The 144,179-nt window shown below is 41.4% G+C and overlaps 5 pseudogenes; 2 read left to right on the top strand and 3 right to left on the bottom strand.

The window, feature by feature from the left end:
- Positions 1 to 25,039: 25,039 nt before the first annotated feature.
- LOC127489731 (protein arginine N-methyltransferase 6-like) lies at positions 25,040 to 69,504 on the bottom strand (annotated as a pseudogene).
- Positions 69,505 to 70,201: 697 nt separating this feature from the next.
- Positions 70,202 to 75,035, bottom strand: LOC138848289 (histone acetyltransferase KAT2B-like; annotated as a pseudogene).
- A 2,950-nt stretch (positions 75,036 to 77,985) lies between these two features.
- Positions 77,986 to 90,144, top strand: LOC138848290 (SERPINE1 mRNA-binding protein 1-like; annotated as a pseudogene).
- Positions 90,145 to 93,568: 3,424 nt separating this feature from the next.
- LOC127486735 (serine/arginine-rich splicing factor 10 pseudogene) lies at positions 93,569 to 96,510 on the bottom strand (annotated as a pseudogene).
- A 10,586-nt stretch (positions 96,511 to 107,096) lies between these two features.
- LOC100348881 (ubiquitin-conjugating enzyme E2 D3 pseudogene) lies at positions 107,097 to 114,736 on the top strand (annotated as a pseudogene).
- Positions 114,737 to 144,179: the final 29,443 nt, after the last annotated feature.

The raw sequence follows: 144,179 nt of genomic DNA on the forward strand, positions 1-144,179 counted from the left end.
CCCTCCTATTTGTTGGAATTAGTTCTTTTTAAAATATCTGCTAGAATTCAGCAGTGAAGCTGTCTGGTCCTAGGCTTTTCTTTGTTGGGAGGGTCTTTATTACTTATTCAATTTCCATCTTGGTTATTGGTCTATTTAGGTTTTCTATATTTTCATGACTCAACTTTGGTAAATTGTATATTTCTAGGAATATATCCATTTCTTCTAAGTTACCTGGTTTGTTGGCATACTGCTCTTTTAATAGTTTCTGATGATTCTTTTTATTTCTATGATATCTGCTGTTATATTTCCTTTTCCATCTCTGATTTTATTGGTTTGGGTCTCTCTCTCTTTTTTTTTTTTTTGTTAGTTGTGCCAATGGTGTATCATTTTTTTTATCTTTTTAAAAAACCATCTTTTTATTTCACTGATTTTTTTTGTATTTTTTGTTTCAATTTTGTTTCTTTTCTAATTTTAATTATTTCTTTCCTCCTACTTGTTTTGGGTTTGGTTTGTTGTTGATATTCTAGGTCCTTGAGATGCATGGATAGCTCATTTATTTGGTACCTTTTCAGTTTTTCCTGGTGGCACCGATTGCTATGAACTTCCCTCTTAACACTGCTTTTGCTGTATCCCATAGGTTTTGATATGATGTATTATCACCTTCATTTGTTTCCAGAAATTTTTTGATTTCTTCAATGACCCACTGTTCATTCAAGAGCTTGTGGTTCAGTCTCCATGTGTTTATATATGTTCTAGAGATTCTTGAGTTGTTGATTTCTAGTTTTATTCCATTGTGGTGAAAGATGCATGGAATAATTTTTTTTTTGAATTTGCTGAGACTTGCTTTGTGGCCTAGCATATTATCTATCCTAAAGAAAGTTCCATGCACTGATGAGAAGAATATGTATTCTATAGTGTCAATTAACTTTATTGTTCCCTGCTAATTTTCTGTCTGCATTATATGTCCATTGCTAAAAGTGGGGTATTGAAATCTCCCATTACTATTGTATTGAAGTCTATCTACCTTTAGGTCTATTAACATTTTCTAAGTAGCCAGGTGCCCTGTAATGGGTGTATATACATTTATTGTAGTCACATCTTCTTCTTGGTTTGATCCCTTAATTATTACATAGTGCCTTTCTTAATCTGTTTTAACAGTTTTTATGTTAAAGTCTATTTTCTCTGATTTTAGGATGGCAACACGAGCTGTTTTTTGGTTTCTGTTACTATCGATTATCTTTTTCCATCATTTCAGTTTCAATCTGCTTGTATCTTTGTTGATGAGATGTTTTTCTTGTTAAGTAGAAAATAGATGGCTCTTGTTTTACAGTCATTCAGCCAGTTTGTATATTTTAACTGAAGAACTGAGGCTATTTACATTCAAAGTGACTGTTGGTAAATGATAACTTGGTTCTGCCATTTTCCATAAATATTCCTATTGTTGACTTTGGATTTCTGCCTTCTCATCCTTTCATAATGCTAGCTATCTTTCTGTGTTTCTGTGTGTAGCATATCCTTAAGCATCTTTTGTAGGCTGGACAAGTGTTGCCAAATTCTTGCAGTTTCTGTTTGTTATGGAAGATCTTCATTTCACCTTCATTCATAAATGCAAACTTTTCAGGGTATAATATTCTGGGTTGACAGTTTTTTTCTTTTAAGATTTGGACTCTATCTCACCATTCCCTTTTAACCTGTAGGGTTTCTGATGAGAAGTCAGCTGTGAGTCTAATTGGTGAGCCTCTGAGAGTAATCTGATGTTTCTCTTGTGCACATTTTAGAATCTTTTCTTTATGTTTCACTGTAGAAAGTTTGACTACAATGTGTGGTAGGGAAGATCTTTTCTGGTCCTGTCTGTTAGGAGTTCTTTGTGCTTCCTCTATTTGAACATCTCTTTCTTTCTCCGAATTGGGGAAGTTTTCTGTAATTATTTCACTAGATAGGTTTTCTATTTCCTTCTCTCTTTCCACTCGCTCAGGAACTCCTAAGATGCACATGTTGGGTCATTTGAGAGTATCTCATAAATCTCCAACACTGTTTTTAGGTTTTCTAATTTCTTTTTTGTTTTATTTATTTATTTATTTATTGCCTGATTGTAAGATTTCTGAAAGTTTGTCTTCTAGTTCAGATATTCTTTCTTCTGCCTCATCAAGTTTGCTGTTAAGGCTTTCCACCACTTTTTTATTTGATCATTTAAATTTTCATTTCTAAAATTTCATTTTGATTTCTCTTTAAGTTCTCAATTTCTTAGGAAAAAATTTTCATTCATGTCATGTATCATTTTCTTTTGTGGATTTGCTTCTGATTTTTTTTTGAGTGACTCATCCTATGATTAATTTTCTAAATTGCATTTCTGGCATTTCCTTGATCTCTACTTTAGCATTCTAATGTTGAAATGTTGTGTTCCTCTGGAAGGGTCATGGTGACTTCCTTATTCTAGTTTCTTGCATTTTGGTTCTTATTTTTCAGCATTTGTGGAGTTGATTTTTAATTTTTCCTTTTGTTTGTTTTTGTCTTTGGGATATGCTTCTGTGGCTTCTTGGAATGCCTGCCCTTCCAGTGACTAACAGGAGGTATATGGTGAGTGTGGCCAAGGGACTCTGGCCAATGCTTTAGGGTGGGGCAAGTTTCCAGGGTAACACCTAAGTTCCAGGAGCATGGGGGAAATCAATACCCAGCTATGCCCTACACCTTTACTTGTAGCCACTGAGTCCCCATGGTCTCAGCACTCAAGTCTCCCATAGTTGTTGAGTCCAGAGGACATTGCTGGCACAGGCAGCTGCCCCCCAGCCAAGCTCTGAGTCAGTGGGGGCTGTGGGCCATGCCCACTGTTTGAAGTTCTGGATCACACACACCCTAGAGTCACTGGCTGAATGCCTGCCTGCCACTGCTGCCAGCACTAACTTCAAGTGTCCTATATCAGTGAGCTGTTATGTGCACACCTGCAGGCTTCTGTAGTTTTGCCCTGTTTTAAAATAGCACCTGCCCTCTCTCAGCTGGATCACAGTTTCTGTTTTGGGGTGATTGATTGGAATTGGACAACCCTCTACACTTCCACTGGGACCACTGACAACTGCCTGCAACTACCAGCACCCTGGACTCCAGTCTGGACACACACCATATTCTCTCTCTGCTCTAACCTCATGGGTTGGTACAGTCTATCCTCCCTCCATCTCAAGAATGCTGCCAGCTCTGGCTTTCCATAGCTTTGGCTCTCCGCCCTCTCTGGCTGCATGTCAGCACTCACTATGAAGGTTCAGGCCATTTCCCCTCCTCCCATGGGGCTTCCTGGGTGTTTTTCTCTCCAATTCTTCACCAAGGGTGTACCTCCTAGACTATTCTCCTTACTGTTTCTCCCTAGCCTTTGAAGCATGCCACTCCCTAATCCTCCATTTTTTTCTTCTTCTGGTCCTCCTACTGATTTGGGGTTTGGTTTGTTCTTGTTTCTCTAGATCCTTGAGATGTATTGTTAGATCATTTAATTTTTGCCTTGCCAACTTGTTGATGTAAGCACTGATTGCTATAAACTTCCCTCAACACTACTTTTTAAGTATCCCATAATTTTTGATATGTTATATTGTCATCTTCATTTGTTTTCCAGAATTTTTTGAATTCTTTTATGATTTTCCATGACCTACTGTTCATTTAGGAACATGTTGTTCAGCCTCCATGTGTTTGCAGGCATTTTTTTGTTTATTGAGACCTGCTTTATGGCCTAGGATATGATATATCCTAGAGAAAGTTCCATTCACTGATGAAAAGAATGTGTATTCTTCAGTTTGGGGACGACATGTTCTGTAGATAACAGGTCCATTTGGTCCATGGTGTAAATTTGTTCTGTTGTTTATTTGTTTTTTTTTTTTTTTTTTTTTTGCCTAGCTGATTTGTCCATTGATGAAAGTAGTGTGTTGAAGTGTCTCATTATTGTATTAGAGTCTGTGTCTCCCTTTAGATCCATTAACATTGCTTTTAGAAAGCCAGACGCACTGGTATTGGGACATGTACATTTATTGTAGTCATATCTTCGTATTGAATTGATCCTTTAATAATAACATAATGCTATTCTTTGCCTTTTTACAGTTTTTGTGCTACTCCTGATAATTTTTGCTTTCCATTAGCATGTAATACCTTTTTCCATCCTTTCACTTTTAGTCTGTTTGTATCGTTGTTGGTCATGTGTGTTTCTTACAGGCAGCAAATAGAGGAATTTAATTTTTTTAATCCATTCAGCCAGTTTGTACCTTTTAATTGGAGAATTATTATTGATAAGTAAGGAGTTTGCCCTGCCATTTTCCCATAACTATTCCTATTGTTTGGTTTGGAGTTCCTTTGTACTTTTACTAGATTTTCTGCCTTTACATGCTTTCATAATGATGACTGCCTTTCTGTTTCTCTGTGTAGCACATCCTTTTAAAGCATCATTTATAAATCTGGATGAGTGGTGACAACTTCTTTCAAATTCTGTTTGTTATGAAAGGTCTTTATTTCACCTTCACTCATAAATGAGAGCTTTGCACGGTATAATATTCTGAGTTGATAGTTTTTTTCTTATAAGACTTAGACTATGACTCTCCATTCTTTCCTAGCCTATACGGTTTCTGATTCGAAATCAACTGTCCATCTAATTGGAGATCCTCTGAAGGCAATATGGCATTTCTCTCAGGTACATTTTAAAATCCTTTTTTTATATTTTCCTGTTGAAAGTTTGACCACCATATGTCATGCTGAAGATCTTTTCTGGTCATGTCCATTAAGAGTTCTATGTGCTTCCTGTACTTGATTGTCCCCTTTTTTCCAAATTAAGGATGTTTTCATTTATTACCTCACTGAATAGACCTTTTAATTGATTCTGTCTTTCCACACCTTTAGGAAATCCTAAAACCCATATGTTTGTTTATTAAATAGTATCACAGAGGCTGGCACTGTGGCTCAATAGGATAATCCTCCACCTTGCGGCACCGGCACACCGGGTTCTGGTCCTGGTCAGGGCACCAGATTCTGTCCCGGTTGCCCCTCTTCCAGGCCAGCTCTCTGCTGTGGCCCAGGAATGCAGTGGAGGATGGCCCAAGTGCTTGGGCCCTGCACCCACATGGGAGACCAGGAGGGGCACCTGGCTCCCGACCTTGGATCAGCGCAGTGCACCAGCCACAGCGGCCATTGGAGGGTGAACCAACGGTAAAGGAAGACCTTTCTTTCTGTCTCTTTCTCTCTCACTGTCCACTCTGCCTGTCAAAAAGAAAAAAAAGAAAAAAAGAAATAGTATCACAGAGTAGTTTTTTTCAGGTAGGGTTTTTGCCCATTGAGGATGCCTGGGAAGGTTAGCTTTTGCTGGCTGAGAAAGGGTTTATGAATTTGAGAGTTTATTTGAGAATGTAGTTATAAGAAACAAATTATTTGGCTTTCTACTTATTGTCTAGCACAGAGATTTTAAGGCCTTTATAATTTCCTGAGTAATAGGTGTAGCTCTGATTCTTCATAACACACCGCTTTCTGGCAATAACTGTGAGCTCACTATACAACTTCAGAATGGAGAGAGTAGACCATAAACAGCAAACATGCTTGGGTCTGGCATCTTTAAGTTCTCTTCTAGCTCTAGATGGGATCAGAATTGAACTGTCTGATAATTAGTAGGTGTTGGAGAACTGGGTTGGTGTTCAGGAAGCATGGAAACTTTGGTGTTAGAAGTGACATCCAAAAAGATTCTGGGGCAGGCACTATGTTGCAGTAATTTAAGCAGCACTCACATCCCTTATGGGTCTCAGTTCAATTCCCAGCTGCCCCATTTCTGATCCAGCTCCCTGCTAATGTGACTTGGAAAGCAGCAGAGGGTGCACCCATGTGGGAGACCTCTAAGTTCAGTCTGAAGTGAATATAGCTATTGTGGGTTACTTTGGACTATTGTTCTAATGGTCTATCTTTCTGCATATTTTTATATTTAATTTGTGTCTTTATATTTATGTTACTTTTATAATACTTATTTGAGATCTTGCTGCTGCTGAGTGTGGGCACCAGAAGATCATGGAAAAACTCCACCTTGAGACTCTGACCCACACTGCTTGGCACCCAGGGCTTACCTCATCGATGAACATGTACTCCCATTTTGCCACTACTCAAGCTCTGTGGAGAAGTTCCACAGCCACCACTGCCTTCAGAATGAAATTAGAAATGCTGAGGAACCACTGTCATCACCAAGCCAAAGAATAAAGGTAAGGAGATAAATAAAGCCACAGAGATTAGAAGAAGAATTCATTTTATCTAAGTGGAAGTCAACATTTTACATTTCAAAGAAGTTTCAAATTTCATTAACATTATTATAATTTATTAAAGCAGAAAGATTTGCTTCTTTTTTTTAACTTTTATTTAATGAATATAAATTTCCAAAGTACAGAATATGGATTACAATGGCTTCCCCCCCATAATGTCCCTCCAACCCGCAACCCTCCCCTTATCCACTCCCTCTCCCCTTCCATTCACATCAAGATTCATTTTCGATTCTCTTTATATACAGAAGATCAGTTTAGCATACATTAAGTAAAGATTTCAACAGTTTGCTCCCACACAGAAGCATAAAGTGAAAAATACTGTTTGAGTACTAGTTATAGCATTAAATCTCAATGTACAGCACACTAAGGACAAAGATCCTACATGAGGAGTAAGTGCACAGTGACTCCTGTTGTTGACTTAACAAATTGACACTCTTGTTTATGGCATCAGTAATCACCCTAGGCTCTTGTCATGAGCTGCCAAGGCTATGGAAGCCCCCTGAGTTCACCAACTCTGATCATATTTAGACAAGGCCATGGTCAAAGTGGAAGTTCTCTCCTCCCTTCAGAGAAAGGTACCTCCTTCTTTGATGACCCATTCTTTCCACTGGCATCTCACTCGTGGAGATCTTTCATTTAGGTTTTTTTTTTTCCCCCCAGAGTGTCTTGGCTTTCCATGCCTGAAATACTCTCATGGGCTTTTCAGCTGGATCTGCATGCCTTAAGGGCTGATTCTGAGGCCAGAGTGTTGTTAGGACATTTGCCATTCTATGGGTCTGCTGTGTATCTCACTTCCCATGTTGGATCATTCTCTCCCTTTTTGATTCTATCAGCTAGTATTTGCAGACACTATTCTTGTTTATGTGATCCCTTCGACTCTTAGTCCTTTCATTACGATCAATTGTGAACAGAAATTGATCACTGGGACTAGTGAGATGGCATTGATACATGCCACCTCGATGGGATTGAATTCGAATCCCCTGGTATGTTTCTAACTCCACCGTTTGAGGGAAGTCAGCTTGAGCATGTCCCGAATTGCACATCTCTTCCCTCTCTTATTCCCACTCTTATATTTAACAGAAATCACTTTTCAGTTATGTTTCAGCACTTAAGAAGAATTGTGTATTGATTACAGTATTCAACCAAAAGTATTAAGTAGAACAAACAAAAAAATACTAAGAGGGATAACATATTAAGCTGCTCATCAACAGTCAGGGTGAGGGCTGATCAAATCACCATTTCTCATAGTGTTCATTTCACTTTAACATGTTTCCTTTTTGGTGCTCAGTTAGTTGTCACCTATCAAGGAGAACAAGTGGTATTTGTCCCTTTGGGATTGGCTTATTTCACTCAACATAATGTTTTCCAAATTCCTAACAGGGATCACTTTTCAGTTAAAATTTAAACACCTAAGAATAATTGTGTGTTAATTACAGAGTTCAACCAATGGTACTAGAACAAAAAAATACTAACATGGATAAAGTATTACATTGTACATCAACCGTCAGGACAAGAGCTGATCAAGTCACTGTTTCTCATAGTGTCCATTTCACTTCAACAAGTTTCCCCTTTGGTGCTCAGTTAGTTGTCACCAATCAGGGAGAACATATGATATTTGTCCCTTTAGGACTGGCTTATTTCACTCAGCATGATGTTTTCTGAATTCCTCCATCTTGTTGCAAATGACTGGGTTTCATTGTTTTTGACTGCTGTATAGTATTCTATAGAGTACATGTCCCATAATTTCTTTATCCAGTCTACTATTGATGGGCATTTGTGTTGGTTCCAGGTCTTAGCTATTGTGAATTGAGCTGCAATAAACATTAATGTGCAGACTGCTTTTCTGTTTGCCAATTTAATTTCCTTTGGGTAAATTCCAAGAAGTGGAATGACTGGGTTGAATGGTAGGGTTATATTCAGGTTTCTGAAGAATCTCCAGACTGACTTCCATAGTGGCTTGACCAGTTTGCATTCCCACCAACAGTGGGTTAGTGTCCCTTTTTCCCCACATCCTCGCCAGCATCTATTGTTGGTAGATTTCTGAATGTGAGGCATTCTAACTGGGGTGAGGTGGAACCTCATTGTGGTTTTTTTGATTTACATTTCCCTGATGGCAAGTGATCTTGAACATTTTTTCATGTGTCTGTTGGCCATTTGGATTTCCTCTTTTGAAAAATGTCTGTTGAGGTCCTTGGCCCATCTCTTAAGTGGGTTGTTTGTTTTGATCTTGTGGAGTTTCTTCATTTCTTTGTAAATTCTGGTTATCAACCCTTTATCAGTTGCATAGTTTGCAAATATTTTTTCCCATTCTGTCAGTTGTCTCTTCACTGTCCTGACTGTTTCTTTTGCAGTACTGAAACTTCTCAATTTGATGCAATCCCAATAGTTGATTTTGGCTTTGACTGCCTGTGCTTCTGGGGTGTTTTCCAAGAAGTCATTGCCGGTACCTATATCTTGCAGGGTTTTTCCAATGCTCTCTAATAATTTGATGGTGTCAGGTCATAGATTTAGGTCTTTAATCCATGTTGAGTGGATTTTTGTGTAAGGTGTAATGTAGGGGTCTTGCTTCATGCTTCTGCACGTGGAAATCCAATTTTCCCAGCACCATTTATTGAATAGACTGTCCTTGCTCCAGGGATTGGTTTTGGATCCTTGATCAAATATGAGTTGGCTGTAGATGTTTGAGTTGATTTCTGGTGTTTCAATTCTGTTCCATTGGTCTATCCATCTGTTTCTGTACCAGTACCATGCTGTTTTGATTACAACTGCCCTGTAGTATGTCCTGAAATCTGGTATTGTGATGCCTCCAGCTTTGTTTTTGTTGTACAAGATTGCTTTAGCTATTCGAGGTCTCCTGTGTCTCCATATAAATTTCAGCACCATTTTTTCCAGATCTGAGAAGAAGGTCTTCGGTATCTTGATTGGTATTGCATTGAATCTATAAATTGCTTTTGGGAGAATGGACATTTTGATGATGTTGATTCTTCCAATCCATGAGCATGGAAGATTTTTCCATTTTTTGGTATCCTCTTCTATTTCTTTCTTTAAGGTTTTGTAATTCTCATCGTAGAGATCTTTAACATCCTTGGTTAAGTTTATTCCAAGGTTGTTTTTGTAGCTATTGTGAATGGGATTGATCTTAGCAGTTCTTCCTCAGCCATGGCATTGTCTGTGTATACAAAGGCTGTTGATTGTTGTGCATTGATTTTATACCCTGCTACTTTGCCAAAATCTTCTATGAGTTCCAATAGTCTCTTAGTAGAGTTGTTTGGGTCCCCTAAATAAAGAATCATATCATCTGCAAAGAGGGATAGTTTGAGTTCTTCCTTCCCAATTTGTATCCCTTGAATTTCTTTTTCTTGCCTAATAGCTATGGCTAGAACTTCCAGAACTATATTGACTAGCAGTGGTGAGAGTGGGCATCCCTGGCTGGTACCAGATCTCAGTGGAAATGCTTCCAACTTTTCCCCATTCAATAAGATGTTGGCTGTGGTTTTTTCATAGATTGCTTTGATTGTATTGAGGAATGTTCCTTCCATACCCAGTTTGCTTAGAGTTTTCATCATGAATGGGTGTTGTATTTTATCAAATGCTTTCTCGGCGTCTATTGAGATAATCATATGGTTTTTCTTCTGCAGTCTGTTAATGTGGTGTATCACATTGATTGTTTTGCGCACATTAAACCATCCCTGCATACCAGGGATAAATCCCACTTGGTCTGGGTGGATGATCTTTCTGATGTGTTGTTGTATTCTATTGGCGAGAATTTTATTGAGGATTTTTGCATCTATGTTCATCAGGGATATTGGTCTGTAATTCTCTTTCAATGCTGCATCTTTTTCCGGCTTAGGAATTAAGGTGATGCTGGCTTCATAGAAAGAATTTGGGAGGACTCCTTCTTTTTTGATTTTTCTGAATAGTTTGAGAAGAATTGGAGTCAGTTCTTCTTTAAATGTCTGGTAGAATTCAGCAGTGAATCCATCTGGTCCTGGGCTTTTCTTTGTTGGGATGGCCTTTATTACTGTTTTAATTTCTGTCTCAGTTATGGGTCTGTTTAGGTTTTTCAATGTCTTCCTGGTTCAATTTAGGTAGGTTGCATGTGTCCAGGAATCTATCCATTTCTGATAGGTTTTCTATCATCAATATTGTAAACCATGTGTTGCAGGCATTGTGGATACTCATATTCTTCAGAAAAATTATTTCTATTTTACAAGGCAGTTAGTTGGCTGGGTATAAATTCTAAAGTGTATTCCTTACAATGGTCACTAGGTAACTCTATTTCTTTCAGCTTCTAGTGACTGCTTTTTTATTGCTTTTTTTAATCTGAAGTGTCCCATATAGTGTACTGTAGTGTTTTATATCCAAATTTAGGGACTTAAATTCTTTGATTTTCTCTATTCCAGGGCCTATTTTTTTCTCCCATTCTTTGGTTGTCTTTGTAGCCTGAAATTTCTACCAAAACACCCTAATTAAAGCTGTAACTTTGACTCCCTTGATCTGTGTGTAAATAGGAAAGTGTCCCCTGGTAAAATGCACAAAATGAATAACTTTCTCTTCTGCCAGTTCCCTCAGTTCAGCATCTGCCTTTTATTGTGATGCACTCCAATTCCCAAATGGTTGTGCTACAAACTGTGAATTTTATATTTTTTTTTCTTTCATGGGTTCATCTTGTTGAATACTTTGTCATGAACATGATACTTTTGAGTTGTTTCTGCTATAAAATTTTCTCTACATTGTACTATTGATTTAAATAGTTGCCAGTTTGATTTTTTCCTCTGCATGTCAGGTCCTTCTTGAATAGGAATAATTTATGTAAAATGAAAATAGAACTAGTCAGATTTAGCTCAATTTAAAAAACATTTTGGGTTGGCGCTGTGGCTCCCTAGTCTAATCCTCTGCCTGCAGCACCGGCACTCTGAGTTCTATTCCTGGTTGGGGTTCCAGTTCTGTCTTGGTTGCTCCTCTTCCAGTCCAGCTCTCTGCTGTGGCCCAGGAAGGCAGTGGAGGATGGCCCAAGTCCTTGGGCCCTGCACCTGCATGGGTGACCAGGAGGAGGCACCTGGCTCTTGGCTTCAGATTGGTGCAGTGTGCCAGCCATGGCAGCTATTCGGGGGGTGAACCAACAGAAGGAAGAGCTTTCTCTCTCTCTCTCTCTAACTCTGCCTGTCAAAAAATTTTTGAATTTATCAAATATATTACATGGAACAATATGTTCACTTGTAATTTTAATTTGTGTTTCTCAATTATTTGTCCCTCTATATTCACCTTTTTTATACTTTAAATAGTGTCTTTCTGGACTATGCACATTTTCCAATTATTTTGCCAACTATATTTTCTTTTCTTAAGATTTATTTATAAAGTCAGAGTTACACAGAGAAGAGGCAGAGAAAAAGAGAGAGAGAGAGAGAGAGAGAGAGGTCTTCCATCTGATGGTTCACTCCTCAATTGGCCACAATGGCAAGAGCTGCACTGATCTGAAGCCAGGAGCCATGGGTCTCCCATGCAGGTGCAGGGCCCCAAGAACTTGGGCCATCTTCTATTGCTTTCCCAGGCCATAGCAGAAGCTGGATCAGAAGCAGGCACCTATATGGGATGCTGGCACTGCAGGTGGTGGCTTTACCTGCTATGCTACAGTACTGGCCTGCCAATTTTTTCAATATTTTTTATATTTCAAAATGTTTGCCAATTATTTTTTTTTCATATGATTGGTCATTTTTTGCTATTAGGAAGGTAACTTTTCTGTGGTGTAACTTTTTTCTTTTAACATTGTTTTGTGTTTTTTAATTTTGTCATAAGGAATATGGATATTTATATATTCAGATTTCTCAACTTGGGCTTAGATAGCTTCTGAATATTGAGTTTCAGTTAGAATGGACTTTTCAACTGCTGGTGTTGTGGCATAGTGAATTAAGCCACAGCCTGTAGTGCCAACATCCCACTCAAGTCCTGACTGCTCCAATTCTAATCTAGCTCCCCACTAATGTGCCTGGGAAAGCAGTGGAGGATGGCCCAAAGTCCTTGGGACCCTACACTCATGTGGGAGACCCAGAAGACGCTCCTGTCTCCTGGCTTGCCTGGTCCAGCCCCAGCCATTTTGGCCATTTCAGGAGTGAAGCAGTAGATGGAAAATATCTTACTTCTTCTATGTCTCTCCTTCTCTCTCTCCCTCTCTCTCTGCCTTTCAAATAAATAATAAATAAATAAATAAATAAATATTTTTTAACAGACTTAATTCACTTTGTTTTCTTGTGTAAAATCCTATTTTGTAGCCACATCTGGAGCCTGGGTCCTCTGCACAAATACTCTGGTGTGAATCTTCATAAGATGGTCCATGCTTTCCTGATAGGGAGACTTGGTGAATACATTCTTTTTCCAGAGGTTGGGGATCAGATTGCTGTAGGTCTTGGGGATAGCATAGAAGGTGCCCTTTGTGGCCTAGGGTAGCAGTGCACCCACTGGCTGAAGTGTGGCAGCCACCAATGCCAGCTATCATCAGCAACTTCTTGGGGACACGGTGAAGACAATGCCAGTGCTTCTAGGAGCAAGAATTGAGGCACAATAGCACAGAGACACATCAGCTGGTCACCTTGCAAGGCACAGTGTGGGGTTTGCCTATCTTATTTCCCCAATAGCACCTCCATGTGGGCAAAATGGACAGCTTAGCATGGATGATGGCCCCTCAGATGGTGGTGGCTATTTCCTTGGAGCACTTCACACCCAGGCTGACATGACCATTGTGTTCTTCAATGGCAACAAATGCCTTGAACCTGCTTCTATGCCTGCTTCTGTGCTGACATGACCTTCAAAATCTCATCAAGGGATGTCCCCAGGATAACATCAAAGATCTCGGACTCCTTGATGGGCAAGGAGAAGAGATATATCTCCTACAGGGTTTGATCTTCATACTCTTAAACAGGTGGCCAAGCCTGGTGACAGGCTCTACGAGTTCCATGACCTTGGCTCTGGACCTGGCCCTGGCTTTGAACACAGCCATGGATGCCACTACCAAAACCTCAGCAGAAGCTGCCATGGCCTTCCATTCCAAGGTCCTCAGGGCCTCCAGACCCTCCTGCATCAGTATCACCCACCATTTGGTATTCTCTCAGAGAAGAAGGAAACGAATCTTAAAAAATAAAGAATGGACTTGTCCTACTCAACATTATAAATCAAACCCCACACACATTTTCAAGCTGTTACATACTTGGTGTGAAATTCATCTTTAATTTTGTTCTGTATCTGTTTTCCACACCATTTATTGAAAGGTCCATAGGGCCACCCCATAGACTTGCAGTGACATCTATCTGTGAGGGTGAACTGTTCTAAGTAATGTTTTTTCTGGCTGTCTCAGAATATTAGGTGGTAGTAAATTAGCTTATGGTTAGGAAACCACTGACTTACAGGCTCTGCATTCAAAATGTGTAACAAATCTATTTTTCTCAGGGTGGTAGAATGTCCTTTACTAGAACATGGGTAGAGTTTGTGACTGGAGAACAAAATAGGCACTGAATGAAACAGTGACACAATTAATCTGAAATTACATTTTCTTGGCCAGAATCATCTGGCCCTGCCTTGGTTTCTCCAGACTTGGGGAGGATAGGTTATTCTCCCACATGAAACAATATTGAGATGAGTGTGAAATGGACACTGCATATTAGAACTCCTCTTTCCAACATGTGTATCTCAACTTCATCCCATACCCAGGAGACAATCTTCAGGGCTCATTTATTCATCACTTTGTACTGATATTCAGGATCTCTGAATGATTCCAGAAACGTAGATCATGTCAAGATGTGGCTTCCTTTTACTGATAGACTCATGTCCCTAGCAAGCAAGATATCTGTTTTAGCCCTACTCAGAGTGTAGGTGTTAAGCACACTATACCCAGCTGTATTGATTTATTGGGAATTTTCTGTACCTATTGTCATTCTGAAATCCTGAAAATGTCAGGGTTTCTAGAAATACGGGGAAAGTAGTCTTTGCAGAGTGTGGGGAAGAAGAGAGTTTTTTATTTAAAAACTCCATACATGCTGATAACCATTCCTCCTGAAAGACTAAGCATGAGAATCTGTTCCTAAGCTGTGGTCCTGCTTAACAGACATGTTCCTCTCCTGCATCTACAGGTAAATAATACAATAAAACTTTTCCATCATCCATGCTGAAAGTTCTTCAGAGAAACACAGAAAAAGAAGAGAGAAAATAAATGGCTATTCAAAACCACTCAGCTTATTACTCCATTTAGTCAGTGAGTAAATTTTTTTTACTAAATGTTTCCCCACTTTTAAAAATGCTTATTTGGTTATTTTCTTCTACTTGAAAGAAAAAGTGACAGTGGAACTGAGAAGATTGTCCATCTACTGGTTCATTCCCCAACTGCTTGCAACTGTTAGGGCTGGCCAGGCTGAAGCCAAAAACCTGAAACTCCATCAAGGTCTCTCAAGTGTGTTATTCTTAAGTGTGTGAGGACCCCAAGCACTTGAGTTTTCCTCTGCTGATTTCCAGGATACATTAGCAAGAAGCTGTGTTGGAAGCAAATTAGCCAAGACTTAAACTGGCACTGCTATGGGTTTGATTCAGGTATCCCAAACACTGGTGTACCATAGTACACCACCCCACTTAGAGAAAACACTAAAGATTGTATGACCACATGACTGAAAATGGGGAAATATATTGATGTCATTTTTTATGTTACTATATCAAGAGAAAAAATGTTCTAGTCATAAATAAATACATTTTCCTGATATGTTAAAATCATAGGCCACTAGGACAGGAATAAACTTCATTGCTTTTGCATGAGCATTACAAACAAACATATATGTTCAATTGATGTGTTTTTTCTCATTCCAGTTGTCCAGTGAATGATTTGGTTGTGAAAAACCAGGAGTGTCAAGACCTGAATCTGAGGCAAGATGTAGTGTTGTTGAACAATCCAATCATCCTTTACTTTATCTTCATCCTTTTTACATATAATGTTGTATATTTTTCTTAAATATATATTTAAGGTTAAATGTCATTATGTCCACATTATTTGACATTTTATTACAAGAAGAGGCCATATATATCTCTAGAAGCATCTTTTGTTTTAAAATTTATTCTCTGTATTGTGGGATGACTAACCAACGTAGCCATCTTTCTTACGTTGTTGCATCTTTTTCTTGTACTTCATCAGCTTTTTATATATTTAAGTTAAATTTTTTTCTTCTATACAAAATATGTTGTTTGATATTATCTGTTATTTTAAACTCATCTGACTTCCTTTGCCTTTAAAGACTTAAATAATTAAAAAATTATTTGAGAGGTAGAATTACATAGAGAGGGAGAGAGAGAGAGAAAGGCCTTTCATCCACAGGTTCACTCCCCAGATGGCTGCAACAGTTGGAGCTGAACCAATCCAAAGTCAGGATCCAGGGTTTTCTATGGGTCTTTCAGGTAGGTGCAGGGGCCCAAGCACTTGGGCCATCTTCTACTGCTTTCCCAGGCCATATCTAAGAGCTGGATTGGAAGAGGAACAGCCAGGGCTAGAATCAGTGCTCATAAGAGATGCTGGTGCTACAGGCAGAGGCATAGCTGACTACACCACAGAGCCAGCCTTATCCCTTGCCTTTAAAACAGAGTGACAGAGAGAGGGATGTGAAGAATAAGATTTCTGAAAAAGCACTTTTAGTGAAGTGTTTTCTTCCTAGAACACAGAATGTGACCACAGGATCTGACTAAGGATATTTTATGGCCTTCTAACAAGAGCACTGAGCCTTTGTTGGAATGTTGGCTTCACAAGGACATGCAGCTGCTTTCCCAGATAGGCTTACCTAATATGTCTTGCAAAACATGTTTGAGAGAAACCTTAGAGTTATTTGAACATGCACATATACTGTTGTAATCCTTATCAATAAGGAAAAGATGCTGGGTTGGCCTGGCGGCACTTTTGGGAGGAAAAGTTTCCATGTCCTGTCTCTCCTTTCACTTGCATACCACAACATCTTGTGCCCAAACAGGGACCCTTAGCATAAAATGCAAGGGATGGCTCACCTTGCATAGCAATGGTTACAGATGCATCATTCATCTCTTTGAGATTTGGGTGAGTCACTAAGATGGGGAACTCCCTGTCCCCAGTGCAACAGAAACATAAGGATGAACTGCTTTATCCTCTTAAGAATGTGGGGCAGTCTTTATCAGAAAAGGTACTTGGACACTTGCTGCAAAAAAATCAATAGTTGGCCGGCGCCGTGGCTCACTAGGCTAATCCTCCGCCTTGCGGCACCGGCACACCAGGTTCTAGTCCCGGTCAGGGCACCGGATTCTGTCCCAGTTGCCCCTCTTCCAGGCCAGCTCTCTGCTGTGGCCAGGGAGTGCAGTGGAGGATGGCCCAAGTACTTGGGCCCTGCACCCCATGGGAGACCAGGAGAAGTACCTGGCTCCTGCCATCGGATCAGCGCGGTGCGCCGGCCGCAGCCCACCGGCCATGGCAGCCATTGGAGGGTGAACCAATGGCAAAAGGAAGACCTTTCTCTCTGTCTCTCTCTCTCACTGTCCACTCTGCCTGTCAAAAAAACAAACAAACAAACAAAAAACAAAACAAAACAAAACAAAACAAAAAAATCAATAGTTGCTGCCCTTGGTACTCTGATGGAAGCACTTTAAAAGTAACTGATTGACAGAAAATCAATCAAAAGTTACACTTTATTCCAGTTTTACATGTGTGGTATCTCTCTGCTGGGATGCCAGTAGTAAGGTTACAAACCTCTTGGCAGCTCTCCCTGGTGCTTTCCATGCTTACTGATGTAACAGTGGTGTCTGAGTCCCCTTCAGTTGTGTCAGTGGTACAAGGTATGTTTCAGGAAGCCAAGGAGCAAGGAGAATTACCAATGTTAACTGTCCAGTTGTTATATCTCAAAATGTCTCTCCCTGGCTTGAGCATCTTCCCTATGTTTACAGAGTTAAAAAAAAGAGCTTGACAGAGTACAGGATGCAAAGTTCTTATACAGTGGGCATATTGGAGGGAGTTGGAGGGGGATATGAGACATATGAAGTGGTGCCATGGGATTGGAAAACCCTAGTTAAAATTTTAGTTACACCAGCCCAATACACTGTTTGGGTTTGAGAATATAAAGAATTGGCTTCTGTACAAGCTATAGATAACTTAAATAACAATGTCCCCATCATTTTGGAGTAGTTGTTAGGAGAGAAAGTGTATTCATATCTTGGTCAACAAGTTGTTTATCCTTGAAAGGAAGCCCATGTGTGAATTTCTAGCATTGCATTAAAAGCTTGAAAAAAGATTCCTGATATTAAACACCCTTCCACTTCCTTTTCTGCAGCCTATCAATGGCCAACTGAGGGCTATACATCCTTTGTGGGTAGGTTAGAAAAAGCTATGGAACATCAGGTAGATAATCAAGAAGTGACAAAAATATTAAAACAAATGGCTTATGAAAATGCAAATCAGAATTGTTGTCTCCAAAGCTGAAACTACTATGGCAGCAATTTCAGTAAGGACTGAAACTTACAACACTAATTTACTGGCTGCTGCCCTTAAACATTCTGATTAAAAAAAAAAAGCTTTGGATGTGGGGAATTAAGGTCATTTTTAAAAGAACTGTCAGCCTGGAAAAGCAGAAGAAGATGGCTCAACTCCTTGGGCCCCTGCACCCATGTGAGAGACCCAGAAGAAGCTCCTGGTCCTGGCTTCCAATCAGTGCAGCTCCAGCTGTTGTGGTCAACTGGGGAGTGAACAATCAGATGGAAGACTTCTCTCTCTCTCTCTCTTTCTCTCTCTGCCTCTCCTCTTTGTGTAACTCCAACTTTCAGTAAATAAATAAATCATTAAAAAATAATTAAAAGAAACTGTCACTGCCAAAATCAGTTATTTGACCTTCCAAAAAATACTCAAGATGCCATAAAGGATATCGTTGAGCTAATCAGTGCCACTCTGTTCTTTCAGGAAACTTAAAGTTGGGCCAGCCCTCAGCCCAGGCCCAACAGAAGGTGTTGACTGTCCAACAACCCAATCCCCTTCATCAACCTTCCAACAGTCCTTTCATGCTACTGCCCATAGTGCCTAAATAGATTCAGGAACCAATCCCCCTTGAAATGCCTGGCACTGTCTATAAGGTTCCCACACAATTAACAGGTCTCTTACCAAAAAAGTCTATGGGCAGTGCTGGCATCCCATGTGGGCATTGGTTCAAGTCCCAGCTGCTCCACATCCTATCTAGCTCTCTGCTATGGCCTGAGAAGGCAGTAGAGGATGGCCCAAGCCCTTGGGCCCCTGTAACCACATAGGAGACCAGAGGAAGCTCCTGGTTCCTGGCTCTTGGCTTCAGATCAGAGCAACTCTGGCCATTGCAGCCACCTGGGGAGTAAAACAGTGGATAGAAGACCTCTCTCTCTGCCTCTGCCTCTGCCTCTCTGTAACGCTGCCTTCCAAATAAATAAATACTTTTTAAAGTCTATTGGACTAGTTTTGCTAAAGTCCCACACCTATAAAAAAGGGCATTTTTTTTTCATTCCCAGAGTAATAGATGTTAATATACAGAGATTATTTATGTCCAATTGTGGTCAAACTTATCCCAAGAAATTTCCTCTCAAGCTTCTATTGCTCAACTACTTGTTCTTCCATTTATTTCTACTTCTAATAATGATGTTTTGTGGGGAGATCAAGTCTCTGGATCTATGTTCATATATTCTATTAATCAAATTTCTAATAACCATCCTCAAATGACTGTCCAAATTGAGTCTCAGAGGAGTTTTCTGGACTAGTTGGTACTGAGGTTGACATCTCTGTCATTCCTTCAGCACAGTGGCCTGCTTTAGGGCCTTCAGTTTCTGCTGATGCCTTGTGTGGAATAGGCAGTAGCTCCCAAACCCAACAGAATCATAAGTGCATGGCTTGTTACAACCCCACTGATCATCACTTTGTTGCTCATATTTACCCTTTAATTCTTCCTGTTCCATTTCCCATCTGGGGATGAGATCTTTTACAGCAATTTCAAGCCACAATATTTTTTTTTAATATTTTAGATCCTACATGAGGAGTAAGTGCACAGTGACTCCTGTTGTTGACTTTACAAATTGACACTCCTGTTTATGGCATCAGTAATCTCCCTATGCTCCAGTCATGAGTTTCCAAGGCTATGGAAGCCTTTTGAGTTCTCTGACTCTTATCTTATTTAGACAAGGTCATAGTCAAAGTGGAGGGTCTCTCCTCCCTTCAGAGAAAGGTACCTCCTTCTTTGAAGACCTGTTCTTTCCACTTGGATCTCACTCACAGAGATCTTTCATTTAGGTCCTTTTTTTTTTTTGCAAGAGTGTCTTGGCTTTCCATGCTTGAAATACTCTCATGGGCATTTCAGCTGGATCCGCATGCCTTAAGGGCTGATTCTGAGGCCAGAGTGCTGTTTAGGACATCTGCCATTCTATGAGTCTGCTGTGTATCTCGCATCCTATGTTGGATTGCTCTCCCCTTTATTTATTCTATCGGTTAGTATTAGCAGGCACTAGACTTGTTTATGTGATCCCTTTGACTCTTAGTCCTTTCATTATGATCAATTGTGAACTGAAATTGATCACTGGGACTAGTGAGATGGCATTGGTACATGCCACCTTGATGAGATTAAATTTGAATCCCCTGGTATGTTTCTAACTCTACCATTTGGGGCAAGTCAGCTTGAGCATGTCCCGAATTGTACATCTCTTCCCTCTCTTATTCCCACTCTTATGTTTAACAGGGATCACATTTTAGTTAAATTTCAACACTTAAGAATAACTGTGTATTAATTACAGAATTAAACCAGTCATATTAAGTAGAACAGATAAAAAAATACTAAGAGGGATAATGTATCAAGTTGTTCATTAACAGTCAGGGCTATGCTGATCAAGTCACCATTTCTAATAGTGTCCATTTCACTTCAACAGGTTTCCTTTTTAGTGTTCAGTCAGTTGTCACCAATCAGGGAGAACATATGATATTTGTCCCTTTGGGACTGGCTTATTTCACTCAGCATGATGTGTTCCAGATTCCTCCATTTTGTTGCAAATGACTGGATTTCATTGTTTTTTTTTTACTGCGGTATAGTATTCTAAAGAGTACATATCCCATAATTTCTTTATCCAGTCTTTTGTTGATGGGCATTAGGTTGGTTCCAGGTCTTGGCTATTGTGAATTGAGCTGCAATAAACATTAGGGTGCAGACCACTTTTTTGTTTGCCAATTTAATTTCCTTTGGGTAAATTCCAAGGAGTGAGATGGCTGGGTTGAAGGGTAGGGTTATCTTCAGGTTTCTGAGGAATCTCCAGACTGACTTCCATAGTGGCTTGACCAGTTTGCATTCCCACCAACAGTGGGTTAGTGTCCCTTTTTCCCCACATCCTCGCCAGCATCTGTTGTTGGTAGATTTCTGAATGTGAGCCATTCTAACTGGGGTGAGGTGAAACCTCATTGTGGTTTTGATTTGCATTTTTTCATGTGCCTGTTGGCCATTTGGATTTGCTCTTTTGAAAAATGTCTATTGAGGTCCTTGGCCCATCTCTTAAGTGGGTTGTTGGTTTTGTTGTTGTGGAGTTTCTTGATCTCTTTGTAGATTCTGGTTATTAACCCTTATCTGTTGCATAGTTTGCAAATATTTTTTCCCATTCTGTCAGTTGTCTCTTCACTGTCCTGACTGTTTCTTTTGCAGTACTGAAACTTCTCAATTTGATGCAATCCCAATAGTTGATTTTGGCTTTGACTGCCTGTGCCTCCCGGGTCTTTTCCAGAAACTCTTTGCCTGTTCCAATATCTTGAAGGGTTTCTCCAATGTTCTCTAATAACTTGATGGTGTCAGGTCATAGATTTAGGTCTTTAATCCATGTTGAGTGGATTTTTGTGTAAGGTGTAATGTAGGGGTCTTGCTTCATGCTTCTGCACATGGAAATCCAGTTTTCCCAGCACCGTTTATTGAATAGACTGTCCTTGCTCCAGGGATTGGTTTTAGATCCTTGATCAAATATAAGTGGGCTGTGGATGTTTGGGTTGATTTCTGGTGTTTCAATTCTGTTCCATTGGTCTATCCATCTGTTTCTGTACCAGTACCATGCTGTTTTGATTACAACTGCCCTATAGTATGTCCTGAAATCTGGTATTGTGATGCCTCCTGCTTTGTTTCTGTTGTACAAGATTGCTTTAGCTATTCAAGGTCTCTTGTGCCTCCACATGAATTTCAGCATAATTTTTTCTAGATCTGAGAAGAATGTCTTTGGTATCTTGATTGGGATTGCATTGAATCTATAAATTGCTTTTGGGAGAATGGACATTTTGATGATGTTGATTCTTCCAATCCATGAGCATGGAAGATTTTTCCATTTTTTGATATCCTCTTCTATTTCTTTCTTTAAGGTTTTGTAATTCTCATCCGAGAAATCTTCAACATCCTTGGTTAAGTTTATTCCAAGGTATTTGATTGTTTTTGTAGCTATTGTGAATGGGATTGATCTTAGCAGTTCTTCCTCAGCCTTGGCATTGCTTGTGTATATAAAGGCTGTTGATTTTTGTGCATTGATTTTATATCCTGCCACTTTGCCAAACTCCTCTATGAGTTCCAATAGTCTCTTAGTAGAGTTCTTTGGATCCTCTAAGTAAAGAATCATATCATCTGCAAAGAGGGATAGTTTGACTTCTTCCTTCTCAATTTGTATTCCTTTAATTTCTTCTTGTCTGATGGTTCTGGCTAAAACTTCCAGAACTATGTTAAATAGCAGTGGTGAGACTGGGCATCCCTGTGTGGTGCCAGATCTCAGTGGTAATGCTTCCAACGTTTCCCCATTCAATAGGATGCTGGCTGTGGGTTTTTTATAAATTGCTTTGATTATATTGAGGAAAGTTCCTTCTATACCCAATTTGCTTAGAGTTTTCATCATGAAAGGGTGTTGAATTTTATTGAATGCTTTCTCTGCATCTATTGAGATAAGCATATGGTTTTTCTTCTGCAGTCTGTTAATGTGGTGAATCACATTGATTGATTTGCAAATGTTGAACCATCCCTGCATACCAGGGATAAATCCCACTTGGTCTGGGTGGATGATTTTTCTGATGTGTTGTTGTATTCTATTGGCGAGAATTTTATTGAGGATTTTTGCGTCTATGTCCATCAGGGATATTGGTCTATAATTTTTTTTCAGTGCTGCATCTTTCTCTGGTTTAGGGATTAAGGTGATGCTGGTCAAGCCACAATTTATACAAATTTAAAATAGGGGCCTCCACTTATGCATCCCCTCAATATACTGCTCTCCCCTTAACCTGTCTTCCTGGAGAGCCAGTATGGGTAAAACAATGGCAACTTTACAAAGAAAAATATCTGCAGTGGAGGCCCTAATTAAAGAACAGTTATAATTAGGACATATTGAACAATCTACTAGCCCTTGGAATACTGTCTTTACTATTAAAAAGAAATCTGTTAAATGGAGATTATATGACCTCTGGGAGATTGAGGAACATATTCAACCTATGAGACCCCTTCAGTGTGGATTATCTAACCCCAATTTAATTTCTCTCAAATATTCTCTTTATAGTAGATTTAAAGTATTGCTTTTTTACCATTCCTTTGGTTAAGACTGATAGTAAAAAATTTTCCTCTATAGTGCCTGTTTTAAATCATTCTTAACTTGCTATGAGATATCAATGGACAGTTCTTCCATAGGAAATGTGAAATAGTTCTGCTTTATGCTAATATTATGTCCATCAACCCCATGTCCCTTTTGATTTGAATTCCCCCATCTTCTTGCCATATATTATTTGGATGACATTTTGGTGGCTGGACCTCAGGTTTTGCCTTTTCATCTTCAATGATTAATTTGTTACCTCTTACAATATGGACTTCATATTGCCCCTGAAAAAATACAAAAGGAAGCCCCTTACTTATACTTAAGCCACAAGTTGTTGATAACAAAATCTATGCCTTATCTTCCTCAGCTTTGACTACCAAACCCCTTAAAGCTAATTCAGCAATATTTAGGACATCTTAATTGGGCTCATCCTTACTTCAGATGAACTATGCAACAACTACAAACTCCCCTTGAAGCCTTAAAAGGTAAGAATCATTCTGCTGACACTATTTCCATTTCACCTGAGATGCGGTCTGCTATAGATACAATTAATTTCAACTATGACAGAGTTTTGTTGACTGGATTCCTGAAAATACTGCTTTACAACTGGCTTTACTTCCCACTTATATAAACTCCATAGGAGTCTTATTAGCTCAAGCTTCTGGAAGCATATTTTTAATGGAATAGCTCTACCTGCTTCACACTCCTCCTCACAATATTTACCCTTGTATACAACCCATTGCTGATTTAATTGCAAAAGTTCATAATTGATCACTTAATGTTTTGAGTCTTCACCTAATTAGCATCTATGTTCCCTTCTCAAAACAGGAATATGAATATTTGCTCCATTTCAATTAACTTATCAAATTGTTCTAACAGTATCATAACCTTCCTAAGGACCCACCCCCTCCATGTAACTCTTCTATCTACTTTACCTCTTTCCATTCCATTATCTCTAAAACCCCTACACTCAAGCCTTGACAATATTTTCTGATGATTCTCCATATAAGGGTGTTATTACTTAGTAACAGAAACAATATTGGGTTGTTAAATACACTTTATTCCCCCCAAAAAAACACAACATAGTGAATTAGTTGCAATAGTTTTGGCTGTATGTTTATTTAACTCTCAACCTTCAAATTTAATCACTGACTCCCAATATGTTGCCAATTTATTTCTCCACCTGACACTTGATCTTAATTTACTCAATTTTTCCCCTACACTTCAGACATTATTCACTAAACCCCATCATCCTTTCTACATGGCACATATTCACAGTCATTCACCTCTCCCCAGTATATTATCAGAGGGTAATCAGTGTGCTGATCATGCTCTTCTTGTTGCTGCTCTTTTTACAGATCTTTTGCAAAGTCATGAATTTTTCTTTAATCTGCAAAATCTCTTCATAAACAGTTACACACACCCATCAGAAGAAGCATGCCCCATTAACTCTAACTGTACTCAGTGTGCTCAAACAACTCATTATTTTCCTTTTACTGAAGCTAATCCACATTAAGCTAATGAACTTTGGCAAATGGGTTTTACTCAATGTTTGTTACTTAAGCCTTTCTCTTACCTGCATGTTGTCATTGACTCATACTGTTTATATTTGGGCCACCTCCTTAAAGGTGAATCGACTTATCTTGTTATCAAACATCTATTCATGGCAATGGCTGTCATGGATAAACCTAGCCAATTAAAAACTGATAATGCTTCCCACATACACTTCAGATATATTTTCCAGCTCTTGTTGTTTATGGGACATCAAACTAAAACATGGTATTCCCTATAATGCTACAGGCCAAGCTATTGTAGAGCATGCAAATCGCGCTTAAAAAAAAGATTTTTTATTATTTATTTGAAAGAGTTACAGAGGCAGAGAGGGAGAGAGAGAGAGAGACAGAAAGAGAGAGAGAGAGAGGTCTTCCATCCACTGGATTACTCCCCAGATGGCCACAACAGCCAATTAGAGTTGCACCAATCCAAAGCCAGGAGCCAGGGGTTTCTTCCAGTCTCCTACATGGATGCAGGGGCCCAAGACCTGGGCCATTGTGTACTACTTTCCCAGGACACAGCAGAGAGCTTGATCAGAAGTGTAGCAATTAGGACTCAAATAGGCACCCATAGGCGATGCTGGCACTGCAGACAGCAGCTTTACCTGCTAAGCCACAGTGCCAGCACCACATCACACTCTTTTTTTTCTCATCTTTTCTTTAGTACCAGTAGTCGTTTATTTAAAAAAAAAAAATTAGAAACAAGGATCATAGCCTAGAGGCACCCAGGAAAAGGGGGAATTCAGAGACAGAAAATATGGCTCTAGAGATATTAAAGTGACAATGAGTTTCACTGAAATTTTTCACCCTTCTGAGAGGTGTCAGGTGTGTGCATGGACCCTTCATAAACTGCCGTTTACATTCGTGTATTTGCTTTTCCTGTGAAATAAAAGAAATGGAAACCCAAATGCTCGGTACCACATGCTTTTGAGGCTTAAACGCCCACTAACAAGCATGGTGTATCTCTTGGTTGAAGGGTGGGGAGGGGACCACTTTGTAGAAAAAAAAAATAAAACCGTTAGAAGAATCTCCTCAAAGGGAGACTGAAGTCAGGTTCCTGTCCCAGCAGCCCTGAGGGAAAAGGGAGCAGACATTGCCCCCTACTTGCACGTGGGATCGCCCTTTCTCCTCCAACCTCCCTACACCTCTCCTCCTCAGGTCAGGCCGCCTTGGGAGGTCGCTGGGAGAAAAAGCGGCGCTCAGTCCTCCATGGCAAAGCCTTTGGTCTTTTCCTCCTGGTCCCCCACTTTGTAGCGCAGCAGCACGCGCAGGCGGCGGGGGTTGTCCCGGGAGGGCAGCAGAGTGATCTCTCCAGAAATGTCCGTGTCTTGCTCCACTTGCACCGGCTCATTCAACTAGAGGAGCGCCTGCTTCCAGTGTGTGGCCGGGTGAAAAGGCGAGGTGGACAGCACCAGGGGTTTCTCCGAATCTCCTCCAGGGGAGATCACCTGGAACCAGATGGCAAAGCCGTGCAGGGGCGCCAACCGTCGCGCCCACCAACGCCAGCCTCCAGCTCCTGCTCCAGACGCGGGCCAGCTCAAGCTGAGCAAAGCGCTGCGGCCGGGCCAGCACATCCTCGCCGGACAGGCCCTGCACCACGATCTCCGAGTGGCCCATGAGGCAGCACGTGGCGAAGCTCTCCAGGCAGCTCATGCCCACGCCATAGTGCTGCTTCACCTGGCTCCAGAAGCCTCGGCGCCATTCCAGCATCTGGTCGCTGATGGGGGCTACGAAGAGCCCGGCAGAGGCCGGCAGGAGAAGCCCGCCCTCCTTCAGCCACTTGGTCCGCGCGTGCAGCACGGAGCTCAGCATGGACTCGTGCAGGAGTCCGTAGCCCATCCATTCGCTTATGATGGCATCCACTTGCTCTGGCAGCTCCACTGTCTCCACCGGCCCCGGCAGGATGAGCACCCGGTCCTCCAGCCCGTTGAGCCGCACCACCTTGCGGGCCCGTTGCCACATGGCGCTGGCCTCCACCGCGTACACGCGCCGGCCCCGGCCTGGGCACAGAAGACGCTGAGAATGCCGGTGCCCGTGCTCACATCCAGCACCGTCTTCCCTCGCAGCGCTGCCCAGTTCCGCAGGATCCCCAGGCGGTAGGCGTCCGTGCGGACGCGACATGCGATCATCTCCTCGTGGACCTACACGTCCGAGTAGCACTCTAGTACAGCTGGTCCCGCTCCCGCTTAGTCCTCCCGGGTCGCGGCACGCCAGCCTCCAGCTCTCCACCATCTTCCTCCTCGGCTCCCTCCCCTCCTTCCCCGCCCCCCCCCCAATCCACCACATCACACTGTTAAAACCTTTTTACACAAACAATTAAAGAAAGGGGTAAACATTGCAGTACAAATTAATCAAGCAATGTCTATTATTTTATTTACACTTAATCATTTATCTTACCCCTTCAGGCAGTTTTTGAACAGAGGAAGCCCAAGCAAGGAAACATTTTTGCCCCTCAAAAGCTGCACCATTGTCCATTAGTGGATTATAAACAAACTCCTGAACCAACATGGAAAGGACCAAAGCCACTACTAATGTGGGGGAGATCGTGTGACTCTGTTCTCTCTCCCATAGGACCTGTGTGGATTCTTGCTTGTTGTGTTCACCCTGAATGACATCATGAGCTGCCTCAAGGACTTCAGGACCTGATCCCTCAATTTCTTTTTTTTTTTTTTTTTTTTTTTTTTTTTTTTTATCTTTTATTTAATGAATATAAATTTCCAAAGTACAGAATATGGATTACAATGGCTTTCCCCCCCATACCGTCCCTCCCACCCACCACCCTCCCCTTTCCCACTCCCTCTCCCCTTCCATTCACATCAAGATTCATTTTCGATTATCTTAGTATACAGAAGATCAGCTTAGTATACCTTAAGTAAGGATTTCAACAGTTTGTTCCCACACAGAAACATAAAGTGAAAAATAATAGATGATTTTTTTTTTAAATGATGATGAAATCAGATCAGACCTATTGTCATGTTTAATCCCAGTGAGAGTCAAGTTGGGAATTGATAGTTTCTTTTTTTTTTTTTTTTTTTTTTTTTAACAGAAGATCAGTTTAGTGTACATTAAGTAAAGATTTCAACAGTTTGCACCCCCATAGAAACACAAAGTGAAATATACTGTTTGAGTACTCGTTATAGCATTAAGCCTCAGTGTACAGCACATTAAGGACAGAGATCCTACATGAGGAGTAAGTGCACAGTGACTCCTGTTGTTGACTTTACCAATTGACACTCCTGTTTATGGCATCAGTAATCTCCCTATGCACCAGTCATGAGTTTCCAAGGCTATGGAAGCCCCTTGAGTTCTCCGACTCTTATCTTGTTTAGACAAGGTCATAGTCAAAGTGGAGGTTCTCTCCTCCCTTCAGAGAAAGGCACCTCCCTCTTTGAAGACCTGTTCTTTCCACTGGGATCTCACTCACAGAGATCTTTTTGCCAGAGTGTCTTGGCTTTCCATGCCTGAAATACTCTCATGGGCTTTTCAGCCAGATCCGAGTGCCTTTAGGGCTGATTCTGAGGCCAGAGTGCTATTTAGGACATCCGCCATTCTATGAGTCTGCTGAGTATCTCACTTCCCATGTTGGATCACTCTCCCCTTTATTTATTCTATCGGTTAGTGTTAGCAGATACTAGACTTGTTTATGTGCTCCCTTTGACTCTTAGTCCTTTCATTATGATCAATTGTGAACTGAAATTGATCACTTGGAATAGTGAGATGGCATTGGCACATGCCACCTTGATGGGATTGAATTGGAATCCCCTAGTATGTTTCCAACTCTACCAATTGGGGCAAGTCAGCCCGAGCATGCCCCAAATTATACATCTCTTCCCTCTCTTCTTCCCACTTTTATGTTTAACAGGCTGATCCCTCAATTTCAACTTGGGTTCAAGAAAAGAGAGACAATATCTCACTGTCGGAGACCTCCTTGACCTGACAGACAAGTGGTTACCTGGGGAGACCTCAAGTCACTACTTGCTTCAGCTCAGTGGTTGCTTCAACAAGAACACCAAGAAGAAACCCCTGAGACTCTTTTAATAGCCATAATGATTCAATTGGCAAAATAACTCATTGTTGTTATTATGCTGTCTTATGTTGCTTTTTTCCATCTCTATTCAAGAACACCATCTGGTTAAAACAATTGTTTTCTATGGTTGCCTTGCCATAGCCTCATTGATCCTGATATGCTGCTTCTTTCATTGCATCCCATCTTTGACTAATACTTGTAAAGGATGCAATCTTTGCTTTAAGCAATCATATTACTGACATTTATTTTTTAAAAAAGTGGGGGGCATGCAGAATGTAGAGAGCAAAAATTCTGCCAAAGCACTCTCAGTTGAGAACACATTTATCCTGAACACAGTGTGGCAGCTGAATGCAAAAAGCAAAATTGCTGCCAAAATCATATTGCTAATAAACATTTATAAAACAAGAAAAGGGAGAAATCTGGAAAAAAGCTTTCTGCCAAAGCACTCTTAGTGAAGATATTTTCTTCCTAGAAGACAGAGTGTGACCACAGGGACTGATTAAGGGTAGTTTATGACCTTCTAACAAAAAGAGCATTGAACCCTTGTGGGAACATTGTCTCCACAAGGACATGTAGCTGATTTCCCAGACATGTGTATCTGAAGTAGCACCTTGACAGTAGGGACTCCATTTTGAAGCACTTGAGACTGCATTCTGGGAAAGTAACCCCCACCATGAGACTCTGGTTTGCAACTATGATCTCAAATAGTCGGACAATAGCAGTGCACTACATCACCCTTGGCAGAGCACAAAAACCCCCTAGCATGATTGCTCAAGCTTGAAAGTAGAAAGGTTGTACCTGGGTTAATGATAAAGATGTGATTTGTCTATGTCTTACATATAATGTGAATTAATGTCAAGATCATAAATGATAATTGTACGATTGTGACTAGTATAGTCAAGATTATGATGAATATTGGTTTCACTTAGGTCTTAGGTTATGTTGACCCCAGTAACTATGTACTCTCTTTGGATTTTTTGTACTCTTTTGATCTTAGCAACCGTGTATAGCAACCGTACATTCCCCCCCCTCCCGATTTTGCGGTTTTTGCCTTTACAAACCCTATGCTGTAGATCCTCAAGGCTGCTCTGTTCTGGTCTGACCAGAGCCCCATCATGCTGGAAAAATAAAAATAAAATCCTTTGCAATTTGCATGACAGAGGTCTTTTGGAGACGTCCCTTGGGTGGTGGGTGTTTCGGACTCTAACATATCTAATATGTTTTGCTAAACATGCTTCAGAGAAACCTTAGTTATATGAACACATGCATGCACTATACAATAGGCTTTTGTAATTCTTATAAATTAAGAAAAGATACTGAATTGTCCTGGAAGCGCTTTTCAGAGGAAGAGTCCTCGTATCCTCTCTTTCCTTTTACTTGTGTACCCCAACAGAGGAGGAGAAAAAGAGATCTTTCACTCACTGTTTCACTTCTCAGTTACCCACAATAGATGTGGCCAGACCAGACTAAATCCAAAAGCAAGGAATTCCATCTAAATCTCCCATGAAGTTGATAGCCATTCTAGTACTTTTACCATTATCCCTCCTCCACCCAAGTGCTTTATCTGGAAGCTTAGTTGGAAACGAAAAGTTGTGGGAACCCAAATCAGGCATTCAGATATGAAATGCAGCATCACAAATAGTGACTTTACCCACTGCACCACAATGCTCACCCAGATCTTTTACCTTTAAATTTTTTATTTTATTTCTTTTTTAAGCAAACTTTTCTTTTTCTTTCTTATTTTAAAAAAGAATTATTGTATTTATTTGAAAGGCAGAGGTACACACACACACACACACAGAAGGAGAGGGAGAGATCTTCCATCCACTGTTTGTCTTCCCAAATTGCCACTATGGCTGGAGTTGGAGTTGAATTAGAAGTGAATCAACTGTGAGCAGATTAATATGTTATCCCTCTTAGTATTTTTTTGTTTGTTCTACTTAATACTTTTGGTTGAATACTGTAATCAATACACAATTCTTCTTAAGTGCTGAAACTTAACTGAAAAGTGATTGCTGTTAAATATAAGAGTGGGAATAAGAGAGGGAAGAGATGTGCAATTCGGGACATGCTCAAGCTGACTTGCCTCAAATGGTGGAGTTAGAAACATACCAGGGGATTCGAATTCAATCCCATCGAGGTGGCATGTACCAATGCCATCTCACTAGTCCCAGTGATCAATTTCTGTTCACAATTGATCGTAATGATAGGACTAAGAACCAAAGGGATCACATAAACAAGAACAGTGTCTGCAAATACTAGCTGATAGAATCAAAAAGGGAGAGAATGATCCAACATGGGAAGTGAGATACACAGCAGAGCCATAGAATGGCAAATGTCCTAACAGCACTCTGGCCTCAGAATCAGCCCTTAAGGCATGCAGATCCAGCTGAAAAGCCCATGAGAGTATTTCAGGCATGGAAAGCCAAGACACTCTGGGGGGTAAAAAAAAAACCTAAATGAAAGATCTCCATGAGTGAGATGCCAGTGGAAAGAATGGGTCATCAAAGAAGGAGGTACCTTTCTCTGAAGGGAGGAGAGAACTTCCACTTTGACCATGGCCTTGTCTAAATATGATCAGAGTTGGTGAACTCAGGGGGCTTCCATAGCCTTGGCAGCTCATGACAAGAGCCTAGGGTGATTACTGATGCCATAAACAAGAGTGTCAATTTGTTAAGTCAACAACAGGAGTCACTGTGCACTTACTCCTCATGTAGGATCTTTGTCCTTAGTGTGCTGTACATTGAGATTTAATGCTATAACTAGTACTCAAACAGTATTTTTCACTTTATGCTTCTGTGTGGGAGCAAACTGTTGAAATCTTTACTTAATGTATGCTAAACTGATCTTCTGTATATAAAGAGAATCGAAAATGAATCTTGATGTGAATGGAAGGGGAGAGGGAGTGGATAAGGGGAGGGTTGTGGGTTGGAGGGACGTTATGGGGGGGAAGCCATTGTAATCCATATTCTGTACTTTGGAAATTTATATTCATTAAATAAAAGTTAAAAAATAAAAAAAAAAAAGAAGTGAATCAACTGGGACTCAAACTGGCATCCATAAGGGATGATAACACTGCAGGCAACGGCTTAACCTGCTACACAGGTTTCAGGTCCCTGAAACCTTTATTTTCAACTGACAAATATTTGCATGTTTGTGAGCACAGTCTGAAGTTTTGATAGATGTGTTTTATCACATGTTTTATCACAGAATTATCAAATCAGGCTTTGAACATATCTATCACTTTATGTACTTTTTAAAAAAGCCACTCCTAGCAGTTTTGAAAAATTCAATACAGTTTAATCATCTGTCTTGTGCAGTAGGACAAAGAAACTAACCTTCTACTGAAAATTATATTTCCCTAGACCACTGTCTCTTCTTATCCCTACTCCCACTTCCACCCTGCACCATCTAATATATATTCTTGCCCATATACCTACATGATTTTTACTTCTACAAAATACACATATAAACAAACTCGTGTATTTGTCTTTCTGTGCCAGGCTTGCATCACTTATAATGCTCTCTGTGTTCATATATGTTATCCTAAGTGACATCATTTCCTCTTTTGTAAGAAGAGTAGAATTCATGTGTGTCACATTTTCACTCCATTCATCTGTTGGTGGAAATGGCAGTTTAATTAGGTTAGCTGGTTTTCTGGGCTTCTACTCTGTCTTCTGCATCTGGGGAAGCTCCCAGGTTATGGGGGTATAATTTTCCCCATTATTAGGTAGCTGAGGATATCGTGTAGCCTCCCAGCTAACCTTGTGATTTTCTAAGCCTCTGAGCTAAGGCTGAGGCTGCTTTCTGACTTTTTATTGTCTTGTTGGTCCATTGATGGGATGTGTCAATTTATTTCCCTATCAAGAACTTTACTAGATAATATGTAATGAATCTCTTTCAACCTATTCCAATCCCTTTCTAGCAAACCTTTCCTCATGATATAAACTTAAAGGTTAACATATCCTTTCTAGAAGAGGAAACCTGATTATTGGCCTCCAAAGATAACATCTCTTAATCCATGCAAGCAAGAAATGCTGAATTATTTTGAAAGATGTTTTTGAATGTGAAATAAAGTTAATGATTTTGAGATTACATTAACCAGGTTTTTCCATGTGAACCCTGTGTATAATCACTTATGTGCTCATAAATCAAAAGCAAAGGGAGATTTACACATTAAGAAGAGGAGAGGGGCCAGTGCCATGGCACACTAGGTTAATCTTCCACGTGTGGTGCTGGCATCCCATATGGGCACCCTTTCTAGCCCTGTTGCTCCTCTTCCAGTCCAGTTCTCTGCTGTAGCCTGGTAAAGCAGTGGAGGATGGCCCAAGTGCTTCATCCCTTGCATTCACGTGGGAGACTGGGAGGAAGCACCTGGCTCCTGGCTTAAGATTGGTGCAACTCCAGTCGTTGTGGCCATTTGGGGAGTGAACCAGTGGAAGGAAGACCTTTCTCTCTGTCTTTCTCTCTCTCACTGTCTGTAACTCTGCCTGTCAAATAAATGAATAAAATCTTTAAAAAAAGAGAGAGAGAATTTGATATCATTGTAAAGGCAAAGATGGGAGTGATGTGATCACATGTAATGGCAGATGTTACCGGAGCTGGAAGTGTCAAGGAACAGATTCCCACCTAGAGACTGAATGGAGCATAGTACTCCCTATACTGCAATTTAACCCAGTCACAGTGATGTTGTATTTACATTCTCCAATACAGTGAAAGAACATATTTCTCTTGATTTAACCTGTAAGTCTGAGATCATGTCTTTCTTTTTAAAAAAATAAAGATTTGTTTTATTTATTTGAAAGAGTTACAGAGAGAGAGAGAGAGAGAGAGAGAGAGAGAGAGAAAGGTCTTCCATCCACTGGTTCACTCCCTGGATGGCTGCAATGGCCAGAGCTGAGCCAATACAAAGCCAGGAGCCAGGAGCCAGGAGCTTCTTCCCAGTCTCCCACATGGGTGCAGGGGCCCAAAGACTTGGGCCATCCTCTACTGCTTTCCCAGGCCATAGCAGAGAGCTAGATGGGAAGTGGTGTAGCTGGGACTAGAACCGGCACCCATATGGTATGCCGGCACTTCAGGCCAGGGCTTTAACCTGCTGCACCACAGCACTGGCTCTGAGATCATTTCATATAGAATAAGAAACCAGATATCCTTGCAACTTGAATCCATGATGTGGCAAAAGTTCTGTCTGGCAGATGAACTAAGTCTTAAATGGTAGCTATGAAAGGAGCGATCAGATCTTCTGGGAAATTTTACAGAAGTTCTACTTGGGTGAGCAACAGATTGTTCAGATTGTTCAGATAGCTTCTTGATCCAGATCTAAGTGTGATTCTTCACAGCATCTTCTTTTTTTTTCCTTTTTTTTAAGACTGATGTCATTTTTAAATCTTTTTTTAAAGATTCAAAGAGTTTGTTGGTGCCATGGCTCAATAGGTTAATCCTCCTCCTGTGGCACTGGCACCCCGGGTTGGTTCTAGTCCCAGTCGGGGTGCCAGATTCTGTCCCGGTTGCTCCTCTTTCAGTCCAGCTCTCTGCTGTGGCCTGGGAGTACAGTGGAGGATGGCCCAAGTCCTTGGGCCCTGCACCTGCATGGGAGACCAGAAGGAAGCACCTGGCTCCTGGCTGCAGATCAGTGCGGTGCACACCAGCTGTGGTGGCCACTGGGGGGTGAACTAATGGAAAAAGGAAGACCTTTATCTCTGTTTCTTTCTCACTGTCCACTCTACCTGTCAAAAGAAAAAAAGATTCAAAGAATTACACAGAAAGAGGAAAGGCAGAGAGAGAGAGAGAGAGAGAGAGAGAGAGGTCTTCCATCTGATGGTTCACTCCCCAATTGGCCGCAATGGCCAGAGCTGTGCAGATCCGAAGCCAGGAGCCAGGAGCTTCTTCCAGGTCTCCCATGTGGGTGCAGGGGTCCAAGGACTTGAGACATTTTCTATTGCACAGCATCTTCTTAACAATATGGGTTTGTGGTGTGCATTTAGGGGCCATTTCTTTTTCTTTTTATAAAAAAAAATCTTTATTTTACTTATTTGAAAGAGTTTTATATATATATAAAAATTATATATATATATATATATATATATATATAGAGAGAGAGAGAGAGAGAGAGAGAGAGAAGGAGAAAGAGAGGGAGAGATCTTCCATCCAAATGGCCACTGCAGGGGCCAGAGTTGAGATGATCTGAAGCCAGGATCCAGGAGCTTCTTCCAAATCTCCCACTTGGGTACAGTAGCCCAAGGACTTGGGCCATCTTCTGCTGCATTCCCAGGCACATTAGCAGGGAGATGGCTCAGAAATGGAGCAGCTGGGACTCAAACCAGTGCCCATATTGGATACTGGCTCTGCAGGATCAGGCTTAAACCCATTGTGCCACAGTGCTGGCCCCTAGAGATCATTTCTTAAAACCAGATGGTGGTGTGTCTTTGCTTTTCCAATAGTTCTGATAATTAATGCCCCAAGCAATCACCTTCTGAACTCATTGTAAGTAATATTTTGTTACTTGCAAGCAATAATCCTGAGTGACACCATGAGAGTATCATTATTGTCTGAAATTCTCCAATCTCATTGAACTTTTTAGGTTTATCTAATTTCCATGTGGATCCTATCTTCCATTATGTTCAGAATTGGTCAGTTTGTCAGTTTGCTGTCTGATATTTGCAATCTATTGTGCTGGTTGATTGTGGTGAGGTTGAGGGCTTGAAGTTCTGTCTGTCCTTTTTTTTTTTTTTTTTTGAAGGGGATGATGGTTTTCTGGATGGGCATTATATCATTGCCTATGTTGATCAAAGTAGGGGGTGTTGTGATCTGGGTTTGTGGAGGCTTCTTTTACCTAGTGAATTTGTAACTTCAAAATATTTACCTTGCTGGCACCATGGCTCACTAGGCTAATCCTCCACCTTGCGGCACCGGCACACCGGGTTCTAGTCCCAGTCGGGGCACCGGATTCTGTTCCGGTTGCCCCTCTTCCAAGCCAGCTCTCTGCTGTGGTCAGGGAGTGCAGTGGAGGATGGCCCAAGTGCTTGGGCCCTGCACCCACATGGGAGACCAGGATAAGCACCTGGCTCCTGCCATCGGATCAGAGCGGTGCACTGGCCGCAGTGCACCAGCCGCTGCGGCTATTGGAGGCTGAACCAATGGCAAAAGGAAGACCTTTCTCTCTGTCTCTCTCTCTCACTGTCCACTCTGCCTGTCAAGAAAAAAATTTACCTTAATTTTAATCCATTACTTATGGTTAGTGCCTCTCTGTCCACCTATATATATATATATATATATATATATATATATTAGTATATTTGACTATAGAAAATTAAAACGTTGTTTAAGTAAAAAGTACCAAATAAATACATTTAATTTTCTTCTATTTTATTTTTACTAACTTCCCTAAGACCATAGGTAATACCTTGCTTCAATTTAGTGGAAGAACATGTAGGACTTTGATTTCAGTCACACTACTGGTTATCCCATAAAGTTTTGGAAAGAAAAATAGTTCAAAAGCTGTGAAAGTGGACTTAGATCTCATGCTGTAGAAACACAAAAGTCAAGCCAGGTCTTTTTTATTTTTCTGATTATATAATTTTAAATTAAATTTTAGAGTTCTATTTGGATCAAATCATGGACTTTTCAAAAACGTGAATATATAATTTATTCAGTTTTATAATTAATTTCCCCTAAATCTAGGTTTCTATAAATAATTTTTCATTTTTTTGTACCTCTTGCCTTTCTTCTCTCTATTTCTGGCTTTGGCTTTATAACTCCTGAATCCACCACTTTTAACGCCTGTATTCCTGATAACACATTGTGTGAGCTCTCTTGGTGGCTGCAGGTAAATCAGGCAGAAGTGGGGCTGTATTTCTTTTCCAGGGTCACCATATTATCATAAATAGGGTGTTTTAAGTTACAGACATTTAGTTTTCCTAGTTCTATACACTGGAAATCCAAGGTCAAGGGGCTTGCAGGCTTGGTTTCTCCTGAGGCCTCCTTCCCTGTTTTCCAACTCAGCTACCACATTGCTGTGTCTTCATGTGGTATGTTTCTTCTGTGCATGTCATCACAACATGTGTCCTTATAAGGACACAAGTCAGTTCAGACTAGGACCTCACATTTTTATATCATTTGACTTTACTAACCTCCTATAAGGCTCTTTCTCCAAATAAAGTCACATTGGGAGTTAAGGCTTTAAGATTTGAATTTTGGGGGAGAAACTTTTCAACTCACAACAGTGGAATAGAAACCAGTGGTCTGCTTCATCGACAGCCAGCTCACAGGTGGTGTTTGAAATGATGGCTGGGGATCCTCATTGTATTTTCAGTGCTATCTCTCTAATATGGGCACATGCGCTCTCTCTCTCTCTCTCTCACACACACACACACACACATCACACATCTGTGTACACATATACAACTAAAATAGGAATATCTTGGTGTTGTGTACTGTAGGCAGCCTTTGGACAAATCAAGGCCAGTCTTGGCTTGTGGAGTTCTTGGGATAAGAAAGTCACAGACTCCCATCCTGAAGGAGGATGTTAATCAAGAATACTCTGTTAAAATTATCTGTGTTACCAGAGCCCTGATAAGTTGCTTATATATGTTGTTATCCTTTGTGCTCCTTTGTGCTGGTTTTGTTTAAATACCACCGAGACATTGGAATAAATGAGCCTTGATCTGCCTTGTCATTCTCTTCGCCCTTGTCCCTCTTTTAGGTCCCTCACTCTACCTTAGGTTTCATTCGACTGGTGCAGCTGGCCTGCACAAGTGGTGCCCAAACAGGGACCTGAGTATGAGGGAAATGAAGTGAGGATCACCCACCCCAACAAGAAAAAGATTGCAGCAATAACAGAATAATGAAAGGAAGACAATAAGTACCCAATACTGCTTGCCTCTGGATCAGGTGTGTAAGGGGAAATTATGGGACAAGAACAAAGTAAACAGGCCATGATAAAGGCAATAAAGACTCCATTACAGGCACAGGGGATAGGGTTAAAAAAAAGTGAGCCATAGAACAGTTCACTGATGCCATAGGAATAGTCAGTCCTTGGTTTGCAGAAGAAGGAGTCCTGGATGAGCAACAATGGGATTTGCTCAGAAAAGACTTAAATGCGCATTTAAGAAACAAAGCAAGCCATGATAAAGGCTGTAAAAACAAGGTAAGCAAGCCGTAAAGGCTGTAAAAACTTTATTGCAGATGCAGGAAATAGGGTTAAAGAAACAAACCATAGAGCAATTTATCAGTGCTGTTGAAAAGTTAGTCCTTGGTTTGCTAAAGATGGTGTTGTGAATGAAAATGTAACTACTTACTCTGGGAGTGGAAAATATAAATCAGTGTACACTGGACACCCCCCACTCTACATTTAAATATTTCAGTTGAAGTAAATGTTACCTTTGTAAAGTTAATATTACTATGTGAAATGAGGAATTGTGGTGATAAAGTGTCTGGACTACTCATTCTGTTTTTGTATTATGTACTAGCTCTGCCCCTATTGTTGATAGGAATGCTTGGGCAGATTATGCTTGGTTTGCTTTACAAAAAGAATGTAAATCAAAATATGCCACAAATGGTTAAGGTTCCATGAAACTACAAGAATGTAACAATTACAGATAAGAAGAGGCTACTATCATTATGGCTAAATGGTTACCCACCGTGTTCCATCCACTGAAAAATTTGTTGTCTTATCAAAAAGAAATGTTGCAAAAACTTAATGAAACACAAAATCACTAGTTTTAGAGTAATGCAAAATGTTAACGCATTCGTTAATTGGACTGTGTGCACCTCAACATGTTTGTTTAGCAAGTAACAATGCCTCAGATCTCCATGCCATGGGATTGTCTTGCCCATCCTCAGGCTGTCTGCAGCAGCTTGGGTTGTTATATTGGAACGGTGATGTTTTTTATGTCCTCACATGGGTGCCCAAGAGGCTAATTCCCCCTCAGATATGTTTCAATTTATCCTTAAAATTTGTTGAATATTATTGTGTTTGATTACTGGATGTATACTTGTATAAAAAATTTGTATTGTATTCTCTTTTTTTTTTTTTGACAGGCAGAGTGGACAGTGAGAGAGAGAGAGACAGAGAGAAAGGTCCTCCTTTTGCCATTGGTTCACCCTCCAATGGCCGCCGTGGCTGGCGCGCTACGGCCAGCACACCACGCCGATCCGAAGGCAGGAGCCAGGTGCCTACCCTGGTCTCCCATGGGGTGCAGGGACCAAGCACTTGGGCCATCCTCCACTGCACTCCCTGGCCACAGCAGAGAGCTGGCCTGGAAGAGGGGCAACCAGGACAGAATCCAGAGCCCCGACCGGGACTAGAACCCGGTGTACCAGTGCCACAAGGCAGAGGATTAGCCTATTGAGCCACAGTGCCAGCCTGTATTGTATTCTTATGATGCAACGAGCCCATGTTATTTATGCCTACACCTCAATGCAACCCTAGAGCAAAATGTAAGGACAGATTTTGGAAATGGAGAGGCTTGTATCTAGGTTTGGCTCTGATAAACAATAACTTGTCTGCCAGATAACCTTCTCATGCTCCTTGGGAGCCTGGCCAGTTCCCAGGGAGGAGGATAAAGGAATGTTTCTAATAAACAGGTGGGCATGCTTCGTGTCTTGGCTCTCTGGCCAAGATCTGGGATGGGATGCACTGCTTGCCTAAAATCTTGGCAATGAGCCACCCTTGTCCTTGGGGGCTTTAAGAGGGAGCCAGAGCAAGCCTCTGCTGCTGCTGTTTCATCCCAGGGGAACACATAGTCAAGCTAAACGTTAAACATGCCCATGATGATTATTAATGATGTATAATTCTCAGTATGGATCCTTTTCTGGTGCTGTGTAAAGATTACCTAGTGATGACCACAGTATTGTAGATTCTACAAAACATAAGTACAACATGAACATGGATTGATTGGCTACTGTGGCTGAGGTGTTCTGTGATAGTCTCTTTGATGAGGAATTAGCAAAATGTATTCATTTAAAAAGAGACATTCAGGACCTGCCACTCTGCTTGGTATGTCATTACAAAAATCAACAAGGAGGGTTATGCCCAATAAATGAGGGTGCTATAAATGTGGGCAGTAGGGACATGTGTGAAAAAATTGTCCGAAAGTTAAAGATCAAAATAAGACTTCTGGGATTTGTCCCCGGTGCAAAAGGGGAAGGCATAGGGCCAATGAATGTCACTCCAAAACTGATTAAAAAAAAATGTAATTCATTAAAAGAACAAAGCTCAAAAAACTAGAAGCAGGGCTGGCCCCAGGCCCCATCCCAACAAAACCAACAAATTTTAGGGGCCATGATATTTGTTCCTCAACAGAACACCCTAAGTCCAAAAATTTCCCTCCACAGAGCCTCAGAGGGTAGTGCAGGACTGGACCTCAGTGTCACCTCCTATACAGTATTGACCCCTGAGATGGGCCTGCAAGCCCTCTCTACTGGGATTTTTGGTCCTTTGCCAACTGGGTTTTTGGTCTCCTACTGGGCAGAAGTAGTACAACTATGAAAGGGTTACAGGTTTTTCCTGGAGTTATAGACTCTTGACTTTACTGGTGAAATAAAAATTATAGCTCAAGCCAATAATGTAATTGTAACTTTAACTCCAGGAGAACGCATTGCTCAATTGATTCTGCTCCCCTTGTCTTCAATTAGTAAGTCTTTTTTAAATAAAAGAGATAATAAAGGTTTTGGATCTTTTGATGCTTATTGGATACAACCCGTAACTAAGGACTGACCCAAATTTTCCTTAAAATTAAATAGAAAATTATTCAAGGGTCTTTTAGATACTGGAGCTGATGTTTCCATTATTTCAGCAGCAAACTGGCCCACAAATTGGAAAAAGGAAATTACCATGACTCAATTATGATGTATTGGTCAGAGTCAGGGACTAGAACAAAGTTCAGAGTTGTTACAATGGAAAGATAAAACAGGCAATACAGACACATTGTAATCATATATTCTAGGAGGACTGCCTATTAACCTATGGGGGCAGAGTGTTTTAACACAAAATGGGGGCTTTAATGTGTAGTCCAAATGAAGTTGTTACCACTAATATGCTTCAATAGGGTCATTTGCCAGGTAAGGGTCTAGGTAAACAACAGGCATTACATCTTTTATTACTTTAACTGTTAATCATGACTGGAAAGGCTTAGGTTTCACTAGATGGCCACTGATCAACCTGTGCCCCATGCGGAAAAAATAAAATAGAAATCAGATGATCCCATGTGGGTGGATCAATATCCTTTACTGCATGAAAAGATAAAAACTACACAGATATTAGTGGAAGAACAATTAATAGCAGGATATATAGTTTCCTCTTATTCTCCTTGGAATAGTCCTATTTTTGTTATCAAAAAGAATCTGAAAGATGGCGGTTGCTTCAGGACCTTAGGGCTGTTAATGCTACTATGGAAATTATGGGGGCTTTGCAACCAGGTCTACCATTGCCTACTGCAATTCCAAAAAAAAAAAAAAAAAAACCTCTTATTTTGCAATAATAGATTCAAAAGACTGTTTTTATACTATCCCTTTATATCCAGAAGATTGGCCCCAATTTGCTTTCACTGTTCCATCAGTAAATTTTAAAGAACCTATGAAAAGATACCAATGGAGGGTCTTACCTCAAGGAATGGCTAATAGCCCTACTTTGTGCCAACAATTCGTTGATGTTGCCTTCAAAAAATTCGCAAAATATATAGCAATTTATATATTATACACTGTATGGATGATATTTTGATAGCTGGACCCGAGGTATTTTTGGTGATGCAATGTCTGATGGTAATGAAAGAGCAGTTATCTGCTTTTGGTCTTATCATGTCCCTGAGAAAATGCAACTTCAATATCCTTATCAATATCTAGTCTTCCAAGTGTACCCACGAAAAAATACCTCCACAGAAAGCCACCTCACAACAGGAGGCCTTAAACCTTTGTTTGATATCCTAAAGGGAGATAGTTCCTCTACCTCTCAATGAGTGCTTACTCGCGCAGCATGGCTGGCCTTGGAAAAGGCACAACAAGCCTTATCTCAGAGCTTTGTTTTTTATATTGATTATAATCAACCTTTAATTCTTATTATTTTGATTACAGATTATTTACCCACTGCTCTGTTGCAGCAAAAGGCTCCTTTACTTTGGATATATTATAGGCTACTCCTAAAAAGAATGTTGTACCATATTACAATGCAATAGCTGAGATTATAGCTAAAGGGAGACTAGAATGTAGAAAGATATTTGGAATAGAGATGACATGTATATGTCAACCATATACTAACGAACAGCTAATATGGCTCCTGTCTTTTACTGAAGACTGGCCTCTTGCATTAGCTTCTTTTTCAGGACAAGTTCATAATAACTATCCAGCAGATAAAATAATACAATTTTTACGACAACATCCCTGTGTATTCCCACAAAATACAAACTTTCAACCCTTAAAAAATGCTGCCTTGATATTTACTGATGGTTTTAACACTGGTCAAGCTTCTGTAGTTCATGATGGCTACTGTAGTTATTAATACCCCTTTTTCATCTCCACAGCTAGTTGAATTAGCTGCTGTCTTGCATTGCAGTCTACTTTGGATGTAGCGATTAACACATACACTGATAGTAAATATGTGTTCCTATTGGTGCCTCATTAGAAACTTGTTCATTCTTTCCTAAATCCTCTGCTACTTCTCCTTTGTTTTCTCACATTTGCACTGTCATTTGACAGCATACCTGCCCTTTCTTTATCGTTCATATTGGAGCACATTCCAATCTTCCTGGACCTTTGGTAGAAGGTAATCATTTGGCAGATTCTGCTCTGTGTGTATATTCTATTGAAACAGCAACAAAAGATCATGATTCACATCATTTAAATACTCATACACTACATTTAAAACATAAAATTACTAGAGAACAAGCTCAACAAATTGTAAAATCCTGCTCTACTTGCTCTATTCAGTTACCAGTACCTCATTATGGAATTAATCCTTGCAGTTTATTCCCCAATCAACTATGGCAAATGAATATCACCCACTTCCTGGAATTCAGTAAACAAAAATATATACATGTGTCTATGAATACCTGTTCTGGATTAATTTTGCTTCCTTACATACAGGTGAAGTTACAAAACATGTTATTGCTCATTGCTTGCAAGTTTTTACTTCCCTAGGAACTCCAAAACAAATCAAAATGGATAATGGACCTGCTTATATTTTTGCCCCATGTTGGGTGCCAATAAAATAAAAAAGGGGGAGTTTGGGGTTTCTGCCCATTCTCCTAACAAATGGTTCTCACATGCTTTATTCATTTTAAATTTTCTCACATTGGATAAAGATGGTTATTCTGCAGCTGATCGACACTGGCATCCACAAACAGCTACGAAAAGAGCAATGGTAAAATGGAGGGATCCTATCACCAATCAATGGAATAGACCTGATCTGGTAGTAGTATGGGACATGGGCTCCTAAAGGATGGGTATTTTTATGCAACCAATTTGCTTTTACATCGTTAGCCCCTGATGATTTTCACAACTGCTTGTTGGGCTGTGTGGCCCCAGTGCTAACATCTGTATTTCCAAAGACATGACAGCGACACTCATTACCTGAGAACTGTGATGATACTGTCATCTTAACTGGAGACCTGCCTTTACCATAGCTATATAGCTAGTGGGAGTTCCTGGATTGGTTTATGGAAATAATCGTGGACTACAAAGGCTTACATGTCTGGTGACCAAAACAATCAATCTTACTGCTACTGCACTATCCAATATAGCTGAAGAATTGGATCAAGTTCACTCAGGAGTACTCTTAAACTGAGCAGCTATTGATTACTTGCTGTTAAAAGATCATATAAGCTGTGAATCTGTGCCTGGGGGATGTTGTTTTAACATTACTAACAATATGCCATATATAGAGTCTGTTATTGATAAACTCAAAAATGAAATGCAACACATGTTTATTACTAACCCCCTAACATTTGGAGGGTTTCAATGGATTCATTGGTTATTAATGTTGGCTGGACTGCAACTGCTTTTCCTATTTTGTATGGGATGTTTTCCATGTGTTCTGCAATTTATGCTAACTTTGCTACAATCTGTATGAACTGAGGTTCATCATTTAAAGCTTTGTACAAAACCTCTTTTATAATAAAAATAATTGATATTTGGCTGTATATTTCATCTCTCACCTCATGTTAAACTGGAATGGTCCTCAAAGATGGGTAAGAAACTCAGCATCCTGTACCAACCTAAGGCAGGGCTCTAGGCCAAGCTGCCAGAGTTACCAATGATGGGTAAGGACAGAGATGACTGAGGGCAACCTAAGACAGAGGCCATTCTCAATAAAATCAAAAAGGGGGAGATATAGGCAGCCTTTGGACAAATCAAGGCCACTCTTGGCTCCCATCCCGAAGGAGGATGTTAATCAAGAACACTCTGTTAAAATTATCTGTGTTACCAGAGCCCTGATAAGTTGCTTATATATGTTGTAATCCTTTGTGCTTCTTTGTGCTGGTTATGTATAAATACCACTGAGATATTGGAATAAATGAGCCTTGATCTGCCTTGTTGTGTTGGCTCCATTCTCTTTGCCCTTGTCCCTCTTTTAGGTCCCTCTCTCCCATAGGTTCCGTTCGATTGGTGTGGCTGGCCCGCACAGTGTACAGGTAAAATCAATACAGTAACTCATAAGATGGATTACTAGAAAACATTAAAACTGAAGAGAAATAGAGAAATGATTAAAAATCTGCAGTTACATAAGGGCATTATGATATCTACCTTTTATAACTCCTAAAAAATAAATACCATTGTATAAGAACCCTAAAAAAACCTACACCTGGAGGGCCAAAACTGTGGTGTAGTAGGTTAAGCATCTGCCTGCAATGCTGGTACCACATATGGGTGCTGGTTTGAGTCCTAGCTATTTGACGTCCAATCCAGTTCCCAGCTGATGACCTGGGAAAGCAGTGGAAGATGGCCCAAGTCCTTGGGCTTCTACACCTGTGTGGGTGATGCGGAACTATCTCTTGTCTCCTGGCTTTGGGTCGGCACAACTCTGGCCATTATGGCCATTTGGGGGGTGAATCAGCAGAGGAAGACCTCTCTCTCTGTATTTCTCTCTCTCTATCTGCAACTATGCCTCTCAAGTAAATAAATAAATCTTTACAAAGAAAAATGTACTTACAGGAACACAGTGTACATGATGGATATTTCTTAAAGATGTAGCAAATTTTAAATCATGGATGCTATAAACTATCAATTAATATTATATGACAAATAGGAAGGATGCATTATATGCAAATATAAATATATTACTTTAGCAAATTTTTTTATTAGTCCTTCCTTTTAGCTCCTCTGCCTTATCTGCTAAATTAACTGCATGATGGATCACTGGATTTTAAAATTCCTGACATCTTTTACATAATATGAAATAGTTTTCTAGTTTATTCTCAGGTATTTTCAGCATGTGCCCTAATTTCCTCTATTTAATGAACTAGAAGATGATTGCTACACAATTTAAAATAAAAATGTCAAATTATGATAAGTGTCACTTTAGCTTCTTGAGGGTCTCCAAACCACGTCAATTATAATAAGAGTCACTCACAGGAGACTGACAACTGATTGAGTTTAATTGTTTTTAGTAACTGATGTATCATTAAAATACAGCAATTAAAACATAATTTACAGGATATTGAGCATTCTAACTATAAAATAGAATGATTTTTGGAGAGACTTCTGGCATGACAATGAATAGCTCTATAGATCTCCATTCTATTGAAAATTACTTTAAAACAAAATATAAAGCCAACCATGTAATGCTGTGTAAATGGTCTCGAGGACATTCAACAATGAAAAAACATTAGTGAAGACAATTTACTAAGCTTCAGTAAGAACTGAAGATTCAGTGGTATTTTAATGCAAACCTGCTCTCCCACCCATTTCCTATCTCAGTGAATTGGAAACTTCAGACATGTGCAGTCAAGACCATGGGTTCTGTCTCCTGCCAGTTGGCTGGCTAATATTCTGGATGTCACAATGAAAGAGATGAGGATGTGAGGAGTTACACAGGCTTATAACATATTATTAGTTGGAAGGCTGTTATGCCTATTTGGAAGGCACTTAGGCCAATTAACTGCACTTAGCTTTACCAAAGCTAGACAAGATAGTAATACCCACCTTCTGATATAGCTGTTATTTTGACCCTCCCCTGATTGGTTAAGTCTGGGTCAGATTTTCAGAAAGAGGCCAATCGGAGAGAGCCACTTCATGTTTATAAAGGGAAGACACTGGTAAGCTTCTTTGGCATCTCCTCCCTTGGAGCCCGCCCCTTGACTGCTGAGGCAGGAGGTGCTGGCTATCAATAAATCTCACTTTGCTCACTGTCCCTGTTTGCATACAAATTCTTTGACATGAGATGAGAGCTGAGATAACCCTTGTCCTCATTCCCCCACAATACCTTGATGTCATGACTCAGGTTTAACTCAAATCCAACTCTGATCAGCCTCACATCATCGCACCAGATGGATGAGCAAGTGACTGCTTATGCCTCTGTTTTTCACAGAGCTTCACTGTCCCTCATAGCAACCCTCTCTCTCTTAAGAACACCAGTTCCCTGTCAGCCAGTTAAAATCAGTTAGTGCAGCTGCCAGTCTTAAGACTCAGGGGCCAGGCTTGCTGACTAAGGCTGTATTAATTGCTTAGAGCTGAGACTGCTCTAATCTCTACTATGTGGATCTGTCCTTTGTGAGGGACTAGGAAATGACTTGAAATGACTGATGGATCCTGGCAAAAGACACCCAGATGACCAGAACTCATATTCTAGTATGGAACACAGAAGACCAATGAGACTTCACTCAGCCTAAATGAGCTCTACTTGAGGCCCCTGACCTAAGTGTTTCAATTGGTTAAAAAAAGGATGGCTTTAGGAGTATTGACTCAAATTAGAGAACCAGCTCAACAATCTGTGGGATATCTTAGTGAGGAGCTTGATCTAGTGGCCAAGGGATTACCGACCTGCCTCTCAGCAGTGGCTACAATCACCCTCCTGACTCCTAAAGCCATGAAACTTACCCTGGCTCAGGACTTAATAGAATATATGCCCCATAATGTAACTGGATTGCTGACCTCAAAAGGAAGCTTCTGGTTAACAGATAACCATCTCGGAGCCAGCACTGTGGTGTAGCAGGTAAAAATCATCATTTTCAGTGCCAGCATCCCATATGGGCACTGGTCCAAGTCTTGGCTGCTCCACTTTCTGTCCAGCTCTCTGCTATGGAAAACAGTATAAGATGGCCCAAGTCCTTGGGCTACTGCACCCACATGAAAGGCCTGGAGGAAACTCCTGGCTCCTGGCCTTGGATTGGCTCAGTTCCAGCTGTTGCAGCCAACTGAGGAGTGAACCAGCAGATGGAAGACCTCTCTCTCTCTCTCTGCATCTCTGTAACACTGCCTTTCAAATAAAATAAACAAATCTTTAAAAAAGCAGATAACTCTTGAAATACCAGACATTATTACTAGAGGGTCCTGCAGTTTGGATCAAGACATGCTCCTCTCTTAATCCTGCCACTTTTCTTTGAGAGGTAATGAAAGTCCCAGGCAAGTTTGTGAACAGGTAGTCTTGCAGACATAGGCAGCCAGAGATCTTAAGGAAACTTCCCTAGAAAATCCAGACTAGGTCCTCTTCTCAGATGGGAGTTCCTTTATGGAACATGGAACCTGCTGACTAGTAAAGGGCTCAGGCCATGATACTAGGGACTTCTAGATTGACCCTCAGAGGACTGATCTCCTGTTATTCCCCAATGACGTCCCCTTTCAGCATGAAGCAGCCAGAACGGTCATCACCCCACACTACTTTCATCAGTTAGGTCCCATTTTTCTGAGGAGGGAAGGAAAGAGATGAGGATGTGAGGAGCTGGATGGGCTAATTGGCAGTTAGGCCGCTTGGAAGGAAGTTAGGTCAGTTATCTATGATTAGTTTTTTTTTTTTTTTGACAGGCAGAGTGGACAGTGAGAAAGAGAGACAGAGAGAAAGGTCTTCCTTTGCTGTTGGTTAACCCTCCAATGGCCGCCACAGCTGGCGTGCTGCGGCCGGTGCACCACGCTGATCCAAAGCCAGGAGCCAGGTGCTTCTCCTGGTCTCCCATGGGGTGCAGGGCCCAAGCACTTGGGCCATCCTCCACTGCACTCCTGGGCCACAGCAGAGAGCTGGCCTGGAAGAGGGACAACTGGGACAGAATCTGGCGCTCTGACCAGGACTAGAACCCGGTGTGCCGGCGCTGCAGGTGGAGGATTAGCCTATTGGCCCATGGTGCCAGCCTGTGATTAGTTTTTTAGGATTTATTTATTTATTTGAAAGTCAGTGCTACTCAGAGAGAAAGAGAGAAAAAGAGAGAGAGAAAGAGAGAGAGAGAGAGAGAGAGAAAGAGAGAGAGAGGTCTTCCATCCGATGGTTCACTTCCCAGTTGGCTGCAATGGCTGGAGCTGTGTCAATCTGAACTCAGGAGGCAGGAGCTTCTTCTGGGTCTCCCACATGGGTGCAGGGGCTCAAGGACTTGGGCCATCTTCCACTGTTTTCCCAGGCCATAGCAGAGAGCTGGATTGGAAGTAGAACAGCTGGATCTCAAATCAGCATCCATATGGGATGTCGGCACTTCAGGCCGGGGTGTTAAGCCGCTGTGCCACAGGACTGGCCCCCTGCAATTAGTTTTTATCAAAGTTAGGATTGTAATCCCCACCTTCTGATTAGTTGTTATTCTGCTCCTCCTCAATTGCATTTGATTTTCAGAAATCTGGATTTGATTTTCAGAAAGGGGCCAATCAGAGAGAGCCACTTCATGTTTAAAAAGGGCAGACACTGACAAGCTTCTTTGGCAACTTCTCCCTTAGAGGCTCCCTCCTGACTGCTGAGGCAGGAGGTTTCTCACCTTCAACAAATCTCACTTTGCTCATTGTCCCTGTCTGCAGTGGAAAGTCTTCAATGTGAAACAGGAACTGAGATCACCCTGTTCCTCATGCTGCCACAACAGTAATACAGCCCCATTTCTCCTCCTTTCCCTGTTATCTGTCACTAGTCCTATGCTCTGGTGAATACACCTCAAAGGTGGGTCTCAGACCCCTTTTGTGGATGTAGGCACTACACTGGGCATGAACACTTTCATTTCATCATCTGTCACATTCAACACCCACAGCTGGAAAATCAACCATAATAATGATTATGGGCTAGGACTATGGTGAATACTTATTTAAAAACATTTTATTGTAATAAAATACATAAACATTGGACAGTCTAAATGTACATTTTAATAGCATTAATATTTTTTGCATTAATGTTCAGCTATCAATGCTATCCATCTGTAGAGTTTTCTTTTCTTTCTCAGGTGAAACTTTGTGTTCATCAAATGCCATTCCCTTTGGAAATGGAGTAGGATTAGATAAAGTCACCAGAGTAGGTCCCTCATGATTGGATACTGATGACTTATACAGATTTAGAGAGACCAAGAGTCATGTATGTTCCCTGTCTCTTGCTATGTGATGGCCTCTGCTGCCTCTGGACTGTGCCAATGATAAGACCATCATCAAATGCAGTCCTTCACCCTTCAATAAGAACTGTGAGCCAAAACAAACCTACTCTTTTTATAACTTTCCAAGTCTGTGAAATTATATTATTTGTAGCAGAAAAGAAACTAACACATTTGTATACACCACACATTGTTTTTATCTTCATCCTTCTGTGAAAGCTGGGGTTGCTTTCTCCTTTTTCCTTTTTTTTTTAGCTTTTATTTAATGAATATAAATTTCCAAAGTACAGCTTATGGATTACAATGGCTTCCCCCCCCCATAACTTCCCTCCCACCTGCAATCCTCCCCCTTCCCTCTCCCTCCCCCCTTCCATTCACATCAAGATTCATTTTCAATTCTCTTTATATACAGATCAGTTTAGCATATATTAAGTGAATATTTCAACAGTTTGCACCCAAATAGAAACACAAAGTGAAAAATACTGTTTGAGTACTGGTTATAGCATTAAATCACAATGTACAGCACATTAAGGACAGAGATCCCACATGAGGAGTAAGTGCACAGTGACTCCTGTTGTTGACTTAACAAATTGACACTCTTGTTTATGGCATCAGCAATCACCCTAGGCTCTTGTCATGAATCACCAAGGCTATGGAAGCCTTTTGAGTTCACCGACTCTGATCATATTTAGACAAGGTCGTAGTCAAAGTGGAAGTTCTCTCCTCCCTTCAGAGAAAGGTACCTCCTTCTTTGATAACCTGTCTTTTTCTTTTTTTTTTTTATTTTTTGACAGGTGCTGAAATGTTTTGCTAGTATGAGCTGAGCCAACATCAATTTTTTTTTTTATTTTTTGACAGGCAGAGTGGACAGTGAGAGAGAGAGACAGAGAGAAAGGTCTTCCTTTGCCATTGGTTCACCCTCCAATGGCTGCTGCGGCCAGCGTGCTGTGGCCGGCGCACCGCGCTGATCCGATGGCAGGAGCCAGGAGCCAGGTGCTTTTCCTGGTCTCCCATGGGGTGCAGGGCCCAAGCACCTGGGCCATCCTCCACTGCACTCCCTGGCCACAGCAGAGAGCTGGCCTGGAAGAGGGGCAACCGGGACAGAATCCGGTGCCCCAACCAGGACTAGAACCCGGTGTGCTGGCGCTGCTAGGTGGAGGATTAGCCTAGTGAGCCGCGGCGCCGGCCGATAACCTGTCTTTTTCACTGGGATCTCATTCGCAGAGATCTTTCATGTAGGGTTTTTTGTTTGTTTGTTTGTTTGTTTGTTTTGTTTTTTTGCCAGAGATCCTTCATGTAGGATATTTTTGCCACAGTGTCTTTGCTTTCCATGCCTGCATTGCTCTCATGGGCTTTCCAGCCACACCCAAATGCCTTAAGGGCTGACTCTGAGGTCAGAGTGGTGAAAATGAAATTTGGACTCTCTCTCTCTCTCTCTCCCCCTTCCAAATAAAGAAATACAATGTTTTAAAAAAATGCAATTTGATGTACATGGTTTCAATTTGATGTACTTGCTTTGTATATTTTTCTTTGATTGATTATACATCAATATTTATAAAATGAATGATTGCCAACCCCAATGTCTCAAAAATTTTTCCCTATATTTTTTCTTAACATTTTAAATTCAAAGTTAAACTTTGAGATCACAACAGAGAATTTGAGGTGATCATTATTTATCTCAAGACAGATAGTCAACTTTAGCATGGTTCCAGTTAGGTGCTATCCTTTCCCCTAGTGAATTTTATAGCATTCCAAATATGTCAAATTGTGTTGGACTAATTGCTAATGTCAGCCCACATTCAAAGTACATTAGTTGCTACCTCACAGGTGAAATAGGGAAAAATTTGGCCACCACTTATCTACCACAAACATCATTGTCATGATACATTTTGTTCAGCACAAATTCCAATTTAATCGTGTAATTTCTTTTTTTTAATTTTTAAAAGATTTTATTCATTTATTTGAAATCAGAGTTACACAAAGAGAGAAGAATAGTTAGAGAGAGAGAGAGGGAGAAAGAGAGAGGTCTTCCATCTGCTAGTTCATTCCCCAATTGGCCGCAATGGCTGGAGCTGCACCGATCTGAAGCCAGGAGCTTCCTCTGGGTCTTCTAAGTGGATATAGGGGCCCAAGGACTTTGGCCATCTTCTAATACTTTCCCAAGCTATAGCAGACAGCGGGGAGCTGCAATGGAAGTGGAGCAGCTGGGACTCAAACTGGCACCTATATGGGATGCTGGCACTGCATGCAGTGGTTTTACCCACTCTGACACAGCGCTGGCCTCTAACCTTGTAATTTCTTCCATCACTCGCAGATTAGTATAATACTTGAATTTTAGTATTGGAAGAATCTTCTCTTCTTTCTTATTGACTTATAACTTAATTTCATTGCACTCACTAGTAAAATTTTAAGCTTTTATGCTTGATGCTTAATTTTTGGTTAAGTATATATACTATCTTGCTGAGGGTTCCAAAGAGTGCTCTATAATATTAGCTTAATCAATACATTGTAATTAATGTTTAGATTTGACTGAGTTTTTACTCATTTCATCAATTCCTAAAGGAGTATTAATTGTCTAATATTAAGTGTTGATGACTTTTAAAAATATTTATTTAAAAATATTTATAGGTAGAGGAGGGAAGAGAGAGAGAGAGAGAGAAAGAGAGAGAGAGAGAGATATCTTTCATTTAGTGGTTCATCATTCCCCAGATAGGCACAATGGCTGAGGCAGGCCAACATATAGCCAGGAACCAGAAGCTTTATCCAGGTATCCCATGTGGGTGTAGAGGCCCAAGCCATTGGGCTATTTTCTGTTGCTTTTCCCAGGCCATTATCAGGGAGTTGGATTGAAAATGGAGAAGCTGGGATACAAACTGGTGTCCACATAAGATGCTAGCATCACAAGTGGCAGCTTTACCCACCATCCAAAATGCTGGCCCCGTGGATTACTTTTTCCTTATTTACTTATATGGATTTTGTTTCATGTCATTTAAGGCTTCATTTTTAGGTACAGTAACATCTATAATTGTTTTGTCATCCTGATATATGATACATTTATTAATATAAATTCTCTTTTAACATACTTGATGTATTTCACATTGAAGTTTTTTCTCTTACTAAGATATCCATTTGAGTTTTTATGATCAGAATTTGCATAGTGTATCCTTCTAAAATTTGTATTTATTTGAGAACATAGAGAGAATACACAGAGAGGAAGAGACCCCATCCATTGGTTTATTTCCCAAATACCCACAATGGCTAAGAGTGGGCTGATTCCAAGTGAGGAGCAAGAAATTCAATCCAGGTCTCCTACATGGGTGTCAGGCAAGTTTTCTACAAATATTTCACTAGATAGGCCTTCTAATCCATTCTCTAGTTCCACACCTTCAGAAATTCCTAAGACCCATATGCCTGGTCATTTGATAGTATCCCATAAATCTCCAATGTTGTTAATTTTTCTCATTTCCTCTTTTTTTCCCCTTTGGTCTGACTGAAAAATTGTCAAAGGTTTGTCTTCCAGCTCAGATATTCTTTCTGCTGCATCACAAAATCTACTGGTAAGACTTTTCACTATAATTTTATTTGATCTATTGAATTCTTCATTTTTAATATCTCATTTTGATTTCTTCCAAAAATCCCAATTTCATGGGATAAAATTTTCATTCATGTCATGTGTAATTTTCTTTAATTTGTGGATTTGCTTCTGACTGGTGCTGAGTAATCCTATGATTAATCTTTTGAATTCCATTTCAGGCATTTCATCAATTTTATCTTCAAATTCACATTTTTTTTGACAGGCAGAGTAGACAGAGAGAGACAGAGAGAAAAGTCTTCCTTTTTTCCATTGGTTCACCCCCTAATGGCCACTGCAGCTGGCACACTGTGGCCGGCACACCACACTGATCTGAAGCCAGGAGCCAGGTGCTTCCTCCCAGTCTCCATGTGGGTGCAGGGCCCAAGGACTTGGGCCATTCTCCACTGCACTCCTGGGCCACAGCAGAGAGCTGGACTGGAAGAGGAGCAACTGAGACAGAATCTGGCACCCCAACGGGGACTAGAACCCAGGGTGCCGGCACCACAGGCAGAGGATTAGCCTATTGAACTGTGGCGCTGGCCAAATTCACATTCTAATATTGAAGTGTTGCTGTGTTCCTTTGGGAGAAGAGTCATGTTGTCTTCCTTAATGTTGTTTCTTGAGTTTCTGCATTTACTTTTAGGCATTTGTGGAGATACTTGTTTTGTTTTTTTTTTTGTTTGTTTGTTTGTTTTTCATTTTATGGATCTTGTCTTTGAACTATGCTTCTGTGGCTTAGTGGAATATCTGCTATTTTATACCCAGGAAGTGTGTGCTGGGTGTGGCCAGGGAGCCAACAGGCAACATTGAGTGTGACACCCAAGTTGGGCATTAGATCTCTCTTTTTTTTTTTAATTTGGGATTTTTTTAAAAAAGAGTTTATTTGTTTACTTGAAAGTCAGAGTTACAGAGAGGCAAATGCAGAGAGAGAAATAAATCTTTCCATTTGCTGGTTCATTCTCCTGATGGCCACAACAGCTGGAGCTGTGCCAATCTAAAGCCATGAGCTTCTTCCAGGTCTCCCACATTGGTGCAGGGACCCAAGGACTTGGGCCATCCTCTACTGCTTTCCCAGGCCATAACAGAGAGCTGGATCAGGAGTAGAGTAGATGGGACTCTAACTGGCACCCATATAGAATGCTGGCATTGCAGGTGGCAGCTTTACCCACTACACCACAGTGCTGGCCATGATAGATCTCTTGTTATCAGAAGGGGGGCTAGGGTCACCTCTGTTCATTAGATCACACCCTCACTTCCTCTCTTCCCAGAGAGTTAGTGCCCAGGTATTAGCCCTCAGTGGTTGTTTTACTCACCTGTGATTCCACATGGACTATACAAAGGATCTGTGCAGTTCTCAGTGTGAGCCCAAATCCTGCTGCAGTGACCCATCCCAGGCAATCAGGGAGCTCTGAGCATGTGGAGCTGCTCACAATGATTGCCCCAATACCCAGCTACACTCTGTGCCCTCTCATGCAGTCATGTGTTTTCACAGTCTCAGCACTCAGGGCTCCCACAGTCATGAGGTGTCAAAAGTCCACTCTGCACCACTAGCCTGCCCAATCCTCAGAGTGTCTAAGAGTTTCCCAGAGCCTGCTGCCTGTGGATGCTCTGCCTAGGCAGATTGAGCCCAGTAGCCTGGTGCTTGTGATTTCTTGAGAGGTTAAGGGCACTTCACAGTTTGTGACAGCCCCCTGTCAATCCTCCCAGCCAGACTCATAATCAGTGGGGAATGAAGATTTTTTTCCCCCTGGTAAAATCTCTTGATCTCATGTATGCACAGTACCTGCTGGCTGCAACCCTACTCATTTCTCAATCATACTGGGTGTATACAAGAGTCTGCAGGTGGTACTAATGCCAGAATGGCTCCTTTTCCAAGCCCATTGCCAGGAGGGTGCAGCAGAGCTGCTGATGATTACTCTGCTAACAAAATGGAAACTATCTCCACCAGTTGCTGATTGTGCACACAAGTCCTGCGGCAGTTGCTACCTACTTCTGTGCAAAATGGTTCCCACCCTCTCACAGCCATTTGTTAGGTGCCATTTGTGGCAGGGGATAGGGAGAGAGACATGTCCCATTTCTTTTTCTCTGGGTGAGCAAGCTCCCTGTTCCCTTTGGGGCTCTCTGCCTACTCAAAGACAGAGTAGTTCACTAGACTCTCCCTCCAGCTATATCAGTAGTGGCACGGGGGCCACGGCAATGTGATCTCATCTTGCTTTTCAAAGCTGATGTTTACTCCAACTCAGGGCTGCTGTGTCCTTTATTGTGTCCTCTCATTGCTGCAATTCTGTACGTTCCACACAGATACATGGCATCGCTCCTGCTTCTGCAGAATCTCCACTGCAGCTTTTCCTGAAACTTTCCCCTGAGAATGCACTCTCTCCACTTTTTTTTTACAGGCAGAGTGGACAGTGTGGGAGAGAGAGACAGAGAGAAAGGTCTTCCTTTGCCATTGGTTCACCCTCCAATGGCTGCCGCGGCCAGCATGCTGTGGCCGGCACATGGCACTGATCCAAAGGCAGGATCCAGGTGCTTCTCCTGGTCTCCCATGTGGGTGCAGGGCCCAAGCACTTGGGCCATCCTCCACTGCACTCCCTGGCCACAGCAGAGAGCTGGCCTGGAAGAGGAGCAACCGGGACAGAATCCAGTGCCCCAACAGGGACTAGAACCTGATGTGCCAGCGCCGCTAGGCAGAGGATTAGCCTATTGAGCTGCAGCGCTGGCCTCGCTTTTTTTTTTTTTTTTTTTTTTTACTATTTTCGCCTAGTCTAGAGCAGACCACCCTGTCACTATTCTACCATCTTGGAGTCCCTACAATAATTTTTTTTTTAAAGAATCCTTTGAAAGAAAGAGAGTTACAAAATCTCCCAGCTCAGAGTGGGTGGGGGCTGGGCTTCCCTTACCTCCTTTCTCAGTCACTGTTACCTGAGGTATCCCTTGTGTTTTCTCCCTGAAATTTGCAGTGGAAACAGGTTCCAGTCATCAAGTTCTCAGTAGTACTTCCAATTCAGTATCTTCACAGCCTCTTAGTTTCAATTTTCCCATTGAATGCCACCTTCCAGGCATTCTGGTGCTGCACTGAGTTCAGTCCTCCATCTGGTGATGCAGCCTCCACTGTCTCCCAGAAGCTAAGCCACTCTGGCTACTGTCACTCTGTATGGAATTGCTAAAACCTGTGACATGTGCTTTCCCAGGAAGACTCCCACTCTGTCATCTCCTCAACTGTCTCAGTGAGAGAGCCACCTTCAAGTTCTGAAAGCAAAACTGCCTTTGATGAAGTGTCTCCTTAGCAGCCTAGTGGGGCTTCCCCTAGACAGGAAGTTTCCTTAGGTTTAGGATGTTACAGCCTCTGGGCATTATTTCTCTTTCAGATATGCTGTATGCTGCACATCTCTGTTGAAGTTCTCATTACTGGTGGTTTCAGGAAGACTTGGCTGATTAACCTACCTCAAAGGTTTCTTTCCATCCCTACCAAGTAAGGCCATGATTTTGGCAGGCTGAGCATATTTTCTTATTTTTCCCTTGCACTTTGACCCATTTCCCCACTGTTTTCTGCCTTACTGCTGTTTATGAAGCCTTAATTGGTTAGAGATATGAAAGGAGTACATGGAAGGAGTTGTAAAAAGTATCTGGGGGCCGGCGCCGCGGCTCACTAGGCTAATCCTCCACCTAGCGGCGCCGGCACACCGGGTTCTAGTCCCGGTAGGGGCGCCGGATTCTGTCCCGGTTGCCCCTCTTCCAGGCCAGCTCTCTGCTGTGGCCAGGGAGTGCAGTGGAGGATGGCCCAGGTGCTTGGGCCCTGCACCCCATGGGAGACCAGGAAAAGCACCTGGCTCCTGGCTCCTGCCATCGGATCAGCACGGTGCGCCGGCCGCAGCGCGCTGGCCGCGGCGGCCATTGGAGGGTGAACCAACGGCAAAAGGAAGACCTTTCTCTCTGTCTCTCTCTCTCACTGTCCACTCTGCCTGTCAAAAAAAAAAAAAAAGTATCTGGGGGGCCGGTGCTGTGGTGTATGGATAAATCCACTGCCTGCAGTGCTGGCATCCCATACAGGTGCTCCCAGTTGCTGCACTTCTGATCCATCTCTCTGCTATGGCCTGGGAAAGCTGTACAAGATGGCCCAAGTCCTTGGGCCCCTGACCCATGTGGGAGACCCAGAGGAAGATCTTGGCTCCTGGCTTCAGATTGGCAGAGCTCCGGCCATTGTGGCCAGTTGGGGAGTAAACCAGTGGATGGAAGACCTCTCTCCCTCTCTCTCTCTGCCTTTCCTTCTCTCTTCGTGTTACTGACTTTCAAGTAAAATAAATAAATCTTTTAAAAAATGTATCTGGTGTTTGAACAGACTTTGTCCACATTCAATCTTTTTGAGTAGGATAATCCCTCCCAAAGGAAACCCTTCCATTGGCCCAGCGTCTGTGCAGGCGCAAAGCATGTGGTGGTCCATTTACACTAGTTCATAAATGGAATTTGAATTCATGGCCTGAGGACCTACTTGAAAAGTCATGTAATAAAAGTAGCATATAATTTACCCTGATCCTCCTAAAACCAAGAAGCTGAAGCCTTAATATCTCACTATCTGTTGAGACCCCTTGCAGATTACCAAATACTACTATTATTCAAAATAAAACAGCAGCAGTTCAAATTCTTAAGTCAGGGTCCCCTAGATACCATAGTTATTAGCTTAAGACCAGCATCTGTAAAATTGGTTGCATAAAACAAAACCACTTACCTGTTGACTCAGTGGCCATAAATTATAGCAACTCAGCCAACATCAAATTGCACACTATGAAAAGCTTAAAGCTGTGTGCTAGAAGGCCAAGAGGGTAGGAAAACACCAAGTCACAACAATCATATTACACAATATTGCAGACAACAGGCCACTGCAAATTTCTAAGGATATGGATCTGCATGGCGTGGTCCAAAAAAAAAGCCTCAGTCTCTGAGTATTCCTTTGCTCTTGATACATGACCAATAACAGAATTTCTTCAATGTCCTACAAAACTTCCAATGCCATAAAATCTTAACCAAATATAAAGATCTCTTACATTGGGGAATAACAAGTTTTCAAAATACACATCAAAAGTCTACACTCTAAGACACATTTTTTATTTTTATTTATTTTTAAACTTTTATTTAGTAAATATAATTTCCAAAGTAAAGTTTATAGATTACAACGGCTTCCCCCATAACTTCCCTCCCACCCGCACCCCTCCCTTCTCCTGCTCCCTCTCCCATTCCATTCACATCGAATCATTTTCAATTATCTTTATATACAGAAGATTGATTTAGTGTATATTAAGTAAAAATTTCATCAGTTTGCAGCCACACAGAACATAAAGTGTAAAATATTGTTTGAGTACTAGTTATAGCATTAATTCACATTGGACAACACATTAAGGACAATCCCACATGAGGAGTAAGTACACAGTGACTCCTGTTGTTGACTTAACAATTTGAAACTCTTGTTTATGGCATCAGAAATCTCCCTAGGCTCTAGTCATGAGTTGCCAAGGCTATGGAAGCCTCTTGAGTTTGCTGACTTCGATCTTATTTAGACAAGGTCATAGTCAAAGTGGAAGTTCTCTCCTCCCTTCAGAGAAAGGTAACTCCTTCTTTGATGGCCCATTCTTTCCACTGGAATCTCACTCGCAGAGATCTTTCATTTAAGGTTTTTTTTTTTTTTTTTTTTTTTTTTTTTTTTTGCCATAGTCTCTTGGCTTTCATGCCTAAAATACTCTCATGGGCTCTTCAGCCAGATCTGAATGCCTTAAGGGCTGATTCTGAGGCCGGAGTGCTGATTAGGACATCTGCTGTTCTATGAGTATGCTGTGTATCCCACTTCCCATGTTGGATCGTCCTCTCCCTTTTTTATTCTAACAGTTAGTATTCACAAATTTTTTAAAAAGATGAACAATTTCTGAGTGTTTTCTCTTAGGATTAGAGCCAAGGCAAGGATGTATATCTTTTCCACCCTTATTTAACATATTCTTGGAAGTTCTAGCCAATGTTACAGGAAAATAAAAATATAAGAATTTGAATAGAAATTAAGAAATGAAGCTGATGTCCAACTTTGGCCTGTTTAGGTAGAAAATTCTAAGAAACTCATTGTTTAATATCTCCTCAGAGTACCAAATAAATCCAGAAAGGTTAAAGGATGCAAGACAAAGATACAAAAATCAACTTTCCTGGGGTTGATGTCTAAAGCAGCACATAACGCATTGTTTTGGATGTCCAAATCCCATATTAGAATGTCTAGGTTAAAGCTGAGCTCTGTTTCAGATTCTAGCTTCCATCTAATGTGCAGCCTTGGAAGAAGTAGATGATAGCTTGATTATTTAGGTCCCTCTCACTACCATAGGAGGCCTGGATTAATTGCCTGACTCCTGAATTTTGCTTGCCTCAGCTTCAGCTATTGTAGGCATTTGGTGGAGCAAACTAGCAGATAGAAGATCTCCTTGTTTCTATATCACTGCCTTTCAGATAAATAAAAAATTAAATCAACTTTCTTACTGAACTAAAGATGCAATATCATGAACAACTGCTCAAATAATGAAACACTTGGTATAAATCTCTCAAAAAAACATAAGACTTATATGTGGAAAACCATACTATATTGATTAAAAAGATTTAATAACCAATACACAGTTCAATGGAACTGAATATAGAGGTCATAATTAATCCATGTACTTACAACCAACCAATTTTTGACAAAAGTGCCCAGACCATGTGTTACAGAAATGATAATCTTTTCAGTAAATGGTGCTGGCAAAATTGGATGTGTATGTGTGGAAGAATGAAATTAGATCCCTGTCACCATATAAAAAATAATTCAAGATGGATCAAAGACCTAAACTTAAGACCTAAAATTATGAAGTTATTGGAAAAAATGTGGAGGAAACACTTCAAGACATTGGTATAGGCAATGACTTCTTGAAAAACCCCCCAAAGTACAGGCAAAAAAAAATCAAAACCAGAAAAAATGGGATTATATCAAACTCAGAATCTTTTGCACCACAATGGAAACAATAAATAAGATGAAGGTACCACCTGCAGAATGAAAAAATATTAGCAATATATTTATTTGACAAAGGGTTAATATCCAAAATACATCAGCAACTCATAAAGCTAAACAAACAAACAAACAAACAAAAAACACAACTAATCCAGTTAGGAAATGGACAAAGGATATCAACAGACAGTTCTCAAAAAGGAAGAAATATAAATAACTAGCCAATATATGAAAATGGTGCTCAATATTTCTAGGCATCAAGAAAATGCAAGTCAAAGCCAAAATGCAAGTAATAGCCATATTAGAATGGCTATTATCTAAAAGGCAGTGAGAGATAAATGATGTTGAAGAAGTGAAGAAAAGGAAACTCTTAAACATTGTAGATGGGTATGTTAACTAATGCAGTAACTGTGGAAAATAATACGGAGAATTCTGTAAAAAACTGGAAATAGATTCACTATATGATTCAGTTATCCCACTACCCACTATATACCCAAAAGACACAAACACACTGTATTAAAGAGATATCTACATAACCATGTTTATAGCGCTGGCCTTAATTTGATTTATTAAAAGCTTGATAAAAGCTGGCTCCGCGGCTCACTAAGCTAATCCTCCACCTTGCGGTGCTGGCACACTGGGTTCTAGTCCCAGTCGGGGCACCGGCTTCTGTCCCAGTTGCCCCTCTTCCAGGCCAGCTCTCTGCTGTGGCCAGGGAGTGCAGTGGAGGATGGCCCAAGTGCTTGGGCCCTGCACCCCATGGGAAACCAGGAGAAGCACCTGGCTTCTGGCTTCGGATCAGTGCGGTGCGCCGGCTGCAGCGCGCTAGCCGAAGCGGCCATTGGAGGGTGAACCAATGGCAAAAGGAAGACCTTTCTCTGTGTGTCTCTCTCTCACTGTCCACTCTGCCTGTCAAAAATTTAAAAAAATCAAATTAATAATAATCATATACTATTAGAGTATATATTATTGTTATATATTACTATAGTTTTAATGATTTTGTGACTATTTTAAAATTTATTTTACATGAGTAAACTTGAGCATCTTTTATTCGAATATTATTTATAAACATCAACTATTTTCCTGATAAAATATGATCATTTAAATTTTTATTTGTTGAATTCTTTGTTTAGTGGAGTACTTAGTCTTCAACTATAGTGTAAATTAAAATGTTATCTCAAAAATAATAAAATTTAAAGAAGATATAAATAAATAAATCTCGTTCTTGGAATAGAAGGTCCCCCAGAATGAAGATGACAACTCCTAATTTGCATACACAAGGATCTAGAATTCATGGAACACGAGCATTCTGAAAAGACTACGGGTGTATTCTAAAAATTTTGGTACAAAAATCAACTTATCTTTTAATTCCACCTTCCATGAACTTTTTGTAGTGCCACCATATGTCTAACACAGTAGCTAAGACCCAACGGTGACAATAAACTCTAACCATGATTCTTTCCCCACCCCTCACCCTAACTCTAACTGAATAAATAGTAAATATCATCAGTGATGTAGTAACATTCCATTTCCATCTAGTGGGTTGCACAGAGAGTGCACACAAGTATGGCCATAGTATTCCTGCTAAACATATATGAACTGAATCCATTCTGAAGAAATATCTGAAAAACTGAAATATAGACACATTCTACAACATAAAAGAAGGGTTCCTCTCAAAAATGCCAATGTTGGAGTGGGCTGTAGTCAAGATGTCCAAGTCCTATATCTAGGTTTTGAATCCAAGCTCTGGTTCCTTTTTCAAGCTCCTGCTTATATATATCCTGACACACAATGGTGATGGCTCAATTAATTTCATTCCTGGCACCAAGGTGGGAGACCTGGATTGTGTTCCCAGATCTTGGGTCTCACTATTGTAGGCACACAGTGATTCAGTGGATGGGATCTTCGGTGCTCTCTCTCTTTTTTAAAAAAAAAATTATTTTTGACAGAGAAGGAGAGGGAGAGGGAGAGAGAGAGATATTCCCAGATGGCCACAATAGTCAGTGCTGAGCCAGGCAGAATACAAGAGTCAGCAGCACCATCTGTGTTTCTCACATGGGTGGAAGGGGGACAAACACTTGGGCCATCTGCCACTGCTTTTCCAAGGCCATTAGCAGGGAGCTGAATCAGAAGTGGAGCAACTGAGACCAAATCAGTGCCCAAAGGAGATACCAGCATTTTAGGCAGTTTTACCCACTATGCTACAATGCTGGACCTTAAATTTTTTTTTTATTTTGGGGCTGGCACTGTGGCACAACAGGTTAACAACCTGGCCTGAAACACTGACATCCCATATGGGCACTGGTTTGAGACCCAGCTGCTCTACTTCTGATCCAGCTCTCTGTTGTGGCCTGGGAAAGCAGTGGAAGATGGCCCAAGTCCTTGGGCCCCTGCACCCATGTGGGAGACCCAGAAGAAAATCCTGGCTCCTGGCTTCAGATTGGCGCAGTTGCCACCATTGTAACCAAATGGGGAGTGAACCATCGGATGGAGGACCTCTCTTTCTCTCTCTCTGCCTCTCCTCTCTATGTAACTCTGACTTTCAAATAAATAAATAAATCTTTAAAAAAAATTCTTATTTTATTTGAGAGGCATAGAAACTGAGCAAGAACAACACATGGGGGACTTCTGTGGTTAGTTTCTGTAGATGAAACCAAATGATGTTGGACATTTCAGGCAGTGTCTGCACACAGTGAAGCTGTCTGGTTAAACTCTTCTTTGCAACTCAAAGACTACATTTACCAGAGGTCCCTCTGGTGAGATATGAACATGCAGAGTGCCAGTTCAGATAGTACTACCCTGATTGTCCAGGGTTGCCTGGATAAGCATGTGACCTTCAGCTCCCAGGGGCTTATACAGTAAGGGATATGGTGATGCAGCACCAAGAGAAACACTATCCATGATACCTAGGGTTAACCAAGAGAGCAAGGGAGCAAGTAAACACTAGTGTACTAGTTTCTGTTTGAATACTTGTTTTCACCCCTTTTTTATTTGTATCTAAGAGAAAAATGGATGGATCACATGGTAACTTTCTTATAAATAAGATTTATTATATTTCTTTGAAAGAGCTGCAGAGAGGAAGACACACACACACACAGACACAGACACAGACACACAGACATACTAGCTCACCCCCCCCCCCAAATGGTTGCAATAGCAGGGGCTGTAACAGGAAGAAGCCAGGAGCCTGGAACCCCATCCAGATCTCCCACAAGGATGGCAGGGGCCAAATTTGGGCCATATTCTGCCGCATTTTTAGGTGCATTAGGATGCAGGCAGTGGAAGTGGAGCAGCGAGGATGCACATATGAGATCCTGGCATTGTAGAAGTTGGCTTAACATACTATGATACAACACTGGTTCCCATATGGCACTTCTATGCTTAACTTTTTGTACAATTGACAGTTTTCTATCATGATCAGGCAATTTTACATTTTTTTTCCATAGACTGGCCTGGAAGTTGGAACATCATGTTGGAATGCCCATATCCCATGTTGTAGAAACTGGGTTTAGGTCCTAGTTCTGGTCCCTATTTATTTTGGTTTCCTGCTGGTGCACACCCTGGGAGGCAACAGATATAGTTCAAGGGGTTGGGTCTCTGTCATTCAAGTGAAAGACCTGTATTGAGTTTCCAGATCCTTATTTTGGCCCATTCCAATCCCAGATATATTGTGAATTTGCAGAATAAATTGGTGGATGGGAGCTCTGTCTGTCTCTACCTCCCCTACTCACAAATAAATAGATAATTTAAAAACTTCTCCAGCAAAATAGATACATTAAAAACCTCCCCAGCAAGTGACAGAGCATATAGATTTTATTCTATAATTTTTACAATTTTCACACTTTAAGTTTATAGACCATTGTGAGTGGATTTTTGGGCTAGCTATAAGATTTGTGTCTGTGTTGATTTTTTCTCATGTGATTTGCATGTGGTTAATTTTTCCTCATAATTATTCAGTTGACATCTGTGGAACAGAATGTTCTGTGTTGAATTGGCTTAGTTCCATTGACAAAATTAGTTAACTAAATTTACATGCTGTATTTTCATTCCATTTATTCTGTTTCATTAATCCACTCATGTATTTCTTCCCCAACATCACACTGTCTTCATTACTACAGCCTTCTGACAAGTGTGAAGATTCACTAGTGTAGTTCTTTAACTGATCTTCAGCCCTGTGTCATCTATTTTAGAACATTCTGCTAGTACCAGAGAATATAGTGTGGACATCATGTTCATAGAAGAGACTGCCATGTATATATGAGATTCATCCTAGGGACTATGGCATGGACATCATATTCATATTAGAGACAGTTGAGAACACGTTATATTAGTCCCAGGAGCTTCTCTGTGTATATTAATTCTAATTAGAGATCACTGTGTATATTTTACATCAGTGAACACATCAGTGAACACATACTGTGTTGGGGAGGAAACAGTGAATATTTTGAATTATATTTTTCTATTGCAAGGCCTTCCTCTGCTGAGTACTTTGAAGAATCCTCCCTCTGCAGGGAGGCTAATGAAGAAAGGCTCTTTACTCACCACTGCAAAATGTGTGCCTAGCACTTCCCTTGCCACCAGGATGGTTATTAATGTTTTATCACATTTTTATTCCTGGTTTGAAAATTACTTTTTCATAATGCATCATTAACTTAATAATCTGCTAAGTTCATTTTTCTAAGATTTAAACTTTTTTCAGATGAAATCGGATGCATTCACCCATAGGCTATGACAGCAGACTTAAACTTTATTCATAAGTGACCATATGGTTCTCTTTTTCATTCTATTTTCATTAATCATCATTATCAAAATTATTCTGGCCTCTCTCTTTTTTTTTTTAAGCAAGTAACAGGAATTACATGTTCTTTCAGTCTTAATTCACTTCCTTCTTTCTTTCTTTCTTTCTTTCTTTCTTTCTTTCTTTCTTTCTTTCTTTCTTTCTTTCTTTCCTTCCTTCCTTCCTTCCTTCCTTCCTTCCTTCCTTCCTTCCTTCCTTCCTTCCTTCCTTCTTTCTTTTCTTCAAAAAAGATGTGTTTGTGTGCCCTCTGGTGGCCTCCCAGGTTAAACACAGGACACTCAGCATTCGCTGTTCAACAATAGTAGTACCATCTGGGCTTAAACATTGTACACATTTTGTTTTTAATTTGTCATTATACATATTTCAAAAATTTTTCAAACTGTATAATAATTGTTGATATATCCTTTTGTTCTTTTTCATAAAATTGATTATGGTAATATGTAATTTCCAAAAATAAATCCATTTAATCACCAAAAATGTTATTGAACCAAAGTTATGTGTGACATAATATCTTACAGTCTTTAAGTTTTTGAAACTTGGGTGACATCCACTTTCTCCACTCAAATCACATCGCATGTGTTTTGTTTTTCTTGTTCAGTCTTGCCAGAAGTTTATTTATTAATTTATTGACACTTATAGAAGTCACATTTGGAACTGTCTGTTATAGGGCTGTAGACACATTTTCATTTTCATTGATTTATGGTTTTAAAAATATTTTCCCTTTTTAAAAATTGACTCTTCTGGTGTTTTAAGTTCGATTTTTGCTTGTAGTCTTTAAACCAAGACTTAGAGGTTCCAAGTACTTCTGTGAGAATGCACCCATGCTTTCTCAGTGCTAGCACAGGGTCATCTCTTACATCATGTCCCACTCTGTCATCCAGCAGCACAGGGCACAGCATACCACTCCTTTATTCTTGGGGGATTTCTTCTCTGGGCTTCCATGCAACACCTTGCTTTCATCCAGTAACAACTAGGGATTTTTTGATTTTTGATTTTTTTTGCTCCAACTAGGGATTTTTTGATTCTTCCCTCTTTCTGTTCTATTTCTTAGTGTTGGAGAGCCCAGGGCCTTGTCTTTGGTCTGCTTTGCTTCTATTCTTTGTTCTTGGCTTCTCCATGCCTCAAGGTTTCACTTACCATCTACAGGCTATGAGCCTCACATTTATTTCTGCAGTCTACTCTTGCCCACTGAGCTACAGACATGAATATAAGTTAGTGTCTCAGGATTATCATGGAGCCGTCCCCCAGGTACCTCACACTGACCATGTTCAAAGTGAAACCCTGATACTTCTCTGCAATTTGTTTCTTTCAAATGCTTCCTTCCTCCTTATTCAGTGACAGCCTCACCCTCCCAGTTGCTCATGCCCCAAACCTTGGAGTCATCCTTGTCTTCTCTGCTTATTTTTCATCTTTGTCAAAAAAAAAATACAGGTAACTCTCCTTTAGAAAAGCAATCCTACTTGATCATGTTGAGTGAAATTTTTGATGTGTAGTAGGATTCTATTGGTTAGTATTTTGTTGAGAAGTCTTGAATTCACATTGATCAGAAATATTGGTCTATATTTTTCTTTTGCTGTTTTTGCTCTGGCCTTCCCTAGCTGTGGTGTCAGGATAATTCTAGCCTTGCAAAATGAGTTTGAACAGTTTCTTTCCCCTTTCAGCTTATTAGGATAGTTTTTAAAAACATTTATTGCCTTATTGGGAAATCAGAGGAGAGAGAGAGAGAGAGAGAATATTCTACTCACTAGTTCACTACCCAGATGGCTGCAACAGCCAGCCGTGGGCCAAGTGAAACCCAGGAACCGGGAGCTTCACTCAGGTTTCTGATATGGGTGGCAGGGTCCAACAACAAATGCCTATTTAGGATGCTGGCATTGCAGGTAGTAACTTAATCCACAGTGCTGGCACCCCAAATAGTTTTATAGAAGAAAGTGTTGTGATGTAACAAGTAAAGCGAAGTCTTAGTACACCCCCATCTCATATCAGAATGCTGGTTCAATTTGTGTGTCTATATTGATAAAGTGGCTTTATTTTAGGCAGTATATCATTGGGTTTTGGTTTCTATCCATCCAACTATTCCATGTCTTCTAATTTAGAAATGTAGTCCATTTACATTCAAGATTAATATTAATAAATGAAGACTTAGTCTTGTCTTAAAATTTTTATTTTGTTTGTTTTGAAAAACCTTTGTTCTGCTCTTTGTCTTTTGATGTCCATTTTGAGGGGCTGGTGGTTTACTGAATTCATACATTTAGATTCATTTCTATTTCTCTTTTGTGTATCTATTCTTCTAGTGGTGTTTACATGTTTTTGTAATAATAGTTCACTTTCTTTCACTTCATTATATAGGACTTTCTTAAGCATCTTTTGTAAGTATGGTCTTTTGGTGATTAATTTTCTTAGTTTTTTGCCTGTCTTGGAAACTCTGATTTTCATTAATTTCTGAATACAGTTTTACTGGATAGAGTATAGTTGGTTGGCAAGATTTTTACTTCAGGATCTGGCACTGTGGCATAGTGGGTAAAGCCTGCAGTGCTGTCATCCCACATTAGTGCTCATTTGAGTCCTGGCTGCACCACTTCTGATCTGGTTCTCTGCTCATACACCAAGGAAACAACAAAGGATGGCCTCAGTACTTTGGCATGTGCACCCTTGTGGGAGACCTGAAAGAGATTCCTGGCTCCTAACTTTAGACTGGCTCAGTTCCAGCTGCTGCATCCATTTGGGGAGTGAACCAGTAGACAGAAGATTTGTTCATGTGAATGACCTGGTCCTGTTGTGCCCAGATCGTTAGATCCCCACAGAGACCCCCCAGAGAGTCGCTCACACCAAACTGCAAAAGCAAGGTTTATTCGGGAGTACAAGCCGCAACAGGGACCCCATCCAACCAACCAGCACAGTGGAGGAAGGAGTGAGGCCCCGGTCTTTGGGAGAGTTTTTAAAGGGAAAAAGGGGCTACATTAGCAGGAAAAAAGAGTTACATACAGCATGGAAGCTTTGGGTACAGGGAGTTACTTTGTTGAGAGATCTCTGCTGTGCTGCCCTTGGTCTACCAAGCTAGCTGTCCCTGGTAAGCTTTGATATCTCCAGAATGCCTGAATGCCTCCTTTTACAAGGACCCGGGTCTGCTATGGGAAACGGAAGCTGGTTTTTTTTTATTATTATTGTTTAAAAATGGAGTCACTTTGGTTCTTTAGTCCCAGCCTCCCTCTCTCTTCTATCTCAATCATCCCCAGTGTTCTTTATGCACTGGACATCATGCAGTCTTAAATGTTTTAACAGCAGTGTTCTTTGTGTTAATTTCACATGCTCTTCCCACCAGTCTTGGCCTGGTTGATGCCACAAGTCTCCCACATGTGAGATTTCATTACTGCCTTCCTCAAAATTAGTAAGAGCCCCCCTGTTATTAGTATCCCCAAGATAGGTTCTCAGTGCATTTCACATTTTTCTTTTTTAAATTTCAACACATGGCCAGTGCCACAGCTCAATAGGCTAATCCTCTGCCTGCAGCACCAGCACACCAGGTTCTAGTCCCGGTTGGGGCACTGGATTCTGTCCCGGTTGCCCCTCTTCCAGGCCAGCTCTCTGCTGTGGCCCAGGAGTGCAGTGGAGAATGGCCCAAGTCCTTGGGCCCTGCACCTGCATGGGAGACCAGGAGGAAGCATCTGGCTCCTGGCTTTGGATCAGCATGGTGTGCCAGTCACAGCACGCTGGCCACAGTGGCCATTGGAGGGTGAACCAATGGTAAAGGAAGACCTTTCTCTCTGTCTCTCTCTCTCTCTCTCTCACTGTCCACTCTGCCTGTCAAAAAAAAAAAAAAACACTTCAACACACTTACATTCTTTGCTTAATGTTTGTTTCCTGTGTCAGCATATAAACCACAGGGAAGCAAGACCTGTTTCTGGCTTGTTCACTTCTTCATCATAAACATTCTTTGACTTATACATGGTGTCCAAAACATTTTTGTTTGAGGAATAATTCATTGCTTGACCACTATCTCTCTTTGTTCTTTTTCCTCCTTAATTTTGGGAAGCTCACTTATAATGCATGGTTTCATAACTCAGAATATGTGCCTCCTGTTTAGACATCCTCATCTATGGTTTTATTGTCATTCCCCAGCCTAGCAGAACTCCTTGCCTGGAAAAGAAAGGCTGCGTGTTTAGGTGGGAAGAAGTTTTATTAGAAAACAGATCTTTTATGTTGTTTGATTTGGAAAGGAAAGCTATGTCCCAAGCTCCCCATATTGTGTGGGAATGGAGGAACTGTGTCAAGCTGTTAGGCTGCCTCTCTCACTATCACTGTCAGTGAGGGATGGGGGAAGGTGATAAACATCACCAATGGAAAAGGAAGTGGAGGTGGATACACATGCACTGACTGCTCATTTCTTCCTTTGGAAGTACTGAGAATGTTTCTAATTCTTGCTGTTTCTTTTTCTTAAGACACATAAGTGCACAGTTAGTCAGCTCCCCTACCCCGTGTGTCTCCAAACATTGAGGTGGCTGATATCTGATCACCTATGTGTGCTTTCCTCATGCAACAAGTATTGATTGGGGCCTCCTTTGTTATCATCCTGGACCATGGAACCAGTGTGCAAAATGAATATATTAAAGTCTTCTTTCTTGGAGAACTCCACATGCTGGCAGGAAAGAAAAAATCCATCAGTCTTTTTTTTTAAAGGATTCCTTCTTTTTTAAAAAAAGACTTTATTTATTTATTTAAGAGACAGAGTTACAGAGGAGGAGAGACAGCAAGAGGCCTTCCATCCACTCTGAATCATTCAGTTGTGACTGAATCATTAAGAGAGTTGACATCTTACCAAGTAAAAGTAGGAAGAAGTTTTTATATGTCTTTTTTTTACAAAAAGATTTATTTAGTTATTTGAAAGTCAGAGTTACACAGAGAGAGAAGGAAAGGAAGAGAGAGAGAGTTCACAATGACTAGAGCTGGGCCAATCCAAAATCAGGATCCAGGAGCTTCTTCTGGGTCTCCCATGTGAGAAGCAGGAACCCAAACACTGCGCCATATTTTGCATTTCCAGGCAATCAGCAGGAAGATAGATCAGAAATAGAGCATCTGGGGCTTGAACTGGTGCTCATAAAGGATGCTAGTGCTACAGGCAGAGGCTTAACCTATGCTACAGCATTAGCCCCAAATCCACCAGTTTTTAGAGGTGTCACAGTCTCATGGTCAGCAATGCTTCAGGACCTGGATCAAGTTTAGGGTGTCTATCAGCATAGCATTACCTCTGGTGTTTGCATCCTTATTCCTCACCTCATTCTGAAGATACTCCAGCTATAGCTGAAGCTCCAAAAACCAAAAAACACTGGTGATGGTTCTTAGCAGGCAATCTCCTAAAAGCAAAGATGGTAGGAAAATTTGTTGGTCTAGAAGACAGAACCAACATAAGCCTTGCAACTGCGAGTCATTCAGCATCTGTTCTGTCTGCCCCTCTCAAGAATTTCAAGTGCCTTTTACACATAGTGTTTAAGTCATCAGCTGCTTCCACTGTCACATTTTAGATACCTGAAAAATTGGATAGTTAAGCAATCAACTATCCCACAGCCCAATAGATGGTAGCAGGTGGCAATGGGGGAGGGGATTCTTCTCTGATTCTTCCCTAGATTCTCTCTTTTCACCCCTTCCCTTGTGAATGTTGGGATGAATCTCCTTTTATGGGTGAGTCAGAGGTCAGTGCAGGTTATCTCACTGGAAGGTCAAGGTTGTGGAGAAAGACTTCAGCACAGGGAATCCAAAGAGGAGAATGTGCCCTGCGCTACCTAACCCAGGATCAATGAGCTAAAATTACTAGAATTGTTAACATTTGACAGTTGTGACAATCAACACAGGTATAATTTCTATGTCAATTTATATATATATATATATATACATATAAAGCTAAAAGGAGGTTTTTTTTTGTTTCTTTTTCAAAAGTGCTGATTATTACAAGTCTCTTCATCACATTTTGTCCAGTTCTTTGCACACTGAACCACCTTGCATTAGGCACACTGCTTGATGAATTTCTAAGAAGCAGAGAGGGAAATATTGCTTGTCAATTAATCCAGCTTCCTTAATTTTACTGAAGAAGAATTTCTCTAGAATATTGACACATTTGCAGTGTTCACTCTCAGGGGGGTTGTACTCTTTATAATTGGTAAAGACTCACTGTAAGTCTGCCATGAATAATTTCTTAGATATGTGGTACCCATTCCTGAGGCATTCACTCATGGTTTTCAGATCCATGGGAAACCTTATAACTTCATAATATCCCAGAGCTTCTGTTCTCTTCACCAGTTCCATGAAGGGCCAAGTGCTTTGATGGCTCTTCACCTGCTGAAGGATGTTCTTCAGCATGCTGTAAAGCTGTTCAGGGTTTTTGGGTTCCTTTCGTTTATCCTTTCCACTTGGTGTCCAGCCTGTCTCTCTAATTCCAGGAATGCTTTCTATAGGAATTTGCCAAACTCTATCTTTAAAACATGAAAGTCCGGAGTAAACTTTCTGAATCTGGGCCTGCTTTCTTTCTATCATCTTTTTTTAAAAAATATTTTTATTTATTTATTTGAAAGGTAGAATTACAGACAGTGAGAGGGAGAAACAGAGAGAAAGGTCTTCCGTCCATTGGTTCACTCTCCAATGGCTGCGACAGTCAGAGCTGCGCCAATCCAAAGCCAGGAGCCAGGTGCTTCTTCCCAGTGTCTCATGTGGGTGCAGGGGCCCAAGCACTTGGGCAATCTTTTACTGCTTTCCCAGGCCACAACAGAGAGCTGTATTGGAAGAGGACTAGAACCAGCACCTATATGGAATGCCGGTGCCGCAGGTAGAGAATTAACCTACTGCACCATAGTGCCAGCCCCATCTATCGGCTTTTTAATGATCTCTTTCTACTTTTTAATGATGACAAAAAATTCTGCATATGGTATCTGAGAATTTAGCTCACATTCCATTAAAGTGGCTCCTTCATAATCCTTAATATAGCCAACATGTTTAGCTTTAGGTATTTTAATTTCTTTGGAGAAACCGTATTTCTTAAAGTACCCAACTGCATACTCATTTGCATATGTGAAGAAGTTCAGGATGTAATGTTTTATATGATATTCTTTCAAATGATTCATCCCATGTATTCCATAATCTTTAACTTATTCATTTGAAGTTACAGCACAGAAAACAATCTCTGTGAATCCTTGGGTTGGGAACATATGGAAACATATACCACCAATAACATGGCCATCTTTAATTAAAGTGAGGGTTTTGTGTTTCTGGTCACAGACAAGTCACATGATATACTCTTTTGGCATTTGGGGAAGCTGATGGAAGAAAACATTCTGCAGGCCTATCAGCCACATCAGGATCCTCTTGTTTGATTTTTGGTTCAGGGAATTGCCCAGCAGGTGAAATTCAATCCTGTCCCTGTGCTCTTCCAGCCTTGCTACCTTATCCCTGGCTGAATGGGCTGACAGAAAACTGGTCTCTGGTCAAAGCATTGCTGCAGGGTCCATGATGGTGGACATCACCTCATGGATTAATTCCATTGGAATATCCCCCATTACTTGGGGTTTCTTGGCCTCCTCCAGAACATAAGAGTCATTCATTTTCCTCTTTTCTCCTGGGTTTGCCTCTAGCCCAGAAGAAGCTTTGCAGGCAGGACTGCTACTCCCTCCATTTGGCTGCTCAAATGAAGATGAGTTTGAATTGTAGGAAACTGTCCTGGCCACAGGAGGTGGGTTGATAACTGTTTGGATTCTGGAAGAGGCTGAGAGAAAATCCTGATCCCAGATGGGAGAGTTTTGTCTATAAATTTCTTCTAACATGGACAGAAATTTTGGGAAATCAGTGAGGATCAGAGTTTGTTTCTCAAGAGGCAGTTTGTCTTTTTCCTGTCTTGCTTGTTCCAGGAGTTGTTTCCTCATAACAGTGAAGACTGAGGAAAGCAATATTCTCCCAAACACGTGGGTAGTTTCATACCGAGGTAGACTGTCACAGAACTGTGGCACATTGTGGTAACACAGCCACCTTGTGCAGTTCTCTTCATATCCAGAAATATCAACATTGGGAAATCACAGTCTTCATTGAGACAGTGCCACAAATGCCAATTGTTGATGTGGTTTAGGAACATTTTTGCCAACTCAACTATTGTTTGTCTTTCTTTTGATGGCAGGTGACTAAATTTATATTGTACAAAGGTATTCACAGCCTGTTCAATACTAGGCTTTTCAAATAAGGGTTTCTTCTCCAAGGAGCCTTCAGCCACAGGCTTTCCTCTTTGTAAAATAAACTGTCTCAGGAGCTTAAATAGGTAGAAATAACCTTGCATGGTATCTGCATCTTCCTCCTTCTGGACACATGTAAAGAGATGCTCCACATCCAACATTATTCCCAGGAGTCTGTTCATTTCTTCCTCTGACACATTCTCCAGGTGAGAAACATGAGCAGCTAGGGCATGGCTACAACCCTGACAGGATTCCATTAGACTGACGATTATTTGCTGCAGATGGGCTCTGAGGGGAGTGGGAGAGGGGTTGGGGTTTTTCCAGCCTGCTGGGGTCCAGCCTTGGCAGGTCCAGGGGATTCTGAAGGAGGGGAGGCATTGGCGAAGAAAGGAAATGAAGGGATGAGGTTTAGGTGGCAAGGGAAGGCATCATTTTGCCGTTCCTTCTTATTGCTTTATCTTATACTCTCTTTACATATACTTTTATTAAGCCTTCTTCCTCCCAAATCTCTCTTCTTTCGGGAAAGAATACACCACAAGTGATCATGTATGCATACCTTTCTCTATTAATCTTGTTTTGTTTAATTTTCCTTTCATGGCCTCATCGTAACCTTTCCACTAACTTTTTCTCTATTCATAGTGGATACGTTAGCTATATGAAACTTGCTTAACTTATCTAAAGGTGCTAGACAAAATGTCTAAGATTTTATGTTAATCGATTTATTTTAAAGGGTTAAAACTGTATAGAGAAAGTTCTAATGATTATATCCTATTTTTCTAAAGGTAAACCACACCTCCAACAACTGTTTTTATAAAACCTACTCCATTGCCTAATGTAAGTGTTCCTTGTTCCTTTTTTCTACATTTCCAAGCAGGGGCATAAGGTCGTAACCTTTGTAAGAATAGTAGTGCTTGTTCATCATTCCATTTGCTGTATTATTAACTACGTACCTCCCAGTCTCATCATATACTCCTGTGTAAGGCAAAGGGGAGGTCAGTGGGAACAAGCACCTGCATGCTCTTTCTGTTCTATTTTCTCATAAAACTCATTACTCATGTTGCTAATAATATTTTACTCTATACAAATTTTAGGGGATTCCCCTCATTACTCCAGTCACCTCCTGTAACTCATTTTTTTTACAAGAAACAACAATTTTGCTTACATTGATATCCGTTATTCTCACACCCAAACCCAATGATTACATCACTATTAAGCCTAATAAAAACAACAGAGAAGATGGCTTCAGTTCATTCAGGGCCTTCCTGCTTTGCTGAGTTCTGCCTCCTGCAGCTGTGACTTTGTCATACAGCATGGGTGACATCGCCTCAGCCCCCAGCCATTACATTTACAGGACGCCTCAGCCTTGCAGGAGGAGTACACTCCAAGTTTCTCCAGTTTCTTCGCCCGCGGAGCGGAATGCAGCTGTGCCTTTTTCAGGGCGATCTGAGCCGTCCACGGCCTTCCGGTTCTTGGGCCGTGCCAGCCGCAGCCACAGCTGTAGCCGGACCTCAGGAGCCTGAGCAGGCGGCGGCAGCACCCGAGGAGCCCTGCGGCGGCGCGGGCGGCGGCGCAGGGGACTGCGGGAACAGCGGCCCGGGCCCGGCCCCGCCAGCCCCTCACAAGCCGCCCTCCAGCACGACGGGAGGCGCCGAGTGGCAGGCACCGCCGCCAGGGTCTCCCTCTCGGGTTCTGGTCGTCGGGAGAGCGAGACCCTCCCCGCACGCCCTCCCGCCCCTTCGCCCACCCTCCTCCCTTCCTCTATCCTCCCGGAGCGCCACCAGCCCGGCTCGCCCTGGCCTTGGCCCGCGCGCTGGTGGCGGTGCTGTTCCCTCAGGAAGGAGGGAAGTAGCGGCTCCAATGCCGAGGCCGCCGTCCCTCGGCTCTCCTTCCCTAGGCTCGAAATTCTTTTAACATGTTGAGCACTCTATAATTCTGAGACATTGAGAGTTTTTATTCCTGAAGAAGACTCCACCTGGTCTGATATAAAATGCTATGAAAGAATCGAGATGGATGTAGGTTGTCAAAGAACAAAGATTGTTTCTTCAAAATAGTGAATCCATGTGTAACTATTTATTTGTGTGTTTGTGTGTGACACATTACAGTCCTTGACTCATAGCCCTTTCATGAACAGTTCCCAAAAGGTGATTCTCTCTTAGTGTAAGGGTGACCTTAAGGGTCTTGATCAACCAGGAAGCCTGGACTGGCCATGTTGTCACGTTTCTGCCAGGCCTCTAGCTCCTCCTGCGCTGCTAGGTCTCCACAGTGCTCCATGTCTAAGCTGCAGTATTGTGACCCCAGGGACTATGGAATGAGGCCTCTGATCACTCACTAGGGTGTGATCACTCACTAGGATCATGCTTTCCTGTGGGCGAGATGGGGGAGCATGAAAGGTGGAGACAGGAGAGAAGACATGGCTGGCTTCACTAGTTGCAGCTTGGCAAGGGATCAAGATGAATGGAAACGGTTTCTTATCCCCAAAGGGTTCCTCAGAGACTTGGTGCCTGAACAGTTGCTGCAATCTGCCCCAGACTCTTCCAACAAAGAAGCCATCATACAAACTCCTTCTCCATGTTAAGTTTCCTCATAGTGCGTCCAAGGAGACTAGTGAAAATGCCAGCTGTGTAGTCTGGGGCAGCTCAGTTGTCATGAGGACATTGGGATCCAGGGCTGTTTCTGTCTGGTATTGCATTACCACTCAATCAGTCAATTCTCAGGTCCCACTGATCTTATTGAAAGGTTAAGAAAGGGCTTGAAGGACTGGCACTGTGGCATAGTAGGTTAAACTGATGCCTGCAATGTTGGCATCCCAAGTGGGTGCCAGTTTGAATGTTAGTTGCCCCACTGCTGGTCCAGCTCCCTGCTAATACACCTGGGAAAGCAGCAGAAGATGGCCCAAATCCTTGGGCCCCTGCCACCCACGTGGAAGTTCTGGGTGAAGCTGGTGCAGCCATTTGGGAAGTGAACCAGTAGAAGGAAGATCCCTTTCTGTCTCCCTGTCACCAACCCCCCTCTGTAATTCTGCAATCTAAATAAATAATATTTAAAAAAGAGGAAGAGGCTTGGGTTTTATGACATCTAACAGAATCATTGGCTGGATGTAGGGTTTCTCTGAATGTGGTGGAATGAGAAGGCCATGCCAAGATGGCCACAGGCAAGTGAGCATCATTAACTCAAGAATGATTTCAAAACCCACCTGGCAACAGAGCCTGCCTCACAATAGGCTGTGATTGGTTAGGGCATAAACCGCCCCTTGACCAGATTGTCTACCTTGGCTATATAAGCTACTTTACCAACTGAAATAAAGGAGTCTACAGGATGATCGCCTCTGGCCCACTTTCACCCAGCTCTCAGGGTCTGTGTGGTGACTCTGTGCCTCTTACCCCCACTGCGCTCCTCCTCTCAGAACAAATCCACAGCAACATTTGGCCCCCAATGTGACTGAGAGAGACAGCGTGTTGGACTTGGTGAGGTCCCCCCTTGATTTCGGCAAGTAGGCCCCTCTGTGTTTTGTGTGCTGTTTGGTTCTGTGAGGGTGAGCACAGAACCCCCTCCTGTACCCCTTTCCTTATCGTTGTCCTTGGTCTAAGTGACCCCAGATTAGGCACACACTGCCCAGAAGCATAACGTCACTTCTCTGCTCCTCCTTTTACTTTCGGTTCATCCGGCAAATTTACGTAAGGGACTGATTATCCCAGAATTGGAAACCAAGTCATCTTCCCTCACTTGAGAGAGGTGATGCTCTGGAGACACTGTGTGGGCATACGGCCTTGACCTAATGAATCAAGGAAGTCTTCCACTTAGCACAGGCCATACTTATGATCTGATACACCACTGTCTGTTCGTCTAACGTAGGGAACCCCTTGCATAATGCCATCAGCCACTGAGGTGCTAGGAATTAGTTTTGTTATAGCAGCAGTGCTGTGGGTGTCTTTCTTTTGGCTAGAATCGGTGTGGTTGCCGCTATTAAGTGCTCAAACATGGGAAACATATCACCCTCTCAGAAACCCACACAGATTACCAAACATAATGAATCTGTGAGTGATAAGAGCCTGTCACTCCAGGCCTCTGCCTCACAGGCAAGAGTTGATGACTTAGGGAGAGAGAGCTCCCATAGTGAAAATGACATGACAGCAGACAACACAACAATGCCTAGTCAGCAACTCTCCAAATATCCATGGAATGAACTTAGATGACCTTGAGGCAATAACCCATGTGAGGTCATCCCATCTGCACCTAGTGAGGACCCTCACACTTGTGGCAGTCCCCGGGTACCCCAGGCTCTCAGGGCAGCCGCTAGACCCTTTCCCATCCACATGTTTTCCATTAATGTAGGCGTGGAGGCAGAATTCAGGCCTTGGATTCCAATACCTACAGATGACCTTACTATGCTAAAAAAGGCTTCTCAAGAGTAAGATCCTGCCTCTCCCTGCTTTGAACAGGTGCTCACACAATGGGCAGTGAATCTTCAAACTCATTTTGAGTGGATTACACTGCTCAAAGCATATTTGTCAAGACCACAGTTCAGTTCTTACTGTGGAAAGCCTCCTATGAGGAAGAGAATGAAACCGTGGTGAGGAATAATGCTGCCTATGGAATAGCAGTAACCTTTGATATGCTTAGAGGCCGTGGCACCTACAAATATTCTCATGAACAGGCCTGCATTGGAGTAGTTACCTATTTTGATCAGGTCAGAGATTTGGCACTTAGAGCCTTAAAAAATATAAATCCTTCTAAATATAGTCAGCTCTTTAGAAACCTAGTTCAAGGCCCAGGTGAATGGTTCCTCAATTTCCTTGCCAGAGTCTTGGAGGCAGTAGAGAAAATATTACTGCTTGGCCTGATCAAGACAATCTGGTCAAACAATTAGCTTGGGGAAGTGCTACCAAAGAGGCAAAAGCTCCAATTGCCCCAGTCCGTAATGAAGACCTTTCTAAATGGATAGTAGCTACAAAGGAGGTAAACCCTGCTGATACATCAATACAGGCCTTAAATGTGGCCATTAACAAACTGAACACAAGGAAGTCTAATGACCCTCCAGTTTGTTGGGGATGTCAGGAAACAGGACACCTATGGCAAAACTGCCCAAACACTGACAGATGGGGCAAGCCCAAAATGCTGTGTCCCAGATGTAAAAAAAGGCTTTCATTGGGCAAATGATTGCAAAACCAAGCCTTTAAACTCCCAGTGGGGTGGCCCTCAGCCCAACAAGTAAGAGGGAGTCCCACCATCATTAACTGGTCAATGCCTATCTTCAATTTGAGGCCAAAATGAACCCTATACTTAGATTACATTGCTTTTGTGGGTTTAATTGATATGGGGGTGGATGCCACTATCTTAAAAGCTAGGGACATAAGAAAAATGCAACATTGGAAGACAGCACCTGGGCCTGACCTCCAAGGCATTGGAGGATTAAAATCAGCTGATCAGGTCATCAAGCCAGTAATGTGGTGAGATGACACAGTGTGGTGAGATGGTTCCATACAGGAACCATCTTTCTACTAATTGCTGAGGTTTCCATGAGCTTTCAGGGGAGACATGTGCTCTCACAAATGCAAGTGGTCCTTACTACAGATCACAAATCTCCACAAGCCAACAGCTTTAATGGAGAGCCTACAAGTAAGATTCACCCCCAATTCTAGGGGCCACTGCTCACCTCATACAAAAACCAGGCCCAATCCCCATTAAATGTGAAAGAACAGGAAACATCTGGGTAGAGAGAGCAGTGGCCAATATTACAACCCAAATCTGTAGGTATTGGAATTGGTACAGGAACAATTGGAAAAGGGACACATAGAGCCCTCCACTAGCCCTCACAACACACCCATTTTTGTGATAGCAAAGAAACAGGGAAAATTTAGGCTACTATAGGATTTGAGAGCCATCAACAAAATCATAAAAAAGATGGGAACATTCCAGGCTGGCATTCCCCATCCAGGGGCCATTCCTAACAGATTCCACATAGTTACCATTGATATCAAAGATTGCTTTTTCCATTCCCATTGCAGAGGAGGATAAGGCCTGCTTTGCCTTTACAGTATGGGAACCCAATTTCTAGCTCCTCACAAAAAGATTTCAGTAGACAGTACTCCCACAAGGCATGAAAAATTGCCCTGCCATTTGTCAAAAATATGTTTCTCATGCAACCAGCACACCTAAAGGTCAGTTCTTGGTCATACATTATCAGGATAATATCTTACTTGCTCAGGAGAATGTGATTATGTGATGACTCTGAAGGCTTAAGTCAGACAGTAAGAAATTTACAATTCCTGGGTTTGTCTATTGCCACAGAAAAGGTACAATATTTTCCTCCTTTCAAATTCCTGGGTTATCAAATCTCCTCCCATATATTTCCAATGGGTCCAAATCTAAAAATAAAGCATAAATATTCACTTAATGAACTTCAGCAACTATGCGGCAAACTCAATTGGTTGAAGCCCTTCCTTCCCTTAACACCTGCAGAGCTTAAATCACTATTTGACTTACTAAGGGAAACAGCCCTCCCTCAAAAATCACATTGACATCAGCAGCCAAATCCACTATAGAAAAGATCAACACCCAGTTGTCAAATTTAAAAACCCTTAGATATGAACCTTGGGTGCCTCTATTTGCCATAATCATATCTACCCTCAAGGCCCCATTAGATACTGGGTTACCTGGCATTATTTTCCAAGGCAATGAAAAGGTTGATCATCTTATCTCCTGCAATACGTCTTCCATCGGATACCTACAACAAGCCCATATTCTACACCAAAAATTTCATATGTCAGCAAGCAACATAAAATTGCTTTTTCCAGAGCTAACAATGATCCAATGCAAACACCTAGTGCGCTCTTGCAAGAATTGTATCCCCCTCACCCCGTTAGGCCCACTGCAACAAGCAGGGTGAACTCTCAAGGCCTTGCTCCTAATAAGCTCTGGCAAGTGGACATCACCCACATTAACTCCTTTGTTAAACTTAAGTTTGTCCATGTGGTGGTAGATACCTATTCAAAGGCTGTATTTGCAACAGCCCGATCTGGAGAAAAGGCTAGTAATGTGATAAAGGCTCTCAAGTCAGCCATGTGGGTCTTCAGTATCCCTTGGACCATAAAGACATAATGGGTCACCATATACATCACAGGAATTTAATTCCTTCCTGAGGTCCTGGAACATACAGGTATCCCATACAACCCACAGGGACAGGCAATCATTGAAACAACTCATAGGACTATTAAATATCTCTTACAAAGACAGAAAAACAATCTCATGCCCCCAGACACACCGTTTGCTTTGACAGAGGTTCTTTTCACTATCAATTTTCTTACTTTTGGTTCCCAAAGTGTCAGCCCAGCTTATAAACACTGGAGATCCTTTCTGTGGGGAGCAACTGTGAGCAACTCGGACTAGACTAAGTTACTGGAATTAAAACTTATTCTATGCATCTGCTTTCCCACAATATGGCGCTGAGAAGGGAAACAGCTTCTACACAGCTGCCTCCAGTTCAACCAATAAACTGTGGGACCTGCTCCTGATTGGAGGAGAGCAGCGTACTCGGCGTGTGGGCAGCCGAGTTGGGATTGGCGGAGGAGGACTATAAAGGAGGAGAGAGACGGCATGCACCAGGAACATCTATGGGGAACATCTAAGGGGAACACCTGTGCAGCCTCCGAGAGAGCCGGCCGGCGGTGTGCCGCTCCCCTGCGGAAGTGGGGAATGCGGCCAGGGGGAACTGCCCTTCCACGGAGGTGGAAGGGATAGTAGCCAACCCGGGAAGAACCAGCAGCAAACCCGGGGAGGGCCGAGCAGACAGAAAGAACAGCGCAGGGTCCTGTGTCGTTCCTCCACGAAGACGGGGAGCGACATAATGGGGCCGTGACTCGGATATGAAGCCTAGGCAGGGTCTAGTGTCGTTCCTCCACGAAGACGGGGAGCGACATAATGGTGCCGTGACTCGGATAGGAAACTTAGGACGGAAAGCAAACTTAGGAGGGAAGAAACGGGAAGAAATGGGAAAATACCGGAGAGAGAGACTAGCAAAGAGCCTAGGTGCCGGAAGAAGCTATTGAAAGCCTAGGCATAGACTCGGATATGGACTGTGGGAAAGAAGTTAGGATTGACAGCGAAAGTGAAAGCTTTCATAGACTCGGATGCGGACTATGGCGGGGAAGCTAGGAGATTGAAAGCGAAAGTGAAACCTGGAGGAGGCTTGGACTCGGATACGGACTGTGGGAAAGAAGTTAGGATTTAAAGTGAAAGCAAGAAGAAACTTAGACTTAGATACGGACTGCAGGTTGAAAGTGAAAGTGAAACCTATAAGAAACTTAGACTTGGATACGGACTGTGGGGAGAAGCCAGGAGAAATGAGTGTTAGGGAGGATGAAGCCGCGAGTGCAGGCCGAGGCGGAGATATAAGCCACCTTGGAGTTCTTCAAGTCACCCTGGGGAGCAAGAGGCGAAGATCTGGAACCAGAGACGTGGGCCGCCAGGTTGGAATTCGCCAGGTTAGTCCGGGGAACTTGGACTGAATGCCGGTGGTGGCGGAAACATTCGCGGAAGCCGCCGCGTGCAGAGAGAGCACGGGGCGTGAATAGATAGGGAACGCTGGCGCGAGGCCGTGGTGCGGGCGCGAAGTGCGTGGAGACCGCGGAGCGTGCGCGCAGAGCCGGGAACCCGCCGGCGGGGCGAGGCGCCGGGAAGCCGCGCAGAGCCGTGAAGCCGCCGCGGGGCGGGCGCCGGCGGGGCGAGGCGCCGGGAAGCCGCGCAAAGCCGGGAAGCTGCGCAGATGAGAGAGGCGCGGGCTGAAGCGGCTCAGCCGGGAAGCCGCCGAGAAGCAGCCTCGGGGCGGGCGCAGCCGGGAAGCCGCGGGGATAAGAATGAGAGCGGGAAGCCGCAGGGATAAGAGAAACAGAAGTTTAGAAGTAAAGTGAGAAAAATAGGAATGCTGGAAGATAGAAGTAAAATGGGAGAAATAGGAATGCCCGGAGATAGAGAAATAGAGAAATAAAAAGGCCTCCCTACAACACTGCAATGTGAGAGCTTGGATTCGGTCTGCCTAATCAAGTGAGGCGATGAGCACCTGCGGGCAGCTAGCAGCTTATGCGCCGCAGGTCACCGAAGACAGGCACGAATTAACATCAGTAAAGCTTCCCCACAATGCAACAATTAGGAGGCTTGGATTCGGTCTGCCTGATTTAAGGCGGTAAGCGCCAGCAAAGCTCGACCAGAGCATGCGCTGCAGGGCACCGAACACAGGCACGCATCAGCGCCTAAAAACCTCCTCACAACATGGCGAAGAGAGGACCCGGATTCGGTTTGCCTGATGGATAGGACTTGTAAGAGCCTATGGCAACTCTAGCAAGTAGAGCAGAGTGTGTGCCGTGGGACACCGAAGACAGGCACGTATCAACGCCAAAAATAAAAAGAAAGGGGGATCTGTGGGGAGCAACTGTGAGCAACTCGGACTAGACTAAGTTACTGGAATTAAAACTTATTCTATGCATCTGCTTTCCCACAATATGGCGCTGAGAAGGGAAACAGCTTCTACACAGCTGCCTCCAGTTCAACCAATAAACTGTGGGACCTGCTCCTGATTGGAGGAGAGCAGCGTACTCGGCGTGTGGGCAGCCGAGTTGGGATTGGCGGAGGAGGACTATAAAGGAGGAGAGAGACGGCATGCACCAGGAACATCTATGGGGAACATCTAAGGGGAACACCTGTGCAGCCCCCAGAGAGCCGGCCGGCGGTGTGCCGCTCCCCTGCGGAAGTGGGGAATGCGGCCAGGGGGAACTGCCCTTCCACGGAGGTGGAAGGGATAGTAGCCAACCCGGGAAGAACCAGCAGCAAACCCGGGGAGGGCCGAGCAGACAGAAAGAACAGCGCAGGGTCCTGTGTCGTTCCTCCACGAAGACGGGGAGCGACATAATGGGGCCGTGACTCGGATATGAAGCCTAGGCAGGGTCTAGTGTCGTTCCTCCACGAAGACGGGGAGCGACACTTTCCATCCCAGATCCCAGCCCCTATGTTTAGGTGGAAAGATCCCCTGATAAGAGAATGGAAGAGACCACACTCTCTGCTAACCAAGGGCCTAGGATATGCTTGTGTCTTTCCAGAGAATGTGGGACAGCACATTTGGGTAGCAGCCAGAAACATCAAGCCTGCAACTGACAGTCAACCAGAACCAGCTGAACAAGACTGAGAGTCTGTCTTGTTAGTGGATGCACCTGCTACCAATTGTCAAGCTGCCGCTCTATCATCCTACCCTGAGGAACTGCCCATAGCCACATTCTCTACTGCTTTATACTCTACTAACTCTGGTCAGCCACTCAAATGGCCCACAGCCTATGTGCAGTCACTCTGTTCCTGATTACCATTGTTCCTCATTCCTACCCCCATCTGAGCAAGCACTCCTGTGGTCTCCCATTTTGAGGGCTGGTTAGTCAATTATGGGTAAGATCCCCTGGGGGACAACCTAAGACAGGCACAGCCACATACAGAGACCACATGGAAACAGAGTCAACAATGATATGACAAAGGATCATGCCTCCTGTTGCTCAAAAATAAATGAAAAGGGGGAAATGTGGTGGAATGATAAGGCCATGCCAAGATGGCCACAGGCAAGTGAGCATCAGTTACTCAAGAATGATTTCAAAACCCACCTGGCAATGGAGCCTGCCTCTCAACAGGCTGTGATTGGTTAGGGCATAAACCACCCCTTGACTGGATTGTCTGCCTCAGTTATATAAGCTACTGTACTAACTGAAATAAATGAGTCTGTGGGCTGCTCGCCTCTGGCCAGCTTTCACCTGACTCCCGGAGTCTGTGTGGTAACTCTGTGCCTCTTACCCCCACTGCACTCCTCCTCTCAGAAATAATCCACAGCAACATCTGAAGTAGACTTTTAATTTTAGTAGCATCTTTGGTTTCTCGTATTTTGTGAGTGTTGACAGATACGAGCTATGTGACAAAGAAAAACTGGAAGATTTGGGGCAAGATAATCTCCCATCTCAGAATTCTATTACTGTGATGCTCTCTAAATCCCCTCCAAGCCTGAATGCTCAGTGGGTCTTGGACTTGCTACACACAATGATCCTGAGGTTATTCATTTTTTATCTGAAAGGCAGAGTTACACACACACACACACACACACAGAGAGAGAGAGAGAGAGAGAGAGAGAGAGAAGCAATCTTTACCTGCTGGTTTACTCTCCAAATGGTCTCAATGGCTGGAGCTGGGCCAGTCAAAAGCCAGAAGCCAGGAGCTTCTTCTGGGTCTCCCTCATGGGTGCAGTACTTGGGCCATCCTCCATTGCTTTCTCATGTACATTAACAGGGACCTGGATCAGAAGTGGAGCATCTGGGACTTGAACTGGCACCCATATGGGATGCTGGTGTCACTGGCAGAAGCTTTACTGACACAGCCTAACCTTTTTAAAAAATATTTTTATTTTATTTTAAAGGCAGAGACAGAAATTTTTATCTGCTGGGTTATCCACAAATACCCACAAAATCCAGGGCTGGACCAGGCTAAGTCCAGAAGCATGGAACTCCACCTGGGTATGCTATGTGGGTGGTAGGAATGGAGTCATCATTTGCTGCCTCCCAACATGCACATTAGCAGGATGTTGAAGTGGAGTTGGATTAGCCAGGACTTTTGAACCATAAATGCAAGTGGAGATCATTATACTTAGTAAAATAAGCAAGTCCTCAAAAGACAAATATCATAGATTTTTCCTGATTTCTGGTAATTAATATACAGAGTACAAAACAATATAATGTATATGAGTAATGTTGACATTTTAGGATTTGATTTTTAAAAAAGATTTATTTGAAAGGCAGAGATACAGAGAGGAGAGAGGGAGAGGGGGAGAGAAAGAGAGGGAGAGAGTGAGTAAGAGAGAGAACCTTCCATCCACTGGTTCACTCCCCAAATGGTTGCAACAGCAGGAGTTGGAACAGGCCAAAGCTAGGAGTCTGGAGCTTCTTCTGGGTCTCCCACATGGGTGGCAGGGGCCCAAGAACTCAGCCATCCACTGCCCTCCCAAGCACATCAGCAAGGAGCTAGATCAGTAGTAGAGCAGCCAGGATTTGAACTGGTACCCATATGGGATGCTGGCACTGCAAGCAGCAGCTTAGCCTTCTATGCCACAATCCTGGTCCTCATAGATTTGATTATTATTTATAGTCCTATATTCCTTGTCTATACTCCTGAGGAACAGTGGTTATTCTGCTTACTACTTGTTGAGCCTTTTTTTTTCTTTTTTTTAAACTAGTGTCAATTGGTAAAGTCAACAACAGGAGTCACTGTGCACTTACTCCTCATGTGGGATCTCTGTCCTTAATGTGCTGTGCATTGAGATTTAATGCTATAATGAGTACTCAAACAGTATATTTCACTTTGTGTTGAGCCTTTTATTTAGTGGATGATTAAGCTTGTGATTATAAAGTAAATTGAAAGTTTGTCATAGCAAACCTTAAAATATGAAAGGAATATGAAGGGGAAGTGTGGATGGAAGTATCATTACGCTCTTAAAACCATATATATGAAAAACATGAAATTTGTTGCCTGTCCTTCAAGTTAATTTTTAAAAAGAGTTATCTATTCATACACCACTGATTCTCTTGAATTGCTGTTGCCATACATTTTCCATATGGCACCAATTATTTCACCATTCTTCCACTTGAGTTGTACCATCAATGTGGAGTTTTCTCTGTATTTTCAGAATTCATGTTGCATTACGAGCTCTTTTGAAATTGTTGCCTTATACATCCTAGCACCTCAAACTACATCCTGTTCAGATATGTTGTAAAAAGTTAATATGAGTTTATTTTAAGACAAAAATATCAAAATTTATGCACTGTTTTTGTAGTATGCATTTCCCACCAATGTTCTGAAGACCCCTTTTATTATTATGGTTTCTCTCTGCATAGTGGACTTAGAGTGTATTGAGAACTTTGCCTTTTTCATGTCAAGATATAGCATATTTCAAGCACTTGGTTGGAATTCAGCATTGATGTATGAGTGACAGATGGGAACTCCTTGCAATTGATATCTCAGAAATAATCATCAAAGTTAAAAAAAAGCTTAATTCATACAATTTGTGTGTGTGTGATTTTCAAAACTGTTTTTGAGAAACAGAGAGAGAGTGCTCCCATAAATGGTTCATTCCCCAAATATTTGCAGTGGCTGCAGCTGAGTCAAACGTTTGAGAATCACTTTTATTTCACTTTCCCTGATATGAAGATATTCTTGATAGACTTGAAAATGCAAACTTATGCTTTTCACAGGGATTTCCAATCTACTATAGATTCTTAATGTTTGGTTTATGGTGTTTTTGCCTTGAAGAAAGTTTTGATTTATGTGACTCAGATTTTATTTTATTTCTTTTATGTCTTCTAGATTTTATGACTTCCTTTGTAAAGGTTTATTTATGGGCCATATTTTGGCAAGCAGACCAAGCTACTACCCACAAAGCCAGCATCTAGTATGTTCCCAGTCACAGAGGGAGGGTAGTTACTGGAGTGAATTCAGTGGGTTCCTTTCCTTAGCCCAGTAAAGAAAAAAAGCCTGGAAACAATGGCAAGTGAGTGGAAACTTTATTGCTTATTTGTTTTGCAAGTGAAAGTGAGCAGCTCATCTGAGAGATGAGATGGAGTGCCAGAGTGGGACACTGGCTTTTCCACAAGTGCACTGGGTTTTTAAGAATTTACTATTTTCTTATTGGGTCATCTTATGGGCTTTCCCATTGGATAGAGGTTTCACATACTGTATGCTCATTGGCTTGGGGCCCATAGTAATAGTGGGATTTTTGTTGGTGACAGTCTGAATGGGAATTTCTAAATGCTAACTTCCTCTTTTGGTGGCTTCAGCCCTCTCTCTGCTAGTTCTGAGTGAAAAATTGCAACTAGTTTGAAGACATTGCCAAAATCACAGGCTGTAGCACAGGATGCTACAATGGGGAGAGGTATGAGCAAGTCTCAGAGAAAACCACACTGTCACAGCCTACAGCCTGCATGCTAAAGACATTCTGCTAAAGCCTGAGAGGCCCACAGATGCCCAGCCCAACTGAACAGGCTCACCATTTGGGCACTGGTTCATGTTCTGGCTGCTTCAATTTTCTTTCCTTCATTTTGTTTTTATTAAAACATGTTTGCTTAATTTACAGCAAGCAGAAAATAGGCTGGGTCTTCTTTTGATCCAAACATTGATGTTTTAAAGGTTGTACACAATATTTTTAAAAAGGACATATAAAAATACAATATTAGAAGTTTCCATAAGAAAGAAAATACAACTTTTAACCCCACAACTTTTCCTTTTTCGGAACTGCAAAATTACTGCTAGTAGTTTTATTTTTAAAACTACAGTTTTAAGAAATAGAGAGAGAGAGACAAAGACAGAGAGACAGAGAAGTCTTCCATCTGATGGTTCACTCTCCAGTTGGCTGCGATGACTGGAGCTGTGCTGATTTGAGGCCAGGAGCTTCCTCCAGGTCTCCCACATGGGTGCAGAGGCCCAAGCATTTTGTGCCATCTTCTACTGCTTTCCCAGGCCATAGCAGAAAGCTGGATTGGAAGTGGAGCAGCCGGGTCTCAAACCAGCACCCATATGGGATGCCAGTGCTTCAGGCCAGGGCATTACCCCACTGTGCCACAGCACTGGCTCCTAAAACTACAGTGTTAAGTAGACTCCTTCCCCCTGAGCTGGATCATCTTGTGGGAAGTACTGAAGCAGGAGCTCTTAACTCAAGGTGGCCCACGGCAATCTGTGGAGAAAAGCACTGCCGAGCCACAATCAGGGCTGGGGACCTACAGGAAGGCTTCTCTGCGTGGTTACCAACCAATTAAACCAGTTATTTGACATTGAATCTGATCCATTCCAGATGCTGAAGGAGCAGAGACCAAAAAAAAAGAAGCCGGCAGAGGGGGGGTTGGGGGTGGGGTGCATTGGAGTCCCCGCAGCCAATAATGCAGCTCAGGCAGAGGCCCAGACCAACTCCAAAGCAGCAGGCAAACAGCCATGGAAAGAGTCCCAGAAAGACCAATAAACTCACTGCCAGATTGGCCTGGTTGACAAGAAAGAGAAGGTGCAGCCACCTGCGGCATTCAAGAAAGAAGGAATAAGACATGTTGGAAGAAGACTGATCAACAACTTCAGGGTGAAGGAAAAATCATTGATAGAGGACCAAAAAGGTGACCACCTCTTGAATGGTGGTGAAGAAGGGTGAAGAAGCAGGTTTTCTTTTCTTTTAAACACTGAAAAACTGCTATTTATTTAAAAGGAAACTTTTTAATACAATAAAGAAATGGCAATAGCTGGTACATACATTAAATCAAAATATTTTCGTTAAGCACCAAGTAGCATCATTCTCATTCTTTTCATTAAGAGCACCTTTATTATTAAAAGACTAATACTTTTAAGTTTTTAATCAATTTAAAGCTGCCAATCAGAGCTTCTAATTAGCTTGAGATGACTGGGTAAACCTTCTTATAGTGTGAGCAAAAATGACTTATAAAAACTTTGTTTAACTATAACTGAAGGGATTCACTGGCTTCAGGCTGAGAATCAGTGCTGGGGGCTAAACACTACCCACAACAGAAAAATGAGTAATGAGTACCACGTGTCAATGATAAATGACATATGGTTTCTTCCTAGTCAAAGGACTAATACCTAACTCTAATAGGTCTTGAAGGATTGACCCACAGGGACTGATTCAAATTCTTAACCTTCCAGGGTGAACAAGTCAAGGACAAGGAAAGAGGTGAAAGTCCTGCACCCTGGGCGGCAGGGGAAATGGCAGCAAACCAGGTGGGGAACATCAAGGAGTGTTTAAAGGCCAGGGAGAACAAAACAGCTGAGACTCAGACCCACAAAAGTACTAACTGCTCAGAAGGCAGTGCAACACATGTTTTGGGAGGAAGGACGTAATCCACTAACAGATTATATGCATCATAGAAAGGAAAATGTCATTCAACAAGAGAGGGAAGTTGTCTCTCCTAGCACAGAGACTCCGCAGCTGTTTGGGGAAGCTCTGAGGCTGAGGATCACCCTGGGATCCAGTCCACATTCCAAAGCCCTACCCCCTTGCAATTAAATCCACAAACCAAAACTTTATTAATGGAACTGTCAGCTCCAAAAAAGTGAAACACAAACACAAGCAAAGAAAACAAACTGAAGGGCCATTAGAGTAAGCTTTAATCCCTGCTACTATCCCTGCCCTGCAAGAACAGGATCTGCCCTGTTACTTCCATTGATTCACTTCTGCAAAGCTTGTCAAAACCCAGCATCTTACTGTTCCTGCTACATCCTCTCCTAATGAAAGCAAATACTATGCAAAAACACAAACACACCACAAATAGAAGCCAGCATCAACTTAATGACCCCCTGGAATATTACAAACCTAACCTATGATATTTTAATCATCTTCTGACTTATTCACAGAATATCCACTTCTGTAATGTTTTGGGAGCATTGCAGACTTGGTTGCATTAGATTCCTCTTCTTGAAGTAGTTCAAAGTTTGAATGCAATTTAGATAATTTTCTAAATTATCTGAGGGGAAATTATCCTAAAAGGCCCAGGAAAAATCCCTTTTCCTCTATTCTCAGACTCCAGTAATTCTTTTTCTCAGATCATAAAACCTAACCTAACAACTGGAAAGAGGATAAAAAGTCATACAAAAAATACAAAAAAAAAAAAAAGGAAAAGGGAACCAACATCATCGTAAGGGTCTGTCAGTGTCATCACACTATCTCAACATGGCACAAGACAAAAAAAAATGGTACTTTGTTTAGCAAAGTTATAGTCATTTTGTAAAGTATGCAAGAAATTAACAATTTATAAAAGGGGAAAGTTTTAATTGGGAGCATAAAACTAAAATGTCATTCTCTGGCAAAGAGTGCTTCCCAACATCAGGTCTACAGGTGGAAGTTGAGGCACAACTGTTGGCTCAAGGCTGCCTCAGGTCTGCTTCAGAGGGGCATGGATATTAGCAGATGAGAGGTGAGTTTTCTGTTGATACATTTATAATTGACTGACCTCAGGTAGTGGTGGTCTTAGAAGAGGTCAGGAGGCCATGGATGTGGAATGGGCCTAGGAGATGGATTTGGTTCTCATGGCAAATGTGAATTTGATAGACACAGTAAAAGCAATAGATCTTTATCACATTACAGTGGTCTAAAGCAGGTAGACAAATGTGGAGGTTGTGGGTCTCACAAATGGGAAACTGTCAAAGATGAATTAACTGACTGATTCATCAAAATGTGACTGAGGAAACACTTGAAGGTGAAGAACATCCAGTGGCCAACATGGAAAATGGGGAAATGTGAATGGAAGAGGTAAAAGAGAGTACAAAAGAGATTACTTTGGATGAGTGGAAGACAATTCATAAAGACAGGATAAAACTAGAATTTAATATCTGAAAATCAAATCAAGGTGCTGATTGGCAATGAAAGGATTTGTTTTTCATAAATCAAGGTGTGAAGAGGCTCTTGCTGAAGATTCTATTATGGCCTATCATTTTTGGAAACCAGCAAATGATATAACATCTTAGCTAGAGATCAACTTTGGAGACTTAGGGCACCTAGAACATGGTGGCAGAAGAGGGCAGAGGTAGACATGGGCATGATGGATGTCATGATGGATGACCTAGTCCAGCAGGACTAAGTCAAGTGTTTCTGCTTCTGATATGAATGATCCAGAGGCATTTCTAGCTATGGCTTAATGGGATGTCCTAACAACCTTAGTTCCTTTGTGGACTTTCCTGTGCAATGCTTTTGCATGCTTAATGATCCCAAAGGACTAAGAAATTAAAAAAAAAAGCCTAAAGATTGAATTTTATCTGTTTTGTAAATGAGCTTCTCTCACTACCCAGAAGTAACAAATATGGTAGTCACTTTTGTACTTAGGAATGTATTAGTAGCAAGGATGTTTTAATAATTTTCATAGATTATGAATTATTCATGGACACTTTTGCATGGCTGCTTGCAAATGTGCATTTCCAAACTTGAAGTGCAGGTGTTAATAGTGTGTAACAGTTTAATAAAAAATTGACTTTGTTGTTTATACATCCAGAAAAATCTTAAAAAGTTAACGAAATGTGCATAGCATGATTTTATAGCAAAACATGAACATTAACTGCAAACAGTAAATAAAAGAAAGCTAGAAATACTATGCAATATATAGCAGTCCTAGAATCAATCCCTCAAACACAATCCACAAGCAGTATCTAAAAACCATTGTCTTGTTCTTCACAGGCAAAACCTAGGTTTCCAAAACCAAAATTGGAAAGAGTACTCCTCTGAAAGAAATTCCCCCCCCCCCAATATTACCTAGATTTACAAGTAAACAATCTGAGATTTTAAAAAGATGTTAGCTTCTTACTCTGAAATCACTTTGGATATGTCAAGTCACTTTTAGTTCCTCAAAGAAATCTTTCAGAGAAATTACAGAAATTATAAATGGTTAAGGATTTTATTTCCTCATTTTTAGTCAGCTACATTGATAACTAAAGCTGAGAGATGACTCTTGCTTAGAACTGATCCTTTTCCTGAAATATTTTAAACTTCATGACACAACCTCACCTAAAATGGGAGTGTTGTCTCTCAGCTTGCCACACATTAAATAAAACTGAAGTGTGAAAAGCAAGCCTCCCTCATAAATAGGTAGGCACATTTTGATATAAATACACACTCTAAGTGCTATAAGCATCACAATTTAGTTTACACAATGCACACTCACACAAACAAAACTTACTTTGAAACAACTTACTTCTAATGGCACTAAGATAATTAGTCAGCAATTCTCGTTAAACTTCAGAGTAATTATGTGAGAACATTCTTTCCCCCTTCAAATTGTTTCTGCCATCAATGATCTGCTCAACTTCTAAGGTGAGATTTTTGTATATTCCAAATCTGTACAGAAGCCAGAATAAAAGCAGTGAAGGCTCTGTGTTTCAGCCAAAATCTCAATCACCTTGAAAATGTTGTTTAACCCAGCCAGAGTGGGGGGGCACTCCTACAAGTACTTGGGGTTAACAAAAGAACTATTCTAAACTGTGTCATACATAAACTTTTTAAAAGATTTATTTATTTATTTGAAAGTCAGAGTTACACAGAGAGAGAAGGAGAGGTAGAGAGAGAGGTCTTCACTCCCCAATTGGCTACAGTGGCCAGAGCTGCACCAATCTGAAGCTAGGAGCTTCTTCTGGGTCTCCCTAGCAGGTGCAGGGGCCCAAGGATGTGGGCTATCTTCTACTGCTTTCCCAGGCCATAGCAGAGAGCTGGCTTGGAAGTGGAGCAGCCAGGTCTGGAACTGGCACACATATGGGATGCCAGCACTTCAGGCAGTGGCTTAACCCATTACACCACAGTGCCAGCTCCATAAATAAAATATTAACATGGGACTAGACATCTTAACAAGACCTAAAAGTTCACCATGAACCTACTGTGTTTGAACAGTCAGTGTTATACTGTGGGTGATTCATTTTTGTATTAATCTATCTTATTTTTTTTAACTTTAATGAATATGAACTTCCAAAGTACGGCTTATGGATTACAATGGCTTCCCCCCCATAACGTCCCTCCCACCCGCAACCCTCCCCTTTCCCACTCCCTCTCCCCTTCCATTCACATGAGGATTCATTTTCGTTTCTCTTTATATACAGAAGATCAGTTTAGCATACATTAAGTAAAGATTTCAACAGTTTGCTCCCACACAGAAACATAAAGTGAAAGATAATAGATGATTTTTTAAATGATGATGAAATCAGATCAGACCTATTGTCATGTTTAATCCCATAAATAAAGGGGAGAGTGATCCAACATGGGAAGTGAGATACTCAGCAGACTCATAGAATGGCGGATGTGCTAAACAGCACTCTGGCCTCAGAATCAGCCCTAAAGGCATTCTGATCGGGCTGAAAAGCCCATGAGAGTATTTCAGGCATGGAAAGCCAAGACACTCTGGCAAAACAAACAAACAAAAAACACCTAAATGAAAGATCTCTGTGAGTGAGATCCCAGTGGAAAGAACAGGTCTTCAAAGAAGGAGGTACCTTTCTCTGAAGGGAGGAGAGAACCTCCACTTTGACCATGACCTTGTCTAAACAAGATAAGAGTCGGAGAACTCAAGGGGCTTCCATAGCCTTGGAAACTCATGACTGGTGCATAGGGAGATTACTGATGCCATAAACAGGAGTGTCAATTTGTAAAGTCAACAACAGGAGTCACTGTGCACTTACTCCTCATGTAGGATCTCTGTCCTTAATGTGCTGTACATTGAGACTTAATGCTATAACGAGTACTCAAACAGTATATTTCACTTTGTGTTTCTATGGGGGTGCAAACTGTTGAAATATTTACTTAATGTATAGTAAACTGATCTTCTGTAAAAAAAAAAAGAAGAAAATAATCTTTCTTATTAGCAAGCTACAGCTCTATGTTTCCAGTTCTATGAAATATGGAGATGAATTTTCATTTTTAGTAAGACAATGTTGCAAATTCAAGTCAATCAATATCTTTTCAATGAATACTTCAAGCATAAAGAGAATCTTTGAGAAAATTGCAGATCCCACAAATTTGTTTTTATTTTTTTTTTAATTTTTTGACAGGCAGAGTGGACAGTGAGAGAGAGAGACAGAGAGAAAGGTCTTCCATTGCCGTTGGTTCACCCTCCAATGGCCTCCATGGCCAGCGCACTGCGGCCGGCGCACCGCGCCGATCCGATGGCAGGAGCCAGGTACTTATCCTGGTCTCCCATGGGGTGCAGGGCCCAAGGACTTGGGCCATACTCCACTGCACTCCCTGGCCACAGCAGAGAGCTGGCCTGGAAGAGGGGCAACTGGGACAGAATCCGGCACCCCAACCAGGACTAGAACCCGGTGTGCCGGCGCTGCAAGATGGAGGATTAGCCTCATGAGCCGTGGCACCGGCCGACCCCACAAATTTGTACCTGCCCATGACATTAAGTAAATTGGACTCTTCAGAGTGGCTTCTAAATAACATGTCATTTTAATTATAACTGGATACATGGAAGGCTAACAAGTATTTCTAAAGTATCACTACAACATTGTACTTCTGATAATTTAAGTAAACCACACTATGAGTAAAATAATGATAAATGCCTAAAGATTATCATGGTTTATGATATCAGTGGCCATTGGACTTAGGACTAGTCTAAGATCTTGATCTAAATTTTGACCTGGACCTAGACTGTGATCTTGACTGAACTTTGGATTTAGGTAGTCCTTTTCTCCCTGGTTCCTTTTCATCACTTGAGCCAGACTTATAATGTGTTTTGGAACCTGTTTTAGAGGTGCCTTTAATTTTTTTGTGAGATGCAGATCTAGAATGTGATTTAGTCTCCAATTATTTATTGGGCTGGGATATCACGATCTTTGTTGTTTGAATCTAACAATGTTGGAACGGCTTCTGCTACCGTGAAGTCTTCTAATCAGTCTACTGTTTCTAGGGCTATAAGATTTATACTTGTAATTAAAAGACTGACTTCTTGCTCTCCCTTCATAACATTAGATTCTAGAACATCAATATTTGTCAAATCATCATGACATGAAGAACTATACACATTCCTCCCTTCCTTGGCTTCCTTCTGATTTGGTGTCTTCTGATTGCCCTGTGCAAATTGTATTTTTGATGCCCACAAATCTATTTTCTGTCCAAGTTATGTAAAGCATTTTTGGAATCATGAGCATCCTCAAATTGAATGTAAGCAAATCCTCTTGGATGGTGAATGTAGAAATCAAGTGGAACATACACATGAACTTTAGGATCATAACAACAAAATTTTCACCATAAGTCTTCAGACCTGGTGTTGTCCACTACGTTCCTGGCAGAGATGTGTTTGCAGGGCGCAGGTAGTGGCGTGAATCTTGCTCAGGGTACTAATAGGCTCAGCAAACCACTTGCAGCCAAGTCTAACACAGACACACAACTTTTTTTTTTTTAACATTTATTTATTTATTTGAGCTGGTGCTATGGCTCAGTTGGCTAATCCTCCACCTGTGGTGCCGGCACCCTGGGTTCTAGTCTCAGATGGGGCACCGGATTCTGTCCCGGTTGCTCCTCTTCCAGCCCAGCTCTCTGCTGTGGCCGGGGAAGGCAGTGGAGGATGGCCCAAGTGCTTGGGTCCTGCACCCACATGGGAGACCAGGAGGAAACACCTGGCTCCTGGCTTCATATCAGTGCATTGCACCAGCCGTAGTGGCTACTTGGGGGGTGAACCAACGGAAGGAAGACCTTTCTCTCTGTCTCTGTGTCTCTCACTGTCTAACTCTGCCTGTAAAAAAAATGATAATCGGATTGATATACCTTCTTAAAAAAAGATTTATTTGTTTATTTGAAACTCAAAGTTACAGAGAGGGAGAGATGGGGGAGAGAGAGTGAGAGAGGAGAGGGAGAGGGAGAGAGAGAGGGAGAGAAAAAGCAAGAGAGAGAGAGAGAGGGTGATGGAGGGAGGGAGAGAGAGAGAGAGAGAGATCTTCCATCCACTGGTTCACTCTCCAGATTTCGTCAAAGGCCAGTGCTGGGCCATGCCAAAACCAAAGCCAGAAGATTTATCCAAGTGAAGCAGCCAGAACAAGAGGTAATGCCCATGTGGGGTGCTGCCAATAAAAGTGGGTGACTTTACCCACTATGCCACAATGTTGACCCTGAGTCTGCTCTATTTCTGATCCAGCTCCCTGCTAATGCACCTAGAAAAGAAGCAGAAGGTTGTCAAAGTACTTGGGCCCCACCACCCATGCAAGTGATCTGGATGACACTCATGGCTCCTGACTTCTGCTGGGCCTAGTTCTGGTCATAGCCATTTGGGGTGTGAATCAGCAGATGGAAGACTTCTCCTCTGTGTCTTTTCCTCTCACTCTGTACTCTTTCAAATAAACAAAAATAAATCTTAAAAAAGCGAAAGGGGCTTATTTAGTCTACACAGACATGTTAATGATTTTTCAAGTAGGAAACAATAGGTTTTAAAATATCGGCAAACACAGACTATGATTCATGTGACACGATGAAATACTTTTGCCCTACCCTGATATAAACACACATACTGGCCCCTGGTTTTGGCCTGGCCAAGTCCCAGCTGTTACAGCCATCTGGTGAGTGAACCAGTGGGTGAGACAAATCTCTCCCTCTCATTCTGCCACTGTGTCTTTCAAATAAACTTTTTAAAAAAGATTTGAACTTAGGGACTTTGAGATATTAATCAAAATGCTGAGTCAGATACTCCTCTCAATGTGTCTTCCGTGGGCCAGCTCCCCATGTGTGACTTTTTTTTTTACTCTCTTTCTATAGATGACTCACAAATTTATGTCTGTAGCCTCTGAATTAGAAACAATCTAGTGGACATTTCCACTTGGATGGAATTTAGCATGCTTATATCATATACTGGAAAGATCAGATTGCTGTTTCTTATAATTCTTGGTAGAAAAGGTTGGAAATTGAAAGCATGGGACACTTAAATTCAGGTTCTCTATACCTAAGGTTGGTGCCTTTCTTCAGTGACTTAGGTTTGATTCACCAGCACCTCCTACAGACCCTGGTAACTGACCTGAGAGAATTTTCATTGATTCAGCTTTATTTGCATGTCATTGTTCTTTTAAGGTCAACAAGTCCTTTGGAAGGTGATTACCTTTATCCCACAAGTTCAAAGTACTGTAATTTATATTCATGATGAGAATATTTCCTAAAAGTGAGCAGGGATTCTTCTCAGAGAGTAATCATCACTGAAAGTCTGAATCTATGTAAATCCCCTTAGAGTCTTTAATCCATTGGAATTAATAATCACAGAGAACTCAAGGTAGCACATTAGATTTAAAGCAGTTCAATTCAAGCAAGTAAAGGAAACTTGGACTGAAAAGAGAAATCTTTGCACCAACAGGTCAGGTTTTAAGATTGAAATTGACAATCTCTATAGGACATGCATTTATTTTTGAAGAAGCATTTCTTTCCATCACTAAGATTTCTGAGTTACAGGGAGGACCAGTTTTTCCAATTACCTTAATAAATGAGAAGAAGAAGGGAAAAGGGGAGCCACATATTTCTGTCTGCCAGATACTATAGGAGGTACTTTCCATAAGCGGTATACTTTGATCTTGGTTGCCTATTTCTAGTCCTGCCTCAATCCCTTCTCTAAACACAGAGGAGCATGTCAGCCTTTGCTCAAAGTCTCCTCCCCCCAACCCCATGGTTCCCATGTTCCCCATGATACAGTACTGATTAGTAATACAAGCTACTAACCTGGCTCACAGGCCTTCCAGTTTGCTCTAACTTCCCTCTTCTGTCTTCCCATGTCCCCATCCTTTCTCTTTGTATCCCAGCTCACCTGAACGACCTACAGTTTCCCCAATTTCCAGGCCCTGTCAATCCTCAGGGCCCTTGTACTGCCTCCTTCTGTTCTCATGGTCCTTTTTCACCTCTTCTTCTGGCTGTTATTCCACTCACCAATGAGTACTCACTGCTCTTTGGCTTTTTCAGAATGTCTTTTGCAGGGCAGTTTGTGAATTAGTGAAACAAGAGCATGCTGTAGTCATTCACAACCAGTAACTCTTGGTAAATTATCAGAAGTTTGTTGCTTAGCCAGTCAAATTTGGCTGCAGGTCTAGGTCATTCTCTTGGGCAGATCCTCTAAAAGCTCTGCTGATGGAGTTCATGGAGTCTCTTCCATCCTGTAATTGTACTATCCAGAGCACTTGACTTCCTTGGCTATTGTGGCAGTAGAAGAGAATATAAATGGGTGACATTCTGGCCATGAGATGTATTGGTTTCAAAGTGCCCCTGATACCCATACTCTCAGACTTCTACTAGCACTGTTACATGGCCCTGATTTCAGAGGTGTAAGGTCTGATGCAAGTACAAAGCCAGAAAGAAAGAAGTGGACATAGAAGAGTGCCTGCAATCTCTACCACAGGTGTGATGCCAGCAACCGCTTCTGTTTAGAGGGATTACTGTGCAGTGTTAGAAGGATGGTGTAGGTGGCTCTCACCCACTAGAGTGTGCATTTTGTGAGGGTGAAGTCTTTTATAGTGTTCATTTTTATGTCTCTGGAATCTGGCAGTGTCACCCACATGACAAATAGTCAAGAAAGTCAGTTAAACAAATCTATTCATCCACATTTCTAAGTGATCCAAGTTTCCTTTTTTTTCTTATTTGACAGAGTTAGACAGTGTGTGAGAGAGACAGAAAGGTCTTCCTTCTGTTGGTTCACCCCCCAAATGGCTGCTACAGCCAGAGCTATGCCGATCTGAAGCCAGGAGCCAAGTGCCTCCCTCTGGTCTCCCATGTGGGTGCAGGGGCCCAAGCACCTGGGCCATCTTCCACTGCCTTCTCAGGCCACAGCAGAGAGCTGGACTGGAAGAGGAGCAACTGGTACTAGAACCTGGTGCCCATATGAGATGCTGGTGTCACAGGCAGAGGATTAACCAAATGAGCCATGGCACGGCCCTGATCCAAGTTTCTAAAAGGTTTATTATTTATTGAAAGGCAGAGTTACAAAGAGAGAGAGAGAGAGATCTTTCTTTCATCCACTGATTCACTCCCCCATATGGCAGCAAATGCTAGGCCAAAGCCAGGCTCCTGAAATTTCACCCCGATCTCCAATGTGAGTAGCAGGAACTCAGTACTTGAGTCATCTTCCACTGCCTTCTCAGGTGTATTAGTAGGAAGTTGAATCAGAAGCAGAGCACCTGGACTTGAACCAGCACTCTGATATGGGATGCCAGTATTGCAAGTGACAACTTAACCTGATCCGCCACAATGCTGGCCCCTAATCTACATTTTATGTATGGGGAAACTAAAGGGTAGAGAAGTCAATTAATTCACATGGCTAGAAGGTAAGTAAAGCACAATTCAGATCCACATTTGTCAGATATCCTAATCTACAATTTTAGGAGAGGTTTTATAAGTTAAGATTCTTAGATCTTGGGGCCAGTACTGTAGCAAATCAGGTAAACCTGCCATCTACAGTGCCAGAAACCCTCTATGGCACTGGCTTGAGTCCTGGCTACTCCACTTCCAATGCAGCTCTCTGCTATGGCTTGGGAAAGCAGTGGAAGGTGGCCCAAGTCCTTAGGCCCCTGCACCTGCATGGGAGACCCTGAAGAAACTCCTGGCTCTTGGCTTTGTATCAGCACAATTCTGGCTATTGTGATCATCTGGGGAGTGAACCAATGGATGGAAGACTTCTCTCTTTCTGGTAAGGATGGGAGCTCTTTCTTTCTCTTTATTCCTCTCTGTGTGTCTCTGCTCTCAGATAAGTAAATAAAAAGTTAAAATAGATAAATAAATAAAACCTCTACTTTCACACATTTACATGCTAATTTCATGCCCTATAATGTTCCAAATGCAAGAAACTTCAGATAAATGTTCTACCTTCCTCATACTCCCATAATTTGTTCTATCTTATCATGTTTTGCGGCAGACTTGCAGTAGCATTCCTTCTATAGTGCTGTTTTATGTTGTTAAAATGTTATTAAAAGGGGCTGGCATTGTGTCACAACAGGTTAAGCCACAGCCTAATGCCAGCAACCCATACAATACCAGTTTGAGTCCTGGCTGCTCTGCTACTGATCCAGCTCCCTGTTAATGTGTCCAGGAATGCAGGGGATGATGACCCAAGTGCTAGGGCCTCTGCCACCTGTATGGAGTTCTTGGCTCCTTGGCTTCAGCAAGGACCAGCCTGGCAGCTGTAGTCATTTTGGGAGTGAACCAGTAGCTAAAAGCATTTCTCCCTCTCCCTCTCTGTCTTCCTTTCTCACTCCCCACCATCTCCACTGTAAGTCTTCCTTTTAAATAAAGAAGTCTTTAAAGAATCAGAGACCAACATTGGATTTATTTTTCCTTCAAAGTATGTTATTAAAGGACAACTACTTCCTTGAAGTCCAGTAAGAATACAGTTCAATAAAATCCCTACACCTACTAACTTTATTTTCTTTACTGATTGATTTTTTAACAGGCAGAGTTAGACAGTGAGAGAGAGAGAGAGACAGAGAGAAGGGTCTTCCTTCCATTGGTTCACCCCCCCCAAATGGCCACCAAGGGCCGGCGTGCTGCGCTGATCCAAAGCTAGGATCCAGGTGCTTCCTCCTGGTCTCCCATGCAGGTGAAGGGCCCAAGCACCTGGAACAGCTGGATCTCGAACAAGTGCCCATATGGGATGCTGGCGCTTCTAGCCAGGACATTAACCCACTGTGCCACAGTGCCAGCCCCTACTGATTGATTTTTTAAGGGAAAGAGTTTATTGGGGGAAACCCAACATACCAGTGGGAAGGGGAAAAGAAGGAAAAGAGGGAGAAGAAGAACATAAGAGAGACAGAGATCAGGAGATGGAGAGAAAGAGAGAGGTCCTTTTAAAACTTTGCCAGGGGGCAGGCAGGGAAGTAGGAGCAGCAAATCCCATTAGGATGGGAGTGGAGCTTGACACCAATGGTTGAGGCATGTGGCCACCTGGCTTCCAGCAATGGCAGTGGGGGCTAGAGCCTAGGATGGTGTCAGGGTGTAGTTCACACCATAGATAAGATTGTACCATTTTACTAACATCCCCCCTTTTAGTTTTTTATGAAGCAGGAATTGTATGGGAATACATTACTCTTCACTGTCATGGAGCAATGTCTCAAGCCACTGTCTCCTGGGCAGGGAGCCAAGTATATCCCTGTAGCAGCAACAGCATTTGGTTGACCTCCTGGTTGCTGAATGCCTTGGTTCATTCCATTATCAACTCCTGTAAACACTTAAACAGACACTGTAGTATAAAAGACAGGGTGAGAATAGCAACCAATGATCCTGAGAGTGGCATTAACCAGGTAATGAGAGGATTTCATAGAGGAGAGGAAATGATGGTGGGGGGGGTCTCTGGACCCTTGTGAGGACTGCGTGATAAATGTGGTTTAAAGCTGATCCCAACCAACATCAGGAGAAAGGCCACTCAACTTTTTCAGGTAGAGGGGTTTGTCTGTAGAGAAATTCTGAACAACAATACAACATTAAGTAGGGGAAAGGACCATCAATACACACAGGTGGGGAGTAGAACCCTTGATATTAGAGTAGAGGCTATGATTACAAAGGAATGAGGCCCTAAGTGGGCTAGATACAAAGGACAGAGTCATCATTAGAGGACCTAAGAAAGGTGCTGTGTAAGCCAAATAGAAATTGACAGTCTGGCCGTTGTGGCCAATTGGGGAGTGAACCATCGGATGGGGGATCAATCTCTCTCTCTCTCTCTCTCTCTCTCTGCCTCTTGTCTCTGTGTAACTCTGACTTTCAAGTAAATAAAATAAATCTTTTAAAAAAAGGAAAGAACTGACAGAAGGGGCCTGATAATAATCTGGTGAGCTTTAAGGCCTTGTAAGTTATGAGGCCCAGACCTATCTATCTCTTTACATGGGGTACAGCCTAAGGGAGGTGTGAACCTCCTTGGGGAAGGCAGCCTGTTGACTTCCATTACCTAGCTGGCTTGGGAGGAGAGGTGGTCAGGTTAAGGCACGTGGCATCTTCTGCCTGCAACATTACTGACTCTGTGTGGCTGTACCCTCAGCAGTGGTGGTCACTTTGGAAACTTGGCCAAGTGAAGGGCTTTTCAGCTTGTAGCTTGCAAGATCTGTGGCTCTGAACTGGGCATCCTTCGACTCCAGGGCAGTTCCATTTCCAGTGATCCAACTCTTGGCTGGCAGAGCTTCCAGGGCTCTTCATAAGTGGATTTCTGCTGAATCCCAGGATTACCACATTGAAAGCCACTGTAGTGGACTGGCCTGCTGGGTCTCTTTGAGGGCAGATCGCTGTACAGAGCAACCTTTAATAGGCCTGCCACCTATCTTTACATTGCTTCTGATGCCTAGCTTTCTTTTCCTCCTGGTTTTTCTTAAAGCAGACCAGAGGATGCAAGTCAAGGAGGTGCTCAAGTCCCATCTCTAATTTACTGATTGATTTTTATCATCACATGTCCCACTTACTGAGATTACAGTAGTTGCAATTTGCCTGTGTGTTCATTTTCTCTCCCACTAGGATGGAAATTCCTGGGAATGTGGATTTTGTTTATTCAGCACTATATATCAGTTTCTATCAAAGTACCCACTATGTAATAAATTTCAAAAATACTTATGGAATAAATGAAGACATTGATATTTAATAAGGCTAATCCATTAATATTGGGAATTCCTTCAGAGATGTGCAATACAAGAGTTAATCTGACACTACTGATTCAGTGAGCTGTAAATGTGATGAACTCACAAATTTGAATCCCTTTTCATTTGGAAATGACTCTGGAGTTCATCAATGATCAACTAAATATAGGAAGTCATTGGTTTATAGCAAAGATCTATTTTAATTTGTTTATTCAGAAATAGAGCATAAAGTGGAAGTGGAACTTGCCACATTTTCTGGTGATGTTTGTTTATCTTCTTTTTATTGATTTTTAAAATTTATTTTAAGGAATACAAGTTTCATCAATACAACTTTAGGGATGTTTCATTATTTAAAATGCTTAAAAATTCTCTGCTGGATCCAGCATTGTAAACTAGTGGGTAGAACGGCCATCTGTGATGCTGGTATTCTGTATGGGATCTGGTTCCAGTACTGGCTATTCTACTTCCTATCAAGGCCCCTGCTAATGCACCTGGGAAAACAGCAGATGTTCCAAGTACTTGGGCCCCTGCATGCATGTGGGACACCTGGATCCTGGCTTTGGACAGGCCCAGCTGCAGCCATTATGACCATTTGGAGTGTGAACCCTGGCTGGTAGATATCTCTCCCTCTCTGTACCTTTGCTTTTCAAATAAATAAACAAATCTCTTTTTAAAAATTCTCTGCTAATGTACTAAAATTTCCCTCCTTTCATATCTTTTGACTTCCAGTCCCACTTCCTAGAAGTGACCTAAGTATTCTTGAAATTTTGTTCAAGGTACTTGTGGGTAGTGGGCCACAGATTGACTCATTCCCTGCATATGGATATACAAACTGCAGCTCTGTTTACTCTGATAGGCTGTCTTTTTTCTTGTTAGTGCTCCCTCACTAGGCACTTTGACTCAATGCCTTTCCAGGGACTGCTCCATCCTTTAGCACTCCTTCTCAATACAGCCCCATGAGGAACTTAACCTGGCTCTTAGTTGTTCCTGTGGGATGGGTATGGCCATATTTTGTGCCTTTGGTCAGCCTACCGGTGTCTGCTTTTAAAGCCTGATGCCAGTATACCTGAGGCTGTGCTCCCCTGGCTGGGTCTAGCCTGGCTCAGCTGCAGTTCCCTGTGACAGGGCTGGATGATCCTTTGCCTCATCTTTCCCCACACCCCATCCTTGGAAGATGCCCTGAGAAACTGAGCACTCAAGAGACATAGGGACCTAAACACCCCCTTGCCATCCTGTGGCTAGGGAGAACTTGCCCACCAAACTGGGCTGTTTGTCTCAGCACACCTCGTATGTGCAGTGTGCCACAGGACATGAGAGACAGTGTCTTCAAGTCAGTCAGAAAAGGAGCAAGAGCCTCCTGGGAGGCAGAGTTTTCATCATACACATCCAACCCTCTGCCAACTCAACAGCTCTCTCTTCCTCCCACGGTCCCTCAACCCTGAGGTGAGGCTTTCATTTCCTTCCTGTCTGCTATGGACTTCTACTATGGCTAATCTTCCCCTGTCTCAACTTTGCTGCTAGGTCTTAATCTAAGTGCTGAGTACAAGTTCAGAGACAGAAGCAGTTTTATTGGTAAAGGAAGATAAATTGGGAAATACATTCAAAATGACTTACTGTTACAGATTTTATCTATAAAATTTACTGTATAGATTTTATGTAGCTTAACTAATCAATAGTGATGTTGTATTCCATATAATATTCTTTTATTTTTGATGCAATATTTGTTACAGTTGTTACCACAGCCATACACACATCTCTATCTTATTATTTTCTAGGACCACATAGTTTTGCATTGAAAAAATATTTTGCCAGTCTCTTAGTCATGGGCATTTAGGTCATTTCCAGTCATTTTCTTTGCAAGCAATGCTGTAGTAGGCATTACTAAGTACAATTTGAGCATTATTTTTTATTTTTGTGTGAGTATATACTTTAGCTACATCTCTAGAAGTGGGACTGCTGGAAAACTGTTATGAGAATTGAAGATTGACTATAAAAGTGTTTATCTATTTCATTTTGACATGAAGTCACAGGATGCCCTTTCAGCATTAGTTTGGATAACTATGTCAATGATGACCAGAACACAAGAATCCATTTTGAAGATAGAGAGGAGGAAATTGGAAGGAGGTGAGTCACTTACTGGGCACCAGTGCAATGTGGGCATGGGCTCAAGGGCTTGGGAATCACATAAACTGTGTGGGAATTCTATCTCTGCCATTTGCTGGCTGTATGGCCAGTTTCCTCATTCATGTGAACAGCTGTAAAGGTAAATAAAACACTTGTACAGTATTTAGTAATGAAAAATGTACATTTTTAGCACCATTATTATGTATCTAGTACTGTGCCAGATGCTTAACAAATAGTGGAACTGATGAGCACATAAGAGGAGGTATTAAACTTTATTTCTGTCTAGTTGGGAAAATACAACATGCCCATCAGAAATCTTCAAATAACATCCATCCTTCACAAACTGTAAATGTTCTATAAGTCCAGACACACTTTGTAGAATATTTATGAGAATAATTGATGTGAATAATTTCAAAAATCACTTCCAAAAAATACATGTGTATTTAGATGTTTGGTGCTTTGAAGAGCTCTCTTTAATTTCACATGGCTTTATTGAAAGCAACAATATGTTCTATGATGGGTTGAGATGTCAACCTTATGTTTTAAAAGTTTAATTGCATGTCTTACGGTTTCTCTAGAGTCAACATACTAAAATATTTTAAGTAAAGGTTACTGCTATTTACGTTAAAATAGTGTCATTGTACAGTTGAAGGAGATTTGATTCTTCTGATGGATTTCAAAAATAAATTTTAGACTTGGTTTTAGAACTTTTCTATTTCATAAACTGCCAGGGTCCTGTGAGTGCCTCTGTTTGAAGATGTTTTGGTGTCTACCGTACCTTGTTATGATATGTTTTAAAAGGATATAGTTTGAAGCACTAACAAGAATAGACATCAATTAGGAAAAAGCCCCTATCAGAGCAACACAAATTCTGCTAAGCTTGAGCAAAAATAAATATCAAATTGATGGTAAATCTTGGGTTTAAGAATGGTGAAATCACTGATCATTTGTTAAAAAAAAAAGTGTATGGGGACAATACCTCAAAGGAATCAGCAATTTACAAAAGAATTAATTGTTTTAAGAAGGAAAAAGACAATGTTGAATGTGAACCCTACAATGTCAGATCATCTATATCAATTTGTGGAAAAACCTCACCTTGATTATGACTTAATCAAAGGGTACTGATGATCAACATTAGAAAAAATGGCCAGCCAGGGCCAAGGCTCACTTGGCTAATCCTCCATCTGTGGTGCCAGCACCCCAGGTTCTAGTCCCGATTGGTGCACCGGGTACTAGTCCTGGTTGCTCCTCTTCCAGTCCAGCTCTCAGCTATGGCCCAGGAGGGCAACAAAGGATGGCCCAAGTGCTTGGGTCCCTGCACCCACATGGGAGACCAGGAGGAAGTACCTGGTTTCTGGCTTCAGATCGGCACAGCGCCAGCCGTAGTGGCCATTAGGGGAGTGAACCGATGGAAGGAAGACCTCTCTCACTGTCTATAACTCCCTCTCTGTTTCTCTCTCTCTCACTGTCTAACTCTGCCTGGCAAAAAATAAAAAAAATAAAAAAAGAAACAATGGCCAACACTGCAGATATCTGATTCATGTTTCACAATTCTGGCTCAAAAGCTCAAATAGAAGATTCCTCAGAAACCTGAATATAGCCTTACCACATGACCCAGCCATCCCACTCCTTGGAATTTACCCAAAGGAAATTTAATTGGCAAATAAAAGAGCTGTCTGCACCTCAATGTTTATTGCAGCTCAATACACAATAGACATGGAATCAATCTAAATGCTCATCAACAGAAGACTGGATAAAGAAATTACAGGATATGTACTCTATAGAATACTATACAACAGTAAAAAAAATGAAATCTGGTCATTTGCAACAAAATGGAGGAATCTGGAAAACATCATGCTGAGTGAAATAAACCAGTCCCAAAGGGACAAATATCATATGTTCTCCCTGATCAGTGACAACTGAGCACCTAAAAGGAAACCTGTTGAAGTGAAATGGACACTATGAGAAACAATGACTTGATCAGTCCTTGTCCTGTCAAGAAACAACTTACTATTTTATTCCTTTTAGTATTTTTTGTTCTACTTAATATCATTGGTTGAACTCCTTAATTAATACACAATTATTCTTAGGTATTTAAATTTAACTGAAAAGTGATCCCTGTTAAATATAAGAGTGGGAATAAGAGAGGGAGGAGATGTACAGTTCAGCACATGCTCACTCGGACTTGTCCCTAATGGTAGAGCTAGAAATGTGCCAGGGGATTCCAAATCAATCTCATCAAGGTGGCATGTACCAATGCCATCTTACTTGTCAAAGTGATCAGTTTAAGTTCATAATTGATCATAAAGATAGGATTAAGTGTCAAAGGGATCACATAAACAAGACTAATGTCTACTAATAATAGCTGATAAAATTAAACAGGAGAAAATGATCCAACATGGGAAGTGAGATACATAGCAGACTCATAGAATGGCAAATGCCCTAAACAACACTCTGGACTCTGAATCAGCCCTTAAGGCATTCAGATCCGGCTAAAAAGCCCATTAGAATTTCTCAGGCCAAGACACTGGAAAGCCAAGACACTGTGGAAAAAATGACCTAAATGAAAGATCTCTGTGAGTGAGATTCCTGTGGAAAGAACAGGCCATCAAAGAAAGAGATGCCTTTCTCTGAAGGGAGGGAAGGAACTTCCACTTTGATTATGGCCTTGTCTACATAAAGTTGGAGTTTGTGAACTCAAGAGGCTTCCATAGCCTTGGCAGCTCATGACAAGAGCCTCAAGTAATTACTGATGTCATAAATAAGAGTGTCAATTGTTAAATCAACAACAGGAGTCACTGTACACTTACCTTGTAGGATCTCTGTCCTTAATGTGTTGTACTATGTGAATTAATGGTAAAACTAGTACTTAAACAGTACTTTATACTTTGTGTATCTATGTGGATGCAAACTGTTGCAATCTTTACCTAGTATATACTAAGTTGATCTTCGGTATATACAGATAATTGAAAATGAATCTTGATTAAGGATGGGATGGGAGAGGGAGTGGGAGATAGGATGGTTGTGGGTGGGAGGGAGGTTATGGGGGAAAAGCCGCTATAATTCAAAGGATGTACTTTGGAAATTTATATTTATTAAAAGTTGAAAAAAAACAAAAAGACAAAAGTTTTACTTTTGAAATTTATATTTATTCGATAAAAGTTTAAAAAAAAGCTCAAATGGAGCAAACACTCTTTGATGAGTTCTAAACTTGATGCACCTAGATCAACTTCAGACAACAGTAGAATTTTCTATGGAAATTTTCAGTAGTCCCTGAAGTATTTCTTGGAAGAATTTTTAAGAGGAGATGAAATATAGACTTAGCAAAATGATCCGGAAGACAAAACCCAATGAAAAAATGGCTAACCAGAGTGGGAAATGGTTTAGACAAAACAGATTTATCAAGAGTAAATGTCATGAAAATGGTTTTTCAGATGCTCAAGGAGTTTTGCTTGTTGTATTTCTGGAGAATGATCATTGAGCATGCTTACATCACTTACTTGGAAAGAGCTTCAAGAAAGTCGGCCAAAGCTTTAGCAGGAAAACATGTAGGCAATCTTCACTAGGCAGTCCTTCATCATGACAATGTTTCTTCATTTCTTTCATCAAACAAGAACAATTTTGTAACTATTTCTACAGGAAGTAGTTATGCATCTATATTACACACCTCATTTGGCCTATTCTGACTTATTTTTGTTCTATAATCTTTTTTGTAAAAGATTCACTTTATTTATTTGAATGATTTACAGAGAAAGGCAGACACATACACACACAGAGAGAGAGAAGGAGAGGGAGAGAGAGAGAGACAGAGAGAGAGAGTGAGGTCTTTCATCCATTGGGTCACTCCCCAAATAATTGCAATGACCGGGGATGAGTAGGCCAAAGCCAGGAACCAGGAGCTTCTTCTGTGTCTCCAAAATGGGGTCAGGGTCTTAAGCACTCTGATACTTTCTCAGGCACATTAGCAGGGAGCTGGATCAGAAGCAGAGCAAGGAGCTAGGACTTGAAATGGCACCCATATGGGATACTGGCACTGCAGGCCAGGGCTTTAACCCACTGCACCACAGCACCAGCCCCTGTACTAGAATCTTAAAAATCTTTAAAGAACATTCAGTTTTCTTTAGTTAATAATGTAAAACCCTGCATTGACATGGTCAAATTACTAGGAGACACAATTGTTTGCAAATGAACTAAATGCCAAGTATCATTGTTTTAAAAATGTGTGGAACTTCATGGAGCTTATGTAAACAAATAACATTTATATTTGTATGTGATTTTTGAAGTTGCCTCATATGTTTTCTTACTTTTTTTATCATAAGGTATCTTATCTATTACATCTTGGCCACCTTCCTTGATACTTTCTTATTTTTTTGAATTTATTTGACAGGTAGAGTTATAGAAAGAGAGAGAGAGAGAGAGAGAGAGGTCTTCCTTCCATTGGTTCACTCCCCAAATGGCCACCATGGCTGGCGCCGTGCCAATCTGTAGCCAGGAGCCAGGTGCTTCTTCCTGTTCTCCCGTTCTCCCATGCAGTTGCAGGGGCCCTAGCACATGGGCCATCCTCCATTGCCCTCCTGGGCCACAACAGAGAGCTGGACAGGAAGAGGAGCAACCAGGACTAGAACTCAGCACCCATATGGGATGCTGGCACTGCAGGTGGAGGATTAACCAAGTGAGCTATGGCACCAACCCCCCTTGATACTTTCAAATGTGACTGCATCATATAGGAAATAGCAAGGACCTTATGACTTTAAGAATGAGAAGTGACCGGTGCCATGGCTCACTAGCCTAATCCTCCACCTGTGGTGCTGGCACTCCAGGTTCTAGTCCCAGTTGGGGCACCAGTTCTGTCCAAGTTGCTCCTCTTCTGGTCCAGCTCTCTGCTGTGGCCTGGGAAGGCAGTGGAGGATGGCCCAAGAGCTTGGGCCCTGCACCTGCATGGGAGACCAGGAGGAAGCACCTGGCTCCTGGCTTCGGATCAGCACAGTGCACCAACCATAGTGGCCATTTGGGAGTGAACCAACGGAAGGAAGACCTTTCTCTCTGTCTCTCTGTCTCTCTCTCTGTCTAACTCTGCCTGTCAAAAAAAAAAAAGAATGAGAAGTGCTTAATAAATTAACCATCTTTTCTCCTTTGCAGAACTTCTGGGGAACTCCCTCTGATCATGAATGTCGCTCCCCGTTTTCGTGGAGGAGCGACACTGAACCCTGCCTAGGCTTCATATCCGAGTCACGGCACCATTATGTCGCTCCCCCTCTTCATGGAGGAGCAACACAGGACCCTGCGCTGTTCTTTCATCTGCTCGGCCCTCCCCGGGTTTGCTGCTGGTTCTTCCCGGGTTGGCTACTATCCCTTCCACCTCCGTGGAAGGGCAGTTCCCCCTAGCCACATTCCCCACTTCCGCAGGGGAGCGGCACACCGCCGGCCGGCTTTCTGGGGGACTGCACAGATGTTCCTTCAGCTAGATGTTCCCCTTAGATGTTCCCCGGTGCATGCCGTCTCTCTCCTCCTTTATAGTCCTCCTCCGCCAATCCTAACTCGGCTGCCCACACGCCGAGCACGCTGCTCTCCTCCAATCAGGAGCAAGTCCTACAGTTTATTAGTTGAACTGGAGGCAGCTGTGCGGAAGCTGTTTACTTCTCTCCCAGCACCATATTGTGGGAGAGCAGATGCATAGAACAAGTCTTAATTCCAGTAACTCAGTCCAGTCTGGATTGCCCCCCACAATGAATGCCAGAGAGATAGATTTAGACTAGAAGTTATAGGCTGTTTCATGGTTTTCACAGAGGGTTGACTCTAAATAACTTAGAAAAATAAAATGATAATCTACAGTTATTTGTAGTCCATTGAATTCCTTTATTCACCCACGATAATTTTAGCATCAAAGTGTTCCCCGAGATCTTTGGGCTGATCATTTCACAGATTTCATACTACTATAAATCATAACAGTAAATTGCTTCACACTATAACCTATAATTAGTAAAGTCTAAAATTGGTAAATTTTAAAGAAGATTTGTTTTGTTTGAAAGGCAGAGATGATGGCCAGGGCTGGTCACACTGAAGCCAGGAGACAGGAGCTTCTTCTGGGTCTCCCACATGGGTCCAAGCACTTGGGTCATCTTCCATTGCTTCCCTGGGAGCATTAGCAAGGAGCTGGGTCAGAAATGGCACAGTCAAGACTTCAACCAGCACCTATATGGGATGCTAGTGTCACTGGCAGTGACTTTACCTGATAAAGCACAATGCCATCCCCTAATCAGTAGATATTGAATTCCATGGTATAGGGCATTTAATATGTTCATGTTGAATAGGCCAAGAAAGCTATTGGCCTGAGATAAAGGTGAGTGGGAAGGTTTTGAGATCTTTCTAGGGATAGCTGGGAGCATCCACAAGAACCAGAAAGCTTTAACTGGGGACTAGTCAAGATATGGCATGCAGTGACTGAACATCTAATGCTTAGTAAATATAAGACATCCTTACTGTGGAGATGCTATACATATTTGTGGTTTAATAATTGGAAAGAAGCAATCTGCCAAGTTCTCTTTTTCTCTGATTAATGTACACACTGGATTCTGTCTACTTATTAATTAGAATAATCCAATGGTCTGTCACACCATTGAAAAAGGAAGCATTCAGGGCTGGAATTGTGGTATAATGGATTAGGCTGCCACCTGAAATACCAGCATCCCAAATGGATACCTGTGTGGGTCCCAGCTGCTCCATTTCTGATCCAACTCCTTGTTAATATGCCTGGGAAGCAGCAGGAGATGGCCTAAGTCCTTAGGCCTCTACACTCACGTGGGAAATCAAGAAGTTCCTTGCACCTAGCCCAGCCCTAGCCATTAAAGCTATTCAGGGAGTGAGCCAATGGATGGAAGATCTCTGTCTCTTCCTCTCCTGTGTAACTCTGACTTTCCAATAAATAAATAAATAAATAAATAAATCTTTAAAAAGAAGATCATCTACATATTGTAGCAATTGAGTCTCTGTGGAAGGTTGGAACTCCCCTAGAACTTTCCTAACACCTGGCCAAATAGATTTGAGGCTTCAGTAAAGCTTCATGGTAAATATTGGAATCTGGAATCCCTCCTTCTGTTACTCCTGGTTCTATAACATCCATTTACAGTTTTAGGAATTCCCTTCTGTATTTCACTCCTAGTTATTTGTTGAAATTTGGGATTTCCCCATCTTTTGCAAGGAGTATTCTGATCTAATCTCTCTTTTTAACTGTCTCTTCTACAGTGCAAATCATGAATTTTGCCTTTTATTTTTACTCTTTTGAAAAATTTCTGTGCTTCTCTTTATCTTTTGCATTTCTTTGGCCTATCAAGCCAGCTCTTAATTACAAAATTAAGAATAGTAGAGCTTGGTATATTTAATCTTCATCTGAGCCAAACTTGGACCAAAAGACTGAGAGTTCATAATTGGATCTTTAAGTCAAATAAAACATCAACACTTAATCGTTGTTTTGCTTTTCTTTGTTCCTGGTCTGAGAGGTGTTTCCCCAGGACTCCAAAATTCTCCCCAGTAGACTATCCAGGGAAATGTCAGAGGGAGCCTCCTCAGTTCTCCTTTCCCTAGACCTGGAATTTTTATTTCCCAGTTTGATCTCTGTGTCTGAGTTTTCCTGTGTGCCCAATGTCCCATAATGGAGATTCCTTGGACATGTATATTCAGTCTCCCATAAGGGAGCTTTCTTGCACACCACCCCAAATTTTTCTTGAGCTCAAACCTCTGTAGTGGAGGTTTCCTTCACATCTTGGGATCCAACTGGCCCATGTCCAGCTGTTTTCCTTGAAGGAGAATGAAACTGTAGAACGGGACTCCACACTTGCCTCATACTTGGGATATGTGTCAGTGACATATGCTTGACCTCCAAAAATGCCCAACTATCAATGCAATACTTATACTTTAATTTTTCCTACTCGGCTCACATGTGAGGTTGTTTGGTTGCTGCAGTACCTGCTTTTTGTTTTCTGTGGCACCTCTGCTGTCCTCCAAATAACAAGTCTCAGGCTTCTGGAGTGAGATGGGGCACCCAGATAGAGTAGGCCACATGCAATTGGATGGGATGTGTCTCCCCTTCTATTAGAGCCCCCACTCCATGCAGGCACAGAGATCCCAGATGAGCCCTCAAGTTGTGAGAAACAGCCTCACCTTTCCACTCAAGACACAGGAAGTGCATTGAGAGGGGAGACTATGAATGGTCTTGCAAGATGGGGTGCCTGGTGGGACAGCACACTCAGCGTGTTTTACAGCAAGCTATTTGTTTCCTAGCATGCAGGTTCTTACTCCGGTTCCTCCTTGGCTGAGTAACTACAGGATTACAATCTTCCCAGCATTTGCTTCAGCTGTTTTGGCTACTAACCTCCTGTTTGCCTAAGAACTTTCAGGTGCATATCTTAGTTTGAAAATGCACCAAATATTTACTTGTCACACACTGAACCAAGTGTGCAATTATTTGTTATTTCTTACCCTTTGTTGGTTGACATTTCTTTTCAGAAAACTGAATTGTGTCTTTCTCACTAAACCTCAAACTCCATGACAGAAGGCATCCTGACTTTGATGCCTTCTATTTCTATCAGACCTACAATTGTGATATAACATAGATGCTCAGCAGACACTTACATATATCACCTCCCCAGTCCTCTCGGAAGGCTAGAAAGCATTTACCATTCTCACCCCACTTTGTAAATAAGGAAGCTGAGGTACATCATTCAAGTAATTTGCTAGTCATTAGTGGGTCAGAATTGGAGCCTAATTACTTGAATGATTGGATTCTTCTGCCACATACAAATGTTTGGTCAAGGAAATGATGCTCCACAGGACCAGGATCAGAGCAGCTTTGGTTATATGACACATGAGTCAGCCAAACAGACATGTTCAAGGCTTCAGTGAGCCAGAATGTCTCATAATTGTGTGTCTAAACTAGGGGAAATGAGGAGAGGTGAGAAGGCAGACAGGGGAGGCTGTGCTAAGTGGAAGGAGGTTGTCTGGTCAGAGGCAATTTAAGAACAAATGGGGCTTTATTGAGGCTGTCCAGTGGGGCTTGGGGGTCTGCAAGTCCCTCAGATGTAGGTAGAATTCCTTCACAAGTGGACTGCCATCTGTCACTGGAAAGCTTGTTTCCAGACCAGCTGGCATCTCCCCCACTAATAGCTTCTCATGATGCATGTGTGACCTTGCAGCTTTAAATCACACTTTCAGTGTGGTTGCAATCTTTCACCCCGAGCTAGCAGAAAAGGGGTTTGAGCTTCTAAGGAGAACACAGCCTGTCTCCAGGAGACCCACACAATCTCTGTGAGCCCCAAGCTAATCAACATTCATATGTGAAACCCCTGACCAATGGACACTTCCCAGAATGATCCAATTGGAAAAAAAAGTAATGCCTTAAAACCCTGGGCACTTCCTGAAAGCCAGTGTCCTGCTCAGGCACTCTGCCTCGTCTTCTCTTGGATCAGATGCTTTTGTCAAATAAATGTTTCTGCCTTGTAGTAAATTGTTGCCTAGCTTTTTATTTCGATACTAACCTGTGGAAAACAATTCTCAAAATTCGCTCCTGCAACCACCCTCCCCTCTGTGACTGTTAACACTTATCTGATTCTTTTTCTCTGGATGAGCAATTAAGATCTAGGTGGGATCTCTCCGCAGCAGTAGACGGCCTATGGCCTAGGTGCATGGAGGACTTCTAAGGGCTCCGAAGCCACATATGCAGCTGTGAACTTGCAAATTGTAGTAGTGGGGCCTCTGGTGCCATTGAGAGGAGCTAGAGAGGGTAACAGATTCCAAGAGGTTCATTTCAGCTGTACCATGCTCTCTTTTAAAATTTTTTTAAACCAGATATTTTAAAAGATATATGTGTATATATTTGAAAGGTAAAATTGCAGAGAGAGAGAGAGAGTTTTTCCATCTGCTGGTTCACTTCTCAAGTGACTGCAATCACTGAACATGGACCAGGAAAAAGCCAGGAGCATGGAATTCCATCTGTATCTCCCCTATAAGTCACAAGGGTCTGAGCACTTGGGCCATCCTTTGGTGCTTTTCCATGTGCATTAGTAGGGGACCAGGTTGGAAGTGGAGCATCTGGGATTTGAACTGGTGCTCATATGAAGTGTCAGCATCACAGGCAAAGGCTTAACCTGCTACACTACAATGCTAATCTCTAAACTGGATCTTTAAAAGATTTCATTTTAGACAAGGTCTTAACAAATTATTCACAGCTATGACTTTTAAATTAAAAACCAATTAGTATGAAAGTATAAAAAATGAAAAGTAAAAGCAGCCTTGTTTCTATGTCTCCATCTCTGTATGGATTCATCTTTTTCTCACCTAAATGGAAACAGACTTATATATCCTGAATATTTTTTTAAAAAAATGCATTGGGGGGTGGCTCAGATTTGCTAAGCCCTGCATGTGGGCAACAACGTGTCCCCTGCTATCCTTAGCTTTGTCCCATGCTTGTGACAGCCTCGTTAGTGGACTGATACACAGCAGTGAAGAGACGCCTGTGTTTGGCAGAGCCAATGTGAGACCAAGAGACAATCCTTCCCTGCTGCCTGGATAATCAAAAGTTTTAGCCAGACTTCTGAGCACACACTGAGAGAGAGGAACCAGACTGAAAGCACAGACTATAGCACTGAAATGGATTAATAAGGAATTCAGTGATTTGGCCCATGACCTTCTGGCACGATGTTCTGCAGGTCCAGTTTGGGATGATGTGCTTCACTAGCAAGTCACAATTATGGGACAGCTCATATCATGACAGTGTATTTTTTTTGGCAATTCATTTTCCTACAGACTACCCCCTTCAAATCACTTAATGTTGCATTTACAACAAGAATTTATTATCCAAATGTTAACAGTAATGGCAGCATTTGTCTCGATATTCTAAGATCACAGTGGTCTAATGCTTAATAATTTCTAAAGTTCTTTTATCCATTTGTTCACTGCTATGTGATCCAAATCCAGACAAACCCCTAGTGCTAGAGATTGCACAAATCTATAAAACAGAGATAAATACAACAGAATACCTTGGGAATGGACTCAGAAGTATGCCATCTGATGCTACCTTAAATTCAGAATAATCTGCATATAGCTGAAGTAAACTTTAAATTACTGTTTCTTTTTTGATTTTCTCATCTGGTGGCTTCCCTATCAGATCTCATCTTCTAAAAAATTTTTTTAACTCCCTTCATTCATTGACATGTTCATCTGAGAATACTTTGTTCTTCCAGCTTTGGACAATAGCTGCTTTTGAAACTGTAAGGTAGGGGCTGGCACTGTGGCATAGTAGGTAAAGCCATCGCCTGCAGTGCTGGCATCCCATATGGGTGCTGGTTCAACTCCCGGCCACTCCACTTTTGATCCAGCTCTCTGGTATAGCCTGGGAAAGCAGTCCAGCTATTGCAGCCAATTGGGGAGTGAACCAGTGGATGGAAGATTTCTTTCTTTGTGTCTCTCTTTATCTTTGTGTAATTCTGACTTTCAAATAAATAAATAAATCTTTAAAAAAATAAACTGCAAGGTAGTTGCAACTGAACAGATTCCCAAGATTCAGAATTTATTTTAAAAAGTGAAGAATGTGTATTATGTGGCAAATGTCTTCACTCTAACTTGGTTATGAGTCTAAAATCATTCTTCACTACTCTAACATGCTGAAGAAATCTGAGAGGGTGGAGACAGATGCTCAGTTGTCACATCAAAGGGAGCAGCATTATTATAGCAGCATCCATTCTTATTCAAGCCTTCCACTGTTAGAAATACGAGGTTAAATGATGTACTTTATGCTCATCACTGATGCAGCTGGAGAACTGATATTGAATTTATAGCATCAGCAGAACAAAAAATGTGGTGTATTTTATGCATACAAGTAAAGGAATGACCTGTTTTTGTTCTACAGGGAATAGAAATTGGAAGTCAAACACCCTTTGTATTCCAAAATAGGGTCTCCAACAATTTGTGATTTTCATTTAAATTGTTAGGAGGCTTGGAACTATTAGTTAATCTATCTTCCAATACATTGTTTAAGACAGCACTGAATGAATGATGCAAGTTGTCAATGGATGAGTATCAACTAACAAGTCTGCTAGTAATTAATTTATTTTCTTCAATAACGTTACATAGACCAAAACAAAAACCACATGTCTATTTGGGGAGAGTGATTTTGGGGGTAACATGGTAGCTTGATCACATAATTTTGCTGTATGCCACAAACTTCATTAAAAATATGCAAGAATTTTTTAAACGATTAAATTTGAAAAATGGAGTCAGAGGAAGCAAAAGTGTGGAAAACTGTGGAAGCAGAAGGTGAATGTATAGTCAGTAGACCCAGAAAAGTTGGACCCTACACTGGCCAAGGAGATAACTGAAAATAACATGCTCTGCCTCAAGATGTTCAGAAGCTCAACAGTTCTTCATTGGAACTATGTGCCTTGGGGAAGGGATACAGGGGAATGGGAGATGAAGGCAACCAAGTCTCCAGCCTAACAATGCAAGGGTTTGTGCCGAGAAGTGGATTGATGAACACACACATGTTGAAGATTTCCCCAAGGAACTGCATTCATCAGTCAGGACTTCACCCTCCATGTAGAGGCTAGAAGAACACACCCTGGGGAATCTGATCTGTATAAGCACAGAGCATAAAGATATGAACACTGTACAGTGGTCTTTACTGTATAGTGAAAGCCAAGTCAGTGAGCTCCATCCTCAATTTTCACTTCCAATCTAGTATACACCCTTTAATCATGAGCAACAAGCCAGCTATGATACGATAGCTTCTAAATGAGAAAGCTAAAATCAAACAGAAAAGAAACTTGTGGGAAGCATGCAGGTGCAAAAAAATCTGACATTAATAGCCTCAGGGAAAATGTTTGCACTGTGAAAGAACAGCAGTATGCCATAAAAATCTCTGGGAACAAAAAATAGTCCTTGGGTATTAGAAATGTAGCAGAAATGAAAAATTCAAAAGAAGAATTGAATGAAAAAATTTCCCAAAAGTAGAGCAAAACAAGAGTAGAAAGTAGGAAGGAAAACAGAGGAAAATTAGAATTTGGGTCCAGGAGGTTTAACAACCCAACAATTAAATATCAAAATGAAAAAGAGAACATGGATGACAGAGCACTTTTTAGAACCAAAGGATATGTATTTTGGGATGAAAGGGACTCAATCATAGTCCAATGAAAAGGACAAAACAAAAACTTCCAGCATAATTGTGAAGTTGCATTATATTTAGAATTTGGAAGAGTCCATAAACTCCCAGAAAATAAAACAGTTCACACAGAAAGGATCAGCAACTTCCTAATGGCAGTACTAAAAGCTAGAAGACAATGGAAAAACCTCTAAAAGTAAAAGAACATTGATTTCTATAGCAACCCAAGCTATGAATCAAGTTTGATGAAAAATAGACACTCTCAGGCAGGCAAATCTAAATAAGATTTCAGAAATTTGCCTTCTTAGACAGTTCCTGGAGGATATACTCCATACAGATGAGTGGAGAAGCCAATGCAGAGAAATACTGGGATAGAGGACCCTGTAGGAAGGGAGAGGATTTCCTGGAGAGTGATACAAAGGGAAACAAGGATAACAATTTTACCTCCAAAGTAGATGTCAATCAATATAGGTGGGAAGTGTGTGACTCCGCACATTGTGATCATATGGGGAATGCACCAGTGGATGGAAGATCTTTCTCTCTGTCTCTCCCTCTCTCTGTCTGTAACTCTGCCTCTCAAAAACAAAAAAAAAGTTATAACATCAATCTTTTGCATGTGAGTATATTGTTTTCCCAGCATCATTTGTGGAAGAGACTATTTTTCTGCACTGAATGGTCTTGGCAATCTCACCAATACAATTTTTTAAATTCTATTTTATTGTTCTGTGTATTTGCTTTGATGCCAGGGCCCTAGTGGTTTGAGAATTGTACATGTGTAATTTTTAAAAATTTTTTTCTAATTTTTTTATTTGAAAGGTAAAGTTACAGATAGAGGAAGAGACAAAGAGAAAGGTCACTCATCTGCTGGTCAATTCCCCAAATGGCAGCAATGGCCAGAGCTGAGCCAATTCAAAGCCAGGAGCCAGGATGTTCTTCAGGGTCTCCCACAGGAGTGCAGGGACCCAAGCACTTGGACCATCTTCAATTGTTTTCCCAGGCCATTAGCAGAGAACTGGATCAGAATAGGAGCAGTTGGAACCCAAACTAATGCCCATATGGGATGCTAATGCTGCAGTCAGAAGTTTAGCCTACCATGCCACAGCATCAGATCAATAATGTTTCTAAATCAAGAAATGTGATACTCACAAATTTATTTTTTTCAAAATTGCATTGGACATTTGGAGTCTCTTGAGGTTCTGTATGAATTTTGGAAAGGTTTTTCTGTTTCTGCAAAAAAAAAAAAACTCAGAGATTTTGATAGGATGTATTGAGTCTGTAATTCACTTTGATAATGTGAACACTATACCAGGCTTTTTTTTTTTCTCACAAGTATAACATTACCAAATTATTAATCTGACCAAAATGAACAAATGAAACAAGCAAGTGAGATATGGGAGACCAATGCAAACTGAGGATTCTATGATGGAGCTGACCAGCAGAGCACTGTACTGGAAGTATTAGAGTTAAAAAAAAACTGCCACCCCCAAGAACAACTCCAAGAGACTCTCTCATGCAATCAATAAAGGGTTAAGGATTTATTGATCCAGCATGCTGGGGCTCTCTGAACATGCCAGAACAGAGCAGCCCCAAGGAACTAAAGTATAGGGTTTACAAAGGCAAAAACCACAAAATCGGGAGGGGGGAATGCACGGTTGCTATACACGGTTGCTAAGATCAAAGGAGAGTACATAGTTACTGGGGTCAACATAACCCAAGACCTAAGTGAAATTAATATGCACTATAACCTTAACAATACCAGTTACAATTTTACAATTATTAATTATGATCTTGACATTAATCCAAATTATATGTAAGACATAGACAAATCACATCTTTATCATTAACGCAGGTGCAACCTTTCTACTTTCAAGCTAGAGCAATCATGCTAAAGGGTTTTTGTGCTCTGCCAAGGGTGATGTAGTGTACTGCTATTGTCCGACTATTTGAGATCATAGTTGCAGACCAGAGTGTCATGGTGGGGGGTGCTTTCCCAGAATGGAGTCTCAAGTGCTCCAAAATGGAGTCCCTACTGTCAAGGTGCTACTTCAGAAGGCCATTGGAAGATAAGGAAGAGTTAGATTAAAATACACAAAGACTCTGAAATTAATAAAAAGAAGACAATTATAACATTTGGGTTATATATAAGGAAAATAAGAGAGGAAGCACTGCCATAACAAAATGTATAATTAGCTACATTTTTATGGACACATGCATATGACATAAATGTTGAATATTGAATCACAAGTATATAAATCTTATAAAAAATGAAAGAAAGTTCAGTGTTAGGAAAGCTAAATGTTTATTTACCTGTAAGAGTTGTTGTGACTGAACACATGTTGACAGAGGAGCACCACACACTGATAAACTTTGGAGTCCTTTATTGCCAGCGGCTGAGAATAGGCTCTGCACTAAAGAACTTTGGACCACTAATCTCAAAGCAACAGGGTTTATAAAAGCAAAAACCACAAGGAGGGGAGAGGGAATACATGGTTGTTAATGGTTGGGGAGAATACATAGTTGCTAGGGTCAAGCTGACCTAAGGCCTATGCAAAACTAATATCAATTACAATCATGAGAATACCAACTACAATCTTAACAATACTAAATACAGTCTTAACATTAGTCCAGGTATTGACCTAAATCCTATTTGGGATATAGACAAATTACAATCCTAACAATCCAGGGGCCAGAGCTGTGGCACAGCAAGTTAATGCCCTGGCCTGAAGCCCCAGCATCCCATATAGGTGCCACTTTGAGACCCAGCAGCTCCACTTCTGATCCAGCTCTCTGCTATGGCCTGGGAAAGCAGTAGAAGATGGCCCAAGTCCTTGGGCCCCTGCACACATGTGGGAGACCTAGAAGAAGCTCCTGGCTCGTGGCTTCAGATCAGTGCAGCTCCAGCCATTGTGGCCACTTGGGAAGTGGACCATCAGATGGAAGACCTATCTCTCTCTCTCTGCTTTCCTCTCTCTGTGTAACTCTGACTTTCAAATAAATAAATAAATCTTAAAAAAAAAACATTAATCCAGGAGTAGTCTATCTGTTTTAAGCTTGACAATCATGCTAGGGAGTTTCCATGTTCTGCCAAGTGGGATGCAGTGTATGCTTTTTTTTTTTTTTTTTTTTTTTTTTTTTTTACAGGCAGAGTTAGACAGTGAGAGAGAGAGAGACAGAGAGAAAAGTCTTCCTTCCATTGGTTCACCCCCAAATGGCTGCTATGGCTGGTGCACTGCACCAATCCGAAGCCAGGAGCCAGGTGCTTCCTCCTGGTCTCCCATGCGGGTGCAGGACCCAAGCACTTGGGCCATCCTCCATTGCCTTCTGGGTCCATAGCAGAGAGCTGGCCTGGAAAAGGAGCCACCGGTACTAGAACCTGGTGCCCCAACCGGGACTAGAACCCAGAGTGCCGGCACCACAGGCAGAGGATTAGCCTAGTGAGCCATGGCGCTGGCCTGTACTCTAAATTGTAGACCATAGGTAGTTTCAGATCATAGTCTCATGGTGGGGGGGGGTGCTTTCTCAAGATAGAGTCTCAGTTGCTCTAAAATGGAGTCCCTGCTTTCAAGGTATCACTTCAGAGTAAGTCAATCACCAATCAAAAAATAGATGTATACTTCAATTAGAGATATTATATCTAATATGGTAGTGACTAGTCCCATATGACTATTGAGAAATTTAAATGTAACTGGATCAAATTAAGATGCATTATTAGTGTAAACTACACCATGGATTTTGAAGGTGTAGTAAAAACTGTGAAATGTCTGTTTTCAATTATTTTCTGCTGCTACTATAGGATATCACAAACTGAGTAAATTATGAACAAAATAAGTTTATTTAACTTATTGTTCTTGAAGCTACAAAGTCCAAGTTGTAAGAACTGCATCTGGAAATGGTTTTCTTGCTGTCTCATAACATGGCAGAACATGTCACATGGCAATGAAAGAGAAGGAAGGGGGCAGAAAATATAAACCGTCAAAACATCTTCTTTTTTCATTAACCCATTCATAGGATAACAGCCTTAATCCACAAATGAGAGTTGTGCCCCCAGGACCTGATCACTTTACACAGATCCCACCTCCCAAACAACTGTGGCACTGGCAATTAAATTTCAATGTGACTTTTGAAGGGAACTTTCCAAACATACACCATCTCATTACTTATGTTCATACTGATCGCATATATTGTTAAAATTTGTGGTTAAATAAAAGATACTATTAAAATTCATGTTACCTGCTTATTTTAATTTTTAAAAGGTGGCCACTAGACAATTTAAAGTTATATTGTGGCTTACCTTATGTTTCTGTATTTTGTATATAATAAATAAGTTATTCCAAGAAATAGACCCACAGAAAGAACAGTGTTGATTTATAAGTAAAGTAACATGTATATGTGGGAAGGGACAGCTATGATAGTAAGATGTGCTTGTTTCTTGAAGAGGACTGGGGATTGGGAGGGGTAGAACAGGGAACCTAAGCCTTTTAATATCATTTAATCTTTTAATTTTAATTAGTTTTCTAAAGAGTATTTGAGAGAGTTGCAGGAAGAGATTGAGAGAGACAGAAAATACTCTTCCATCTACTGGTTCACTTCCACATGGCCACAATGGCCAGAGTGGGGCCAATCAGAAGCCAGGAGTCAGGAGCTTCTTCCTGGCCTCCCACATGGGTGCAGGGGCTTAAGCAATTGGGTCATCTTCCATTGCTTTCCCATGTGATCAGCAGAGAGTTGGATCAGAAGAGGAGCTGCCAAGACATGAACTGGCACCCATATGGAACTCTGGGGCCACACAGGTGGAGGCTTAATCTACCACACCACAGCACTAGTCCTTAATTATTTTTAAACAGATTCAATGTGTTTGTAGATACATTCTAAGAACATAATGATAATCCCTTCCTTCCTGCCTTTCACTCTTTCCCTCTCATCCTCTTCCTTCATTTCCTATTTTTAATTTTTTAAACAGCATATTTAAAATTTACATTACAGTAAAAAGGCTTAATACTACACTGAATACTATTTGTTGGTTAGTGTAAGGTTAACTTTATGATCATTTAGTAAACTGAAAATAGATCATTGTAGAAATTAAGAGTGAGAATGGGAGAAGTAAAAGAAGAGTGTTGTAGCATGGGCAGGAGTAAGAGAGGAAATAGAAGAAACTTGTATAATTTAAGTAAAAAAGAAGTTTACTAAGTAAAAAGCAAAAAGACCCTAGTTAACAGTAATATAGACAATGACTATAACCATAATTGAATGGAAAATATGTAAAAATGACCATTTTCCCGCACACATACAAAGTAATCATATATCATTAAAATTTTAGAAACATAACATTGTTAACCATTGATTTGACAAAGTTATAAAAAAAAGTTTGACAAAACTATAATTGCAGTAATACAGACACACACAAGCATCTCTTCCTTTTTTGTTTTTGTTTTATTTTAATTTTTTATTTTTAGCTTCCACATAGATGAAAGATCAAACAGTATATGTCTTTCTGGGTATGGCTTATTTCAACATGGTGTCTTTCAGTTGTGTCAATTTTGCTGTAAATGGTAGAATCTCATTCTTTTTTATAGATGAAAACATTGCATTGTATATTTATACCACATTTCTTCATTCATTTAATGATGGACACCTTGATTGATTCCAAAATTTGGCTATTGTGAACAGTGCTGTTATAAACTTAGTGGTGCAGGTATCTCTTTGATATGTTGTGTTCATGTTTTTTGGGTATATACCCAGTAGTGTGATTGCTGTATCATATAGCAATCTATTTCTAGCTTCTAAATAAATCTTCACACAATTTTCCACAGTGGAGGCACTAATTTATATTTCCACCAATAGTGTATAATTGTTTCCCTTTCTCCACATCCTTGCCAGCATTTGTTATGCTCTATGTTTTCGATAAAAGCCATTCTGTCAGAGGTAAGGTGATATTTCATTGTGGTTTTGATTTGTGTTTCCATGGTGGCTAGTGATGTTGAGAATTTTTTTCATATATTTCTTGGCCATTTGTACTTCTTGTTTTGAAATTTGTTTATTGAAGTCCTTCTCCCATTTCTCAACTGTGTTGGTAATTTTTTTGTTGAGTTTTTAAAGTTACTGATATATTTGAGATAGTAATCATTTGTCAGACAGCTGCCTTGCAAATACTTTTTCTGATTTTTTTTTGGTGTCTTCTTCATTTTATTGATTGTTTCCTTTGCTGTGCAAAAGTTTCTAGGTTTGATATGTCCCATTTGTTTAGTTCTTCTTTTGTTGCTTGTGCTTCAGGGCTCTTGTCCAAGTCATCCCCTAAACCTTGGAGTGTTTCCCCTACATTTTCTTCTAGCAGCTTAAAAGTCTCAGCTCTTAAGTGTAGGTCTCTGATGCATCTTGAGTTGATTTTTGTATATGGTGAGAGATATGGATCTAATTTCATTATTCTACATATATATATCCAGTTTTGCCAGTAGCAAAAAATTATCTTTACTCCACTATATGTTCTGAGTGCTTTTTATCAAAAATCAATTGGCTGTATGTATTTGGATTAAATTCTGGGCTTCCCATTCTGTTCTGATGATCTATGTATCAGTTTTTGTGTCAATACAATGCCATTTTAATGACTATAACTTTGTAGTATGCTTTTAAAAATATTTATTTATTTATTTGGAAGAGTTACACAGAGAGAGAAGGAGAGGCAGAGAGAGGTCCTCCATCCACTGGTTCATGCCCCAGCTGGCCACAATGGCCAGAGATGCACTGATCTGAAGCCAGGAGCCAGGGGCTTCTTCCAGATCTCCCATGTGGGTGCAGGGGCCCACAGACTTCAGCCATCCTCCACTGCTTTCCCAGGCCACAGCAGAGAGCTGGATCAGAAGTGGAGCAGCCAGGACTTGAGCCAGCACCCACTTGGGATTCCAGCACTGCAGGTGGTGGCCTTACCCACTACACCACAGCACCAGCCCCTATAATATGCTTTGAAGTCAGGCATTGTAATGCCTTCAGCTTGATTTTTCCTAGTCAGGATTGCTTTGACTATTCTGGGTCTTTTTCTGTAGATTGGTTTAGGTGGTATAGTCATTTTAATGATATTGATTCTTTCATTCCATGAGCAAAAATATCTTTCCATTTTTTTGTGACATTGATTATTTCTTTCATCAATTTTTAAAAAGATTTATTTATTTGAAAGGCAGAGTTACAGAGAGGCAGAGGCAGAAACAGAGAAAGAGAGAGAGAGAGAGAGAGAGAGAGAGAGAGAGAGAGATCTTCCATCCACTGGTTCATTTCCCAAATGGCCACAACAGCCAGAGATGAGCTGATCTGAAGCCAGATACCTGAAGCTTCTTCAGGTCTTCCATGTGGGTGCAGTGGCCCAAGGATTTTGGCTATTTTCTACTGCTTTCTCAAGGCATAACAGAGATCTGGATCAGAAGTGCAGCAGCTAGGACTTGAACTGGTACCTATATAGGATGCCAGCACTGCAGGAGGCAGCTTTACCTGCTACCCCACACTGCCGGCCCCATCATCAATGTTTGATAATTTCATTGTAGAGATCTTTCACTTCTTTGTTAAAATATTCCCCAATTTTTGTGTGTGTGTCTATTGTGAATGGGATTTCTTTAATTTCTCTTTCTCTGAGTTCATCATTAGTGTATTAAAAATCTACTGTTTTTGTGTGTTGATTTTGTAACCTGCAATTTTATTGAACTGGTTTATCAGTTCTAACAGCTTTTTGGTGGAATGTTTAGATTTTTCCTTGTGCAACACTGTGTCATTTACAAACATGGATAATCTGATTTCTTCTTTTCTATTTTGGTGTCCTTTATAATTTCTTCTCCCTAATTACTCTTGCTAAAACTTCCAGTATTATATTGAATAAGAGTGGTGAAAGTGGACAACCTTGTCTTCCAGATCTGAGGGGAAATGCTTTCAGCTTTCGCACATTCAGTACAATATTGGTTGTTGGTTTGATACATAACCTTTATGATTTGGTTTGTGGAGGGTTTTTATCATGAAGGGGTATTGGATCTTATTAATTGCCTTTTCTGCTTCTATAGCAATAACCATGTGGTTTTTGTTTATTGATGTGACTTATTACATTTATGGATTTGCAAATGTTGAAACATCTTTGCATTTATGAAGTAAATCCAACTTGATCATGATGCATGATTTTTTTTAACTTTTATTTAATGAATATAAATTTCCAAAGTACGATTTATGGATTACAATGGCTTCCCCCACATACCATCCCTCCCACCCACTACCCTCCCCTTTCCCACTCCCTCTCCCCTTCCATTCACATCAAGATTCATTTTCAATTATCTTAATATACAGAAGATCAGCTTAGTATACATTAAGTAAGGATTTCAACAGTTTGCTCTCACACAGAAACATAAAGTGAAAAATAATAGATGATTTTTTTAAGTGATGATGAAATCAGATCAGACCTATTGTCATGTTTAATCCCAGTGAGAGTCAAGTTGGGAGTTGATAATTTCTTTTCTTTTTTTTTTCTTTTTTTTTTTTTTTACAGAGGATCAGTTTAGTATACATTAAGTAAAGATTTCAACAGTTTGCACCCCCATGAAAACACAAAGTGAAATATATTATTTGAGTACTCGTTATAGCATTAAATCTCAATACACAGCACATTAAGGACAGAGATCCTACATGAGGAGTAAGTGCACAGTGACTCCTGTTGTTGACTTTACCAATTGACACTCCTGTCTATGGCATCAGTAGTCTCCCTATGCTCCGGTCATGAGTTTCCAAGGCTATGGAAGCCCTCTGAGTTCTCCGATTCTTATCTTGTTTAGACAAGGTCATAGTCAAAGTGGAGGTTCTCTCCTCCCTTCAGAGAAAGGTACCTCCTTCTTTGAAGACCTGTTCTTTCCACTGGGATCTCACTCGCAGAGATCTTTTGCCAGAGTGTCTTGGCTTTCCATGCCTGAAATACTCTCATGGGCTTTTCAGCCAGATCCGAATGCCTTTAGGGCTGATTCTGAGGCCAGAGTGCTATTTAGGACATCTGCCATTCTATGAGTCTGCTGAGTATCTCACTTCCCATGTTGGATCACTCTCCCCTTTATTTATTCCATCGGTTAGTGTTAGCAGGTACTAGACTTGTTTATGTGCTCCCTTTGACTCTTAGTCCTTTCATTATGATCAATTGTGAACTGAAATTGATCACTTGGAATAGTGAGATGGCATTGGTACATGCCACCTTGATGGGATTGAATTGGAGTCCCCTGGTATGTTTTTAACTCTACCATTTGGGGCAAGTCAGCTTGAGCATGTCCCAAATTATACATCTCTTCCCTCTTATTCCCACTCTTATGTTTAACAGGGATCACATTTCAGTTAATTTTCAACACTTAAGAATAACTGTGTGATAATTACAGAATTAAACCAGTCATATTAAGTAGAACAGATAAAAAAAAAACTACTAAGAGGGATAATGTATTAAGTTGTTCATTAACAGTCAGGGCTATGCTGATCAAGTCACCGTTTCCCTTAGTGTCCGTTTCACTTCAGGAGGTTTCCTTTTTGGTGTTCAGTCAGTTGTCACCGATCAGGGAGACCATATGGTATTTGTCCCTTTGGGACTGGCTTATTTCACTCAGCATGATGTGTTCCAGATTCCTCCATTTTGTTGCAAATGACTGGATTTCATTGTTTCTTACTGCGGTATAGTATTCTAAAGAGTGCATATCCCATAATTTCTTTATCCAGTCTACCGTTGATGGGCATTTAGGTTGGTTCCAGGTATTAGCTATTGTGAATTGAGCTGCAATAAACATTAGGCTGCAGACCACTTTTTTGTTTGCCAATTTAAATTCCTTTGGGTAGATTCCAAGGAGTGGGATGGCTGGGTTGAACGGTAGGGTTATTTTCAGGTTTCTGAGGAATCTCCAGACTGACTTCCATAGTGGCTTGACCAGTTTGCATTCCCACCAACAGTGGGTTAGTGTCCCTTTTTCCCCACATCCTCGCCAGCATCTGTTGTTGGTAGATTTCTGAATGTGAGCCATTCTAACCGGGGTGAGGTGAAACCTCATTGTGGTTTTGATTTGCATTTCCCTGATTACTAATGACCTTGAACATTTTTCCATGTCTCTCTTGGCCATTTGGATTTCCTCTTTTGAAAAATGTCTATTGAGGTCCTTGGCCCATCTCTTAAGTGGGTTGTTGGCTTTGTTTTTGTGGAGTTTCTTGATCTCTTTGTAGATTCTGGTTATTAACCCTTTATCTGTTGCATAGTTTGCAAATATTTTTTCCCATTCTGTCGGTTGTCTCTTCACTCTCCTGACTGTTTCTTTTGCAGTACAGAAACTTCTCAATTTGATGCAATCCCAATAGTTAATTTTGGCTTTGACTGCCTGTGCCTCCCGGGTCTTTTCCAGAAACTCTTTGCCTGTGCCAATATCTTGAAGGGTTTCTCCAATGTTCTCTAGTAACTTGATGGTGTCAGGTTGTAGATTTAGATCTTTAATCCATGTTGAGTGGATTTTTGTGTAAGGCGTAAGGTAGGGGTCTTGCTTCATGCTTCTGCACATGGAAATCCAATTTTCCCAGCACCATTTATTGAATAGACTGTCCTTGCTCCAGGAATTGGTTTTAGATCCTTGATCAAATATAAGTTGGCTGTAGATGTTTGGGTTGATTTCTGGTGTTTCAATTCTGTTCCACTGGTCTGTCCATCTGTTTCTGTACCAGTACCATGCTGTTTTGATTACAACTGCCCTGTAGTATGTCCTGAAATCTGGTATTGTGATGCCAGATTGTTTTTGTTGTACAAGATTGCTTTAGCTATTTGAGGTCTCTTGTGCCTCCATATAAATTTCAGCACCAATTTTTCCAGATCTAAGAAGAATGTCTTCGGTATCTTGATTGGTATTGCATTGAATTTATAAATTGCTTTTGGGAGAATGGACATTTTGATGATATTGATTCTTCCAATCCATGAGCATGGAAGATTTTTCCATTTCTTGGTATCCTCTTCTATTTCTTTCTTTAAGGTTTTGTAATTTTCGTCATAGAGATCTTTAACGTCCTTGGTTAAGTTTATTCCAAGGTATTTGATTGTTTTTGTAGCTATTGTGAATGGGATTGATCTTAGCAGTTCTTCCTCAGCCATGGCATTGTCTGTGTATACAAAGGCTGTTGATTTTTGTGCATTGATTTTATACCCTGCTACTTTGCCAAAATCTTCTATGAGTTCTAATAGTCTCTTAGTAGAGTTCTTTGGGTCCCCTAAATAAAGAATCATGTCATCTGCAAAGAGGGATAGTTTGAGTTCTTCCTTCCCAATTTGTATCCCTTTAATTTCTTTTTCTTGCCTAATAGCTCTGGCTAGAACCTCCAGAACTATATTGAATAGCAGTGGTAAGAGTGGACATCCCTGTCTGGTACCAGATCTCAGTGGAAATGCTTCCAACTTTTCCCCATTCAGTAGGATGTTGGCCGTGGGTTTTTCATAGATTGCTTTGATTGTATTGAGGAATGTTCCTTCCATACCCAGTTTGCTTAGAGTTTTCATCATGAACGGGTGTTGTATTTTATCAAATGCTTTCTCTGCATCTATTGAGATAATCATATGGTTTTTCTTCTGCAGTCTGTTAATGTGGTGTATCACATTGATTGTCTTGCGCACATTAAACCATCCCTGCATACGAGGGATAAATCCCACTTGGTCTGGGTGGATGATCTTTCTGATGTGTTGTTGCATTCTATTGGCGAGAATTTTATTGAGGATTTTTGCATCTATGTTCATCAGGGATATTGGTCTGTAATTTTCTTTCCGTGCTGCATCTTTTTCCGGCTTAGGAATTAAGGTGATGCTGGCTTCATAGAAAGAATTTGGGAGGATTCCCTCTTCTTCGATTGTTCTGAATAGTTTGAGAAGAATTGGAGTTAGTTCTTCTTTAAATGTCTGGTAGAATTCAGCAGTGAAGGCCGGCGCCGTGGCTCAATAGGCTAATCCTCCACCTTGTGGCGCCGGCACACCGGGTTCTAGTCCCAGTCGGGGCGCCGGATTCTGTCCCGGTTGCCCCTCTTCCAGGCCAGCTCTCTGCTATGGCCAGGGAGTGCAGTGGAGGATGGCCTAGGTGCTTGGGCCCTGCACCCCATGGGAGACCAGGAAAAGCACCTGGCTCCTGGCTCCTGCCATCGTATCAGCGCGGTGCGCCGGCTGCAGCGGCGGCCATTGGAGGGTGAACCAACGGCAAAGGAAGACCTTTCTCTCTCTGTCTCTCTCTCTCACTGTCCACTCTGCCTGTCAAAAAAAAAAAAAAAAGAAGAAAGAATTCAACAGTGAATCCATCTGGTCCTGGGCTTTTCTTTGTTGGGAGGGCCTTTATTACTGTTTCAATTTCTGTCTCAGTTATGGGTCTGTTTAGGTTTTCGATGTCTTCCTGGTTCAATTTAGGCAGGTTGCATGTGTCCAGGAATCTATCCATTTCTGATAGGTTTCCCTGTTTGCTGGCATACAAGTCCTTGTAGTAATTTCTGATGATTCTTTTTATTTCTGTGGTGTCTGTTGTTACGTTTCCTTTTTCATCTCTGATTTTATTGATTTGGGTCTTTTCTTTTTTTAGTTAGTTGGGCCAATGGGGTGTCAATTTTGTTTATTTTTTCAAAAAACCAGCTCCTCGTTTGGCTTATTTTTTGTAATGTTTTTCTTGATTCAATCCTGTTGATTTCTTCTCTGATTTTAATTATTTCTCTTCTCCTACTAGATTTGGGTCTGGTTTGCTGTAGGTTTTCTAGATCCTTGAGGTGGATTGAAAGCTCATCTATTTGGTGCCTTTCCAATTTCTTGATGTAGGCACCTATTGATATAAACTTTCCTCTTAACACTGCTTTTGCTGCATCCCATAAGTTTTGGTATGTTGTGCTGTTATCTTCATTTACTTCCAGAAAGTTTTTGATTTCTCTTTTGATTTCTTCTATGACCCATTGTTCATTCAGGAGCATGTTGTTCAATCTCCATGTGTTTGTGTATGCTCTAGGGATTCCTGAGTTGCTAATTTCCAACTTCATTCCTTTGTGGTCTGAGAAGCTGCATGGTATGATTCTAATTCTTTTGAATTTGCTGAGACTTGCTTTATGGCCTAGTATGTGGTCAATCCTAGAGAAGGTTCCATGTACTGCTGAGAAGAATGTAAAATCTTTAGCTGTAGGATTGAAAGTTCTGTATAAATCTGTTAGATCCATTTGGGCTATAGTGTCGTTTAAATCTACTGTATCCTTGTTGATCTTCTGTCCTATTGATCTGTCTATTTCTGAGAGTGGAGTATTGAAGTCCCCCAGTACTATTGTATTGGGGTCTAAGTCTCCCTTTAAGTCCGTTAACAAATCTTTTAGATAAACCAGTGCCCTGTAGTTAGGTGCATATACATTGATAATTGTTATATCTTCCTGTTGAATTGATCCCTTAATCATTATGTAGTGTCCCTCTTTGTCTCTCTTAACGGTTTTTGTGGTAAAGTTTATGTTGTCTGAAATTAAGATGGCTACACCTGCTCTTTTTTCATTTCTGTTGGCATGGTATATCTTTTTCCAGCCTTTCACTTTCAATCTGTATGGATCTTTGTTGGAAAGATGAGTTTCTTGTAAGCAACAAATAGATGGGTTTTGTTCCTTAACCCAATCAGCCAATCGGTGTCTTTTAACTGGACAGTTCAGGCCATTCACGTTCAATGTGACTAATGATAAGTGGTAACTTTGCCCTGCCATTTGCCAAAGATAAGTTCTAATATATGCTTTGAATTCCCTGTGATCTTTTGCTGTGAGCTTTCCTTCCTTGGTTTCCTTCCTTTACCTTCTTTCATATTGATGACCGTGTTTCTGTGTTTCTGTGTGTAACACATCTTTAAGCATCTTTTGCAGGGCTGGACGAGTGGCAACAAATTCTTTCAATTTCTGTTTGCTATGAAAAGTCTTTATTTCACCTTCATTCACAAATGATAGCTTTGCAGGATATAATATTCTGGGCTGGCAGTTTTTCTCTCTTAGTACCTGGGCTATATCTCGCCATTCCCTCCTGGCTTGCAGAGTTTCTGATGAGAAGTCAGCTGTGAGTCTGATTGGAGATCCTCTGAGAGTAATCTGACGTTTCTCTCTTGCACATTTTAGGATCTTTTCTTTATGTTTCACTGTGGAGAGTTTAATTACAACGTGTCGTGGTGAGGGTCTCTTTTGGTCGTGTTTATTAGGGGTTCTGTGAGCTTCCTGTACTAGGATTTCTCTGTCCTTCTCCAAACCTGGGAAATTTTCTGCTAATATCTCACTAAAAAGGCCTTCTAATCCTTTCTCCCTCTCCATGCCTTCAGGAACTCCTAGAACCCGAATGTTGGTTTTTTTAATAGTATCCTGAAGATTCCCGACAATATGTTTTAGATTCCTAATTTCCTCTTCTTTTCTTTGGTCTGACTGTATCCTTTCCTGTTCTCTGTCTTCTAAGTCCGATATTCTCTCTTCTGCTTCACCCATTCTGTTTGTAAGGCTCTCTATTGTGTTTTTCATTTGATCTATTGAATTCTTCACTTCAGTCACTATCACAGTTTCCTGTTGTACTAGTTGTTTCGTTTCATTTTGATTCCTCCTTAATATTTCATTTTCACGAGAGAGATTTTCTATCTTGTCCATTAAGGATTTGTGTAGTTCCAGAATTTGTTTTTGAGAACTTCTTAATGTTCTTATCAATTTTTTGAGATCTGCTTCTTGCATTTCTTCTATCTCATCATCCTCATAATCTTGAATTGGGGTGTCTTTTTCATTTGAGGGCTTCATGGTGACTTCCTTGTTTTTATTACCTTGGTTTTTGCGTTTGTTATTTGGCATATTGGAAATATTTGGTTTCTTCACTGTGGTGCTTTTTCTTGTTATACTATGACTCTAGATTAAGTGGACTATCTGTTTTTGATGGAGCCTTAGGGCTTGAGATGGGTGTGGTCTGAGAGCTCTGTTTGGTGTGCCAAAGGTGACACTCCCAGGTTAGGCGTGGTAAACCTCTCTCTCTCTCTCTCTTTCTTTTTTTTTTTTTTTTTTTGATTCCCAAGGGAAGTTATTCTGCACAGCTGAACGAAGTTGGAGGCAGTTAGCAGGCAAATGATATACCCACAGGAGCCAGAGATCAGAAGCTCTTTCCCAAGGACCACACAGGGAATCTGTTCAGCCCTTAGAGTGGGCTCAAATTCTCCTTCAGTCTCCCACTGGGTTGCCAAAGTTACGGAATTGTAGCGTCTCTGGAGAGTGCTCACGTGAATTCCATGAGTTCTCTCCCCCACCGTCTCTTTTTTCACAGTCTCAGTTCAGTAGCACCACAAATTTACTAGGTCCTAATCTCCTGTTAATTTGCCCCGCCCAGAGTCAGGTTTTTCTGCTAGGCTCAGGGCCGGTGCAGACCTGAGGTCGCTCTGCTTATGACGTATGTCCAAGATGGTGCCTGCTCTTTGTCTTGCTCGCCCTTGAGAGGTGAGCGGAGAGAGAGAAACCTGTGTCCATACCAGTCACCTCTCTCTCTTCCAGTTAGCCTGGTGAAGTTCCCCCCCTCCCCGGGGGTCGTTCCCTCTAGTCTCCTCTATCTGCTTGCCTGCCGGTGTCTCGGGCTCACCTCGCGTTCCAGCGGCTCAGTCCCGCGGCTCGGCTTGCGCAGCTCGGTCCCGCGGCTTGGCTGCCATGATGCGTGATTTTTATATGACTTTGGATTTGATTTACTACTATTTTGTTGAGAATTTTGGCATCTATATTCATTAAGGATATAGGGCTGTAGTTTCCATGCTGTGTCTTTGGTTTTGGTATCAAAGTAATGTTGGTCTCATAAAAAGAGTCTGACAGAGTTCCATCCTGTTTAATATTTTGTAATAGTTTGAAGATATTGGGGTTATTTCCTCTTTGAATGTTTTGTAGCAAAACAGTCAGGTCTTAGAGTTTTTCTTGATGGAAGACTTTTGATTACTGCTCCAATCTCTTTGCTTGTTATGGATCTGTTTAGGTTTTCTATGCATTCTTGATTTAATTTTCTAAAGATTTATTTATTTTATTTGAAAGGTAGAGTTACAGAGAGAGGGAGATATCTTCTATTTGCTGGTTCACTCCCCAAATTACCACAATGGCCAGAGCTGAGCTGATTTGAAACCAGGAACCAGGAACTTCTTCTGTGTCCCCATCATGGGTGCAGGGGCCCAAGGACTTCAGCTGTCTCCACTGCTTTCAAAGGCCATAACAGAGAGCTGGATCATAAGTGGAGCACCCAGGACTTGAACCAGTGCCCATATGGGATACTGGCACTGCATGCAGCCACTTTACCCACTATGCCACAGGATCAGAACCTTGATTTAATCTTGGTAGGTTATACAAATCCAGGAATTTATCCATTCTTCAAAGTTTCCCAGTTTATTAGCATATAGTTCTTCACAGTAGTTTCCTTTTATCCTTTGTATTTCAGTGGTAATATAATTTAACTTTTAAACTCAGTGCATATATGACTGTTAACTACAATTTAATAAAACTATATTTATGGACAGGTTTTAAAAATGATTTATTTATTTGAAAGGCAGACTAACAGAGTGAGAGAGAGACAGGGTCACTCCCCAAATGGGAACAATGGCTGGGCATGAGGTTGGGGCAGGCCAAAGCCAGGAGCCTAGAACTCTATCAGGTCTCCCATGTGGGTAGCAGGAACCCAAGTACTTATATCATCTACTGCTTTTCCCAGGCATATTCACAGGGAGCTGAATTGGAATGGAGCAGCCAGAGCTCAAACCAGCACTCATATGGAATGCCAATATTACAGGCAGAAGCTTAACTCACTGCACCACAATGTTGGCCCATTAATGGACAGTTTTACCCTATTAGCCTGTATAGATTTTCCTGATCCCTTAAAGGAATTACATAACATTCCTATGTAGGAAGTTACCATAACTAGTGTAATTTGTTCCTCTTTTTGATAACTATTTTGTCTCTACATTATATCCATGAGACAAATATTCAAAAGTGGGATTCTTGAGAGTAATGGTATACGCATTTACAGTTGTATTGGGGATCTGTTATCATTGCACAGCAAGTTAAGTCCCCCATTTGCAATGCAGGCGTCCAATATCAGAGCACCAGTTCATGTACAGGCTGCTCCACTCCAGTTCAGATCCCAGCTGATGTATCTGGGAAAGCAGTGGATGATGATCTAAGTTCTTGGGTCCTTGCTACCCACATGGGAGATCCAGATGGACCTTCAGGCTCCAATGTGACGGCCCAACCCTGGTTGCTATAGCCATTTGGGGAGTGAGCCAATGGATGAAAGATTTCTTTCCTTTTGTGTTTCTCCTTTCTCTGTAACTCTGCCTTTAAAATAAATAAATCTCAAATAAAAAAAAAGTAAGAGCTCATTTGGGGAGGTCGCTCTTTTTTGGAGACTGGGGAGGGCTGAAATAGAAGCTAATCATTAGAAAATTTAGGGGTAAGCTTGTGAAAAGCTGAAAAGAATAGTTTCTATGTAGTTATAAATGTCTGAGACCTCTTTGCTCTCCATCTGGATAGTGTGTACTGGCTGTGAAGTGCCAAGTGAGGAGCTGTTTCTAAAAGAAATAGAAAACTCTTGTCTCGCCACAGTGGTAAGTTTCCATGACTCATACATGCTCTGTAGATGCATCCAATATAACCAACATCTGTCTGGCAACAGGGATGCAGTAATCCAAAAAGAAATCCAGTGTGAGGTATGGGCAGTGACAAAGTGTGAGGCCACACTGCCCATTCATTGGCCTACTCTTGGTATTCATTCACTCCTTCATCTTCTCATTTCACCCTTGCTTCCCATGGCATGATATTAAGCCAGCTTTCTTGACTGATCCTCTTCTTTCAAGTGATCTCCTTGTCTTTGTATCTCAGACGAGCTTCACTCCCAACTCCTACAACTCCACTAACAGGTGGAATTTGGACCCCAATCCATCACATAAAATACACAGTAAGTACTGTTGATTGAGTTTACTGTTAACCCATCATTTGTGCATTCTTTCTTTTGTCTCTTTGCTTATCAGAAATTTAATAAACAACAGCTGTTTGAGGGCCCAGGTTGGTCAGGTAGGCCAGAGAAAGGAGGAGAGGAGGAGAGCAGGCTTTGACACCTGAGAAATCAAAGTCAGGCTCTGTCTTGTTCAAAACCCAAGGACACTGACAATAGGTGTCTACCCCTAGACTGGGTCTAGGGATAGACATACAACCAACCAGAAAGTAGAGAGAGATAGTGAGAGAGAGATGGACACTCTGCTTGTACCTTGCAAACTCATAGGACCCTTTGAATATGAGCCATCATTTTTCTGTTAAACAGGCTGTGGCCTCAAGATTAAGTGACTTATTTTGAGTTGGTACCCTTGGTCCCCTGAGATTTCATTGAAGTGATAAGAAGTAGCTATGACTTGAACTTTAAGAAGCTGGTGAATGCTCTTGTCCTTGGATTTGAAAGAGACAAATTATTCCCAGAGAATTGAAAGGACTAGAGTGTGGATCCCAGAAGTGTGTGGAGAGAAATGGAGCTGTTCAGCATCTTAGACTTTTCTCCCCCGGAACAGAGGTGGAGAGAGGAAGTGCCAGCAATCCAAACCAGAGAGCATTATGGGAGCACCACTTCCCTCAGGGTTGATTTGCCACTGCTAGGACTTACCAAAAAGCACACCTTTCTCACATCATCATGAAAACATCTGGATGTTTGCCACATGCTCGGTGTGGCTCAGCTGTTCTACTTAGCATGCCACACAGTGAGTACTTTCAAAATAACTCTACCTCCCACTTGCAGAGTTTTAGCAGGTACAAAACCTTTTCAAATATACTAGCTTATTTGGATCCATGGCACTCTGATGAAGAAAAGAAGGCTCAGATACTTTGAGGTTTGCCCAGTAGCCCATGGGCATGTTAGTGTCAGAGAGCAGAGGCCTGAGCCCAGGTTCCTGACCTGCTCATGTCCTGTGCCCTCTGTTCCCCCTGTTATCATGGGAAAGAATGTGTTTCTCCAGCAGTTTTGATACAGAGGTTTTGAAAATCCTAAAATTTCATTTCTTTCAAGGTTTGTTGTGCTATTTTGGCAAGTAAAATGGCATATATTGATAAAGTAAAAAGTGATGATGTATATACTGTGAAATGACTACCACCTATGAGGGAATTAACACATCCACCTTCTGCCATAGCTAGGGTGTGTGTAGTGGGACACTTAGGACACTTAAGATCACTCTCTTAGCAAACTGGCAGACAACACAGCCCAGTTCACTGCACTCACTGTGCCATTAGACCCCCAGCATGTATACATCTTAAAATTTCTGCCCTTTAACCAACAGAACACTTCATTTTCATACTCATGCTTAATCAATGCACAAAATTGACTTCTTATTTTTAATATTAACTTCAATTATCCATTTAAAAAATTATTTATTTATTGGACTGAGAAAGCCCCTATCTGATTGAGTCCCCTAAACACATGTAATGACCAGATTTGATGTCGGGAATTGAGAATCCAATCCATGTGGCATGGATAGGAACCTAACTATTTGAGCCATTACCCTCTTTCTCCCAGGGTCTGTTTCTTCAGGAAGCTGAAATTAGGGCAGAGCCAGGGACCTAATCTAGTCACTCTGATGTGAGATACTGAAAGGAGCGGCCGAGAGTCGCCATAAAAATGGCCTTAATAAGATAAAAAATAAAAAATAAAAAACAGAAATTGAGACAAGCAATTCCAGAAACAGTCCTGGGAAATGGGGAGTAAACTAAGTTCACAGAGAAAGCAGATAGCTACTACCCAGAGATAAGGGCTACTACCCAGAGATAAGGGCGACAGAACATCCTGGTATGCACATAAGCCCCCTCCAATGTGCTTGTTCAAGCTTAACAAAAAAACCGCGAGGCTCATAGGGCACGTAGCCACCCCTTTCTGCTCTTCAATGACCCCCTCCCCTTGTCCAAGCTTAGACACGTAGGGCACGTAGCCCCCTGTTTCTCCTCCTCCTCGACGACCTCCTCCCCTTGTAGTTGCCCAATAAACTTACGCCACCTTATGGTATGTTAATTTTGTGGTTTTGCCCCTTAAAAGCTGTGTGAGATAGCTGCTCGGGGCTCCTCTCTTGCCCCGCTGCTTGCGGCGGCCAGCAGAGGGCCCATTTGCACAAATGAAATTAAACTGCCTCCTGGTTTTTTGCATTGTCTGGTCTGGAGTCTGTGTTTCTGGGGTCGTCACAAAAGGACACCGCTTTTGGGGTCCTTCAATACATGTGTCTGGGTTTTTTTCCCTCAAGATTTATTTGTTTATCTGAGATGTAGAGTTACAAACCGAGAGAGAAACAGAGACAGAGAAAGGTTTTCTGTCTACTGGTTCACTTCCCAAATGGCATGGCCACAATAGCTGGAGCCAGGCTGATCTGGAATCAGGAGTCAGGAGCTTCTTCTGGGTCTCCCACATGGGTACATGGGTACAGTGGCCCAAGCACTTGGGCCATCTTCTACTTCCTTCCTAGGCCATAGCAGAGAGGTGGATCTGAAGAGGAACAGCTTAGACATGAATCAGCACCCATATCGGATGCCAACATCACAAGTGGTGGATTAGCCTACTAAGCCACAGTACCAGCCCTGATACACAATTCTTAACTGGTAGCTTAGCCATTAGGCCAAGTGACTACGCCAATTAGGCCCTTGGAGTATTAAACAAAGACCTCAATATTGAATTGTGTAAAATATTCTGAAAACACTTGGGTTCAAAAAGTTACCTTTCTGCATTTGGCATTGTGGTACAGTGGATTAAGCTGCCTCCTCTGATACTGATATTGAAAATCAAAGGGCTAGTTTCATTCCCAGCTGCTGTTGCTGCTATGCTTACAATCCAACTCTCTGTTAATGGACCTGGGAAAACAGCAGAAGATGGTCCAAGTACTTGGGCCCCTGCCAGCCACATGGGAGACCCAGATCAAGTTCTTTGCCCCTGGCTTTGGCTTGACTCAGCCTCAGTCATAGCAGCCATTTTGGGGAGTAAACAAGCAGATGGAAGATCTCTGTCTCTCTATATAAATAACTTTCAAATAAACACACCTTTAAAATTTACTTTTCTTTCTAAACTAATTTTCTAAAATTAACACCTGTTGACTAATTAATTAACACCTGTTGTGTGCAGAGCAACATTCACTAGCAGCACAGTGCATGTAAAAGCTTCTGTCTCCCTCCATCCTGTCTCCTTTTCCATAGCTTCTATTGTTAAAAGCATTTAGTGTGAACAAATCTGTTTGGAGATTGACTTTCTCCTTAGGGCTTACATAAAAACATCTGATGTAGCAGGGACCCCAATATGGACTCACCATGCCCTTTGTTGGAATGGACACATCCCAGTGGAAAATTCACAATGTGGCCAGTCAGAAGTCAGAAGGTTATGGAGGAGGTTTAAAGGCATAATAGAGGAAATTATGTGATGGAGGGGTCCCATAGGTCCCTAAGGACTGTTAAATTTAAAGGTCAGAGATAATGACCTATAAGCAGGCTCCTGTAAGAGCCCATAAAGAGGAAGACTAGCAAGAGAAAGACCAGAGATCCAGAAAAGGGACAGTAATCTTATACCCCCAGACTGAAAGCCAATACTAGAAGTTCTAATCATGGTACAGTCAGTTAAAAAAGTCTGGGAATAAGGATTTAGGTTAGCAAGTGTCTCAAGAAGTCCAAGACTTCATCCTATGGATTAGTCCATATAAATTTAAAAGCACTTGAAGTTATTGGGCCTGGATTTTTGCCTAGAAATCTACAAGCAATATTACAACAATTGGGGCAACAGCTGCCTGATAAAACTCTCCTCCACCAGGAATTGAAAGCTTCAAAAATAGTTAAACACCTATAACTAAGGGACCCTTGTGGCTCACAAAATAGGTGAGATAAGTTTCTTGACAATGATACCCAAGGACACTATGATAGACTCCAGAAAAGAAATTAATGTGTGTTGGAACACATGCAGAAAAATAGAGTCAAGAGGTCATTTAGGAGACAGAACTCTAAGATAAGGAGTCAGAGTAAAAAGGCTGCTGCTTTTCTCAACTCACTTGGGAGTGTAGTCTTCCAAAGATATGCATGAATCACTTCAAGGGGAAAACTCCAAGGAAGATACTCAAAGGGAGTTCAGGAATATCACCTTTCCTCCACTAAGTAGAATTGTCCAATAAGAAATGAAAGTAAAGACGAAATCAGTGCTCAGATATTGGGCATTTTGAGACTAGAATTCATCTGGGGAGTTTTGGTCACATAAAGAAGTAGCCTCAGTCAGAGACCATCAGTCCTCCACCAGGTTACCTCCAGTCACATGCACCCTTGTCATCATCTCAGAAAGGAAAATGAAGATGATAGGAAGGAGAAAGTAGGAGTGATAGGCCATTGGTGATCTCTTATTTACCACTTGGAGAGGAAAGCCTAACAGGTCCCCAATAATGTTGTAGCAGAACTAGTGAGATTAGTTCTCACTGGGTTCATGTCCCAGTGTCAATGACAACTTATGAGACAGGACACAATGGTGAGAGTAGAAGTGAAGTTTTACTTAAGATAAAGAGAGGGTGCAAACAAATGGAGGGACTGGCAGAAAGAGACACCAAGCCACAGGGGCTCACAATCTAGGGGTGTTTGTGTTTTTAGTACATTATCTCCAAGGACCAAGTGTGGTGGTTATACAAGATCTAGGAAGGCAGGGGCAGTTTCAATGGAGCCATTTGTAACTTGTTTGTGTCAAAACCTAGATCTCATTGTATGCTGGCAAATATTTGTACAAAGGGTTTCCATTTTTTTGTTTGTTTAGTGTGTACAAGCTATTAAGGAGCAGCAACATACATGCTGGTAAGGACCTGCAGGATGGACACCATCTAGTTTACTTCTAGTCCGGGGCTCCCTCAAACACAGCCCGTTTTTTTATTTTGTTTTTGTATAGTGGGGACATTTTATTCCAGGTGTGTTTCTCTGTATGTCAGATTTACCCATCAAGCTTGAGTTTTCTTTTGCACATCAGACTTGGATTACTTCAGCCTCTTGTCCCTGGCTACCTAATTCAGACTTCAGCTGTCTCCTGTCTATTGATATCCAGCATGGACAACTAGAAGAGGGGCTCTCGTAGGCTCTAAACAGAAATAAATGTTGAGGAAATGGAGATGCCCGTTCCCTGATTTGATTAGTTTACAGTGAAGACATGTGTTAAAATATTGTACTCTTCTCCATAAAAATATACATGTATTATGTTAATCAAAGATGAATAAATACTTGTGGGAAAATGCAAATATTGAGGCTAAGCTCAGTCTTTTGGAGATTAATCAGAAGCTCCAGTGTGGCCCACACTCTGTTTAACCAACCCTGGCCCTAATTCACACTGACCTTGAGCTTCCTTACTGGTGACATTCAACACCAAAGGAAAATGAGAACCAGAGCCTAACAGAAACTCAGCAAGTTCTGTTTAATGATTTATTTTCAGAGCTCCTTTTCAGCACCATCTTCTCCATCAGTCAGCCACTCAGGAAGCAGGATAGCCAATAGTGACCTCCATTTTCATCTGTAAAGGAACAGGTTACTAGTGGCATCCAAAGTTGCCTCTACCAGCCAGAAAGAATTGCAAATCATTACCAAGACATCTTTTAAAATTGTCAACAGAAATGCCATGAATACAATGGTTATGCCAGAAGCTAGAGCTAGTCAGACCTGAGATCAGGATTGAGAAAGATAAGAGAAGGATACAATATAAAACAGGCCTGTGTACCCAGCCAACTGGTCAAGACCTTTTACAGGGGAATCTGCATCAGAATCAGAGGCAGGAATCAAACTCAGGCACTCTGATATGGGATTAAGATGTCCAAGTGGCAGCTTACCTCACAGCACCACAGTGCTTTCCCCCATTCAATTTTATATTGCCTTTTCCCTTGACAGCTTGTTGTAATTAAGTTTCTATGATGCTTGTGTAAATTTACCTTCCTTCATTCAATAGTTGTGCAGTATTCTACTATTTAACTACAATTTATTTCAACAGTGCCTGAATCATAGAAAGCACTCAATGAAAATGGACTGTTGTTTATGATCATACACATATTTGCTTATTTCCTTACTTATGCTCCTTCCTGTGTATTTATACTTTCTTCTTTTTAATGTACAAGTTTCCAGACATAAGTACATTTTAAGGCATAAACTCTGTTTTTATTAATCAATTCTATAGTTTTATTTTTGCCTTTATTACTGTATTGATGCTTTGTTACTATAGTAAAATACACAGCTTTATAAAGAAGAGAGACTCATCTAGCTTACAGTTTTCAAGTCTTAATATTCAAGTAGACTGCTACAGGCTCTTGCCAGTGCCCTCCTGGGATGTCATCTCATAGCAGGTGGCCTTTGTGCTTGCAGAAGTCCTGAGTGGCAAAGAACACCAATGGCAGGAGGAGGGTGTGTGCATGTCTGTGTCTTGTATCTCCTGTCTTCATATGAAGCCACCAAGATTCCACCTTTAGGTTCCTCCCTGATACCCTTATCAAATCCTCATCACTTCCCAAAGGCCACCCCTCTGCACACCATAATTGGATTAGGTTTTCACCCTCTTTGTGTCTCATAATGGGAATGAAATCTCAACACATGAAGTCCTAGGGGGCACTCAGACTATATCCAAATCATAGCAAGTACTCTGTTCTACTTTCTGTGAGTTAACTTTGATGTTTTACTATATTGTAGAGCTGAAGGTACATTTATATTTCTCTCTCATTTTCTATGGAGGTATTTTATGTCCATCCATAAAAAAGTATTTTTTAAAGATTTGTTTGAAAGACAGAGTCACAGTGAGAGAGAGAGGGAGAGGGAGAAGAAGATTTTATATATATATATATATATATATATATATAGAGAGAGAGAGAGAGAGAGAGAGAGAGAGAGAGATTGGAGATAGAAAGAGATCTTCCATCTGCTGCTTCACTCTCCAAATGGCTGCAATGGTCAAACTGAACTAAAGATCCTGAAACTCAGTCTTGGTCTCCCATATGGGCAGCAGGTGTCCAAGCACCTGGAAAATTTGCTGCTTTCCAGATGCACTAGCAAGGAGCTGGATTGGAATTGGAGTAGACAGGACTCAAACTAGCACTCACATGGGATGCCAGCATTGCAGGTGGTAGCTTAGCATGCTTCACCACAATGCTGGCCTTCTATGAAAACTATTTCACTGTGACTTTGGCTGCTCACTATCAGTTTACCCAAATAAATCTTAATTTTCATCTTTGAGTTTGTATGATCCAAAAGTTGTTTCAAGTGATGACTTTACATTTCAAGTGTGGAAAATGGTTTTACAAGTACTGTTATTGCTATATTTGAATCTTGTTGTATTTATGTAATATTGCCCAGAGGCTTTCTATATATAAGGAATAACTGGGTTTTTCTTTGACATAAGCAAGAGAATACTCTGACTACATGTGGTTTCAGGGTGCTTATGGAAGGTAAAACTACCTGAAATTAGAGGATGTAATGTAGTACAGCTGAAGGTGGGCTGCCATGTCAAAGAGGCCCTGCATTAATAACTCATTTACTTGGTGACTTTCCAGTTTCTTTATGTAGGGACCAATTACTATAAACTTCTCTCTTAACACTGCTTTTGCTGTATCCAATAAGTTTTTTTTAAAAAGATTTATTTATTTGAAAGTAAAAATTATGCAGATAGAGAAGGAAAGGCAGAGAGAGAGAGAGAGAGAGAGGTCTTCCATCCACTGGTTCACTCCCCAATTGGCTGCAGTGGCTGGCGCTGCACCAATCTGAAGCCAGGAACTTCTTCTAGGTCTCCCATGCAGGTGCAGGGGCCCAAGGACTTGGGCCATCTTCCACTGCCCATCCAGGCCACAACAGAGAGCTGGATAGGATGTGGAGCAGCTGGGACCAGAACTGGAACACATATGGGATGCTGGCACTGCAGGCGGCAGCTTTACCTGCTATGCCATAGCACTGGTCCCGTCCCATAAGTTTTGATATGCTGTTATTGTCATTTTCATTCATTTTCAGGAATTTTTAAATTTCTCTTTTGATTTCTCTTGCCTACTGTTCATTTGGGAGCAGATTTTTCACTCTCCATGTGTTTGCATATGTTCTAGAAATTCTTGATTTGTTGATTTTCAGCTTCAATCCATTATGATCAGAGAAGACACATGGCATAATTTTGATTTTTTTGAGTTTACTGAGACTTGCTTTATGGCATGGTATATGGTATATCCAAGAGAAAGTTCCATGCAATGATGAGTAGAATGTGTATTCGGCAACTCTGAGGTGAAAGAATCTGTAGAGATTGGTTAAATCCATTTGGTCTATAGTTTTGCTTAGCTCTATTGTTTCTTTGTTGATTTTCTGTTTGGTTGATCTATCTATTGCTAAAAGTAGGGTGTTGAAGTCCCCATCATTTTTTAAAAAGATTCATTTATTTCAGAGGCAGAATTACAGAGGGAGAGACAGGGAAAGAAGTCTTGCTTTTTTTAAAAAAATTATTTTACTTGTTTGAAATAGTTACAGAAAGAAGTAGAGACACACACAGAGAGAGGGGGGTCTTCCATCCACTGGTTCACTCTCCAAGTAGCTGCAATGGCTGGAGCTGAGCCAATCCAAAGCCAGGAGCCAGGAACTTCTTTCATGTCTCTCATGAAGGTGCAGGGGTCCAAGGACTTGGGCCATCCTCTGCTGAATTTTCCAAGTGCATCAGCAGGGAGCTAGGTCAGAAGCAGAGGAGCTGGGACTTAAACCAGTGCCCATATGGGATGCTGGCACTGCAGGCCAGGGTTTTAGTGTGCTGTGCAACAGTGCCACCCACCCCCACTACTATTGTATTGGAGTCTATGTCTCCCTTTAGATCAATTAACAGTCCTTTTAAATAGCCAGGTGCCTTGTAATTGGGTACATATACATTTATTATAGACACATCTTCCTGCTGAATTGATCCTTAGTCATTACATAGTGCCTTTCTCTGTCTCTTTTACAGTATTTGTGTTAAAGTCTATTTTATCTGATATTAGGAAGGCTACACCTGCCCTTTTTTTTAATGCTTTCCACTAGAGTGGAATATTATTTTCCATCCTTTTAGTCTTTGTGTATCTTTGTTGGTGAGATGTTTTAGTTGTAGGCAGCAAATAGATGGGTCTTGTTTTTTAATCCATTTGACCAGTCTGTATCTTTTAGCTGCAGAATTGAGGTCATTTACATTCAAGGTGACTATTGATAAGTAATGACTTGGCTCTGCCATTTTTTCTATGAATATTCCTATTGTTAACTTTGGCTTTATTTTGTATTATTACTGGGATATTTTATGCCTTCATATTCTTTCATGATGATGGCTTTTTTTTTTAAAAAAAAAGGTTGTATTTATTTATTTGAGAGGCAGAGTTATAGA

Source organism: Oryctolagus cuniculus, unplaced genomic scaffold (genome assembly GCF_964237555.1).
Source record: "Oryctolagus cuniculus unplaced genomic scaffold, mOryCun1.1 SCAFFOLD_40, whole genome shotgun sequence".
NCBI classification, from domain to species: Eukaryota; Metazoa; Chordata; class Mammalia; order Lagomorpha; family Leporidae; genus Oryctolagus; species Oryctolagus cuniculus.